Raw genomic sequence first — 114,549 nt, 5'->3', positions numbered from 1 at the left:
CACCCAGGTGACCAGTCGTCCCAACACTTGCCCCTGCACCGAGATGCCATCAAATCCCTGGAGCTCAATGGTTCCCTGGATTGGCACTCCCAGCATGGGGCAGGGAAGCAGTGAGACAGCCGCATTGGTGTCCACCAGCATCACAAAATCTAATTCAGATGTCTCAGGGTGCTCATGTGGCCCCCCATCCGAAGGTGCATCCACAACCTTCCTCCCAAATCCACCTGGAGAGGTCCCACCCAGGTCCATCCCTGGGTGCTTTCCTCTCCCAGTGGACTCAGGGAGTCGGGGCCCTCCTAATATGAAGTTGCTTTCTTGGCCCCAATATCGCCTCCTGGCTCCAGGAGTTCAACCCCAGCTGAATACAGTGGAGTGCTAGGGACTCCGTCGGTTTCCAGTCCCATTGGCCCATTGGTTCCCTATAGTCCTTTAAGGCCATCCACAACTATGTGTGGAGCTGACTGGTGTCCAATCGGGGGCACCTGTGTCGAGGCGCTGGGGCTGAAGCTGCAGCGGCGGGAGCAGCAGCCCCAGTTCCAGGCTGACCAACCACTCTGGTGGCCTGGCATGCCACTTCCTTAAGGTGTGATATATCTATGGGTTCTCTCTGCATCCACACTCTCACAGCCATCTGAACATCTTTGGGCAACATTGCTGCAATAAGACTCAATCTTGGACAGGGTCCTGGGAATCACTCCCCCCTGGGCACGGGCCGGATACCAGCCAGTTAACAATCCCACTAATACCATTCTCTCCACAAAGACATCAGTGGCCTCCTCTGGAGCAAGGGAGCCTGCTGTGTACTGGCAGCTCACCTCCTGCAGTGCCTCTCCTTGAGCCAAATTGTGAACTTGCGTAAACAGGGACTGCCACCGTCTGGCAGCCTGCATCCGCAGTGTGATTCCCATATCGCACCCTGGTACAGTGGATGCTGTCCTCAACAGCTTCCTAACCTCCTCTGGGTTTAACCCCATATCCTCTCTCGCCATCAGAAACTGATATGCCCATTCCAAGAATGTGCTCGCCTTGGCTGCCCCTAACCCTGAGCCAGAGAAGTTCTCTCTTCAGGGGTCAAGGCTCCCTCCCTGGGCCGGGGGGCCGTGCTGGAAAGTTAACCATTGCACAACTGCCATCGGGGCTGGCCAAGCTCCTGGCCATACCATGTGTTCTCATTCCAGTCTCTGGGGTCATTTCAGAGCAGCGCCTTTGTCCTTGATCCTTGGGGTCCTGCTGCTGTCCTGCCCGGATGGGTCCCCTGCTCTAACATCAATCCCCGCAAACAATCCACCTGGACCTCCAATTCCTTAGAACGTTCCCTCTCTTCTTCAGTCTGTTCAATTCTCTCCGTCGCCTTGAATGCAGAGCTGCTGACAACTTGTCCCTGCCACTTCACTTGTGCCTTCCACATATCCCTTTCTGCCCTTATGCGCTCCAACTCCTGCTTCATTTGCATAGTTTCAGAATTATAATCAGCTTTAGTGCTTTGCCAAGCACAACAAGTTTGCCACAACAACCATGCTGCCGCCCGATCCTTAGTCTTTGAATCCAGATGATAAAACTCACAATATTTCTGGTACGTATTTTCTACATTCACCATGGTGTCTCCTGATGAAACTGCCCCTGGGACCCATGGGTCAACACCCTTGGAGTGTGCCCAGAGGAGGAGGAGGGGAAATTTTGCCACTTTCCCCTCCATTTTGGATGCGGGGAGGGGGGTGTTGTTTTGGGCTTAAATTGGAGCAAAGGTGGTTTAGGTTGCACATTAGGAAAAAATTCCTAAATGTCAGGGTAGATAAGCACTAGAATAAAATTGCCTAGGGAGATTGTGGAATCTCTGTCATTTGAGAAAGAGCAGGTTAGACAAACACCTGTCAGGGATGGTCTAGATAATACTTAGCCCTGCCTTGAGTGTATGGAACTGAACTAGAAGATCTCCCAAGCTCCCTTTTAGTTAAACAATTCTATAATTAATTGGACAAGGAAAGTGAGATATTACCCTCAATGTGATGTGATGTGATGGAGTCTGTCAGTCTGTCACACAATAACTTTGGTACACCACATCTGATCAATTCAAATATGTTAGGGAAATTTTAAAGCAGCAATAGACAGAACCCTGTTGATTATGGTGAAAATTAAAAAAAAGAAGAGGGTACATCTGGGAATACATGAAGCTGCCTCCGCCCTCTCTGTAACTTTCTATAGATCAAAGAACCAGCTGACGGCAGCCATTTACACCTTCCAGCACAGCACCGCCTCCCATCTCACCTCTACCCATCCTCCCAATTCAATTTTAAAATGCTGACATCCTGAGTGGCTTCTCCAGAGGCAAAAAGAAAATAAATAAGAATGGGAGGAGTAGTAAGAAGGAATGGGAGTGGACACAGGACCCATCATATAGGGGGAGAATGGAGAACTATGGCATGGGGGAAGTGGGCACACAGAACCTGTAGCATGAGAGAGAAGGGAGTTAGTGGGAGGTTCACAGAGAATCCCTGATGGGGAGAGAATGGAAGACCCTTGTATGGGGGGAAGTAGGCATGGAGGGGGTATACAGAACCTCTGGTGGAAGGAGAATGGGGGACCATGGTATAGGGACAAGAGGAAATAAGGGGGAAAATGAGGGAGCACCCAAAGTCCTTGGTATGGGGGAGAATGGTGGACAATGGTATGAAGGACACACAGAGCCCTTCCATGGTTGGAAAAGGGATACACAGAGCCCCTGACATGGGGGACGGGGTTGAGAGAGTCCTTGAAATAGATGGCACACAGAGCTTGGGGAGGGGAAAGGAATGGAGAAATGCAAGACCACTCTGGTATGTCCAATGTGCTCACCCTACAGAAACAACAGTGTATGTCCTCTGATATATATATTGAGGTCTGTAGTATCTCTTAGGACGAAGATGAGAAAAGACTCAGCACAGGTCTACATTACAAATTTATGTCGACCTAAGTGATGTCAGCATACAGCCACTGCAGTAATTAAATCTGTTTTGCATGTCCACACTATGCTTTTTGTGTCAGCAGTGCATGTCTTCCCTAGGAACGCTTGTACTGATTACACTGTCAGTGTGGGGTATTGTGGCACGGCTTCTGAAAGCCAGTAACAGTTGAGATAACACAGTATCTACCTTGACACTGCGTTGACCTAACTACATCAATCTTGACTCTATGTCACTCAAGAAGTTGTTCAGTCAGCATAGCGGGGCAGTTACATCAGCGGGAGCAAAATTTTAGTGTAGACACTTAAATAGTTAGATTGACACAAGGCAGTTTACATAGACCTAACTCTGTAGTCTAATGCAACTGAAGTCTAGTCGACAAACAGAGAGGGGATTCTTTACTTAGGATGGTTTACAGTGAGCCTGGAGCTCCCCAGCAGATGCAAGAACACAGCTTGTATTGAACAGAGTTAACATGCAAGGTCTATGTAATCTCTGGTCTCATTTAAGAAATTTTGAAAGGGATTGCTGACTACACTACAAGGTCTTCAGTTATTTGGAGGGCACTTGTGTTATGCTCCAATGAGGCTCTGCCTGTTAAACTTAATTTACATCAAGGATCAGTGATGTGTTGACAAAATTTTCAACCAGGGGCTTCCCCCAAAATTTTCTGCCTCACTCAGTGGTATACACGTTGTTCCTTTGGTAAAACACTTCTCTCCCCCATCTCAAATTTAACAATCCTTCCATCACTCCATCAACTGGCACAGTATCTCTTGACCATCATGCTTCCTCCTTGCCAGTATGTCCACAAGGCAAGTCTAGGTGGCTCCCACAGCAGCAGAAGTGACCAATGTGTTGCCTTGAGCTCTCTGTGTCAAGGGTGGGGAAGGAGAAGGTTCCCTCAGATGCCAGGCGGAGTCTGCTTCTATAAGAAATCTTCTCTTCCTCTTGTAGGAGCTGGTCTTCCTTGACTGATATTGTGTGTGTGATGATGGAGAGGGCAAGGTTTATTTCTGGGCTGGTGGTGAGAGAAATAAGGGTTGTTCAGCACTTTAGATTCTTGTTGAGACTGAGCAAACAGTGATAAGAGGGCAGGCTTCAACAGCGGTAGGACTTCCCCTCATTGCACGAGCAGCTTGGTGACATCTGCTCGCCTCCTTGGTATGCGGGAAAATGTTAGAGCAGCTGGCAAAAACAGGGGCTGCAGGAACTATGTGCTACTAGCCAGTGCACACCTAGAGACAGTGGTGTGGAATATTAACTTAGTGGATGTACTTGGAGAGGGCTGAAAATATCAGCCAGCACAGCTGGCATTATTTTTATCCACAATTTTTACCCCAATAACACTCACGTGCAGCCTAAGAGTTTAAGGGAAGGTAATGGAGATGACTTTTGGGGATATCCTCTGAGTAACGGATATGGATTCATTTTTATTTATAAAGAGGGGTGAGGAGGAAAGCTAGAAGGACCTTTAGCGACCCTTGCCTCTGCAACCTGCTGTGAAAGACCAGCTTCATGTTCTTTTCAGTCTAAACTATTGGTTTACATAGGTTTATGTTATCTTTTCAAGGAAAAAGTCTAGATATTTATTTTAAAATAAAAGCCTAAATTTCTTCTTAGGCTTAAAGACTAACTGTTAAACAAGTCGTACAATCATTCTGAAAGCTGCCACCCAGCTTACCAGTGTCAATGTTTATCCTCTACAATAGTAAATTGCAATGCTTGTATCAGTACCTAGGACTCAGAGGGTATATCTACACCCCCAAGTTGGGAGCGTTCCTCCCAACTTGGGAAGACAGCCTTACACTAGCTTCGCTTGAGCTAGTGCACTAAAAACAGCAGTGTGGATGTTGCAATATGGGTGGTGGCACTAGCTAGCCACTTGAGCTCAGACCTGGGGCAACTGGGCAAGGCTGCACTCAGGTGGCTAGCCAACTCTGCCACCACCACCACCACACAGGCCAACCAGAGCTAGCATGAGTCTTTCTACCCAGTCTGGGAGGCTTCCTTCGAGCTGCAGTGTAGACATACCCAGGAAGGCAATAGGGGTAGGACCCAAAAAGTTCTGACTTCAGTGGGCTTTGGATCAGGCTGCTACATTTAGCTAGATGCTGTTTACAGGCAAAAATAAATACTGTCCAAAGTTGTCAAATGTAAACTCAAAGCTAGACACCTAAAACAGGTGGCCTGATTTAGCAAAGGTATTGAATACCTTCACTTCTCCAATTATTTTAACTGAAATTTTAGATGCTCAGTACTTCTGAAAAAAATCAAGACGCTTAGCTAGGTGTCTTCAAAGAAACAACCACTTCTATCTGGCACACTCCCTTCCCCAAAGACCTGCCCATTCACTCCATCCCCACCTATCTCCGTTGTTCGCTTTTCTCCACCCTCACTCACTCTCATTGGCAAGGGGTTGGGGTTTGGGACGGGGTGTGGAATCTGGGCTGGGGCCGAGGGGTTCACAGTGTGGGAGTGGACTCCGGGATGAGCCTGGGGCAGGGATTTGGGGTGCAGGAGAGGGTGGGGATCAGCGAGGGAGTATGGGTGCAGGAGGGGTCTCTGGGCTGGGGGAAGAGTGTTGGGGTGCAGAAGGGGGTATAGGATGCTGGCTCTGGGAGGGGGGCAGGGCTGGGGCAGGGATTTGGGGTGGAGGAGAGGGTTTGGGGTGCTGGCTATGGGAGGGGGCTCAGGGCTGGGGTAGGGACTACCATCGGGGGGCACTTACCTTGGGCAGCTCCCAGTCAGCAGCACAGTGGGGCTAAGACAGGCTCCCTGCCTAACCCAGCCTCACTCAGGCACATCGGCATCTCCTCCCCATCATAAGCCAGGCCACCCCCACACCCTGCCAGTCAGTAGTGCAACACATGACCATGCCACTCCCGAAAGGGGCCAACGTGCCTCTGCAGTCCCTGGGGGAAGGAACATGGCTCCGGGTGCTGCCCCTCTCTGCAGGCACTGCCCCTGCAGCTCCCATTGGCCGCAGCTCCCTTTGGCTGGGAATGGGGAGCTGCGGGGACAGTGCCTGCAGAGAGGGGCAGCGAGCAGAGACACACACACACACCGTGGGGCCGCAGAGACATGCTGGCCTCTTCCAGGAGTGGCATGAGGCACCGCAGCAGGCAGCCCCACTGTGTCTCTGCAGCCGGAGATTGCAATTGACTGGGAGAGTCTTCAGGATCAACCGGTTGATCGCGATCAACGGGTTAGTGATCACTGTTTTAGAGGACTTGAAGTGGGCAATATATATATTTTTTAATTTAATGAATGTAGTACTCATGAGAAGTAGCACCCCGACATCTCTAGAAAAATCATGTTGTCTCTGTGCAATAAGGTAACACAGCTGATGAGACTGGTGAAGTTCCACCAAGAATCCACAGGGAAAATAAGTTTAAGCACTGAGATGAGAAAAACAGAATGAGAATGAAAGACAAGAATAAGAAAACATATGAGAGAGACCAACAGAAATAAGGATATATTTTAAAAAGAAATAATCCAGGCTTCCAGCTCAGCACCAGTAACTCAACACCAAACACAAAGTTCTCTGTTAGTCCAACTAATAATGTTAAGTATGTGTCACACTCCTGTGACAGTTCTTCTAACTGTAATGTTTGCTTAGCCATACCATCTACAATATACCACTTTATACACTGCAAAAAGATTTGTATGTCCTTTTTCAATGCACACTGGAAGATTCTGGTCAAAGGATAACAGCCACATTTAGATGAGAAAATGTCCTCTTCATTCTCATTCATAAAATCCATCTTGCGTATATAATAATTTCCATACAGTCTTTAATGTGACTGAGACAGCTGAGCAAGCATCTGATTAAACTGTACTGCTAACATTAGTGATGAAAAAAGCATTAGTGGATGTAATAGAGAAGTTCAGGTCATTATTCAAGAGAAATGGCTTGCTTTGGAAAAAAGACAACTGATTAAATGGCTTACAATGATAAGCCAGTTGCAGCAATATGTACTAACAGAACTAATGACACCTTTTGAATTAAGTAAGAGAAATATAGGAGGACGTGTTTCAGAACTGCCCCATCCCCCTTTTAATTTCATTTGTTTTATCACCACATCCATTTCTCTAATTTGCTATTCTATCAAAATAAGGGAAGAAAAAAAATTTTTGTCAACTCAATCCCCTGAACCCTGCTTACACCAACAAACAGGAGTTGCCATACTAGATGATTTGGTTTATCTGGCCTCGTTCTATACTCCATTGTCATTGAATACACTAATTCTCCAGAGGAAAGTGAAATCCCCTCTGCCTTATTAATGAATTTAGCCATCGCATGACCCCAAAAGGCCACCAGTTTGAAGACTGACATTTGTTTGCTATTGTTATAGGGTGGGTTATTGTTATGGATTAAACTTCATTGAAAACAGTGGGTGCAATCCCCACCATTCATTGAATACAGTTCTGCAAAACCATTGTACAATGAGCTGAAACAATAGCAGCCTCACCCAAAACAACGGCACATGCAAGACACATCAGTGGAAGGGTTTGCTGGGTACTGTTTAGCAGAGGTCTGTAGGAGGTAGAGAAGCAGTGAGAACACACCATAGAAACCAATTCAGAAAATGAGCAGAAAGCCAGGGACACAACCTGAACAAGCACTGAGAACATGGCCCACAGAAAGCCTAGAGATGAACTTTTGGGACTGACTGAGCACTGGCTGAAAGGAGCTTGGAAGTATGTGCAGAAAAATTGTGTCCAGTTCGATTCCTCCTAGGTGCAGGGAAATAGGACTTTGTATATTCTTTGTAAACAAACAGGACTGCCAACATAGCACTGTCCACACCTGCTCTTAGGTCTGTGTAACTTAAGTCACTCAGGGGCGTGGCTTATTCATACCTCTAAGCAACATAAGTTATACCAAGATAAGTGGTAGTGCAGTCACTACTTAGTCCTTTAAGCAAAAGCCCTGAGCAGACCCTGAGGTTCTGGGCTAGTACTGAGGTGCTCTGCTGCAGTTCTGTCCCAGCTTCACCCAACACATCACTCAGAGAAAGCAGGCAAGTCTTCTTTACTGTCTTGCTGACTCTCAGTTGGTCAGTATTTCCTCCTGGCCTTTCCTAGGCCTCTAGAGGACTAAGTGTTATTGTTGCCCTGGTCTGAGCAGGTTTTCCGTAAGCAGGAGGGCATCAGGGTCCCACCACCTCCAGCAGGGAAAGGGAACATCTAATAGAGCCCATCACACTTACCTTGCTTTTCAAAAAAGAAACTGATGATTTAGAAATACACGCTTATACTGCTTGCCTCGTAGGAACCCCTTGAAAATCTACCCCCACAGATACCCATTCAGGCAATAATGCAAAAAACAAGAACCACACACATGGATGATGCAAGGATTAATTTTCCAATAATTTTTTTAGTTAAGGAGTCTCTTACATATTCCATACCTGATCCTTGAACTCTGTATCTCATGGGTCATTACACAATGTAAAAACTATTTCCCCATGCTAATTTTTCCCCTACTGTTACTCACACCTTCTTGTCAACTGTTGGAAATGGCCATCCTGATTACCACTAAAAAAGTTTTTTTTTCTGATAATAGCCAACCTTAATTGATTACTCTCGTTATAGTTAGTATGGCAACACTCATTTTTTCATGTTCGCTGGGTGTGTGTGTGTGTATATATATATATATATATATATATATATATATATATATATATATATATATATATCTTCCTACTGTATTTTCCACTGCATGCATCCAATGAAGTGGGTTTTAGCCCACAAAAGCTTAAACTCAAATAAATTTGTTAGTCTCTAGGGTGTCACAAGTACTCCTCTTTCTTTTTTCAAAGACTAAATGTCAGAGAACATATATTGCAGCAGATTAAAGATATGAACTAAAAGGCACACAAGTTAGAGCTGAAAAATCTTAGATCCTGTGTCTCTCGTATCCCTGTCAAAAAGTCCAGTATTGCCTCTTTAGTATCAAAATATAATACCAGTACCTGTCCAAGTTTCCCAATAGGAATACAAATCTGAAATTATTAATGTAAGTGAATGAGATTGTATGGGCATTAGTGGGGCATACAGTGTGAAAAGTCTCATAATAAGTGTAGATATATTTCCATTTCAAAACACTACTGATTAAAAATTTAACTCTTCTTGCCGAGATTCCAAACAACACAGAAGGCAAGTTTAAAAATAATTCTTAATTGCTGACAACATCTTTTATCTCTTTATCGTGGGGAGGGACAGTTAAGTTGAAAATGAGTTTCCAGCTCCACTGACTGCCCATGTTTGGAAAGATAGAAGAAACGTTTACTTCAACTATTTTTATCAAGACACATACATAGCTTTTGCTGATAGGAGAATGTTGATGTATGTGTTCTGCCAGAGACAATAGATAATATTTTGCTGTATTTTAATAATCTCTTGAGTCATTTCAGAGCTTTCATTGCTTATCTGTTTGTTTGCTTGCTGTTTGCAAGCCATGTCTCTGATCTTAAAAAGTACAAAGCAGTTGAGGGTATCGGCATCTCATAAGCTCTTCACCTTCTATAATGATTCAGGTCTCAGCTTGGTCTCCTTTTTAGCAAGGACAATTTTGCATACACAGTAATTCTGTTTGTATTTGTTGGTAGACACACATTGAGCTACTTGTTTGCCCCATTAATCAGGTAACTAGATGTCTTGCTACTAATATCTGCACCTACAACTGACTACAGATGAAAAACTGCACCCACAAACAGCAGCCACTTCTGAGAATACTTGTTTGTACATATTGGTAAAAAAACAGGTTTAATGCACTAAAGTGCAACATTTGCTTATGGCTAGTAAAATCTGCCTTTAAGGCATGTTAAGCACTAGGTCAGGACAGGGCTGCCCAGAGGATTCTGGGGATCTGGAGCAAAGCAATTTCAGGGGCCCCTTCTCTAAAAAAAAGTTGAAATGACTATAGAATACTATATTCTTGTGGGGGCCCCTGCAGGAGCCGGGGCCTGGGGCAAATTGCCCCATTTGCCCGCCCCCTCTCCCCCCCAGGAAGCCCTGGGTTAGGAGACTAGCTGTAGTTAATGAAATTTAAAAAGTAAACACTGTAAATATGCAAATTCAGCTCAGCTAAAAGTTTGATCTTTAGTCTCTGGTGGAGCACACTGTACAACGTGTGTGTGGCTGGATCACTTCAGGACATGCAGGAAGCACTCTGACGCAGGGCTTGTCTCAAAGACCCAGCAGCTTCTCTCCTCTCCCCTGTCCTTCCCTTTAGTGAGATTTATTTTTCAACCTTCTCTGCTGTGTGCTAAAATGAAGATGGACACTTGAACTAAGAGGAAAAATTATGATGATTTACTACTTTCATATCAATGAAGTAGAGTAAAAGTAAAAATGTGTTTCTAGCACATCAGGAAGTATGAAATCTGATCATATAAGGTTCTGAGTACATCACCTGAGGTGCGAGACAAGCTTTCTCCTTCTCCAATATATTGCACAGCTTAGTTAACGAAAAGCAAATATATTTTTCCTGCTGTATACCCATGTTTATCCGCCTCTGCCTCCCAAACCTGCAGCATCACTACAACCACAGAGCTTTTACACCATTTTATTTCACACCTGCCTCCTCTACTGATGCCCCCAAGCACCTCTTGAGAAAACTAGATAGAATGAAGGAAAGCTAAATGATCATGAATACAAATAATTCAGACAAATTTAGCAGTTCTGAGAACAATGACAGAGGGTCTCTGAGTGATACTTTCAGGGAAAGAGCAGCCTAAATGCAGTCCCTCCCTGCCAGTGAAGAGTCCTTGCTCTTAGCTCAATCTAATAAGAGTTTCAAAGGTTAAGCTGAACCTACCCAAATGATCTCCATTGCCTTAGCAGGACAATAGGTTACTTGCAGGACCAGCTTTCATCCTATGTGGTGCACTTGGTTTTCCATACACTGCACCTTTATTTATTTATTTATTTATTTTAAGACTTTCACTTGCAGCATTTTATAATGCAGAGTTGATGCAGCATGTTACAGAGGAGATGCACATTGCAGTCTCTCACAGACACTTACTTTTGCTCTCTTGTTATGCTGTCTCCTTTCATTTAACATGGAAGTCTTCAAAATGAAAGCAGTCAGTTGTTGTTTGTGTACATTAGTAAGCTGACCTTGAAATATACATACCTTTTACATAGGCTGTTTGTGGACAATAGGCACCACTGATTTCCATGTACCTATAGTAAAGAGCAGGAGAGGAACCTGAGTTCAGAGAACACTATTCAGCATGACTATTAGTATTTAAATTCTGATTCTTTACACCAGTCCATAACTGGCAGGCAGAAGGATTCCCCTGTTCTCCAGACATTACCTGTCCCCACTTGGTTAGGATGGAGTGAAGTGAGGTGGCTATTATTACTTAACAAGGTGCTGACTGTGTTTAAGGGATCAGTTTTCAGGGACTGCAGTATCTGAAAGCAAGACTTATCTACTGTGACAGAGCCTCTCTCTTCTGTCTAATAGTCTGTAGCTTTGAACAGAGAAAAGGAGGGGCGTTTCAGTTCATCTCAGACAGTAAGAGAAATGGGAAAAGAGCAGTTAATAAAATATAGGTTTAAATTAAGAAGTTATGCCTCCACCCCATTCCCAAATAGTCATACCTCCCCCTTCTTCACATACCCCTTCCACTATCCTGCTTATTCACCTCTCATCTTTAAACACTTGACCTCATCTGTTGTGCCCCTCTCTCACATTAGTTCTGATTTAACCACCAGTTCATCCCTCATTCTCATCCACCAAAGAACTCTCCTTCTTTCATCTATATTCAGCCCTTCTCGCTCTCAATCTATCACTACTATGGCCATGATAATGTACATACAATGATGTAATGTTAGTACCGGAATGGTTATTTGAATACCACTGTTAAGTCTGAATATACCCAATGGAAACTAGATGTTTCCAGAATCCAGAGCGGATTTAAAGAGAGTTAAGTGCTTGTCCCCAGTTAATAAGAGCCTGCTTTTCATATCCCATTGCTTTCAACTGAATTTGTGGCTCCTCAGCATCATTGGGGGAAAGAAAAAGAGAAAGAAAATCAGGCCCCAGAAGTGTCATGCCTTCGCTCCTGTCAGCTATGACTCATTTAATGGGGAAGTGGAGATCGTAATGTTTGCTATTTCCTTATCCTCTTCTCCTCCACCCACCTCTCCAAGTTCCTCCCCCACCTCACCTCTAACACAGCCCACTCTTTGGTAAGAGTTCACATTAATTCAATCCTGCAATGTCTGCTGGCTTTAAGCTTAAGGAGCCACGAACTTCAGTCTGATTAATAAGCAGCATTTAATATATTGAATGTTTCTTCCTTCCTCTGAAAGATAGACTTAATACTATTAAACGAATATTATAAACACAAGAGACTGAGCCAACTCTGCTATATGAACTCCTAGACACAATATACAGAACGAAGATTTGCAGTGCTTACAGATTAGATTATGGCTTGAAGTCACTGACATGGTATGCAACATGCGGAGGAACAGCCCAAGTAGTATTGTATATCATGCTGGCACAACGTGGTATCTCGAGGAGCACTGGAAGCACACACAGTGGAGGCACCTGCTGTCCCCTTTACTAGGGTGCAGGGTTTGTGAGGAGTGAATAATGTGTTTTCTAGCCCTGCTGCCAGTGCTAGAGTGCTCTCTTCTACCACCTCACTCCTCTCCTGCCATAGCAGGTTAGACTAACACGGCTACCACTCTGAGTCCTACTCCATGTCATTTTTGTTCTGGGTGGTGGCTGAAAGGAGCCACTCAGTTAGGGCTCTGTGAATCTATTGTTTTGGCTTCAGTCATACATTAAAAATGTAATAAAAAAAGATTATTATGTAAGCAGTAATTATGCAGGTCAAATGCTGCAAACCCAGCATTTATGAATATTTGATCACACTCTAACTGCTGTTCATTTCAACTAAATACATACTCCACCCCCTCCACCTTTTTATTCACTGTTTGGGAATATTCAGGCTATCTGATTGGAGGTGGTATAAATGTTCGGAGTATGGCTGTTCTTATGAGAGCCTACGAGGAGTATTTTTTATAATAAAAATATTATTCACTATTCTCCAATTTTAAATAGGACCCCCTTTTCCCAGATGCCAACAGGTAAAACACTGACCTAGATCACAGGGCTGTCATGGGGTTTCACTGAAGTTTGTAAAGCACTTTTGAAATCCTTGGATGAAAAGCCATTACAGAAGTGGAAGTGGTTTTAACTCTATGTTGCAATATAAAGTCAGTATTTCTGTTTTGGCATATGTTTTTAGGATGTTGATAATTCGGCAATTAAAATTGGATGTGGACTTAAGCTCCCCTTATGTCTCAAAACAAATACAAATATTTTTGTTTTCTTACAAGCTCTCCACCCAGAGAAATAATGGGTTGGCTGTAACAGAACTTAAAAAGATACAGCTTTCATTCTGACTGAATTTTCATCAGTGCCATTGTACTGAAGACAGTACAAGTATATACTCCTCTGGGTGCAGTTTACTCACCACTATAAATGGTAAGAGATTGTGATATAATTTCAAGATTTGAGTGTGTTTGCTATTTTTTGGGAGCGTATGAGTCATGTAATGATAATAAGTCCTGGAGGAATTTGCGTGTCTCTCAATCTTTTATTTAGATCACGAAAACTCATTTTGAAGCAGGGCCGCCCAGAGAGGTGGGGCAATTTGCCCCAGGCCCTGGGCCCTGCAGGAGTGCCCACAAGAATACAGTATTCTATAGTATTGCAACTTTTTTTTATGGAAGAGGCCCCCAAAATTGCTTTTCCCTAGGCCCCCTGAATCCTCTGGGCAGCCCGTTTTGAAGAGTACTACAGTCCAGTAATGCTCCATCATATTTTGTGCCTTGTTATGGTCTATGAGCCAGTGAATCACTTATGCTATGGAAGTACATATATCACATGCATGGGTAGAGGGAAAGCTAAAAATGTCTCTGGGTTGCTAGAGGGAGCAGGATGAGTAGCAGCTCTTTCTGTATCACAAAGCTGTGACCAGTGCTCCTTCCATTGCAGCCCTGCCAAATGTGCAGGGGCACAACCATGCCTTACACCACCCTGACATGTCCTCTCTAGAGCAGTGAGTGTTGGCCACAAATGTTTGCCACTTCCCCTCTCTTGTGCTTTCAGCCAACTTATGGCTGCCTCCTGCACTGGTGTGTCACAGGGGGAAGAGTCTCCTTGTGCCCCTACTCCCTCTAACACTCAAAGTACCTGCCAGTTTGGTCCCACAGCTTACAGTTGCATCAATACATTGTAGTGTTGCCATCTCTTGGAGCCATCACAAATCTTACAATATTTAGTGTTTTCCTTAAAGCAGGGGTGGGCAAACTATGGCCTGGGGCCTGCATCTGACCCTCCAGATGTTTTAATCCGGCCCTCGAGAGCCCGCCGGAGCAGAAGCAAGGGATGGGGCAGCGCGCACTGCCTGGCAATGCCTCTGCATAGGAGCCGGAGCGGGGACATGCTGCTGGTTCTGGGATCTGCTTGAGGTAAGCGCTGCCCAGAGCCTGCACCCTGGACCCCCTCCTGTGCCCCAACCCCCGCCCAAGCCCTGATCCCTCTCCTACCCTCCAAATCCCTCAGTCTGAGCCCCATCCCAGAGCCCGCACCCCCAGCCAGAGCCCTCACCCTCTCCCATACCCTAACCCCCAATTTTGTGAACATTCATGGCCCACCATACAATTTCCATACCCAGATGTGGCCCTCGGGCCAAAAAGTTTGCCCACCCCCACCTTAAAGGCTCAGCTCCAGGAGTGATATGATTACATGACAACCTCTGCTTTCATTTGGAAACAAAATTTCACTCACATATGCAGAAGGAAAGCTTGAAAATGTGAACCCTAAATGCTCAAAACACTGGAAATCAAAAACAAAGATCCTAAAAAATTAATTTAAGAGTCATGATTTGTAACCAGTCCTTTTTAAGGGTCTGACTCATTTTTGAATGCCTGGGATTGGCCATACTGACTTTGTTTGAGGCCATCTCTTCTTTGTTATGAGAAGACCCCTATATTCTAACTGGCTTTAACAACAAGCTAGTACTCAAAGAAAATGTTTTTTAAAACCAACCATAAATTTAACATTTTGGGTGCCCAATCTGGGACACCTTAAAGAGGCCTAGTTTTCAGAAAGAACTGAGTATCCACCTCCTCAAAAACAATCCCCCCCTTCCTCCAGTACACTTAATACACATTTTCCCTAGCACTACAAGATCTCTTTTCTGCAACTTTAAAAACAGGCTAATGCATCACAGGAGAAGACAAAGAAGCTGAAGCCACAGCCATGCACAAATAGTCTTGAGCTTTTCCTTCTTCTCAGAGGTGGGATTTTGTTTTTTCCGCTCAAAGCTGTTTAGATATTGCAAGAGAGGTCAAAGAATCAGGTACTAAATATCCGAGTTTTCTGGAGCAGCTGGAAGCGAAGTAAATGATCACATATCTCAGCAGTTAGGAAGCAGTAAATACTAATCATGATTAATCACACAATTAATCGCACTGTTAAACAATAATAGAATACCATTTATTTCAATATTTGTGGATTTTTTCTACATTTTCAAATATATTGATTTCAGTTACAGCACAGAATACAAAGTGTACAGTGCTCACTTTTTATTTTTGATTACAAGTATTTGCACTGTAAACATACAAAAGAAATCATATTTTTCAATTCACCTAGTACAAGTACTGTGGTGCAATCTCTTTATCATTAAAGTTGAACGTACAAATGCAGAATTACGTACAAAAAAACTACATTCAAAACAAAGTAAAACTTTAGAGTTTACAAGTCCACTCAGTCCTCATTATTCAGCTAATCGCGCAGACAAGTTTGTTTATATTTGCAGGAGATATTGCTGCCCTCTTCTTGTTTACAATGTCACCTGCACATGAGAACAGGCACTCGCATGGCACCATCGTAGCTGGCATAGAAAGATATTTATATGTCATATGCACTAAAGATTCACATGTCCCTTCATGCTTCAACCACCATTCCAGAGGACATGCATCCATGCTGATGACAGGTTCTGTTCAATAATGATCCAAAGCAGTGCAGACTGACGCATGTTCATTTTCATCATCTGAGTCAGATGTCACCTGCAGAAAGTTGATTTTCTTTTTTGGTGGTTTGGGTTCTGTAGTTTCTGCATCAGAATGTTGCTCTTTTAAGACTTTTGAAAGCATGTTTCACATCTCGTCCCTCTCAGATTTTGGACGGCACTTCAAATTCTTAAACCTAGGCTCAAGTGCTGTAGCTATCTTTAGACATCTCCCATTGGTATCTTCTTTGCATTCTGTCAAATCTGCATTGAAAGTGTTCTTAAAGCGAACGTGTGCTGGATCATCATCCGAGACGGCTAGAACATGAAATATATGACAGAGTGTGGGGAAAACAGAGCAGGAGACATTGAACTCCTTGGGGGAGAATTGTGTCACTAAATAATGAACACTTTTTTTTAATGAGCATCATCAGTATGGAAGCATGTCCTCTGGAATGGCTGAAGCATGAGGGGACATACGAAAGTTTAGCATACTGGCATGTAAATACCTTGCAATGCTGGCTACAAAGAGCCATGTGAATGCCTGTTCTCACTTTCAGGTGAAATTGTAAATAAGAAAAGGGCAGCATTATCTCCTGTAAATGTAAACAAACTTGTTTCTCTTAGTGATTGGCTGAACAAGAAGTAGGACTGAGTGGACTTGTAGGCTCTAAAGTTTTACATTGTTTTGTTTTTGAGTTCAGTTATGGAACAAAAAAAATAATTGACATTTGTAAATTGTACTTTCACGATAAAGAGATTACACCACAGTACTTGTGTGAGGGGAACTGAAAAATACTATTTCTTTTATCATTTTTACAGTGCAAATATTTGTAATAAAAAAATGTATAAAGTGAGCATTGTACACTTTGTATTCTGTGTTGTAATTGAATATATTTTAAAATGTAGAAAAACATCCAAAAATATTTAATAAATTTCAATTGGCATTTTCCTGTTTAACAGTACGATTAAAACTGCGATTAATTTTTTTAATCATGATCAATTTTTTAGTTAATCACATGAGTTAACTGCAATAAATCAACAGCCCAAGTAAATACCGTTAGTTTTTAGATTGCTCTGGGTTTCATAAGCTGCAAGAGAACATGTATTGAGAGTCTGGTATTTAAAATACAGGCCTGAGCCTGCTCCCATTTGAGCAAGTGGCAAACTGCCACTGACTTGATGGAGAAGGACAGGGTTCTAAAGGCTTCAGCATCTCTTCCATTCCATAATTTAAAGTGTCCATATAACCCCACCACCACCAAAAAAGTGAGTTTCAAAACATTAACATGAGACAATAGCAAATCTAACAGATCAGAGAAAGTGTGAATCAAAACTAGCACCATCTCAATAATATTATTTTACAGCTATATACCACCTTCCATTCTAAAGCAGTTCACACATTAGTATAGCACCACAAAATGCAGCCACATGGTGTGGAAAAAGTCAAACTGTCCACAGTGTGTTTCATAATCGTTGATAGGGAGTTCCCATTTGGCAAGGGATACTGAGCAAACCCCTACTCCTTTAAAAAAGTATCACAGAATCTTTAGTATCCACGGAGAAGAAACAGGGCCTTTTTTTTTTTTTTGTCTCACTATACCCATACAGTAAATTGTACTGAACTCATTTTACCTTGGAAGGTTAAAGGGCTTGGACCCTGCATGGACCTGAACCCGTGACTCCAAGGCATGCTTAAAAAAAAGTCCTAGAGACCTATACATTGTGTTCAGGATTCCCCAGTAAGTTTTCAACATATTCTATATCCTTTTCCTGTAGTTTCAGAGCAACAAGAGACTGAGAGAATCAAGGACCTTCCCTCATGTCTAAAGCATTGTTTCTCAACCGGGGATCTGCAGACCAAAGTCTTCCAGGGGGAACATCAACTCATCTAGATTTTTGCCTAGTTTTATAACAGGCTCCATAAAAATAGTTTCTCTAGCAAACTAAGTACAAACTAAAATTTCATACAGACAGTGACTTGTTTATACTGCTGTATACACTATCTACACTGAAATGTAAGTACAATAATTATATTCCAATTGATTTATTTTATAATTATATGGTAAATATGAGAAACTCAGCAATGTTTCAGTAATAGTGTGCTGTGACACTTGTATTTTTTTGTCTGATTTTGTAAGCAAGTAGTTTTTAAGTGAGGTGAAATTTGGGGTACACAAGACAAATCAGACTCCTGAAATGGTAGTCTGGAAAGGTTGAAAGCCACTAGTCTAAAGCACTTGATCATTCAAACAGATCCTTCTTAATGCAACACTACCTCTGGATTGTTTTCTCACTGTATTTAGACAATACCAATATCATTTCAGGCTCCCACCCTCTCCACCAACACCACTAACCAAAACTTGTTTATGTATCAAAGGGAAAAAAAACAACAACTACATAATGTGCACTGGACCAGACACTGCTAGAGTGCCCGAAGCCAAAACACAAAAGGTTGTGCATGTAATTTTTTTTGTAGTATCATCATTCTGTCATGTATAATGGATGCACAGGCATAGTGCTAGCTTTTGAAAGCCTCGAGCAAAGCTTTACTTTATTCCACTAAATCTCATGGGCTTCAAACAAAAGCGTTGTCTATGTCAGCACCACAATGCTAAGCAATGAAATTCCACAGTCAGAATGGGTCCTTAGAGCTGAATATATCTTATAATTAGATTATATTATTTTATTTTGGCAGACTTTTAAATCAGAATTCCCAGGTACTTTGAAGTCCCAAGGAGGAGTGTGGGGGCAGGGTGGGGCAGTCATGAATAATAACTTAAAACACACTAAAAAAGTTATAAAGCTTTTGGGGGTTTTAAAGAGAAAAGGAAGTAAAGCACGTACCTGGGCATACAAAGAATTTGTTGTGCAGATTCTACAGTCCTAAGGGAACCAGCAGGGTAATTCTTACCATTGCTCATTGGGTTGAGCATTGTAGCACAATAGTTGATTGGCAGCTGCGGTCTTTGATATTTACTTTGTTGTTCAAATTTGGACTCTGAGGTAGTTATGGAATTTAAAACAGAAAAATATGAGAAGAGATAATAGAAAGACATTCAATATCCAGCCTGAGGAGTGGAATCAGCTGCAATGGCTACAGTGGATATATATAAAAAAAAGAAGTAAACATGTTGTTTGCTCCATCTGGTGTAAGTATGTAGTACTTATCTGGTTCCCAGCACTATAGTATCCCAACACCACAACACATTAAAGTTATCTTCACAACAACCTTGCAAAGTAGGGAAGTACTAGCATCCCTCTTTACAGAGAGGGAAACTGAGGCAGAGAGATTGTGTTACTTCCCCAAATTCACACAGGAAGTCCATGGCAGAGATGGGAAATGAACCTAGGACTCCTCAGTCCTTATCCAGTTCTATAATCACAAGACCATCTTTCCTGTTTTTTTTAGCAAAGTAACTGGACAATGAAAATAGTATTGTCATAGAGATGGGCCTGAGACTCAAAGTGCAGATTTAGTTCTGGATTTCAAACTTACAGAGTTTTGAGGAGTTCTGGCCATGGTTTTAGTTCACAAAGGCTCCCTGTTCTAAAATGGCCAATGTCCAGAGCTGCAGCACTGGTTCTGGCTGGACCCTCTAGAGCATGGCCTTTGCTGCCTTCTTAGGGCTTAATTATTTGAAGTCCAGAGGTGTTTAAATATGTTTTGTGCTATTTACTTAAAAAGATGGCATATGGCTCAGAAGACCATGAGTCTATTGAGAATGGCACAGTCACCAATTAAATGCACATATACAACATTAAGATTAGAACTCATGAGTTCTGACTCTCCCAAAAAGGTACATAGTCAGCTCCACTAGCTCAGCCACTACAAGCTTATCCAGTAGAAGGCAGTGAATGGCACACATACATAAATCAGTACACTATAAGGGGCTAGCCAGTTAAGGCATATGAAACCTCATCCTCAAACTCAATACAAGCCATCTGGGATGCATTGGAATACAGTCCAACAGTTATGCACTGTGCATATATTACATTATACATGTGTGAATGAGCTGCAACATAATTTATTCAGCAAGTTTCACTTCTCTCTACTTGCACCATGTTTGCAGATACACAGATAATTTCCTGAATTAATCACTGGAAGTTGTTCAGAATTTTTTGTAAGTTTCATTTACTCTGTGGCCTGCTATTTGAAATTCAAAATTTAAATTATTCGTTAATTATTATTGTTCATAATGGTTTCTTGTTCCCTGCTTGTAATTCTTATGAAAAGGTTTCTGATATAACTTTACATTTGCTTTCTGAAACTAGTTAACCATCCAAGAGCATTAAAGAGCATAACCTAATAAATTACCTCTCTACAAGCAAAGAGTTTTAGCAGCATAAACCGTACTAATGTTTATTTGGTTTTACAACAACACAAATAACCAGCACCTATCCCAGCCTCTAGGTGCCCTTGACAATTAAATTAAAAATACAAGCAACCATAAAAACAAAGCCAATAGCAACCTCCACCACATAAAGCAGTAACTTGTTAGACCTAGATTATGTAAAGCAGACAAAGCATTGGAAAACACCACTGAACCAAATTATAAAAAATCCTGGAAATATTTTTGAAATATTTCCCCCAAATCTTATATTTATATGTACACACAGAGAGTGGTATTCTGCAATGTTATATTCATGTGGTATTGGGACAGAAAATATGACTTTCCCCTAAAAAACCTACAGCCTTCAGTTTGAAAGACAGAAGGAATGGTTCTATTTAACACAGCTTAACTTCATAATATTATTAACCTTATTAAATTTTTTTGCATGCCTGTCATACAAAACTGAAAAAAAATTACAGTAAAATGCTGAAGGGAGTGCCATGATACAGAGAACCACCTTCATATCTTCAGGGAACAGCCTTATCCCAGTAGACTTTCAAATGAGGAGATAAGTAACACTGAGGTTAGGGGAATGGCAACCACACTTTCCCATATGCCTGTTACCATGGTATTAGAAAAATGTCCAGATGTATTTCAGCTGAAGTTCAGGATCATGATGAGTACAATAAATATGTATATTTTGTTACTTTGGTTATAAAAATAAATAACCTCTATTGCTATGATATTAACAAGGATTTAAAACAAAAATGGAACAACTCACTGCCTGTTCTGGAATAATAGAACTATTTCAGAGAAGTGGGAGATACTGGTTAAAAATAAGTCACAGCTGTAATTTTAACATCAATATGTTAACATACCAACAACATAAACTGCTTGGACTCTGCTTTATTTCCTTTTCTCTTTTGGCCTAAGAAAATAACTTGACAATTCTGTTTATCTTTAATAAGTGAATTAATAACTAAGACAATCACTAATAATGAGAAATTTACATTGCAGTTAATAAACATCAATTCAGACCTGTTCTCCGCCCTGAAGAGTTTAAACCTAAGGGCCAGGCTGTGTTCAGCTGCTCCCGAGGTGCAAGATGACTGCATGACCTTCTCTCTCTGTACAGTGGTTTGGCCATGGCTTCGCACTGCTGCCACCCACCATGCATTGGCTAACGTTGCCTGCTGTGCATGTAAGGGGAAGGGTGCTGCAGTGCAGGAACACTTCTGCAGGCCAGGGAACTCACTCCCTGTGAGACACAATTCCTCCCAAAACTCTCAGAGGCCATGCAACTTGATACCAAACCATAAGCCAGTGCCTATAAGACACATATAACTTAATGCTCAGCTATGTAAGGCTAAGGCAATGGCCAGGACAACAATATTTTAACCTAGTGGTGTACCACCACAGAAGTCGGCACAAGAGTAGGGACTAGCAGGGTACCCTAGGATATAAATGAAGGAACAGAATACCGAGGAAGAGGCAGGAATAGGAGAGAGGTAATTTCCATTACAAGTGTGCCTAGTCTTGTATTCTCTGCTAAAAGTGGCATAGTTTTACCTCTGAGTATCTAAAGCATGTGAGCTATACTGTGGATTTAAAAACAACAACAAAAAAAAGACACAGCCAGGACAAGACACTGTGGTTTTACCATGAAGTAAACTAAGCAAGGTCAGACCAGACCTCCTCCTGGGGCTGACCTCCTCTTTAGCTTTGTTTTCCTTTAAATAGGCCTAGGTCAGTAGTTTCAAGCAAGAAGGACGTTTTAATGAAAAGGCAGAAGGAGATTTTGCTTGTTAAAACAGATTAAGTCACACTGAAACTTTTCTCACAGGACTTAAAGTGAAACTCCAAAGTTTTTGCCCAGCTCCAGAAATGACTCATTGCGGAAAGTAACTTGCATCACAAAACTTGGCAAAAATAGCGTTTGTTCAGCAGCATCCCAAGACTCAAACCACTGTATTGTAATGATTTACAGTAAAATAGACATATAACTTAAGGCTCAGCTATGTAAGTCACACAGGAAGTTGCTATATACCATACTAATGTGATTCTTGAAACAAAACTTTCCTTACCGTGAATGTGGTAGAAGGCTGAAGTATTCGCCAGCTAGCAAAGACTGAAAATTTCAAATCACCTGATTCTGTATTTATATGTAACTTCCCACATCTGTTTGAATAAGTAATACCTTACAATTAATTGGGGAGGGGGACATAGGTGGCTGATATATTAAGGATACATACCACTTTCACTTTGCTCTTGTGAAGCAAAGTGCTGTTTAAGTGTGGCTATATGCTGTACATACTAAATGTTACCAACTGGTCAGTAGGTGTTAAGTGTCCAACTCTGTGCCCAATCCAGAAGAGCTTCTCTCTTTCACCAACAGAAGTTGGTCCAATACAAGATCATTACCTCACGCACCTTGTCTCTCTAAATTATCAGGTAGACAGGTGAGTTAATCAGCAGAATTTATCAAAGCTAGTTATGAGATTTAGCTACAGTACAGTGTTGCAAATCAGACTTCAGGAAAGGGTAAATTTACCTCTGAGCCACTCCCCCTCAGTCAGCCTAATAATGTTATACAAAGAAATACTGTTTAGGCAAGATATTTTAATGAGGTTACTTCTGAAAAACTGAATCAGGAACTAGTGAAAATAGGTATGTTTAAGCACACATCATTGAACATGTACACATACAATTATATGTACACACACAGGGAAGAAAGCAAGAGACAAATCAGTTTTGCCCAAGTGAGATGTATAAATGTTTGTTATGTTGATTGAGATGCTAGATTTCTTTTTAATTTGGTCCATAAATATAGTTCTGTATCTTCAGTATTTTATTAGATCTTATATATTAATATGAAACTGATTTTCTCATTTAGTTTATTTATATTTCAGTTCTCAACTTTATCTATGTGAACCACAATTAATTTTTATTACAAAAATTGATCAACTAAACAACAAAAAAACCCAAACATTTATGCATCCAGGATACTATGTAAAGCCAAGTCTCTCACTCCACTCACTCTGTGTGTGTATGTGTAAAAATGTAATTTTGTACATAGGTGTAATTACATATAATTAAACATATCCACTTACGCTATAAAATATATTGTAATTCTATCTTTCACCTTCTGTTTGGAAAGAAAAGGGGATGAGAAAGGAAAACTGGAGAAGTTTCCTGTGAGGTAAAAAGGATCGATTAAGGGCACACCCTACAAATAATTAGTTAGGAGAGTAATCCTTTATCCTGCAAGTAGTTCCATTGACGTCAATTGAACACTTTAGGTGAGGAAAGATTACTCATGTGACTAAGGCTTTGCAGGATTAGGTCCAAACATATTCCAGAAAGTTCTCATATGTCTCCAAGTCTATCCTAATTATTATCCAATCTATAAATGACTCATTCTTCAGAAATTGCAAGTCATCCCTCCTCTCTGGATTCTCACTGTTTTACAGCTCTCCCCCCATCTTACCCGCCCCCCTAGTCATAGTGATGCATACAGTGATTTGAGGTAATACATTCTCTATTGTACAGTAATCCTATTGCTGGGATGATATTAAATAATTCCAATATAAAACCAAATGTTTTTTAAAATAGTTCTCTCTCTCTCTCTCTCTCTCTCTCTCACACACACACACACACACACACACACACACACACACACACGATTTTGTATAACCATAATGAAATCCCAGAGCCTATAGTTAGACCTTCCTGCTGTATTAGAACAAAGGCAGCACATCCCTATTTCCCTTAAAGCATTTGATATAATAATTTGATACCATGATCTTCAATCATTAATGCATAAATCTAGCTTGTAGAAGACAGCTAAAGGATATAAAGCTTTTAAGATATGAGGGATTAACATAGGAAGAAAATCTCCTTTCCCCATAGCACTTCAATCATATTGCTCTAACAGTACAAAAGTGACAGGACATAGTAACTGTACATTACTTAAATGAGTCATGCAAATGTCATAATATGCTTTCCTCTGTTGATTTTTAGACTTGAGCCAATCTTGTGCTTATTCCTATTAACTGTATAGCAGTGTATACTGGTATATATATATTTTAACACGACTAGTAGAACAACGTTAGCTCAATAGTATTATCACATTTCTCTTACCACATACAGTACAGGATGTATAATATTCCTTAGGCACCCATCAAAATAGCATTTTAGCAGTTTACAGATTTTTGAAAACATATACATGTTTCACGTTGCTTATAACATCGCCACATAAAACTACAAACCATATTAAAATGTTGGGGCTTCATGTTCACCTATACCAACACTGAGAATTGGAAACTCTATGAATTTGTAACCTAAGAGGTTCCTTCTAATGTGAACCATTTATATGGAACTCCTCTGATTTTGCACTTCCTTCTCACTACCTTCTCTAGCTCTTGGGCAGCTCTAGGGTACCTTTGCTGCTGCTTCCCAAACCTCTGCTTGGAGAGGAAACCCATTATTTTTAATAGTTTGTTTGCAGGGTTTTGGTTTGTTTAGTAAGTATTTGGATCTAATATTGAGCCAGGTCCTTTTGACTAGATTTTGAAGTTCTTACCTTTCTTGTTATTTGTACACAACTCCCAGAGAATTCAGTGGGAGTTTTGTCAAAGTAAGTGCCACTGCTGAATAAGAACTTCAGAATATGCCTCAGTTCCCTGACTTCATTTTCCGATCATCCTGAAAATGTAACCATGCTCAAATTTCCTGAAAATACTATTCATTGTTTCCCCATCACTACAGTCTGTGTCTGGCAACACAAAGTGAACGCTTGCCAGAGAGCAAATAAGTCATGTTATGTGGGAAACCTCAATCAAAGCAAGTTTGCTTACAGATAAGTGTCCTTCTGCTTGTGATAAAACATAGTATACAAACTCTCATATTGTTAAATAGAGGAAGAGGAAAAGAGAAAGAGCCACCAGAAGGGAACATCCTTATGCAACTCAGTGATCTACTCTGTCTACATTCCAGTCTGATAATGACCAGCACCAGAAAGCTTTAAGACCCCCCACAACTCTTAATGCACTTAAACTGTGCAATACCATAAAACTGAGTGAGGACATTTTTCCTGACTGGAGCCAGTGATTAGCTTATGCTCTGCAGCATGAGGATTGAGAAGCCTTTTAAAATTTTATACTAGCTACTATAAATTAAATGTTTAAAATCAAATATCTATTCTTTTTAGAACCTTATTGAACTATTTGCCTCAGTAACTGAATTCACAAAATGGCCCTAAATGTACTAAGGAAAGAAGTGCACTGTATTCATTTTCATTTGTAACTTTACCTCAGAGAGGCAAGATGAAGTAGTGGTTTGAGCACAGGAGTGGGAGCCAGGAATTCCTGGTGATGACATGGACTCCTAATATTAATTTTCATGTACAGTAATTGCTGTAATCGCCACAGGGATGTTATTTGATCACAAACAGGAAGGAAGATTGTCCTAGTGACAATGAATGGGAGAAATTTGAAAGAGTGGTCCATATTATGAAAAGGCTTGAAAACCTCTGCTTTAATGGATCTCCCCCAATCCATTCTAAATAAGGCAATTGACAAATACTGTGTCCTACAGAAAGCATAATTCGCCAGGCTTTTTTGGCTATTTTCTTTAAACCTGACAGAAAGAGAAAGATTGTAAGAAATACCAGAGGATGAGTCACTTGTCAGATTTCTACTGTACAGATATGAAGAACAGAACATTGTGTTGATTAAATTCAGATGAAATGCCGTACAACTTTTGTTGCTTCTACATTTCACAGTGACTGCAGTTCCTAGTATTTTTCAAAACTTGTGCTAGAGATGGGCTCAGACCAAATCCACAGATCTAGATTTGGATCTAAATATGCAGTTTGGAAATGGTCTCTATTATGATCCCAACCCTAACATTATTTCTCAACACACACACCACCCCCACACCTGGGAAAAGTTCAGGTACAGATTTATTTATGAATCTCCAATTTGAGGAAGATTCATATGCAGAATTTTAGTTCTACCTATTATAAAGGTATCAAGCTTGGATCCAGGGTTTTAGATTTGGCCCATTTCTCACTTGTACAATCAACCAAGAATAAGCAGGGAAAAGTAGCAGACCCTTAAAATAGTAGAATACTAGCATTACCATTTGTTTTCCCCAGCTGGAATTTAGCATCAACATCATTCAGTGCTCTTTGGCTGAACGTTTCCCCAAAAGAGTTAGTTGACCACAGTAGCAAGAGAAAGTGCCACTAACATTGTGGACTCTCAGAAGGCCCAATCCTTCAAGGTACTAGGAACTCTTCACTCTCATGGAATTCTGGAACCTACTTTAGAGACAGGTTATGCCTGACTTTTTGGCAGGTGCATGCAGTGGGAAAAGGTACAAGAAATCTTTCCTGGAACCCTTTCCCCTCTAGCCAAGAGCCAACTACAACTGCATTTGATGGACTGCTTCCTTTTAGAGACCCTACAACTGCAACTTATCCCCAAGATAAGGAAGAAAAGGTGCCAATCACACAAGGAAAGCATATTATTATCCTTATGGAAAATGGAGGCCAATGTACAGATCATGGGGTCAGACCTCTCACTTATTCCTCATTTCAAGGGAGATCATTCATTTTAGTCCTATTGTTTATCTATGTCCCACACAAGTTTTGGATCCCTTCACTTTTATTGTTGAAGATTGATTGTTTTTTCTGATTATAAATCAGGAAATGATCATCATAGAAAGTTATTTAAACTAAAGGAACTAATCCAACAGCCTTTTAAATGTCCTGCATGAATCATTTCTGTCCCTCATTTTGGGTCTATGTCATACATGGAATCCTATTTGCTAGGCTGAGAGACAGGCACACAATCTGGCTCTATACTTGGAAGGGATGGGATATAGCATGGCATTAAAAATAGCTTTTGAATAAGGCCTAGTTGGCAGCAATTCCGATTGTACAGAATCCTTGATACTGCTGAAGTGAGCTTCCAAGTTATAAAAAGCTTAGTTACTACAGTTCTGAGGCTCAGTCCCAGCACTGTTTAGAGATAAACACTTTGTAGGATTAAGAATCTTTCCTGCATTAACTGAAAGATTTTCTTCCTGTATTTTCAGGATCACGCACTGCTCTTGAGTCACATGGACCTAGGGTAGTATAACCTTCAGTAGTAACATTTAAAAGATAATTACTGTGTAAAACAACAAACATTGTAAATATTGGTTCTACTTAACAGTGGAAAAAATGCAACCTGGCCTTGCACCTTTAGTTAAACTCACTGACTTCTCTGTAAAAGAAGGCAGCTGGGTGTTTATCGCAAGTGAGTGTACTGGATAACCCCATTTGCGCAATTCAGACACTGACAGTGCACCTTCCTAAAGCTCTCCTACCTCCCAATCCTTTAGATACAGAGGTTTTGACAGCTGAATAAACTAAACTAAAGATGGGATCAAGTCGTAAAACATGAATCCATAACTAGATACCAAACACCATAAATTTCAGGGTTGTTTGGATCAGAGGCTTTGGTTTGGATCATCATCAAGGTAAGAGAATCATTTGCTAAATACAGATCAGCATCTGGATTTCAAAACTCCTCTGCCTTAGGCACCAAAGTTTGGGGTATGGTCAGAGGCAGGATTTGACATTAAATCTGAAATGAACATTCCTGTAAGGAGACAGCACCCTCTAGAAGTACTGTGCAAAAAAGGGTACTAACAACTTAGCTGACAGAACAGATTTTTGTTGGTTTGGAGAAAATATCCACCACATTTACATAGCAAGTGTCAGCAAGAAAACTGGTTAACTGACACTTAACTGTGAAGTAATCATTAATTAGGCCCACAATAGTTAGACCAGGTTCACTGTAACTGATTCAAGGAGCCTGGAACTCTAGGATAAGAATGCATTCATCCAGAGAGAGAGTAAGAGAGAGTAAGCATGGGTGTCAACCATACTCACTTGGAGTTTTCCATAGGGTGAGAAGAGAAGCAGATTTAAAAGGTAGGAGCTACAGCCCCTCTGGGGAAGGTTATTAAAAGAACGTATACTGTTTCAGTGCACCCCCCCGCCATGCCTACTCCCTAGCCAACACTACTCTACACACCCTCTACTACTCACTACACCCTGCAAGCTCCCTGGTGTAGTGGAGAAAGGATGGTCACTTTCATCCACTACAGTCTTCTTAAGTGGCAGACTTCACCACCAGGATCCTTTGGCACGGTCTACACTGGCAAAAACTAGGATGTACCCTGGAATTAACATGGTCTGTGAAGTGACTGCGGCAGAGTCAGGCACAGAATCCAAGAGTCCTATCTGCCAGTACATTCGATATTGGACCTTTACTGTTTTCTACAAAAATGAATGGCAGCTTTGGCAAGGATAACGTCATTTTTCTCAAGTGTTAAAAACTATCATTCTGCCAAGATGGCAACTAATGCTATCTAGGGACAAAAGTATGCAAATCTGCAATTCATTTATTCACTAGCATACATGGCAAAGTACCATCCTTGGTCAAATGATGATTAATGAAACACATACAACAGCTATGATAAAAGGAATCAAACACATTCCATGACATAAAATGATATCTTGGGGGCATCAGGAAGGAATTAAGAGTCTCAACAAACATCTTCAGGAATCCATATATACACACTGCTGTGGTACTACATCATGCAATTGTCTAAACGTATCATGGGCGGATTGTTCATATTTTTGTACAGGTCTGAGGCATGATTACTGATCATTGCCAGAGGATGAAAACCAATATACCAATGACCTGATATATCAAAGCTTGTTGTCCTTATTTCTTTTAATGTATTTTTAAAAGCCACCTCCAAGCAACCTGGCTAATTATTAAACCACAATGCAGAATAAAACCAGTACCAAAGCAGTAAGGTTCTATTCATCATAAAAACAGTCAGCAAATAAGAAGGGTCATACTGGGTCAGACCAATGGTCCATCTAGCCCAGTATCCTGTCTTCCAACAGTGGCCGGCACCAGATGCTTCAGTGGGAATGAACAGAACAGGGCAATTTTGAGTGCTCCAGCCACTGTTGTCCAGTCCCAACTTCTGGCAGTTGGAGGTTTAGGGACACCCAGAGCATAGAATTGCATCCCCTTGGTTTCCAGTTCCTCAATGCTTAATTACATCTAAAATATACCTCCAAAAGCATGAAACCGGATCTCTTACCACCCTGAGTTCTCCTTGCTCACAGTGGAATCCTAGCACACAGCATTCTCAAACTGTACCAAGATGCGATGTGGCATCATGCTGCTCCTGTCTCTTTTTCTAGCCACAAACTGCTCAGTGACCACCTTCTGGTCAAACACCTTGTGCAGTTTATTTAAGGCATTCTTCCAATCACCCTTACAAATTGTGCAGTTCAGTATTTACAATAACATAGGGTATGTCGACACTACAAAATTAGGTCAATTTTATAGAAGTCAATCTTTAGAAAGTGATTTTATACAGTCCATCGTGTATGCCCCCATTAAGCACGGTAGGTCGGCGGAGTCCATCCTCAATACCATGGCATCGACTCACAGAGAGGTGCACTGTGGGTAGCTATCCCACAGCCCATGCTGCCCATTGGAATTCTGGGTTAAGTTCCCAACGCCTGATGGGGCAAAAACACTGTTGCAGGTGGTTTGGGGTACATGTCATCAATCTCCCCTCGCTCCCTCCCTCCCACCTTGAAAGCAATGGCAAACAATCGTTCTGCGCCTTTTTTCCTGGGTTACCCGTGCAGACGCCATAGCACGGCAAGCATGGAGCCTGCTCTGCTCGGTGCTGCTGTTGTGAACACTGTAAGCACCTCGCTCATTATCTTGCAGTATGTGCGGAATCTGGCTAGAAGCCTCCAGCACAAGGACGATTGTGAGGAAGACATGGACACAGACGTTCCTGAAAGCACAGGATGTGGCAGTTGGGACATCATGGTGACAGTGGGGCTGGTTGATATAGTGGAAAGCAAATTCTGGGCCTGGCAAACAAGCACAGATTGATGAGACCACATAATGTTGCAGGTATGGGATGATTCCCAGTGGCTGCAAAACCTTTTGCGTGTGTAAGGCCACTTTCATGGAACTTTGTGAGTTGCTTTCCCCTACCCTGAAGTGCAGGAATACCAAGATGAGAGCTGCCCTGACAGTTGAGAAGTGAGTGGCAATAGCCCTGTGGAAGCTTGTGACGCCCGACTGCTACCAGTCAATAAGGAATCAATTCAGAGTGGGCAAATATACTGTGGGGGCTACTATGATCCAAGTAGCCAAGACAATCAGTGACCTTTTGCTAAGAAGGTTGGTGACTCTATGAAATGTGCAGGTCATAGTGGATGGCTTTGCTGCAATGGGGCTCCCTAACTGTGGCGGAGCAATAGACGGAACGCATATCCCTATCTTGGCACTGGACCACCTTGCCAACCAGTACATAAACCACAAGAGGTACTTCTCAATAGTGCTGCAAGCACTGGTGGATCACAAGGGACTTTTCACAGACATCAATGTGGGATGGTTGGGAAAGGTGCATGACACTTGCATCTTTAGGAACTCCCGGCTGTTCGAAAAGCTGCAAGAAGGGATTTACTTCCCAGACTAGAAAATTACCATCGGGGATGTTGAAATGCAAATACTTATCCCTAGGGACCCAGACTACCCCTTGCTCTTAGGGCTCATAAAGCCATACACAGGTAGCCTGGATAGTAGTAAGGAGTAGTTCAACTATAGGCTGAGCAAGTACAGAATGGTGGTAGAATGTGCCTTTGGACATTTAAAAGTCCACTGGTGCTGTTTGCTGACTAGGTTATACCTCAGCGCAACCAATATTCCTATTGTTATTGCTGCTTGCTGTGTGCTCCATAATATCTGTGAGAGTAAAGGGGAGACGTTTATGGAGGGATGAGAGGTTGAGGCAAATCACCTGGTGGCTGATTTTGAACATCCAGACACCAGGGCGATTAGAAGAGCACAGCTAGGCGTGCTGTGCATCAGAGAAAAACAGTTTCATGACTGGCCAGGCTACAGTGTGACACTTGTGTGCGTTTCTCCTTGATGCAAAACCATCACCTTTGTTGAATTTACTTCCCTGTAAGCCAATCCCCGTCCCCACTTTGACCACAGTTGGCAAAGGAAATAAAGTCCCTATTGTTTTGGATCCATGCGTTCTTTATTTAAAAAAAAAAGTGAGATCACTGACAAGGTAACCCGGGTGGGGTGGGGGAGGCAGGAAGGACAAGGCCACATTGCTTATTGTAGCCACACTACAAATCAAAGCTGTTTGTCCTTCCAACCCTGATATTCTATGATTCTATGAATGACAGCCTTCTATTGCTTGGGCCATCCTCTGGAGTGGAGTGGCTGGGTGTCCGGAGCTGTCTCCCCTCCCCGCATTCTTGGGTGTCTGGGTGAGGAGGATATGAAACTTGGCGAGGAGGGCAGGCAGTTATGCAATGGATGCAGCGGCAGTCTGTGCTCTTGTGTTTCCTGCAGCTCCACTAGATGCCTGATCCTGTCCGTTTGCTCCCTCATTAGCCTCAGCATCTTCTCCTGTGTGTTCTGATCATGCTCACCAAGTGCTTTCCTGGCCTCTGCCACCAAATGCCTCCATGCATTCTGTTGTGCCCTATCAGTGCGGGAGGACTGCATGAGCTCTGGAAACATGTCATCACGAGTGTGTTTTTTCCTCCTTCTAACCTGCAATAACTTCAGGGATGTAGATGATAGGGGGAGCATAGAAACATTTGCACCTGTAGGGAGGATAAAAAGGGAGAGTAAAATTTAAGATGATACATTTCTGAGAGCAAAAGGGAGAGACTTTCACACTGAATCAAGTAATTCACAGCAGACAGCATGTGTGTTTTAGGTACAAAGTCGCATTTTGCCTTTTATATGGAGCACCTGCCAATATGGTGACACATCACACACGGCTGGGCAACAGAATTAGGTTTCCTGGCAGCCTTGGTAAGCCAAAAGGTACATGGGGTTGGCTTCTTCTGCTTTCATGACATATGGGAATAGTTTCAAACTGCAGAACCCTCCTTTCCCATAGCAGGCAATGCTGGTTGGATTTTCCATTTAAAAGGAGGGGCTCCGGTTTTGGGTTGGATGTGCAGCACAGCGCTCCCCACACCGCGTGGCTATTCTCAGGGATGATCTCTTTTAGCCAAGCACAAACAGCCCAGCATGAACCAGTCCTTTTACAGTTTCCTTACAAAAATTCCCCTACTTCAACCAGGTAACCATGAATGATATCACTCTCCTGAGACTGACACAGAAAGATAAAGACCAAATGTTGCATGAATGCAACCAAAAACCAGGACCATTCGCTACCATGCTTTGTGCTGCAATGATTCCAGACTACTTGCTACTGGCTTGGCGTGGTAAAGTATCCTACTGTGGAGGATGAAATAAGGCAGCCCTCCCAAGAAGCCTTCTGCAAAGGCTTTCAGAGTACCTCCAGGAGAGCTTCATGGAGATGTCCCTGGAGGATTCCCACTCTATCCCCAGACACGTTAACAGACTTTTCCAGTAGCTGTACTGGTCATGAATGCATCCCAGAGTCATCAGGACAAATCAAACATTAAAACACAATTGCTTTTAACCCCGGTACCGTAGTTACAAATGTGCACTCACCAGAAGTGCCTTCTCCGCCTTCAGGGTCCCAGAACCCACCTTGGAAGGGTATTGTCTCCAGGGTGATGAAAAGGTCCTGGCTGCCAGGGGGAATGGAGTCTCCATTGCCAGCTAGGCATTCTCCTCCTCATCATCATCATCCACAAAATCCTCCTCCATGTTGCATGAGATTTCCCCCTTGTAGGTGTCCACGGACAGTGTTGGGGTACTGGTAGGGTCCCCCCCCTAGAATGCCATGTAACTGATCATTGAAGTGGCATGTGTGGGGCTGTGACCCAGAGTGACCATTTGCCTCCTTTGTCTTGTAGTAGGCTTGCCTGAGTTCCTTAACTTTCATGCAGTACTACTGTGTCCCCCAGGTGTAGCCTCTCTCCACCATGCCCTGTGTGATTTTGGCATATATATTAGCATTTCTTCTTTTGCTCAGAGGTTTGCCTGCACAGAGTCTTCTCCCCATACAGCAATCAGATCCAGTGTCTCCAGTTCGCTCCATCTTGGAACTCGTTTGCGATTCTGGGACTGCATGGTCACCTGTGCTGCTGAGCTCACCAGATCAAACAGGAAATGAAATTCAAAAGTTCCTGGCGCTTTTCCCATGTACCTGGCTAGTACATCAGAGTTGAAAGTGCTGTCTAGAGCAATCACATTGGAGCACTCTGGGATAGCTCCTGGAGGCCAGTACCATCAAATTGCACAACGCTGCATCTGCACAACCCCAAATTTGACCCAAGAGGGTCAACTTTAGTGCTAGTCCCCTCGTTGGGGAGGAGTACAGCAGTCAATTTTAAGAACCCTTTAGGTTGATGGAACGGGGTTGGTTGTGTAGCCGCATTGCTTATAAAAATTGACCTAATGCAGCTAAATTTGACCTAACCTCGTAGTGTAGACCAAGGCATAGTCTTTAGTTCACTCAGCCAAAAATGGGGGAGAGAGAAGATATCTTCCCCTTGAGCTCTCTCTTAAAAGCCTACCAATCTCCTCCACACTTTCTTCCTTCTTTCCTTCATCTTTTCTACTTTCTTGGGTAAATTAGCCTTATAACCCTCTCCAGCCTATTCCCCAATCTATCAGTTGGTCACAGCTTTGACACTCAGGTTTACTCCAGAACAATCTAATTGGTGATTCAGTTATCAGAGTGCAGGTACAACTGCTGCAGCCCAGGACTTTAACACAGGGTGTTACCACTCTTAGCAGTTTCCAGAACAAAACCTCCTTCTAGCTGTGCCTCCATTTCTCCATTCCCAGACCAGTAAAGGGTTCGGTCAACCCCAAAGGTGTGAAACCATATCTTACCACTCTGAATCTTTCCTGCTCCCAGAAATCTGTCCTGCTCTCAGCAGAGTACTGGCCCACAGCTATTTGGCTAGCTCTACTAATCACTAACAGCATCCAGCACATTCTAACTCTACCTCAGTTTCCCTGCTCTCAGTGGAATTCTGGCCCACCGCTTTCCTAGCTGTGCTAGAGTTTCACCATTCAGCAGTCTTTCCTGCTCTCAGCAGAGTACTGGCTGATAGCTATTTCCTAGCTGTGCCAGTGTCCCACCACCCTCCAGCAGATTTTAGGCCACAACACCTTTTAACTGTGTCACAGACATACTCACCACTGACTCGGTTCCCCCGGTGAGGATTTATCCCCTGAACCACTGAGTCTGGTTATGGCAGGTTTGTACCTGAACCCTTGGGCTCAACTCTGTTACGTCATTACACAAAACAGTTCAAGAAAAATAATTCCCACATTCTGAATCCCAGAACAACCTTTAGTGTTCATAATGACTCAGGCTACAGGCAGAGCAATGAGGTCCCTCAGGTCCCTAAAAAAAAACCTCAGCTTTCCCTAAACCTCCAGTCACATAGGTGGGCTTTGTGTCTTGGCCTGAAAGTCAACCAATTTGGGCTATTTCAGAGCATGGGGAGAACAAGTTCCAAGTCCAAGTCTCTCTCAGAAAATATCCCTACCATCAGACCAGTGTCTTTTAAAGCAAGGGGGCTTCGACCTGAACACCTCCACTAACAGCAAATGCAGCAGTATTATACAGGGAAAGAGGTGGTCTCTCAGGAAGGCAGAGCCCAGTTCATGCAGAGCTTTATATAGTTTATTTGAATACTGACTAACTTTCTACCAATTAATTTCACACACACACACACACACTTTCTCCTGCCACCCCCAAAGTAATGCCGTTTAAAAACAGGTTTAACTTTTTTTAAAGGTGGTTCAAAAGACTATTTGTAGCATGTTTTCCTGTACTTGTGGCTCAGATGCAGTGTTATGAATTCCTTCAAAGCACTGTGTGGTTTATCAGCAAACAGTTAAGCCCAGGAGAGAATTAGCTACTCTATTCCAAAAGGAAAGCAACAACATCTAAAAATATTTTTCTCTGGGAACAACACATGCTCATTTGAATCAATACAACAAAGGAAACATTTACTTTGAGAAAAGCCTTCACTGCATTATGAACATAACTTAGTGCTTGATGTTTGAAATCCTGGTTTTATTTAGGTCACTTATATAAATCTACAAAAACATTTAACATCATGTGAACTCAGACTATTTGTTCCTTCGCCAAGGACACTAAAGCAACAAAAGCTTCTTGCTACGCACAGCTGTTCCTTTGTATTTTCCCCCATTGTAAGCAGGGATGGATCCAAGCTACTAAGTACAAATCCAGACCCATACACTCCCAAATTTCAGTGGCGTCAGTTGCAGGTTTTGGTTTAGGCCTTTTTCTGATTACCAAGAAATGCAGATAAGCTTCCAAACCCTGTTGTCATTGAGGTTAATGGGAGTTTTGACAATTTTAATGGGAGCACAAGAAGGTCCCCAGAATTTATCTAAGTCTCTTTAGTCTAGATATCATTAAAAAAAGGCTCTCTGTGAGATTTCCAGCAGTTCCTGGTCCTAGTTGGACCATAAGAATAGCCTTGCAGGAGATGTTTTGATATTGATAGTTCTTGTCCTAGTTAGAATCAGAATAAATAAAAGCTTATAGAGCTTGCTTTACCAAGACAAGTGCTTTCAATTCCTATGGAAGCCAGTGAGAGTTGTGGATACTCTTTACCTCATGAAAAAAAAAACAAAAAAAAAAAAACAATCAGCACTTTCTACTTTTAGGTTCATCTGTTGCTTTACAGCTACAATGAGCTTTAGCCAATTATTCCTCATAAAACTCTGGTGAGATATATTTCATATGTGCTCAGATCCTCAAAAGGTGTTTAGAAACTTAACTCTCATAGCACCTTAATGCCTTGGAGGATCTGAGCTATTATCTCTATTTTGCAAGACCCATATGTTCACCAGTGACCACTGATTTGGGTGCTCAGCCTGAGACAGTTTTAGGTAGAGAACAAGTAGCTCAGTTCAAATCTGATTTTTGTATGCAGTTCATCAGCATCATGCTTTTCATATCAGTTAGAAATAAATACAGGGATTGGGCTTTTGTTTGTTTTACTTTGTTTGAAATATTAGATATCAGGAATTTACTGTCCATTTAAAATATATATATATTTTTTACTCTTTTACCAGAGTGTATTTGAAGGAGGGTAAACAGTGTGGAGCACCTTTCAAAACTGGTGCCAATGTAACAACAGACCCTGGTCGTCAACAGGCAGGATTGAACCAGGGACCTCTGGAGCTTAGTGTGTGAGCCAAAAGCCAACTAGCTGTTAGCTAAGCCTGTACAGCAGACTCATTTTATCTTTCTCTTTAAATGGTCTTGGTGCCACTAGATGGGCCAGAACACCACACCTAGGAGGTGTGTGTGTGGGTTGCATACATCCCCTACTTGAGGAAATGCATCCTGAGCTTGAGAGTCTTCCCAGCTGACATCCCAGACTAGCCCCTACTTGTAACACTGACAGACCCTGATCATTGACAGGCAGGATTGAACTGAGGACCTCAGTCCCGAGCTTCAGAGTCTTCCACGTTGAAATCCTGAATGAGCCCCTACTTGTAATGCTGATAGACCCTGGTTGTCAACAGGCAGGATCAAATCGGGGACCTCTGGATCTTAGTGCCTGAGCCTCTACTACATAAGCCAGTGGTCCCCAACTTTTTCGGCTGGCGGGAGCCAGCTGAAGGACCACTGCGGCAGTGGAGCACCCACCGAAATGCCGCCGAATTTCGGCGGCATTTCAGCCGCAACGCCTCTCAATGACATCGCTTGCCATCAACAAGCAACGTCATCGAGAGACGTCCCCGCCGAAATTCAGGAGCAACGCCTCTCGATGATGTCACTTGTTGGCGACAAGCGTCATTATCGAGAGGCGTCCCTGCCGAAATGCCACAGCATGGGGCCAAGATGCGGGCGCACTAAGATGCCCCTGCAGGCGCCATGGCACCCCCAGGCACCGTTTTGGGGACCCATGGCATAAGCTAAAAGCCAACTAGCTTTTAGCTAAGCCTGTAGAGCAGACTCATTTTATCTCTCTCTTTAAGTGGTCTCGGTGCCACTAGGTGGGACAGAACACCACACCCAGGAGGTGTGTGGGTTACACTAATATTTAACCAGTGTCTTTAGTTAATTGCAGCAGCTTGCAAGAGAAGCTTACACCAAGCTATTCAACTCCACAATCAAATTAAAAAGGTCTTTACAATAATCTGCAGTTTATGGTTTTAGATTTGTTTTTATTACTCAAGATAATGGTATCTTTAGCTGCCTAATTTCTTTTGTATTTTTGTTAGTTCCCTTCAGCTCATAGGGTTTATTTTTTTCTTTAGTCTAAGTACTGATAAGTTTCCCCAAGCCTTGTGTAATTGATCTTTATGTCTTATCTGGCTTGCACATGTGGCCCATATAATGTATTATGCAATATAACAAAAGCACACTTATCAACTGCTTTTTGGTGACCTCCTTTCCAGTGTTCAAAGTACAATCACAGCTTGGTTTAGATAGTGGTAGGTCACTTCAGCACAAGATCAATGAATCATGGAAGTATCTGATGCAATACTGGACAATGTGGGATGCAGCACTGCTGCCAACACCTGATCAGATTCTAAAGCATCTTTACTGTGAAAGTGTAGGTAGACAGGGTGGGTGGAGGTAATATCTTTATTAGACCAATTTCTGTTGGAGAGAGAGATGAGCTTTTGAGCCACACAGAGCTACTGTTGAGGTATAGGAAAGGTACTCCCAGTGCCTCAGCAACAAGCACGCTGGAACAAATCTGACCTCTTGATTCTCTCCAGTTGCTTATACATATGCCCCCAGAGTCCAACCTACTTGTGGGCACTCTAGCTTCTAGTTTAACTCCTTCAGGGACAAGGTGGCTGGAAAGCAAGGCACAGGCTTAGCAAAGGAACTTTTAAAACAGTCACTTTCAGGGCAGGTGCAAGGATGTTTCACACCCTAGGTGAAACCTCCACCTTGGGCCCCCCACCCCTAGCCCTGTGGCAGCTTTCCACCCCCCCATACCCTAAGGCACCCCCCCGCAGCAGTTCCTCACCTCCTACCTCTGCCCTGAGGTGTCCTCCCCCAATGGCAGCTCCCCCCGGACCGGGGAGCTGTGCAGCAGCTCCCCACCAAAGCTCACCTCTGTTCCGCCTCCTCCCCGAGCATGCTGTCGCTGCTCCACTTCTCCCGCCTCCCAGGCTTGCGTGCCAAACAGCTGATTGGAAGCCTGGGAGAGAGAGAAGCAGAGCGAGGCAGCATGCTCAGGGGAGGAGGCGGAATAGAGGTGAGCTGGGGAGGGGAGCGGTTCCCCTGCATGCCGCACCCCACCCCCTTATTTGCTGCAGGCAGCCCTCCCACACACCCCTGCCCCAGGTCCCTCCACCTAAATGCCGACAATGACTGGGCCGCCGCCCACCGAAGGACCCGAAATGCCTAACCCCCAGATGTTAGCACCCTAGGCGACTGCCTAGGTCGCCTAATGGGTTGCACCGGCCCTGGTCACTTTACTCTTAAAAAGCACTAGAGAATTACAGATCTTTGGAAAAAATCAATCCACCCTTTAGCTTGATCTCACCTCTTCTGCAAGTCCAAAGTCATGTCAGTGTTTCAAGCTAGGTAGAGTCCCTCCTGCCTTTTCTCTCTCCCCAGCCACAACTTCTTGCATGTGGTGGTGGATGCCTTCCTCCCGCACTCCACCTCAGAAAAACATCCTCCCCTTAAATATCTTTCTCCCTTTTAGCCATATGCCCAAGCAGAGAAGCTGCTGATCCACCAGCCAGGCTGGCACACTCCTCTGTGTAGAAAATCCATTATTCCATGAGTTGAGCCAGCAACTGAGAGAATCAGAGCTAATTGCTCTGGGATAGTCATTTAAGTAGGTTTCAAGCACCTTTCCTGGTGAGGGTAGCTGTCTGGACTACACCGAACTGCCTACCCAAAAAGTCATGAGGTTATTTTATTGTTTTCTTTGTAAGTGTTTCTGGGTCAAAGATTATACTGTGGTTTTGGTCTGTCTTGATTTTTAAACTCCCCTGCCCTCCCACCAGCATGTGACAATTAGTGGTGTTACACTTCCAAGTTTATCAAATTGATTTTGGCCCCTGCTACAGGAGCTCATCCCCACATCTGTCCAGCTCCATCCCCCAGCGAGTAATTCTGCCCTCAGATGGCCCAGCCCCCCACCACCTCCCAGGCTCAGGGGATGGAGGGGCATGTAACAAGGTCTCCTCCTCCCACTTCCAGGCTGTAGGGGTAGCTCCAAGAGTTCTTCATCTCTTTCTCAGCTCCTTCCCAGGCCAGGTATTGCTGGGATGGAGAGGGGAGGAGGAAAGCAGCCATCTGGTTAGTCACAGTAGGAAAGGGGGAAGGAGAGTGGAGCCATCAAGCTGTTACTGCTACCTTCCCTGCTACAGGAATTGTGTTGGCTCCTGAGAGGAAAGGAAGAGAGCTCTGCCTGCTTCCTGCAGCAACTCTGATTGACTGCTCTACTCCAAGAGATCTGGCAGTGGGGAAAACACCGATCAAAAAGAGGTTTTCCCCAGAAAGAGCAAGTAGTCATGAGAGGGTGGGAGCTTCTCAGAGTCTGGCTCTGGCTCTGACTCCAGCTCCAGCAGGAAGGTTGGGGGGAGGGGAAATCACAAGAGCTGGCAACACTGGATACAGTACAAGTCTTGCCCAAGACAGGCATACAGAGATGACTCACAAGCTGGGCTGTAACGTGGTATACAAGCTAATCCGACAACTGGGTGCTCTATGGCATTTGGAACTTGCTCTCCTTGGCAGCCTCTGAGACTGACTTTAAGAACACAAAAACATTAATTCTATCACTTATTTTTTGGAGTGGAAGGGATTGACAATAACACACCCATGATAAGAACTAATTAAAGCATCTACATGTCATTGTGAGATGTGCTATAGAAATTATAAAAGAAAAAGGGGGGGGACAGAGGTACATATACATATGCAGAAAAAAAACACAGAATTGTGTGTTAATGTTACTTTGGGGAGTGTATTTCAGAACATCCTTGAAAATTTCCACAGCAGTTACAGACATAGCAAAGAATCCTACAGTAACGCCTCAGTTTGTAGCATTTTGCTCTTATGTGCAAAATAAGCAGTGATAGGTTTTGCTCAGTTAGATGAAGATTCTGTCCAACCTAAGAATGGTGTGTTTTTGCCATGCTTTGCAGAACAACAACATTGTATATTGGTAACATGGAATTGCTTGACAGGATTGCTTGTGATGGTAACAGGCAGGGCTCAGCAGCCCTGGAACTCAGTTCCAGTTATGTCCTATGTTCCTAAAGGCTCATGCTTCAGGGTTTCAGCCGGTCACTTGTAGGGGTCAAGAAGAACTTCCCTTCCTCCACCCTAAATGGAGTCTGGGTTTATCTCCTTCCTCTGAAGCATCAGGGATGGTCATGGCTGAAGATGGTACATTGGGTGGGGTGAGCCAGGGCTCTGAGGTGACATTGAACATCCTCGCACTCTCGGGTACTTGGCTAGCTGCGTCTTGGTCCAATGCTTGGGGTCTAACAGATCACCATATGTGGGGTTGGGAAGGAATTTTTCCCCAGGTCAAATTGGCAGTGATGTTTGGGTGTTTTCACCTTCCTGTGTAGCATGCAGGTACAGGTCACTTGCCAGGATTATTTGCATATCTCTCACTTAATTTCCCAGTTCCCAGTCCTTGGGCACTGTTGCACCTCAATCCCTCCTATATTGTGCCTGTGGCACATAATAGTCTAGTTTCCTGGGTGCTGTAATAATTTGGGCTAATTCTAGCTGTTGAGTTTAGCGTGTGGGTGCTGGGTGGTGTTGGTGGCATGCAGTGCTTCTGGCCTTACACTATGACTCAAGTGAGATGCAAACAAGTCTTGTGCTTCCATTTCTTTAGTTGGTTTATTGCTGGCTGTTTAGCATGCTTTGCAAACATCTGATGGATGACCAAAAAAAAAAAACAAAAAACAAAAACCACACCCCAAGAGATATCAAGTTGGATCTAGTTCAAAACTAGTTGAACAGCTTACCTACCACCACTTGTTTTGTATACAATGGAGAAATAGTACAAACAGTTTCCAGGAGTAGTTATGGGAAAAATCTAGTTCTGTTACAGCTGATGAAATTCTCAAGACTGTATACAGCGGTCAGTGAACTTACAACACGGTGTACTAACATTGTGTTGGTGTTTTTGTTACCTTAAATATATTTGTTTTAATGACCCACATCCTGAAATCAATCATATGCAGCTGCACAAAGTACTGAGAAATGTGGATATAGTGAGTTCAAAGGCAGGAGCATCTATGTTTCATTCCACCTAAGGCCACCTTGACAGACTTCCAAAGGGTGAGGGTTGCATCTGCACCCCCCACTTTCATTAATGAAGTATGAAAACAGGTCCTGCAGGTGGCCTGGCTGCTTGTGGCAAGCTGGAGCAATGCAGGTAGAGACGGTAGTCTCCATGGGTCACCCTTCCATATTAGAAGATGAAGGTGGTTACAGGCTCCATTGTAGAACTGCGTGTTACATTTGGCCAGGCACATTTTGTTTTCAGTTGGAGTACACAGCATTTCTGAAAGATGCCGGATCAGTTTCCAGAGCTGTTAAAGCCTTATATTGATCCACAGTACAGGCAGAGCTTGGGCAATAGCAAAATTTCTGCTGCTGTGCCTCATTAATGTGCCTCAGACCTGAGTGCGCCATTCTGTTTCCATTTTCACACAGTTTCTGACCACTCAGTTGATATTGTCACCCAATCTCAAAACAATTCCAAGTGGACTAAGACCACCAGATCATTTACATAGATCAGCAGAGTGGGCCTCTCCACTACCCTGTACAAAAACTAAAAGATATTGCTCTTTGCAGAGGTACATGCTGTTTAATTCAGCAGAACCACTGCTAGTAAAGAGTTTGGTCTGTGGACTGTTGAGCAAGTTACATCACTATGACAATTTCCCAGTTTAGAAATGACTCCTTAAACAAGTCTATGGCACTGTCACAGTCCTCGGGTAAGCTGTGCTTCTGAGGTCCTCTTCCTGTCCTCAGTGTGCACCTTATTGGAATGGCAGCCCATGCCTCCACTTCTTTGAGAAGGGACCCTGCATCCAACTACTCTCTGAATTATGTCTCCTTGGTTGCCAGGATACCTAACAGGGCCAATGGACTTGGCATCTGCAAGAGAGTTTCCCTTTGAGGATCGTGGACAGTAGTGTTCTGCAGTGACACAGAAGCGGCTTCTTCAATTCAAAGTATGATTTGTCTTCCAAAAGATGCACAACATTCAGATAAATTAAAAGACAGAGACCTAAATGCCTACTGTTATACTTGGCATTCCCCTCAAGATGTGACAACCTAGGTGACCTCTGTTCTTAAGGGCCAGGATACAGCCTGCCTGCTGTTGATCCTGAGCAGCTGAAAATTTTCCCCTTTTCTGCATCTCAGAAAGCTTTAGCTATCAGTGTTTTTTATTTTTGATCTCTAGTTTCTCAGCCTTGGCAAGGCAGCTATGACACCTGGTTGGGGCCATGGAGTTGCCTCTTCAGAGTTATTAATCTAGCTATTGTGTATGTTTGTGGAGATGCTCCTTATCTAGGCCACTGTATTGCCTTTTCAGCTTGGTTCCCCTAACATGGTGGTTTTCAGATTATGGGTCGTGACCCGGAAGGCATTATGTCACGACAGCACTGGTCAACACCACCAACCGGGCAATTAAAAATCCTGTCGGTGGTGCTGCCCAGCTAAGGCAGGCTAGTTCCTACGTTGTTTCAACAGTGCACTGCATCCTGGAAGCAGCCAGCAGCAGGGCCATCTCCTAGGCAGGGGGGCCACGGGGCTCTGTGTGCTGTCCTAGACCTGAGCATTGGTTCCCAGCCAATGGGAGCTGGGGTGGGGTGGGGCCTGCGGGTGAGAGCCACATGGAGCTGCTTGCACACCTCAGCCTAGCAGCCAGACCTGCTGTTGGCCACTTCCAGAGTACAGTGCGGTCCATGGTGCCAGGACAGGTGAGAAGTCTGCATCTGCACCCAAACTGCACTGCTGACTGGGAGCTGCCGGTGGTAAGCCCAGGCCTCAATGCCATGCTACAATCCCCTTCCCCAGCCCGGAGCTCCACCTAAAACCCAGAGACCCTTCGTGCACTCCAACCCTCTCATTCCCAGCCCCACCCCAGAGTCTGCACCCCCAGCCCAGACCCCCTCCCATACTGTGCACCCCCAGCCATGAGCCCCCAACCCATAATCCCTTCCTGCACCCCAACCCCCTGCCCCAACCCAGAGCCTCCTCCCACACCCTGAGCCACTCATTCCAGGCTCCGCCCTGCTGCCCTCACCCCCACATCCCAGCCCTGATCCCCTCCCACAGCCCCATTGGATCATGGGCATCAACAATTTTCTTCAACTGGGTCAGCAGAAAAATAAAGTTTGAAAAGCATTGCCCTAACTGACCATTTGATCTAACTCCATAGAAATAACAAACACACAGAAGCATACACAGTATTCAAATATTAGTACAAAATATTTCCCAGTTCTTTACAGACATCTTACCAAGTGCAACTTTGTATGGTCAATAATAAAAGTCAGCACATTAAACGCTCCATTATTCTGCCTTATGAACCATGAGCCACAGAAAAAATGCCACCTGTTTTCAGACACATCACAAAGTAAATGCTTTAAAATCAGTTGTAGATCCCATTCTATTAGGGCTTAAACCCCAACATATCAGACCACCACCTATAGTCATTCCTGGTGAGATTAAATATACATCACATCACATTAAGGCAGGGGTTGGCAACCTACCAAAGGCAGCACGCAAGCTGATTTTTACTGGAACACTGCGGCCAGCCAGGGTCCCAGCCGCCAGCCCTACTCAGCCAGCTACCTGCCTGGGTGGACGGAATCCTAGACCGGCAGCGAGCTGAGCAGGGCCGATGGCCAGGACCCCAGCTGGCAGGAGACGGCGACCGGAACTCCAGACCATCAGCTGTCTGAGCTGCTCAGCCCATCACCGGTCTGGGGTTCTGTCCGCTGACCTCGCTCAGCCAGCTGCCAGTCTGGGGTTCCGAATGCTGGCCCCTCGCCAGCCGGGGTCCCGGCCACTGGCCCTGCTTAGCTCAAACCAGCAGCCCTGCTCAGCCTGCTGCCGGTCTGGGGTTCCAACTGCTGGCCCCTTGCCAGCCAGGGTCTCGGCCCCATTCAGCCCACTGCTGGCCTGGATGGACGGAACCCCGAGCTGGTAGCGGGTTGAGTGGGGACCGGTGAGTAGGACCATGGCTGGCAGGGGCCAGACAGAACTGGGGTTCTGTCCACCGTCCCCTGCCAACCGAGGTCCCAGCCACCAGCTCCACTCAGTCCGCGGCCAGTCTGGGGTTCTGTCGGGGGCCCCTGTAAAATGTAAATTTATTACTGGTACGCAAAACCTTAAATTACTGAAGACTTGGCAGGCCACATCTCAAAGGTTGCCGACCCTTGCATTAAGGAGTATTTATGAAAGGGGCCAGACTGACCATACAGACCAGGGGTAGGCAACCTATGGCACATATGCCAAAGGCAGCACGCGAACTGATTTTCTATGGCATTCACTGCCCTGGTCCTGACCACCGGTCGGGGCTTCTGCATTTTAAATTTTTAATGAATCTTCTTAAACATTTTTTAAAACTTTATTTACTTTACATACAACAATAGTTTAGTTATATATTATAGACATAGAAAAAGACCTTCTAAAACATTAAAATGTATTACTGGCACGCAAAACCTTAAATTATAATGAATAAATGAAGACTCGGCACACCAGTTCTGAAAGGTTGCCGACCCCTGATATAGACTGAATTCTTCTAATTATCTAGAGATGAAGAATGGCATGTTTAGAACCACTACAAGATTTCCCACACTGCCCTGCTAACATGCCTCAAACCTTACCCAGTTTTAAGGGTAAGTGAGCAATTCAGTCTCCTTGCTCATTCAGTTCTTCAATGCTGATAATTTGAGAATACTAAATAGAGTGTTAATTATAAAGAGGCTTTTTTGGAACATTGAGAGCAGTTTATCAGGAATTGGACTGAGAGCTCTAGCTTATTTCACATAGGTCTCCAAACAATACTTAGGCAATAATTATTACTGTTAAATGACATAGCTAGATATAAGGAGGAGAGAGATTCTTTACTGTATTATCAATCCTTTCACCCAGCCAATCCCCAAAATGTATCTTCATCTGAACTCCATCCAGTTTGTGAAATTTAAGATCTAGAGAAAAATGCAAGGCTCTCAGGATGACAGCCCGCAAGTCATTGTGGCCTAAATCAGTCTCTAAGGAAGCTGGTCAAAGTTTTCCCACTGAAGAGTGAGAGTTTGCAAAAAACCATCCCCAGGAAAATGCCATGACCAAAACAATGAAAATTTCAAGATGAAAATCAAAGACAGTAACTTGAATCAAATGAGAACTTGTTTCAACATCTAAAAGATGTTTACATTTATTTGCCACCCCCATCTTCTTTTTTGCTACCAAGTACAATAAGATCTTCTAGGTCAGGTGTTCTCAACCTTTTTCCTTCTGAGCCCCCTCAACATGCTATAAAAATTCCACAGTCCACTTGTGCCACAAAAACTATTTCTCTACATATAAAAGCCAGAGCTATCATTGGGGGGTAGGAAGCAGAGCAACTGCCCGGACCCCATGAAGCTAAGTTGCTCAGGCTCCAGTGAGGAGTGGCAAGTCATCCGGCCCTGCACTTCAGCCCCGTGCAATGGGGCTTTGGCTTTCTGTTCTTGGCCCCAGGAAGTCTAATGCCTGCCCTGCTTGCTGGCCCCGCAGGGGGCTCCAGACCCTAGTTGAGAACACTGATCTAGGTCAGTGGCTCTTAACCATTCCATACTACTGTGCCCCTTTCAGGAGTCTGGTTGGTCTTGTGTATCCCCAAGTTTCACCTCACTTAAAAAACTTGCTTACAAAATCAGATAAAAACAGAAGTGTCACAACACACTATTACTAAAAAATTGCTTATGTTCTCATTTTTACCATAAAATCAATTGGAATATAAATATTTCAGTGCATGGTATATACAGGAGTATAAACAAGTCATAGTATAAGCTAAAATTTCATACAGACAAACTTCACTGCTCATAGGTGGCGGGTAACATAAGCTGGGGAATGCTGTGCCTCCCAAAACAGCCTGGCGTAGCCCAGCCCACACTTTACCTCCAGACTCTCTCCTGCCTCCTTCCAGTCCCCTTCCCAGTGCTCTTCCATGGCTGAGACGCTGGGGCAGGCAGGATTGAGCTGTCCTACCCACCTGGTGCTCAGGTCGCTCTGACCGCCCGGTGCTCCGGAGCTGTGTACTCTGGGCTCCAGTGAAGGAGAGAGGGTAGAAGGGGGCTAGCCTCTCTGGGGGCAAGGCCTTGGGCAGAGGGAGAGAGGCAAGGGCTAGCCTATCCCAACAGCTTGTTCACCCACTGCCCATGTCACTAGTGCTTTTTATATTTCTTGTGCTTGGATGCCTCTTGTTAAATGTGCCGTATGTGGCTGTATAAAAAACGTTCCTTGTTTTTCAAATCGGTTATCTTGTTAAAGACTATACAGCAAACATAGAATCATAGAAGTGTAGGACTGGAAGGGACCTCAGTCAGTCATCTAGCCCAGTCCCCTGCACTCAAGGCAGGACTACATAATAATTGGACTATTCCTGACAAGTGTTCGTTTAACCTCTTCTTAGAGATTCCACAATCTCCCTAGGCAATTTGCTTCCATGCTTAACTACCCTGACAGGAAGTTTTTCCTAATGTCCAACCTAAACCTTCCTTGCTGCAATTTAAATCCACAGATTATTTAAACAAAGATTATTTTAAAAAGATCCAGTACACAGATCAAAAATTGAGTTTTCCCAACAAAAAAAAAACAACAAACCAATCAGTGGCATTTGCTCAGAGAGAGGAGGATAAAAAGTTGTAATTTGATTAGTTTTATCATAATTCTCTCTCCCAATCCCCTTTACATCTTTAGTTGCCAGATTCTGCCTTTGTTGATTTTTATGGAGTTATTTTGGATTACAAGATTTACAAAGAAGTAATTGAGATGAGATTCTGGTCCAGACTAGGGCAGAAGGAAAGGGTATTTATTGAGGGAAAATCCAAAATCTTACAGTCTAGGATGGTCAAACCAAATTAACTTGCCTTAAAAAAAACAGAACAGTAGATTCTGGTCCAGGGAATTTTAGGGAAAAAAAAACGAAAAAAACCCCACAACCTCTTTGGGTACCACTGTTGCTGGTGGTGATAGCAAAGCATAGACAAGCCCATTGTAGCTTCTGGCATTTTCACCACTTTGATAGTTAAACATACAGAATTGGTGGCAGACCTGGTGGGAATTTTCTGAAGTTACCATCCATGTGTAAAAGGTATTAAATATCTGATCTGAAACTGAGTGAAAGAAACAAGAGACCGAAAACATGAAAGCTACTATTTCCAGATGGGGGTAAAACAAAAATGTTAATAGGTCACTCTAGGAGAAAAGCTGCCTCCTGTAAGATGGCTGTTCAAACACAAGTTAATAGTGACAATTTACCATGTACAGGTTGGGTGGTGGCCTGTGTAAAGTGCAGCAGAGTAAAAGTACCAGCAAAGTCAGGGCAGTGATGAAACACACAGTTCAGTGCTGCAAGCCTCCCTGCTCTACAAAAGTATAATTAGCCCCAAACATTCCCTCCTTTATAGTTCCCAGACACCTCCTCCCTCTAACACATACCTCTCATTCTCTGGTCCCAATGGCTCACTGACCCTTCCTCCCTGAGCACAATCCCTCTGCCAAAGAGCTTCCTGAAGTGGTATCTCATTCACCACCCCACCCCAAGGCCTCCACTGTGGCCTGTTTTCCTTCAGACTTCCCAAGGTCCCCATCTTGCAGCCTATGAGGTCTGCCCCAACCCTGGATCCCTTTACCAGTTCCAGCTCCCACCCCATACCTGAGCCTCCTTCACTGGAGCAGGGGGAGGGCATGGTGAAGGGGAACCTGAGCCACTCCTGGGTAGGAGTCAGGGAACATTGTGTCCTCTGGTACACAGGGCCGGCTTTAGGAAGTGCGGGGCCCAATTCGAACATTTTCGGTGGGGCCCTGGCAGGGATGACTTTAAAAAAAAAAGAAGTGGAAAAAAAAGCCTCTCATTTCTTTCATGTATTATTTACTTTCCATAACTATATAAATAATAAAAGTATACATTATGTACATTGCATCATATATGCTGTTGATTGGTTATTAATGATTGCTGTGTTTCACATGTGTGGGTCCCAGCTGCTCCCTGCCCACCTCATTGAAGCAGGTGTGCAGGGTTACTGTCCTGGAACTGCAGGGCAGCAGTGGACATGGGGCTGGCTGGAGGCAGGGCAAGGGGTGCGGGGTTGGAGATAGGGGGTATGTGGGGCAGGCTGGCTTCAGGCAGGGCCACGGGGGGATGCAGCAGTGGTTGGCAGGGCTGGAGACAGAGGCAGAGAATGGCTGGCTTCAGGCAGGGGGGTGCAGCAGGGGTTGGCTGGAGACAGGGCAGGGTGTGCAGGGCTGGTGCGGGCAGAAGTGTGTGTGGGGCTGGCTGGCTTTGGACAGGGCCACGGGTGTGTGGCAGGGGTTGACTGGAGACACGGCAGGGGGTTTGCCAGGGACTGGCTGTGGGCGCGGGGTGCAGAGCTGGCTGCAGGCAGGGGGAGCGGTACTGGTGTGGGCAAGGCAGAGGGTGCAGCAGAGGCAGCTGGAGCCCCAGCCCTTTAAATAGCCCCCAAGCTCCCTTCTATCCCAGGGCTTTGGGGGCTATTTAAAGGGCCCAGGGCCCCCCGCTTCTACCCTGCCCTGGACCTTTTAAAAAGCCGCGGGAGCCCTGGGGAATGCATAGGGGTGACGGGGCTCTGGCGGCTATTTAAAGGACCAGGGTGGCAGAGGCAGGCAGCCGGAGCCCTAACCCTTTAAATAGTCCCCAGAGCCCCTCACTACCCCAGGGCTCTGGAGGCTATTTAAAGGCCCGGCGCTCCAGCCAGGAGACCAGGGCCTCGGGGCTTGCCGCGCTCCGGCCAGGGCTCCAGCCGGGAGAGCGGGGCTTGCCGTGCTCCCGCCTGCGCTTCACTCAAGGGAGTGGGACCACGGAAGACCCCTGAGCAGATTGCAGCCAGGGATCCGGGGTAAGCTTTAAAAAAAAAGGTCTAAGGTGTGGGGCCCGATTCCTGGGAATCAGGCGAATCGGCCTAAAGCCGGCCCTGCTGGTACAGATTTAGCCCCTGACTGATTAGGCTTCCCCTGTGGCAGAACAGGCAGCTGTGGCTCTAGACAGCAGCCTCCTGATGCTCAGCAGGGGGTACAGAGCAGTCCTTAGTGACAGGAGGCACCAGCTGCTGCCTCCCTCCTTCCAGCTAATCAGTAAAAATGCAACATGCAAGGGGAAGGGGTTGAGTTGCACTAAGCAGCAACCTCAGACTGCTCCCTCCCTTCTAAGGGGGAGCTGAGAAACACCTATGTTGCCCCAGATTAGAAATTGGGAGTGGTATCTCCCTCCTCCCCCACCAGTGCCACCCTTACCTTCCCTTAAATGTGCACTCATGCTGAAGTGAACTGATGCTTTCAATCCAGTCCTTAGTAGATATATTGTCTTTATAAGAGAAAGTGACCACTACATTTGGCATCATTAATGGCAATCTCAGCTGAGAGAACCAATGTTGGTCTTGGGGATTTTGTTTGTTATTTGGGTTTGCATTTCTTTATGACATTGAGGTGCATTAGCAGGATATTGTGGGGAAGCTTGACTTGTTACTGTTCATCTTTTACTTATTCTACAAACAGGGTGGGTGGAATTCTATTCTCCATAAGTATTAATCCCATGTCTTTCAGCCTCAAGTTCTCTTATTAAATTTCCAGAGAAACAGTATGGAAGTATTTGAGAAGAAAATGAACTAAATTAAGCTTAAAGGTACACAGCAGATTGTAGTACAAGGAAAATTTAATAAATACATGTGATGGGTTCAGTCAGAGACCCCCTTGGGACTGCCACCTGATGTGCTGAAACTACCTCTGAGCCCATTTTCCCTGCCAGCTTGGGATTTCAGAACCCTGCCTTGTTGAGCCAGACATGCCAGTCTGCTGCAAACAAACACAGACCCAGGTCTGAACCACATCTCCCACAGACCTAACAGAAAACAGCTAAAGAAGTGCTCTTGTGTCCAGCACCCAGATACCCAGCTTCCATTGGGACCCAAACAAATTCGTTTTACTCTGTAGAAAGCTTATACAGGGTCAACTTATAAATTGTCTGCCCTGTATAACACTGATAGAGAGATCTGCACAGCTGTTTGCTCCGCCAGGAATTACTTACTCTGGGTTAATTTATAAGTGAAAGTGATTTTATTAAATCCTACTTTTTATATTTAAGTGGTTCCAAGTAATAACAGACAGAACAAAGTAAGTTACCAAGCAAAATAAAACAAAAACACGCAAGTCTAAGCCTAATACATTAAGAAACTGATTATAGATAAAATCTCACCTCTCAGAGATGTTCCAATAAACTTCTTTCTCAGACTAGACTCCTCCTTAATCTGGGCCCAATCCTTTCCTTTGGTACAGTCTTTGATCCAGCTCAGGTGGTAGCTAGGGGATTTCTCATAACTGCAGCCCCTTTGTTCTGTTCCACCCCCTTACATAGCTTTGGCACAAGGTGGGAATCTTGTGTCTCTCTGGTTCCCTACCCTTCCTTCTAACTGGAAAAGCACCAGGTTTAAGATGCATTCCAGTACCAGGTGACATGGTCACATGTCCCGGGAGACCCCAAGCCTTCATTCTTTCTGGCCTGACTCACAGGAAGGCTTGCAAGTAAACAGATCTATTTACAACCAGTTGTCCTAGTTGATGGGAGCCATCAAGATTCCAAACCACCATTAATGGCCCATACTTTGAGGTCCTATTGTAATTATGCAAAGTTATATTTCATATTTCTAGTTTCAGATACAAGAATGATACATTTATACAAATAGGATGACCACACTCAGTAGATTATAAGCTTTGTAATGATACCTTACGAGACCTTTTGCATGAAGCATATTCCAGTTACATTATATTCACACATTAGCATATTTTCATAGAATCATATGGAGTGCAACATCACAATACATTGTTATGTATTTTGGAGATTAGCAGTGTACAAAAAGAGTTGGCTAGATTCTGTGTGTACCAGTATGTGTCACAGAACAATGGGCCACACAATATTGATTAGTGCCTTTTTGCACTGCTATATACCTGTAACTTTTCTGACACTTTTAGGAGTTGAAGACTGTACTATAGTTTAATGAAAACAAATCTATTTCTCTAGCTTTGCAATGAGGTCTACTCTAATTTAGTCCTACAATACATTAACAATACAGGTAACAAGCAAGCAAACAAGTATGTATTTTTTTTTAGTAGGCCTTCCAATACGTTAAAAGGATAAATTCAATTGATAGAACTAATGCATTAGGAGCTTTAGTTTGCTTACAATGAGTATTTCTTAGGTGGCATGGATCAGCGTTCACATTGCATTCCTTGTTCGTACCCAGCCTGGGCCAGGGAAGCTAATGATCAAACCAGCAGATCAAATTTGGTGATGAATCCTGGTCACGTGCCACCTTAGGCACATTGAAAATATGCTAAGTAGTAGTAGTTTTTCACATGGGTAGCTCTAATGGTATTTAAAATATTCAGCATCTCTCTTTACTTTGCCAGAGCAGTTTTCCCATACATTTTCTGAAACCTACATTTTAATGTAGAAAATTGCTACCTCCATATCTATGTTGCCCTGGAAACATGGGCAAAAAGATTAGCTTTTCCAGTCAGGCAATAATACATTTCCTTTCCCTTATATATTTATGCTGTGTTGAAAACACATTTACAAGAGTTATGTTCCTATCAGGTTCAGAGCTTGCCTCAAAAACATTTTATATCAAATGTGTGCTATTGACATGATTCTTCCATGTTATTCATGTCTGAAATATTTACTCCCAGAAAGACTATGCATTTTGAATAGAAAAAGATCAATTTACACATAAAAATTTCAAGAATTCAAGTCTGGCAATTTAGAGAGGTTATTGATGCCATATTTTTGCAAGAGAAGCTGTGTGGTATCTTGCAAGTGTCAGCTTTGTTTGAACAAACAGTTGTACCATTACCACCTAAAAGAGAAGCAGCTGAAGAGTGATCAGCTCATTAAGTATTACAGGCACTAACTTGAAACTAAGTTTATAACCTAGGCCAAAAGACACTTTTCCATGAGGCCTAGTTGCAGAATCACTGGCCCATTTAGTGACTTAATTAGCCTCTGAAGTATACTTACACCTAGATGTCAAACAAAAGATGGTAGACTCTAGAGGTAGACAAATATAGATTCTGATCCCATTCATACAGATGCAAATTTAAAGGAATTCCATTAAAGTCAATGGAGTTTCTTTGAATTTACACTAGTGTAAATGAGATCCGAATATGTATTTATCTACTCTAGAGTCTCTAACTGCATTTGAGACAATGGAGTTAGTTCAAAACTTGCACTGCGGTAACAACTGTCCCAAAGACTTCATCACAGGTTTGTTACAATATAACCAGTGCTTAATTTGTAATGAAAGAGGTGCCGGGGCACAAGCATTTTTTTACTTTCATCGTTGATGCAGCAAACCCAGAGCTGCCAGGGCTATGAACTTCTAAAACCTAGAGATGTTGGGGCTCAGCCCTGGCAAGCCCTGACACAAAATTAAGCACTGAATATAACTCTGTAGGAACTATGATATATGGATTGTTGCAATTCATCATTACACATAGACATTAAGACTAAGTTCTTGCAAAATATAGGCTTTAAACAAAGCAATGTTTTAGTTCAGGAGGCTCAAGGTATATAAAACTATTTCACCATTTTCAGGGCTGTGCCTAGGGTGGGGTGTGTGGCCCAGGAAAACTACCCCCCTCTGGCCCAGGCCCTGCCCCCATTCCACCCCTTACCCCAAACCCCCGCTCCTTTCCAGCTTCCGCCCCCTCCCCCAAGCAATGCCAGGAGCTAGCGGAACAGGGTGGGCTGGGGCCAGGTCACTCACTGCTGCCAGCACCAGGCCCCCCCTCTAGCTCCCCAGGTCTCCCTGGACCCTGCATTCCAAAGCGCGGGCCCCCACAAAGCACAGGACAGTTGCCTCAGTCTGTTTTATGGATGGGACAGCTCTGACCATTCTGAATTTAAGCATTTTCTTAGTAAAGTTGACTATTTGTAGTATAATATCCCTGTTTTGTGGGGAGTAAACCTGTAAATGGATGGCTGAGTTTTTGCTACTTGCACGTTACCTTCAACCTAACACTTGGGGAAAATTAAAGCAGAGACTCTCTACTCTTCAGATCATAGGTGCTGGAACTAGGGGTGCTGCCACACCCCACAGGTTGAAGTGGTTTCCATCATCTACAGGGTTTACAGTTTGGTTCAATGTCTCTCAGCACCACCACTCTCTTAAAAATTGTTCCAGTACCTTTGCTTGAGGTTAAGCAGAAGTTGTTTAACCTCCCACCCATCCATCTTGTGACATCTGGAGATCCATACTAGACTTTGATTATTTAACTAGGCTGTTTAAATGTAATGGGGATTTTCCAATAGTTATGTCACACAAATATTTGGCTGAAACTTAATCTTCAAATATGAACTGAATTGGCCAAATAAGGTTTGTAAGAGACAGCAACTGACATTTAGTGGGACTATCCTACTATAATACCAACAGACTACTATTGATTTTAGATGAATTAGTGGACAGACTCAACTGTTTACTACTAAAAATGGATGTAACATGTCTGATGTAAGAATATGGACCAAATCAGAAGTGAAACAAACAAAAGCACAAGGTTCACTGGACATGATCTTTATTGGCCTCAAATCGCAGCCAGCTCCACAAAGTCAGATGTGTGTATGAACACCCCTGTATGCTTATGAACCCTTTTGGGTCACCAAGTCTCATTGACTTGAGTGAGATTCCACATTGGCGCAGGGAAGAAAGTGTTCTCATGGATCTGAGTGCAGGATCAGGGTTATTTAAGCGCTTATAATCTACACAACACTGAGCAGACTTCAGAAACAGACCTCAGTACTTACAACACCCAGAAATAATACAAACAAAATACACCAAGTGATCAGACGACAGTCCAGTCATAGAGCTGAGCAATTTTTGAAATATTATTAAAAAGTGGCCCTATACTGTGGATAAGAGATGTTTTCTCAGTAGAAGACTCATGAAAAGCTTCAAAGAAAGAGTGTGTTTAAAGAATAGGAACCTGTTCGAAAAGAAGGTGACCAAACAGCAAACTAAGGTGGGGGGAGTGTTGGGGAGATGGGACACGACTGTTCTATGCATACATAAAGAGGGTTTGGAAGGAAACATCAAAATAGAAGGGGAAACAAAAAGCTCAAATAAACCATAATGGCTGATAACAGAAGGGGCTATATATGTTGGACTATTAGAAAGAACAAATCAAACTGTGGTGGTGACCTTGATACCAAGAACATCAGATCACATGATCTGTGATGGAATGTTCAATAATTAACAAGCACATGTCAAGCATGATAAGTTGTTATTAAGATATTAATGCAGCCTACCACCACTAAAAAGGCAAGAGCAAAGAGCTGAGGAAAATTACTAGAGAGAGAGCTGAGATTTGAATTGCTATTCAAAATAAATGCTAAACACCTAGGCCAACAATTAAAGTTAAGAGTCAGTGAGTGCTCCAAGGAGTAAGCGCTATAATAAAAACCATCAGCTATAGCAAAGCAATCAACTCTAAGCCAGTGTGTTGATGAAGCTAGATAGGATGATTGAAATACATACTGAATGAAAAGCACATTCAATGAGCTGCAACATAGCTGCACATTATCCATCCACTGGTAACGAAATTAGCAAGAACACAATAATTGCCATACAATTAGTTTGATCAGCCATGCAAGTAAATTACAGCCTGAAGTCCTATTTAAATCACCTAAAGCTACCACAGAGCAGACATTCACAAAACAGTCTAGATCATGAGAGAGAAGCACAGTGGCTGGGTGGTTATTTGTTTGGGTGGAAAATCCATCCAATTTTTGATTTGTGCAGAAGTTAATTTGTGATGGGCTTGTGGAGCCCGAGTACATTATTAGCCTTCACCTCTGTGTCCATTTGTTAGAGAGGCAAAACTTTCAGAGGGGAGCAATGTTTTACCCCTTTCAGATCTAGACAGAGGATTATGGATTCTCCTTTTCTAGATGTTATTTTGGGAAGATCCCACGCATTTACCTCAGCTGTGTGGATCTGCTGGGTGTGTACTCTACTTGTATTGTATTTGTAGCTCTGCTACAGTTAAGGTTTAGCAGCACTTTGTTTCAAGGTCAGCTCTTAAGTGCCCTAAAATCTATATGATTAGTTTTATCTTGAACTTTAATTATTTAGTTAATAACAAGTTTACCTGCTGTGTGAAGTATTCTTTCCCATCCCACTTAAGTAGGTACAGTTCCACTGCCTTCAAAAAAGGCTCCACTCTGCTTACCGCCCAGCAAACCTTCCAGTGCTGAAGGAGGGAAGAGGAAAAACTCTCCTCTCGTTGCAGAGGAATCAATTCACATGTCTTTTTTCCGCTTCTGGCAATGGGATCCAGCCAGCTACATCATATTGTGGTGCAGGCAGAAGCATGTGGTTATCCCAGTTCTTTGTTAGGGCTAGTCTACATTGGCAACATTAAATCGGCAGGGCTTTAACGTGGCTTGTGTAGTCATGGCAGAGCACTGGGGGAGAGCTCTCCCAGCACTCTTAAAAAAAATAAATAAATCCATTCCCACAAGGGGCATAGCTATCAGTGCTGGGAGCACAGCTCCCAGTGCTGGTGCACTGTCTACAATGGCACACCCCCAAGCGAGAAAGTTGCAGCGCTGTAAAGTGCCAGTGTAGACAAGCCCTGAATAATAGTTTGGAAGTAAGAGTCTGCTCACTACAGCCAGAAGTTGTGACCTACAACATCAACTCTGAATGCTTTCCGGCACAAGAGCTTTAGAAATATGCTCTTAGAACTCAGTCATTTATCAGAGCACTTAACTCAAGTCATCGACAACTAAACAACAAGAAATATTCTGTGCCAAATTCACCTGGAGTGAATGAGTGCAACTCTGTAGCACCCTCTGGGCCAAGTTACGTGGTCATATAGATTGCATGTGTAGCTGTTACAGTGGTGGCACTTGCCCTGGTTTGCCAAGAGGGATGATATTCTGGAAAGCATGCTCATTTTATTTACCCACTAATGCCAAATCAGCCACAGAACGTGCACTATGCCACTTGCACCTGAAGTGTAACTTATCCAATCAACAAGAGATCCAACACTACCAGACACATCCTTAGTGTACTTATATAGTCTGAAGCAGACAGCTGGAAGGGGCAAGAACTACACTACTGCAGCAATATAGTAAAATTCAATGCAGAAAAAGTAACAGGGTGCCCTAAACTTAAAACCAGGGGCTGTGTGTAGTGCTGATAAAGGAGACTAAAAAAGCTGGGCCAACAATGAGGCTTATACAAGAGAAGTATTGTAACCAAGAGCAAATGAAGTACCCCAAAAACAACTTACATACACAGGCATATTCAGAGTCCTGGTTCTGCAGTTGTTCCCAGAAAACATGTTTTTGCATCTGATGAAGTGGGTTTTAGCCCACAAAAGCTTATGCCCAAATAAATGTGTTAGTCTCTAAGGTGACACAAGGACTCCTTGTTGTTTTTACAATTTGTAGCGTTGTTTTCATTATTGCTTTGACTTTTTTCTTGAAGTTTGACAAAAAGTCCAGCCCCCTGATTAATATACAACCAATCACAACTTCCCATTTTTATCCCTACACAGATCGCTTATGCCATCAAAGACAAGGCAAACACCTATATCTGCTGCAAGAGCTAATTTGGCCACTGGACGGCAGCTTGCCGGTATATATTGGGAAGAAACTATGACAGATGCAGACCGTATTATAAGTGTGCTCTATAGTCTTCACTTCAAAGTATACGAAGCACATACTAGAGTCTAAGGCAGTGCTTCTCCAAGCCGGTCCGCTGCTTGTTCAGGGAAAGCCCCTGGCGGTCCAGGCCAGTTTGTTCACCTGCCATGTCTGCAGGTTTGGCCAGTAGCAGCTCCCATTGGCCGCGGTTCGCCGCTCCAGGCCAATACATCCATCGGCCCATGCTGCTTCCCCCAGCCCCTATTGACCTGGAGTGGCAAACCAAGGCCAGTGGGAGCCATGATTGGCTGAACCTGTGGACGCAGCAGGTAAACAAACCAGCCTGGACTGCCAGGGGCTTTCCCTGAACAAGCGGCAGCCCAACTTTGAGAAGCACTGGTCTAAGGCACATTTATGTTCATTTTAACCATGTGTTAGTCTGAAACAACTTTGAGATATGTTATCTGTTCTCCAGAATTTTAAATTAATCTGCATCCCAAACTCACTCACACAGGTTTCAGGCTGCTTACACCAGCAATAATAGTGATCAAATCAGATGAGTTTCATAGCTCTGGACACTTGCCATGTGCTAGCTGAACCTTGTTGTTTAAGGTGTAATATATCATTCAAAATGCAGCTAGAAAACAGGATGAGTGAGTGTAAGTCTCCTGTTTGTTTAACTGGCAAGTGGTAGTAGTGATCCGTAAAAGTAGGTTTTAAAGCTCTGGTATAAATTTGTGCAACTGTCCATTTGCTAATTGGCAAACAAGAGGCCATATTATTAGGCCTATAAATTAAGAAATGGCACACCATTAATAAAGCAATTGATTTGTTCGTTTCTATATGCTTTACTCTCACCACCATCCCTTTAATATAGGAAGGGCTCCATTTCTCTCCATCAACATCGGGTATTTTAAATCTGTGGGAATTAGCACTTCTTTGAAGATACTTTTATTTCTACAGCATCTGTCAGAGAGTTTTACCTTAAAAAACAGGGAAAGTGATATTGTACTCCTTGATACGCAGGCTGCTTAACAAATGTAAAGTAAATCATTAATCTCTTGGTGACGTCAGCACTTTCAAGAAAAGTTGCAAGTCCAGGAGTATGAACGTCAATTGTATATATACAAAAGACACATGGTGCCCCCAATTCTGATATTATGCATGTTAGTTTTCACACCTCTTCAATGTCATTGAATTCAATTTAGTTAGCCATGATTTACATGCATTATTCCAGAATCAGGGACCTATAGTACAAATAGTTTAGAACTTTTATGGAAATATATTTAAGAATATTAAATGTATCACATAAGGTAGTAGTTTGCATCATCAGAGTGCTTTACAAGCATTAAATAACCCTCACAGTAGCCCTATGATATGGTTAGCATTATTGCACCTATATTACAGATGGGGATTGTAGTGGGGTGGTCACCCACTCCTGTCATAAAGGGCTAAAACAGCCCAGGAGAGGGTGTGACTGGAAGCAAGCAGCCCAGGCTGATTGGGGAAGCAGACTCAGCTGTGGCCATGCCCTACTCAGGGCCCAGCTGGCCCTTATAAGAGGGCAGTGAGCTAGGTGCAGACAGACACTCTCTCTCTCTCACCTTTGAGAGGGAGGGGCCTGGATGCTGGGGAGTGTACCTGAGTACTTGAGGTGCAGCCCAGAGGAGCTGGGGAGTTCTAGCCTGGAAACTCTCCAGGCTGCAGCCTAGTATAAGGCCGAATAGGTACTGGGGTTGCAGGGGGAAGTCCAAGGGTAGCCAGAGGCAGGAGATCCAAACCCCCCTTGTCTGTGATGAGTGGCTTATATACTGCAGTCTGCCCCAGTGAATGGGGGCTAGATAGGGACTGGGCAGTAGCCATATACTGAGGTGAGGTGGTAATGGGGAGGTGGGGGTTCACCTGGAAGGGGGAGACCCAGAGATTGTGGGGTTACTGCCACGGGGCAGCACCCCAGTGTCCAGGAGGGACATGGAGGCTCAGCGGTAGTGAGACATCAGCTGACTGAGGGCGCTCTAGAGGCTGGATGCTAATTCCCTGAGAAACCAGCACGAGGTGCTGCAGGGGTGAGTCTCATCCCGTTACAGGGATATTTAAGGCAACTGGAGTCCAGGCCCACCTATATTATAGTAGCTACTGTATAGAGGGAACTTTGATCTGGCTCAATATTGAAGTATAGAGAGAAGCTGTTTTAAATGATGCTGCCAATAAGTGCAGTCACACAGCAATTCAATATCAGAGCTCGGATCAGACCTTAGTTTCTAGCTTCCAGTCTTTTACTCAAATTACCAGACCACATGGCCAATGGGAAATAAAACTGCTTTCTTCTCTTTCTCACCATCTTTGTTTTATTGTACATAAGCAATCATGGTAACAGAATCCCTTGTGCCCAGTTTTGCAGGGGGTCAGAGGGAAAAACAAGATACCACAACAGAAAAGTGCGGGACAGCCGGGCAAGAAAGATTCAGTACTAATCACAGTGAAATGCTAATCACCAGCCTAAGCAGGAAGCCCCTGTGCAGACTCCCCCCACCCTGCTCTGCTGATGGACCTTAACTTCCAGCTCTTCTCGTGGGACAATCTTACATGTAGCATTCTGTGGAACAACAGCTGTTATTCAGTTCAGCATATATTTCAGGCTGGCATAAAAGCCCACTGCAAGTGTCAATATAGGGGCAACATCTTTCTGTTTTAATCCTATTTCTATTCTGAGGTCCCTGGGAATTTTAGGGGCTCTGTGCTTACATGGTCTGTAGGTAATTACAACTAGACATGCTCATAGGACCACGAAGGTGTTATAATTTGACTCATGCCCAGAAAAGTAAGGCTCTAAAGTAAAACAACATGTTAAATGCTGTTCTGGAGTTAGGACCCAAAACCAAAACCACCACAAGTATGGATTTTTGTGATTATACTCTCTGCTTTCAAGGATAAGTAGAATCACAATAAGGAAAGGTCCTATTGAGTTCAGGATGTGCACAAATCTTTGGATGATCTAATTTGGAGGTTTAGTAAATGGGTCCAATATTGCAAATACTCTATTTCTGAGTGCACACTGATTTCTACAGCATTTCTTACTTCTGCCTTTTAGATTATATCTGCCATAGACCCCTGCACCCACCGATTTCAGTGGGACAATTTGCATGTTTAAAACTAACTATGTGCATAAGTCTTTGCAGGACTGTGCAGACCTGATAGAAAATTAAAATGTTCTATCAGTTTAAGCCATCCTATAGAGAATTATATTCATGTTACAGAAGTATAAGAAGTGATTCAAAACCACAGGAGAAAGTATAGCATCTTCTATGCATTTAGATTAATTTCTATGGATTTCTATTGTTTCATCCCTATTGAATTCTAGGGGACTTTTCCACAAGTCTGTCTTAATTAAGACTGACAAGCTATACATGATATTTTCAAAGATTTTTCTAGCTCTGGATTGTTTATGTTTTTAGGAACTCTGAACTCCAGACAGTGAAATTAATTTGAATTAGCTTGTCCTAATTTCCTGCCAGCATCTCAAGAAGTCTTGTCATTGGGTTTAAACAGAAAATACCCAGCTGCTAAATAACAAAGGGCATCCTGGCTTTACAGTACCATGCATATATCACATATGAACAGAAAGAAAACTACAAGGAATAAAGGGATAGCGCTATTTGAAATAAATGAAGGAGCAGTGATGTAAAGGAGGAAGTAGACAAAACTGCAGAAAAACTAATGAACCACTGGCGGAGCTAAGAAAAAACCCAGGTTGCCCAACTATAACTTTACTGCCCTTCCCAATGGATCACACTATGGCTTCAAGTCTCCAAAGCTTTATGCATATTCTTAATTTTGCAGCACCTTTCAGGATCAGGCATCATGGGATTACTCACAATAAGCAGATGTACTTCCATGAACTCAATGTGTAAACTAAGCACAACACATGCATAAATTTTGCAAGACTAGGTTTATGTTTGTCCAAGGAGGGGGAGGAAACCTATGACGTTGGAATCAATCCCGCATTGGCAGATGAATAGAAAAGACAAGTTATATTAGGTGATTTAAGTTCCATGATCACATCCACATGACCTCATTTTCATTAACTTTTTAAGAAGTATCCTATTAAAAAGCATGCACATTTGCAGATTAGATATAATATTGTTAGGATGACCCCAAATAACAAGAACAAACTTAAGGCTGTAGTTCTGGGCCAGATTTGTAGAGGTATTTATGCACCTAAATACACTGATTTGGATCAATGGGACTATTCATGCATGTGCTGAGCTTACCATATGTATGCAGGATCAGGGTTTAAATTAAAAAAAAAACAACTAGTACAGACTGGTCTTTAGCTTTAGAATAAACTCTTAAGAGTACTTAACAGATACAGGATAATGGACAGCTTCAAATCTAGTAATGTGCAATAATGTTAAAGTCCATTCAAGCATTTCCACACAATAGTCAGCAACATTTTATTTATATCTACGGTAACTCCTCGGTTAACATTGTAGTTATGTTCCTGAAAAATGCTACTTCAAGTGAAACAATGTTAAGCAAATCCAATTTCTCCATAAGAATTCATGTAAATTGTGGGGGAGGTGCACTTAGGTTCCAGGCAAATTTTTTTTGCCAGACAAAAGCCTATATTGTCATTGGATTTAACAGAAAATACGCAGCTGCTAAATAACAAAGGACATCCTGGCTTTACAGTACCATGTATATATCACATATGAACAGAAGGAAAACTATACACAGACACACATAGAGTACAAATTTTAAACAAACAATTTAATACTGTACACAGCAATGATGATTGTGAAGCTTGGTTGAGGTGGTGAAGTCAGAGGGTGGAAGAGGGTGGGATATTTCCCAGGGAATGCCTTACTGCTAAATGATGAACTAGCACTCGGCTGAGCCCTCAAGGGTTAACACACTGCTGTTAATGTAGCCTCACACTCTACAAGGCAACATGAATGGAGGGAGTAGAGGCAGCATGGCAGGGAGAGACAGACACACACTGTGTGTGGGTGTGAGAGAGAGAGAGCGAGCGTGCTGCGCATTGCCCCTTTAAGTACACTGATCCCACTCTAAGTCCACTGCCCTTTTTAAGTAGATCAGCAAGTTGAGACAGCAGCTGCTGCCAGCAAGTTCCCTCCGTCCTGAGCCCTGTTGTGTACTCACCCTGCTGTGCGGAGATGGGGTGAATGAGTGGGGGGCAGGAGCAGGGGGGACACTCTGACATTAGCACCCTCTTCCACCCCTCCCCCTTGCACAGAAAGCAGGAGGCTCCTGGGAGCAGCTCCAAGGCAGAGGGCAGGAACAGTACATGGCAGCGGGGGGGAGGGGGGGAGGGACAGTTGAACTGCCCGGCAATTGATAGCCTGCTGGGCTGCTGCCGAACAGGGAACTAACGGGAGCGTGGAGCTGATACGGGGGCTGCCGGTCCATCCTGGTTCCAAGCCACCACCAACTAGCTCCAATGGGCTGCTCTTTCTGCAAGCAGTCGACAAAGCAGGCAGCTGCCAAACAAAGTTATAAGGGAGCATTGTGCAACTTTAAATTGATCAACAGTTTAACAATGTTAACCAGGACAACTTTAACTGAGAAGTTACTGTACTCTCCCACATTTTGCTGAGGTGCTTGAAGCATGACAATTTATGAATGATCATTGTTAAATATTATTGTGGATCTCTCTGTAGGCTATTATTTACCATGTGATAACCATTATTGTGCTTTCTCGTCATTCAGTTTTCCAGTATTTTTTTCTTCTTTCTGGACTCACTGTAGGTGTAAATGTGATGATTCATCCTTATTACTCATTCTGCACACTCAGACCATAAGTTTTCTGCCAGGATGATTTATTAGGCATAGCATGTCCTCAGACTGACACATCACTGTATTCCTGTTCAAACCAATGTGGAAGAAATTGCAGGTTTCAACCTACCTTAGTTTCAACATCTTTCTTTCAAGAAAAAAGTGTTTTGAACATTAAGACAGTGGTGAAAATATAGACTACATTTGGGGAGAAAATATTTTTTGTGACTCTGATCATTTAGGAAGCCTTTATCAGACAATTTTAATTTAGTGTTGAATATTCTACAGCTTTTCTATAATACAAGTACTCACTCACTGCCTTGCTATCTCTGAGGAAGAAGAAGAGAATGTATTACCCATTGTAAAACATACTGCCTGCCAGCCTACCTCTACACCTTTCCAGTGATAGGAGAGCTGGATGTCCCCATTTCCAAACTGTCAGAAAGCTCAGATCTGCATGCAAACATCATGATTTACCCTTATTTCCATAAAGGACTTGCCCAAATCTCTGGCTGATAACTAGTCCACTTGAACTTTGAGAAAGTTTGTAACTGGGGCCAAACTTTGCAGCTCAGGTCTATTTATTCATAGAAGACAATACTCAGAAGCCAATTGTGCAGGTATAAAGCTGTGTCTACACCAGCATTTTTCAGGAAGTCTCTGACCCATTACACTACCATTGGTTCAGGTCTGTAAGGCAGGAGTTTTTACCACTGTGCCACCTAACCCTGCTCTGAGCAGGTTCAATGCTACTAATAGGCAAGACCTAAAGGACAGAGAACTCTCCCACTATAATTTATAATATGATTTGGCCCTGAGAGACTTTCCAAATAATTTTTTGCACATTCAGAGAAAAGGGGATGTGAAAGTTTCATCATGTAGTGACAGGATATAGCAATAGGGCAACATCTAACAAGGTACTTGTATAGACCATCATAGCAAATTGCTTTACAAATTATATACATCTATTTGCTACATTTGTAAAGTCCTTATTTTGCTACATTTGAGAATCACTAAGGTGAAAGTTTGAGTATATAAGAGAATGTTCACAGTCATAATCACAAAGCTAGTATTACTGTGTAACAGAACAGCAACCTTGTGAATGCATAGCTTCCCCCCTCATACCCTTGGTGACCCCTCATAGCCTTGGGGCTACCCTGCAAGTGGCCCCTCACCTCATTTTCCCTCTTGGGAAACCAGTAACTCCATGCCACCTTATCCTCTTGTCTATTTAAATAGTGAAAGTAGTCCATAACAAAAATCCCAGAATATAGTGCATATCACCTCCATGCAAGTAGTCCTTAAAAGTTACACATGATTTTGGGCACTGACATAACACATTCCAGCATCTTCTACCATACCCAGACACTCTTTGTCCACTTTTGTTGCTCAGTCAGAGCAGCCAGCCCAGCCTTCCCTTCTGGGGTACAAACCTGCTCTTCCCAGTGGGAATTCCGATAGCCTCTCTCTTGGGAGCATCTGTCATTCCTCCTGGCCCTCTTACTGTTCTTCATGGTCCAGCTCTCCAACAAAGAGACATCAGCAGGTAGTCCCCTCCAGTGCTCCTCCTTATTTCATCTCTCTCTAGCCCTTTGCTCTAGTTTAGAGCCAACAGGAATACCCCTTCACTACTCCTTCTGTCTCCAGCCCTCTGGTTTGGAGATGCCAGCCAGCAACTCCCTCTTGCTGCTTTCTCCCTTCCCCAGAAACCACTGTCTCTAACAGCTCTCATCTCCTGGCTTCTCCCAACTCAGTTTACTCTGACTTCTGACTCCCACAGGTGCTACCCTGCTCCCTTAATTGGCCCAACTGTGAGCACCTGGAGTGGAACAGGACTGCTGAGCCCAGTTTTATTGAATGAACCAGCTACCCTGTTAGAAACATAAACAATATCACAAAACATAATAAAATATCAGTCATAAAAAAGTGAGAGGTTCTAGTTTTAAAAAGGGAAAGAGAGACTGGAACAGAAGGGAATAAATATGTATATATAGTGCCAGTAGTTAGAACCTTCTTCCTTGATGGACTATATGAACAGTCACCACCAATACTTTTGAAGAGACAGAGTAAGAAAATTATAATGGTTGCTAAGTTCAGAGGTTAAAGCACGAATCTTGTAAACCAGGGGCTGTGTGTTCAATTCTCACAGGGGCCTACTGAGACTTCTCTTTGCATTTGCAGGACAATCAAGTGGATGGTCAAATAGTCCTAACTCAGTCAGCTATGTCCCCTTGAGACTAATGAGTACTGCCAGACATCCTATCCTGGCTCTACCATGTGCATAGGGAGCATAAATGGCAGAATTCTGCCTGCCTCTGGCCCTGGTGGGTCGAGGTAGGAAAAGACTAATTGCAACCTCTCTCATCATTTCCAGTCCACCTGCACAAAACCAAACATATAATTATGGTCCCATATTTTTAATTGCTTTTAAATAATTTTCTAACATGCTCTGATATTGCCCACTGCCAGCACTAGAGTATATCTCAGGGTCATCTGCACTGGGACATTTTGCAGTAGTGTAGTTACACTGGCTTAGGTACACTGATGCAATCTCCTAATATAGTCATGAGGCACCAGTGTCAGCTGTGACTTGCACCAGCACAGCAAACCACATCAGTGTAGCTATCCCAGTGGCAAAACACTCCAGGATGGACACAGCCTTATTCTCAAATATACACATCAAGTTGGGAATGATCCAATAACAGTGGTCTACTCTTCTCCACAGACAGACATTCCACTTCCAGGAGAGTAGTTTATGAGGCTAGTCAATCATCTTGCATTTGTAAGCCACCAACCCATGGGTTGTGATCCTGAATTTAAATCGCTTGTATTTTGCTTTTTGTGATCACACATGCTCAGCACAGCTCTGCATCTATCAAAGAGTAAAAGTGTTCATGGAGATGAACAGTGATTCTCCCAGACAAATTAATTTGGAAATGGAGAAAATTTAGAGCAGAACAAATCTGAAACTGCCACCAGTCTGAAACTGCCACCAATCCTAAAGTAATAGAATTCTATCATTTGAAAATGACACTAACCTGTTAAACCATATAATCCATCTCCCTGCCAGTGCAGAATTGTTCTCTTCTATAGGGCATATTCTTTTTAATTATTTGGTTATGTCTACAATGTGTTAGAATTATAAGAAATGCACAGTGCAGGAATATAGACACTCACCAACTCCAGGCCAGATATATAATGTTTTACCATAGCAATTAGTTAAACAATTGTGAGATAAATATTCCATTTCTATTATATTGCACCTTAGAGGGGCTGGAGATTTAGGAAACTGCGCAGATACCCAAATTACTGTAAATAGGTTTATATTTCCCTGTATTACTCAGACAGTATTTCCTTTTAGTCATATACTGCTCTTTCCACCAGATGGTTTGCTAGTTTTTTATTCTGGCTAAAAACAATTTAACTGGATTAGGGATTAATCCCTAGAATTGTCATCAACTAAGTGTTAACAGTCTGACACTGATCAAATCCTGTGGGATTTTTCCTGTTCCTCCCCTTCTTTCCCCATCCCTTCCCCGCACCCCATGTTTTTTTGTTTAGTTTTACATTTATAATCTTTTTCTTGGTAGAAAGTAGAGAACTGACTGGACCCAATTGTGACGTGTCATTCCATATTCTTTATTAAAATATGTTTATGACATGAATATGACAAAACTGAGATATACTGTACTTTAAGCAAGCTGGCTCATGTGAGATATCGAAAAGGTTATGATTTACTGAATGTGATTATTCTATTTGTATGCATGTATCATTTCTGTATTGGAAATTAGGAATATTGACTATGTATCTGTATCTCAACTATGCTACTTTGGGTGATGCCCACTGCTAACACTTCAAGTACAACAATGGAAAAGCCAGACAGGGCAGATGGCCCATCAACAATGACAATGCACTGTGAAAACCTTGGCCTTCCTCTGGATGCTCCAGACTGCCCCTGACTCATGGACGCTGTAATCCTACAGAGTCAAGTGGTCTTGTCACCTGATACTAAAACATTAACTGGGACTTCTTGTAACTTTCCACTGTAAGGGAAAGGGCATCAAATTGGGGAAACAAAGGACTTCCTCCCGGCTTATGCAAATCCTATTTAAGGGTGGGAAGTGAGGTTATCTTGGTCATCAGTTCTCCCGGCTACCCCATCCAAGATGACTGCTGGAAGCAACTAAGACTGAACTGAGGGAAAGAACTGAACCCAGGCTGGAAGGATGTCTGGCCTGTGAAGAAGATTATTAGAACCACATTTAGGGTGAGAACTCTCCTGTAACCAGTTTCTTTAGTGTATTCAGCTTAGTTTGCATGCTCTGTTTTATTTCCATAGTAATCTGCCTTGTTTTGTCTACCTCCTTAACTACTTAAAATACACCTGTTATAGTTAATACATTTATTTCTGGTTTACAATATAACCCAGTTTATGTGATTTCTAACTGGAGGGGAGGGGCGGGGGCGAGAAGCTGTGCACATTCTCCTCCACATTGAGGGAAGAGGTAAATTTCATGTAATTTTGGGTTTGTACTACAAGAGAGGGTGGACATCTAGGTGCCATGGCGAGTCCCTTAAGCTGAGCCTTCCCAAAGTGGATCTCTGTCTCTGTGCTGGTGGATGTGGCCCTGCCTGTGTGCTTGGCTGGGGAGCCTAACCCAGGAAGGCCAGGTAAAGGGGACCCAGGCTGGCAGAACAGTCTGACTCAGTGGCATCTCAGCACACCAGGTGACACCCCAGGGGGTTCAGCCCATCACACCAATTAAACAACAGTCTTCTAGCTGAATGACACAGCTAAGTATTTTTAAAGGATAAATATAAATGACTGGGAAAGCTCTTTCCATACCATAGGATGAACCCGAAATTAAAATGACTGTACGCAGTGGAATCTGATGCATGTAAATATTTTGCTGTTCTGTGTTCAGCTTCCTATGCTTGGATCTTTCTGACTCTGTGTTGCTTTCTCTTTTATGCTCATCCTGTTCTTCCACCCCTCTCTTTTCAATATATAATTTCTTTGAAGCTTTGTATTAAATTTCGAGACTCTCTTAAAAAACCCAAACCTCTCTCTCCCTTCTTGAGCCTATATATATTTATCACTGCGTGCTGAAGAAAAACAAAATCTAATATTCCTATAAAATCTCTGCATATACTAAAATTAACCCTTAGAATTAGGGATGTTAGAATACCTCTAATCCCTGGCAATCTAACTGTGAACTCAATTTATATGCTCATTTTACATAGGATTTTCATACATTTTATTTGCAATTCATTTAACATTCTAATGCTTTTTTACCCGATTTGCTTCATTACCACAAATGTAAGAATCTTTCACTTCCCATCATCCCTTTAACAGGAACACAGCTCAAAAGGGAAGCAGAATACTTCCAATATGATAGTCCCACTCCAATTTTATACTAGTAAGTATGAGTGCAATCACACAGTGGGCATTTATCAATCTGCCTTTCTACCATTGGAAGAGTATGAAACTCAGCCCCTCACCTTGACCACAAGCAAATATTACAGCTCTGAAATATCATACAGCAGGAGTCTGGTTGTCATTGCCTGTTCCCCTCTGTGACTAGCCTTGTCTGCAGAAATGCTTTGGTCCATTCTGCAAAGTGCACCGTTTCCATTATAAAGAGAACAATCTGGGAGTTTCTACATGGAGTCAGGATGGTGCTGCAGCAGTAGGCTCTGCATGAAGCCAGGATGATTCTGTGGCTCTTCCTCTCTCCATGTGAAAAGAGGAAGATCAACACACCTTAAGAGTCCCTTCAACATAGAAATCAAAGGAATGATCTGGACCATTGTTTAGTCTGAGATTGTTTTCTGCAGGATTTGGCTAACCAGCTTCAGTGCTGTTTATATTGTGACAGCTATATCTTTGTAACAGAAAGAGAAGCACATTTTTTTCCCTCTCCTGATCACAATGTTAAAGCAATTTTGTTTGGCATATTATACTGAATATTTTGATGAGAAACGTGTAATCTCCCTTATGTAAACTGCCCACAGCAACTAAACAGCAGTAGCCCTGGGCCTGTCAGAGAAAATATGAAGGGATGTAGTCATGGGGAAAGCGGGGAAGAAGCAGGAGGGGTATGAAAGGTTGATAAAGAATTTACAAGAGGTTTAATGAAAACTGTTCAGCAATTGTGCTGTAGGTTGGCCAACCCATAGTATAAAAGTTCTATAGTTTCTATAATCCTTTAGAATTCTAAAGGTCTCACTGCTCACTCTTTCCCACATGATCTCACAGAGTACATCTACATTGCAATTAAAAACCGATGGCTAACCTGTGCCAGCTGACTCAGGCTGCAAGACTGTTTAATTGCAGTGTAGACTTTTGGGTTTGGGCTGCAGCCCCAGTTCTGGGACCCACCTACCTTGCAGGGTCCTAGAGCCTAGGCTCCAGCCCAAGCCCAGAAGTCTACCCTGTAGTTAAACAGCCCTGCAGCCCAAGCCCCATGACTCTGAGCCAGCTGACATGGGCCAGCCACAGGTTTTTAACTGCAATGTAGACATACCCTATAGCTCAGCCATTTTTTTTTCCTGTGCGCTGAAGTGTCAGTGAAGATTTGAACTTGAAAAGTGAATTATATCCTTGTGGAGAGAGAAACTGACACAATATTCTAGCCCAGTCTTATTTATTTGTATGTAGATATTCTTGAACATGCTCTAGAACAACTTTTATAGCACCAAAAAGTTGGTTATGTGCTCTGTGTTCACTCTCTGTTTTTTCCCTGCACTTCTGTCAAACACTAGTCCCAATGCTCTAAAGTTCCCATCCTAAAGCTACTCCCGAGGGAATTCTGCACCACTGTGCATGTGCAGAATTCATGACCCTCACAGATTTTTTTTCTCTGCAGAAAATGCATTCTGCAAGAGAGGCACTGCAGTCATGTCTTTTGCCTACCAGGGGCTGCTGTGCTGTCAGAACAGAGGGCAGGCAGCTCAGCCAGCCATAGCTAATAGGGAAGAGGAGAGGCTGCATTCCTCATACAGCCCTACTCACAGGGACAGGTGAGAAGGCATAGGATATGTAAGGGGACAGACAGAGTGAGGGGGACATGGGACTGCTGGGGGGTTACATAGACTGAAGTTAAGAAGGGCTAGGGGTGGGGAAAGGGCCACATGGGGACAGGGTGGAGAGGGATGCAGGGCTACATGGGGACATGAATGGGGGATGCCTGATTTAACAGGAGAAGCTAAGAGTCAGCCAGGGAGAGGCTCCCCAACTCCCTAACAATCCTCCCCCAAAAGCAAAAAAACAAACACCTGTTCCATACTTCTCCCACTCACACACAGACAAGCTTCCAGGTTCAGTCTCAGGATTATTTTACTCTCTCTCAACTCCTCCGCTATCCATGACTACCACAAGCCTTTGCACTGCTTCTGAGGGGTGCAGGAAATAAGTTCCTATAGTGTAGTTTAAATGAATTATTACCCAAAGTTATGTATTTAATATGCCTAGTAAGGAATCTATTTGTCAAAAACATTTCCTGAATCTTTTTTATCTGTATTGCTACAGACATACTTGCTAACATGTATGTTGAAATAAATTACCAAAATAATTGAAACTGGTGTGATTATATTGTGTTGTTTTGACAAATAAAATATTCAGAATTTTAAAATAGCATGTGCAGAATTTTTAAATTTTTTTGCGCTGAATACCCTCTGGAGTAACTAGCCAACTGAAGTCAATGGGAGTCATTTCATTAACTTCAATAGGCTTTGGATCAGATCATAACTGCAAAATCTCCAAGTTCTGCAGCCACTCTATCACATGCCCTTTGAGGCTTTCCAACACAAAATAAAGATTACATAAATTCAGGAATCAACTATTCTCTCTTTTAACATCTCGGTTCAAGAGCCGGGTGTTAATAAGAACAAGCATGTAATGTACTTACCTAGGCCCTGCTTCAGTTTAGCATGACTAATTTTAAATATCCAAATAGTTCCAATTATGTCAATGTGATTATTCACATGCTTAGAGTTAAGCATGTTGTCACAGGTTGAAACATCCTGTTAAGGACAAACCTGGGCTGGGCCCAGCTTCAGGAGTAGTACTGCAACCCCAATAGTTAAAATCATGAGTCAGAACTCCTTAAAAGGGTTATAGTTTGTTTTCTGGTCTGCCTTCTGATTTTTTTTTAACTCCCTATGCATATCCTAGTGTGTGTGACAATTACAGTGTTATCAATGTTCACAAATCTATAGTAAATGTGATTTTAGCCTGTACTGCAGTAGCTCTTGTTACAAGATCCAGGCCAATCAATTTACTCAAATTTGCATAACATGCTGCTGATAGTGCAGGGAACACTCAACTTCTCCCAACGTTCAAACAGTCTCATTCATTAATGCGTTGCTGCCCTGACCCATATCTGCCCACCTCCCAACCTGTCAGTTAATTAGGCACTCCGCAGCTCCACATCAGTTGGGTGTCCCTTCATCAATAAGTTGTTTCCCTCCCTCACAATAGCCCCAGCCCCACATCAATTTTACTACCAGACACCCATCAGTGCTGTCCCCCATCCTCACTTATCTGTCTCTTGCCCCCCAGCACACTGCAACTCCTCCTGCAGCTGTAAAGGTTCCTTCCCAAAACACACACACACACACACACACACACACACACTTGGGGGGGGCAGGTCTAGGGGTTTTTCACCCCTTCACACACTGAAGGACAACTGCGGTAGGTCTCTTCTTCTTCTCCTTCCCAGGTAGGGAAATGCAGAAAAGCCAGAGGGAGCAACATGGAGGTGCCTCCCATTTTTCATGAGGGAGAAAGGGGGATTGGCAATAGTGGTGCTAGGCAGGAACAGGCTAAACAATTGGTTAGGCCCCCAGCAGCCCAAGGGGGCTCCCAATTTAGTGTTACTGCCAAAATACCATTCATCTTATTTCATATGGACTTTTTGAACAAGTGTCTCAGTATGTATTGTGTTGGCGTATTTTTTGGTTTGTGGAAATAATGCAATTACTATTTTTGTTGTGAGGGCAGGGTGGGGTAACGTTCCCCATAGACATTAATTCTACTAGTTATGGCAAAAGTTTCATATCGCTAGCACTGTCTATTTTAAACCTTCTCTCCATCTTAAAAAACCCACACACTGTATTTTTAGTTCAAACTTTAAACAGACACATATTCCCACTGGGAGAAGAGTAGGGGATACAACTGAATGCTAGATTATGTTTGATTATTTTCTGTTCCAATATTTTGGTTTCCCCCTACTTACCATTATTTTCATGACAACAGCCCATCCATGTCTTAGCCTACAGCACAGATTCCAGTCTCTATTAGGCAAAAAGAAGAATTCTGAGGTCCTTATTTTGTATGTATTTGCTTACTATTTGAATACATAATGCAAGATGCATCATTCCCAGACACTAAGGGGAAAGCCCTGTGGAAACATTTGCAGGACTCTATTTTTGAGAGATTTTATGCAATTCATACTGGCATTCAGAAGAGAATAGGTATACAGCAAGCTTCATCTGTTAGTTTGGTTTTCATTAATACTATGTTTTCCATTACACTTTTTGGTGTGTGTTATGTGCTAATGAAAGGTACCCCAGACCTGAAGAAGATCTCAGTGTAGTTTGTCTCTTTTACCAATAGAAGTTGGTGCAATAAAAACTATTGCCTCACCCACCTTCTGCAATCGATGAAAAGTTTCATCTTTGCCTCAGAGACTGTACAGCCACAGAACTGTACAGCACACAGATCAGGTACAGCATAGGGACTGACAGAGCAAGTTTTCCCCACACTGCAAACCAAACACTAGCCAAGGTGTTGTGAATAAACCTGAGAATTCACTGCTCTGGAACATATTTGATATGATACTTGCAGGACACACCACAGGTCTGTGCTGATAGACCAGCAATTTTAGTTCTTAGTGGTATCAAGTGTATTTAATACAAGTCAGACATTGGACCAGAACAACTGGAGATGGTGATAGGATTGGATTTTTCACTAAAGGCAATAAAAGTCATCTTAGTTTCTCTCTCCTTTATTACTAGATTTCTATTTTTTTTAAAAGAACTGTTAGTATGGTATATTAACCTGTAGACACCTTTAAAGTCATGAGCATGGTTCTTATCCCTTGAAGATAACCCATAAAAACCTGCATATTAACACTATAATATTCCACAAGCTATCACAATCACTTGTACTATGACTCAAGACAACATCTTTTATCAACCTGTCTCCCACAGTTAACAGTATTTCGAGGAAGCTGGGCTGGTCCACCTGGATAAGAGTCTAATTTTCTTTTATTCAATTTTTAATTGAATCTAGCTACTAAAGTATACATTTGGTAGTAGTATGGTTACGATTTCTAATTCAAGTTAGATCCAGATGTATTCTATATTAAGCAAAGCGACAGGCAATCCAAAGAAACAGATCAAATAGCACTGCATATGTTTGAGATTCATAATCCTGGCAGTAAGCTATTTTTATCACTGCACTTCACAGTATGTCGCCTTGAACTGTTATATCTGTTTAGTTTTTCTATTGCATTCACAGGCAGTGGTTAAAGTAGTTCAAATAGGAGGGGCAGCTCATTCTACTACTGTTTATATGTAGTCATGAGTGTTGATGAGCTGAAGTTGCATCACTGGGTGATCAGACATGGCATAGTGAAGAGAACAGGGACAAGGGAATAAATTTATCTGAAAGGAGTCCATGTCCCCAGAGGCAGCCAAACTTCTCTGTGATTACTTATGCCTGCAAGATGAACGGAACATTCCTTGTTCTGCCAGCCACCACTCTGTTCAGGCACTGTGCTAGGAGGAGTGAGGGAGAGGGACCTTGCAAGGACTATTCTCTTTTCCCCTGGATTCTGGCTAGGAAAGAAAAAGTGAAGTGCAGGGTCTCCTTGTGTAGTGATTGGGAGGGAGAGCTGAAGACAGCAGCCTTACCACACTGCCCTCCCTTTGGGAGGAAGGGAAACCAGCATAGGGACAGAACTTCCTGCAGAGAAAAGAAGGTAGATACGTATTTCAGTGGTGGTGAGGATTGTCCCTTTCTCCTCCTGACTGGGTGCTAGTGAATCCCTTTAAGCTGAGCCTTCCCAGATAGAGGATCGAACTAGGAAAGACTTTTGAAGAGGGTTTTCAGTTTCTTTGACTAAGGCTTCACTGACTTGCAGAGTACTAAAACCAGGGCCTGGCCACAAAGGCAAATGTGTTGTTGGATATATTTCCATTCACCCTACAGTAGTTCCCTAAGCACTTCCTCAACTTCCATGTTAGTTTAATGATGAAAACTTGCTTCTCTTCTTCCGTTCCAATGAACAAACTAGTTTGGAACAGATCCTAAATATCAACCTTCTTCTCAAGCTGAATTCAAATGTTGAAGTTTTCAGTCAGTTCAAACAATAACTTTATTAGGGGGTCAGGAGAGGATTTGTTGATCAAATAAAGGAAGAAGTTCTCACTTTTGATCCTAAGCCTCTCTCTCAAATGTATGACCCTTCCCTACAGAGCCTACCATGTCTCCTTTTAAGAACATGTTCCTCACAAGTTCAGCAGATCTGTCAACCTCTTTCCTAGTTTGGTTATTCTATTTCAGTCTCAAAAGCTTCAGAGATCTCCCTGTGGTTGGATATGCACAGCATACACAGGAATAACTATGACCAGGCTTGCCCCAAAATGTGAAGATCTCAACAAAGCAGCTAGCTGGGCTTAGAGATTGCAGCCCCGAGAGTTCCTAATAGGAATAGTCTCAAAGTTAAAGAAGCCAGTTGTAGATTGGAGAACAGTTCTCATAGAATATGGAAACCAGGGCATTGTTGGGCTAGTCATGGAGTGGAAAAGGAGTTTGTGTATTACAGGTATCCACAGTCTTTCTAGCAGGGCTGCTTAGTCATTAACTTTGGTACATGTAAAGTCATACAATAATGTATTAGCAAGCAGAAATCATAGACACTTTTTAGGGTATGAATACTTACCCTTCATATCTGAGTAAGCACAGCATTTGGGGTAATTAGGAAAAGTGAATAATGTGTTTGCCTAACATATTGAATTACTCTCTTTTTTTAATGTGTATCTAAATATTCCCAGCTCTGCCATTTCTTTGCTGTTGGGTAAATTGATAAGCTCCTCAAGGTAAAATTGAGATAACTTTCTAGCCCACTATAGTGTAGAACTTGGAGATCCTCTGACAAGAAGGTCTATGTAAACCCAAAAGCATAACTGTTCTGACTCTAGTTACCCAAAAGAGGCTAAAATAGAAAATTGCACAAACAGCCTAGCAACATACTGTGTAATCCAGGGATTCTCAAACTAGGGGTCAGGACCCCTCAGGAGGTCACTAGGTTATTACATGGGGGGTCACGAGCTGTCAGCCTCCACTCCAAAAAAACAGTTACCCACCTTTTAGTAACTGTTTTTCTTCGAGATGTGTTGTTCATGTCCATTCAAAGTAGGTGTGTGTACACCTAGTGCACACCAGCCAGAAGATTTTCCCCTAGCAGCGCCCATAAGGCCACTACAGCGCCCTATAAAGGGGCCCGACGACCCTCCACCCCCCTCAGTTCCTTCTTGCCGGCACTCCGACAGAGGGGCAGGAGGGCAGGTATTGGAATGGACATGAACAACACATCTCGAAGAATAACAGTTACTAAAAGGTGGGTAAACGTTTTTTCTTCTTCGAGTGGTTGTTCATGTCCATTCAAAGTAGGTGACTCACAAGCCTAACCGTAGGAAGTGGGGTCGGAGGTCACTGCCAACTGAAGCACTGCGCGACCCAAGGTGGCGGCATCCCTAGCCTGGTGCATGATGGCATAGTGGGACGTGAACGTGTGGATGGAAGACCATGTGGCAGCTCTACAAATCTCCTGAATCAGGATCTGAGCCAGGAACGCCGCGGAGGAGGCTTGCGTTCTGGTAGAGTGGGCCATAATCAGAGGGATAGGGGCTCTAATACAATAGCATTCTCGTATGCAGGCCGCGATCCACGAAGAGATCCTCTGAGAGGAGACCAGGAGCCCCTTCATTCTATCTGCCACCGCGATGAAGAGCTGGGTCGACCATCTAAACAGCTTTGTCCATTCAACATAAAAGGCTAAGGCCCTGCGGACATCCAGGGAATGCAGCCTCCACTCCTTACCAGAAGTGTGTGGCTTTGGATAAAACACCGGTAGGAAGATATCTTGTCCCATGTGGAATTGGGAGACGACCTTGGGGAGGAAAGCCGGGTGAGGTCTAAGTTGGACCTTGTCCTTATAAAAGACAGTGTATGGGGGTTTGGATGTCAGTGCCATGAGCTCTGATACCCTCCTTGCCGAGATGATTGCTACAAGAAAAGTGACCTTGTATGACAGGTACAGCAGAGAGCATGAAGCCAGGGGCCCAAAGGGAGGTCCCATGAGGGGGAGAGGACCAGGTTGAGGTCCCAGGTAGGAGCTGGTTGACGGACATGCGGAAACAGCCTGTCCATGTCCTTAAGGAAACGACCAACCAGTGGGTTTGTGAACACCGAGGTGCCCCCTTCTCCCGGGTAGAAAGCCAAGATGACTGCTAAGTGAACTCAAACCGGGGAGAGGGAAAGGTCCAACTGTCTCAGGTCAAGCAGATAGTCTAAGTTAACGGGAATCAGGGCCTGCAACGGTTCCTGCCCTTGCTGACCGGACCAGATGGAGAAGCGTTTCCATTTGGCCATGTAGGTGGCCCCGGTCGAAGGTTTTCTGCTACCGAGCAGCACTTGCCTGACCTTTTGGGAGCACTGCATCTCCACCAGGTTTAACCATGGAGCAACCAGGCTGTGAGGTGGAATGATTGCAAGTTCAGGTGGCGGAGGCAACCCTGGTCCTGTGTGATCAGGTCCAGCAGCAGGGGCAGCGTCAGGGGCGCTTGGGTGGACATGTGCAAGAGCGACATGTACCAATGTTGGCATGGCCACGCCAGTGCTATCAGGATTACATGGGCGTGATCCCTGCAGATCTTGAGAATTACCCTGTGTCTCAAAGGAATTGGAGGAAAGGCGTAGAGCAGCCTTTCCTTCCATGACAGGAGGAAGCCGTCTGACAGAGACCCTGGGCTGTGGCTCCGGAGGGAGCAAAACCGCCAACACTTCCTGTTTTCCTTTGAAGCAAACAAGTCTAACTGGGGATGACCCCAGAGCCGGAAGATGGAGTGCACTACGTCCCAATGAAGGGACCACTCGTAGCCCCGGAAAGAGCAGCTGAGAGCGTCCGCCAGGCCGTTCTGTTCCCCCGGGAGGTAGAACGCCGTCAGGTGGGTAGCATTCTGAATGCAAAAGTCCCACAGTGTGAGGGCTTCCCTGCACAGAGGAGAGGAGTGTACACCCCTGTCATAAACAGATAGCTAAGGGTTAATGTCTCTTTCACCTGAAACACCTGACCAGAGAACCAATCAGGAAACCGGATTTTTTCAACTTTGGGTGGAGGGAAGTGTGTCTCTGAGTCTTTTGTCTGTCTGCCTGCTGTCTCTGAGCTTTGGAGAAGTAGTTCTATTTTCTAGTCTTCTGTTTCTAAGTGTAAGGACAAAGAGATCAGATAGTAAGTTCTATGGTTTCTTTTCTTTGGTATTTGCATGAATATAAGTGCTGGAGTGCTTTGATTTGTATTCTTTTTGAATAAGGCTGTTTATTCAATATTCTTTTAAGCAATTGACCCTGTGTTGTATCATCTAAATACAGAGAGCACATTTGTATGTATTTTTCTTTCTTTTTATATAAAGCTTTCTTTTAAGACCTGTTGGAGTTTTTCTTTACTTCAGGAAAATTGAGTCTGTACTCACCAGGGAATTGGTGGGAGGAAGAAATCAAGGGGAGAGCTGTGTGTTGGATTGCTAGCCTGATTTTGCATTTCCTCTGGGTGAAGAGGAAAGGGCTTTTGTTCCAGGATTGGGAACGGAGAGGGGGAATCACTCTGTGTAGTTTCACAGAGCTTGTGTCTGTGTATCTCTCCAGGAGCACCTGGAGGGGGGAAGGGAAACAGGATTATTTCCCTTTGTTGTGAGACTCAAGGGATTTGGGTCTTGGGGTCCCCAGGGAAGGTTTTTCAGTGGGACCAGAGTGCCCCAAAACACTCTAATTTTTTGGGTGGTGGCAGCAAGTACCAGGTCCAAGCTGGTAACTAAGCTTGGAGGTTTTCATGCTAACCCCCATATTTTGGACGCTAAGGTCCAGATCTGGGAATAAGGTTATAACATGGTGGCAGTAGGTGGGATCTAGACAGAATCCAGAAGCCAGTAGGAATATTATATTTTTCTTTTCTCTGCTAAGGGCTTTTTAGCAGAGAGAAACAGTTTGGTTTTAAAAGGGAAACAGAGAGAATTTTTTTTTCTGCTCTCTCTAGCAGTTGTGGTTTGCATGTTAAGCGAGAAGACTGTTGAGGGTCTTTTGTCATGCAATAGGCCTCCCATTAGGGGGCAAGTACCAGCACTTATATGCATGCAAATAAAGTGGTTTTTCTGGTTTCCCTTCATTGAACATTAGCTACGGAGAGAAAGGGAAAAAAGCACTGTTGCTAGGCAGACTTCAGGAGGCAACAGAGAGCCTGCAGTTCAGAAGATAAACACCGGAGGGCACCCCAACACAAGAAAACAGGAACCATGACTTCTAAGGCAAAGATTGACGCTGAAGAACAAATCAAAGAAGCTGAACACAGGCGACAGATGGAGATGAAAGAAAAGGAAGAAAGCATCAAACAGGCAGCCCAAGAGGCAGCACACAAAAGAAAACTAGAAGAAGAAGAGGTAGCCTACCGAAGGAAACAAGCAGAAGATGAGTTGGCCCACAGAAGGAAGCAAGAAGAAGAAGAGTTGGCCCACCGCCGAGAAATGGAAAAAACAACAAAAAGAGAATGAAGAAAAGGAAAAACAGAGAAAACATGAACTGGACTTGGCAAAAGCTGGGCTGCATGTGCCAGCCAACCCTAACAACCCGGCGCCAATTATTGCTCCACAGCACAGGAAATTTCCCACCTACAAGGCAGGTGATGACACCGAGGCCTTCCTGGAAAATTTTGAAAGAGCTTGTCTTGGGTACAACATCCCCGAAGACCAGTACATGGTAGAATTAAGGCCACAACTCAGTGGACCTTTAGCAGAGGTGGCAGCTGAAATGCCTAAGCTGCAAATGAACGACTATAAACTTTTTCAAACCAAGGCCAGATACAGGATGGGGATAACCCCAGATCATGCCCGTCGGCGCTTCAGAACCCAAAAATGGAAACCAGAGGTGTCATTTCCCAAACACGCCTACTACATTGCAAAAAACTATGAGGCCTGGTTAACAGGAAACAACATTCAAACCTTGGAAGAAGTGAACCTCCTCATACAAATGGAGCAGTTCTTGGATGGTGTTCCTGAAGACATCACACGGTACATACAAGATAGAAATCCCAAAACTATCGCTGAGGCGGGGGAGATTGGAGCCAAATGGATGGAACTGGCAGAAAGCAAAAAAGCTACTGTCAAGGGGAACGATTACCCCAGGGGGCACACAGACCATAAACCCTACAACCGAGGACAGCCAAAGACCCTACATACCACCCAAGTAAAGCCACAGATACCCTACTCTTCAACCTCACCAGTCTCCAGTAACTCACCTCGGCCCAGTGACCCATCAGATGGAAGATGCTTTAAGTGTAATGAACTGGGACATATCAAGGCCAACTGTCCCAAGAACACCATGCGAGTGCAATTCATTACACCACCATCACCCCAAAGATCCCCAGGCCCAGATGCCTCTCAAATACCCTTGGAGCGAAGGGAAAATTTGAGAGTGGGCGGAAAGAAGGTTACTGCATGGAGAGACACGGGGGCACAAGTGTCAGCTATCCACCAATCCTTCGTTGACCCCAAATTCATCAACCCAAAGGCCAAAGTTACAATTTACCCCTTCATGTCACAAGCTGTAGACTTGCCTACAGCTCAACTGCCTGTCCAGTACAAAGGCTGGTCAGGAATGTGGACTTTTGCAGTCTATGACAATTATCCTATCCCCATGCTACTGGGGGAAGACTTGGCCAACCAGGTGAGGCGGGCCAAGAGAGTGGGAATGGTTACCCGTAGCCAAACCAGGCAAGCTTCCAGACCCATTCCTGTTCCTGAGCCGTCCACAGAGGCCCCGTCTGTGTTACCAGAGACCCAGACAGAGGTAGTGGACCCGGATTCCATGCCTACCACTGAAACAGCCACAGCATCTCCAGTCCCAGGCCCGGAACTGGAACAGCAACCAGCACCAGCAAGTGCAACCACATCTTCAAACTCAACGCCAGAGGGCGCCAGCGAGCCAGAACTGGCAGAAGCACACGACAGCCATACCCAAAAGGCTCAGCCAGAGCCTGAAATACCCTCAGGTGCACCAGCGGAGAGTGGTTCACCAGCAACGGAAACAACCCCATCACCTACATCGCTTCCAGAGGGACCAAGCCCAAGTCCACAGTCTGAGAAAGAACTGGTGACCCCAGCCTCAAGGGAACAGTTCCAGACTGAGCAGGAAGCAGATGACAGCCTTCAGAAAGCTTGGGCGGCGGCACGGAGCACCCCACCGCCTCTCAGCTCTTCTAATCGATCCCGGTTTGTTATAGACCAAGGACTTTTATACAAGGAAATTCTTTCTGGTGGACACCGGGAAGAATGGCAGCCGCAAAAACAGTTGGTGGTTCCCACTAAGTACCGGGGGAAGCTCTTAAGCTTAGCCCATGATCATCCCAGTGGCCATGCTGGGGTGAACAGAACCAAGGACCGGTTGGGGAAGTCCTTCCACTGGGAGGGGATGGGCAAGGATGTTGCCAAGTATGTCCAGTCTTGTGAGGTATGCCAAAGAGTGGGTAAGCCTCAAGACCAGGTCAGGGCCCCTCTCCAGCCACTCCCCATAATTGAGGTCCCATTTCAGCGAGTAGCTGTGGATATTCTGGGCCCTTTCCCAAAAAAGACGCCCAGAGGAAAGCAGTACGTACTGACTTTAGTGGACTTTGCTACCCGATGGCCAGAAGCAGTAGCTCTAGGCAACACCAGGGCTAACACTGTGTGCCTGGCCCTAACAGACATCTTTGCCAGGGTAGGTTGGCCCTCCGACATCCTTACAGATTCAGGGTCTAATTTCCTGGCAGGGACCATGGAAAAACTGTGGGAAACTCATGGAGTGAATCACTTGGTTGCCACCCCGTACCACCATCAAACCAATGGCCTGGTGGAAAGGTTCAATGGAACTTTGGGGGCCATGATACGAAAATTCATCAATGAATTCTCCAATAATTGGGACCTAGTGTTGCAGCAGTTGCTGTTTGCCTACAGGGCTGTACCACATCCCAGTTTAGGGTTTTCACCATTTGAACTTGTGTATGGTCACGAGGTTAAGGGGCCATTACAGTTGGTGAAGCAGCAATGGGAGGGGTTTACGCCTTCTCCAGAAACTAACATTCTGGACTTTGTAAGCAACCTACAAAGCACCCTCCGACACTCTTTAGCCCTTGCTAGAGAGAACCTAAAGGATGCTCAAGAAGAGCAAAAGGCCTGGTATGACAGACATGCCAGAGAACGTTCCTTCAAGGTAGGAGACCAGGTTATGGTCTTGAAGGCGCAACAGGCCCATAAGATGGAAGCATCATGGGAAGGGCCATTCACGGTCCAAGAGCGCCTGGGAGCGTGAACTACCTCATAGCATTTCCCAATTCCTCACTAAAGCCTAAAGTGTACCATGTTAATTCTCTCAAGCCTTTCTATTCCAGAGACTTACAGGTTTGTCAGTTTACAGTCCAGGGAGATGATGCTGAGTGGCCTGACGGTGTCTACTACGACGGGAAAAAAGACGGTGGCGTGGAAGAGGTGAACCTCTCAACCACCCTGGAACGTCTGCAGCGGCAACAAATCAAGGAGCTGTGCACTAGCTTCGCCCCATTGTTCTCAGCCACCCCAGGACGGACTGAACGGGCATACCACTCCATTGATACAGGTAATGCTCACCCAATCAGAACCCCACCCTACCGAGTGTCTCCTCATGCCCAAGCTGCTATAGAACGGGAGATCCAGAACATGCTACAGATGGGTATAATCCACTCATCTACCAGTGCATGGGCATCTCCAGTGGTTCTAGTACCCAAACCAGATGGGGAAATACGCTTTTGCGTGGACTACCGTAAGCTAAATGCGGTAACTCGTCCGGACAACTATCCAATGCCACGCACTGATGAGCTATTGGAGAAGTTGGGACGTGCCCAGTTCATCTCTACAATAGACTTAACCAAGGGGTACTGGCAAGTACCGCTAGATGAACCTGCCAAGGAGAGGTCAGCATTCGTCACCCATGCGGGGGTGTATGAATTCAATGTCCTTCCTTTCGGCCTTCGAAATGCACCCGCCACCTTCCAGAGGCTGGTAGACGGTCTACTAGCTGGACTGGGAGAATTTGCAGTTGCCTACCTCGATGATGTGGCCATTTTTTCAGACTCCTGGCCCGAACACCTACTCCACCTGGAAAAGGTCTTTGAGCGCATCAGGCAGGCAGGACTAACTGTTAAGGCCAAAAGTGTCAAATAGGCCAAAACAGAGTGACTTACCTGGGGCACCAGGTGGGTCGAGGAACCATAAACCCCCTACAGGCCAAGGTGGATGCTATCCAAAAGTGGCCTGTCCCAAGGTCAAAGAAACAGGTCCAATCCTTCTTAGGCTTGGCCGGATACTACAGGCGATTTGTACCACACTACAGCCAAATCGCTGCCCCATTGACCGACCTAACCAAAAAGACCCAGCCAAATGCCGTTAAGTGGACTAATGAGTGTCAAAAAGCCTTTACCCAGCTTAAGGCGATGCTCATGTCTGACCCTGTGCTCAGGGCCCCGGACTTTGACAAGCCATTCCTAGTAACCACAGATGCATCTGAGCGTGGTATAGGAGCAGTGCTCATGCAGGAAGCAACAGATCACAACTTCCATCCTGTCGTGTTTCTCAGCAAGAAACTGTCTGAGAGGGAAAGTCACTGGTCAGTCAGTGAAAAGGAATGCTATGCCATTGTGTACGCCCTGGAAAAGCTACGCCCATATGTTTGGGGACGGCGGTTCAAACTACAAACTGACCATGCTGCACTCAAGTGGCTTCATACTGCCAAGGGGAACAACAAGAAACTTCTTCGTTGGAGTTTAGCTCTCCAAGATTTTGATTTTGACATTCAACACATCACAGGAGCTTCTAACAAAGTTGCTGATGCACTCTCCCGTGAGAGTTTCCCAGAATCCAGTAGTTAAAAAGTGTTCTTAACATGTAAAAGTCTGTTAGTTATATACTTAGTAGTATATGTAAAGGTGCATGTGTTGTATTAATCTGTTTATTTTCAAGTTCTAGAAGGAAATTGCCGCCAGTGAGCTTCCCCACTGTCTGCAATTTGGGGGGCGTGTCATAAACAGATAGCTAAGGGTTAATGTCTCTTTCACCTGAAACACCTGACCAGAGAACCAATCAGGAAACCGGATTTTTTCAACTTTGGGTGGAGGGAAGTGTGTCTCTGAGTCTTTTGTCTGTCTGCCTGCTGTCTCTGAGCTTTGGAGAAGTAGTTCTATTTTCTAGTCTTCTGTTTCTAAGTGTAAGGACAAAGAGATCAGATAGTAAGTTCTATGGTTTCTTTTCTTTGGTATTTGCATGAATATAAGTGCTGGAGTGCTTTGATTTGTATTCTTTTTGAATAAGGCTGTTTATTCAATATTCTTTTAAGCAATTGACCCTGTGTTGTATCATCTAAATACAGAGAGCACATTTGTATGTATTTTTCTTTCTTTTTATATAAAGCTTTCTTTTAAGACCTGTTGGAGTTTTTCTTTACTTCAGGAAAATTGAGTCTGTACTCACCAGGGAATTGGTGGGAGGAAGAAATCAAGGGGAGAGCTGTGTGTTGGATTGCTAGCCTGATTTTGCATTTCCTCTGGGTGAAGAGGAAAGGGCTTTTGTTCCAGGATTGGGAACGGAGAGGGGGAATCACTCTGTGTAGTTTCACAGAGCTTGTGTCTGTGTATCTCTCCAGGAGCACCTGGAGGGGGGAAGGGAAACAGGATTATTTCCCTTTGTTGTGAGACTCAAGGGATTTGGGTCTTGGGGTCCCCAGGGAAGGTTTTTCAGTGGGACCAGAGTGCCCCAAAACACTCTAATTTTTTGGGTGGTGGCAGCAAGTACCAGGTCCAAGCTGGTAACTAAGCTTGGAGGTTTTCATGCTAACCCCCATATTTTGGACGCTAAGGTCCAGATCTGGGAATAAGGTTATAACAACCCCTCGTTTGTTGACATAGAAGACCGCTGACGTGTTGTCCGTGAGGACTGAGACACATCTGCCGGCCAGGTGGGATTGGAAGACAAGCCAGGCGAACAGCTCTCAGCTCCCTGACGTTGATATGTAACTTGAGGTCCTCCTGTGACCACAAGCCCTGTGTCCTGAGCTCCCCCAAGTGCGCTCCCCATCCCCAATTCGAGACATCCGTCACCAGGGAGAGAGAGGGTTGAGGGGCAGCGAAGGAAACACCCAAGCACACCTTCAATGGGCCAAGCCACCATTGGAGAGAGTTCAGCACCACCTGGGGAAGAGTCACCACTGAGTCCAGGGGATCCCTGGCCGGGCAGTATACCGTCACCAGCCAGGATTGTAGTGGGCAAAGCCAGAGTCTGGCATGGCTCACCACATAGGTGCAGGCCACCATGTGGCCCAACAGCTTGAGGCAGTTTCTTGTCATGGTGGTTAGGGAGCGTTGCAGACCGAGAATGATTTCGGACATGGACCAGAACCTGGACTCCAGAAGATATGCTCTGGCATGTGTTGAGTCCAGAACCGCCCCTATAAATTCTATCCTTTGGGTAGGAGACAGGGTGGACTTGGCCTCATTGAAGAGGAGGCCGAGCTCGATGAAAAGCACCTGAGCTTCCACCTGCTCCTTGGAGTGGCCCTTTATAAGCCAATCGTCCAAGTAGGGGAATACCTAAATATCCCACTTGCACAGAAAGGCCGCCACGACTGCCATGCACTTCATGAAGAGCCTTGGTGCCGCCGATAGGCCAAACGGGAGCACTGTGAACTGCAGATGGGCATTGGCCACAACAAACCTGAGCTACCGATGGTGTCAAGGGATTATGGCAATATGGAAATATGCGTTCTTTAAGTGCGGGGCAGCATACCAATCTCGTAGATCCAAGGAGTGAATGATCGAAGACAGGGAGACCATGCGGAACCTGAGCTTTTTCACAAACTTGTTCAACCACTGCAAGTCCAGGATGGATCTGAGGCCCCCTTTTGCCTTTGGTATTAGAAAATACCAGAAGTAGAAGCCTCTGCTCCTGAGCTCCTGAGGAACTTCCTCCACCGCCCCTTCTGTGAGTAGGGACTGCACTTCCTGAATTAGAAGTTGCTCGTGAGAGGGGTCCCTGAAGAGGGATGGAGAAGGGGGCTGGTGGAGTGGGAGTGAGGAGAAGTGGATAGAATAGCCCCTCTCTACCGTGTGAAGCACCCAACTGTCCGATGTGATTCGGGACCAGGCATGGTAGAATGGGGACAGACCTGACCCAAAGGTAGGGAAAGAAGGATCCGGAGTCCTGATCAGTAGGCCATCCTCGACCGTACCATCAAATAGGGGGCCTAGGACCGACAACGGTCTTGGTTGGCCGGATGCCTGGCCAGAGGTGTGGCGTTGGTGGCGCCTCCAGCCGTTCCCGCCCCATCTGCGCCCAACCTCTGGACGATTCTGAGGCTGGTAAGGGTGCGGGGCCGCTTGCGGCCTAAACTGCCTACGTTGGGTTGCGGGATATGCAGGCCTAGCGAGCGAAGCGTAGCCCTCGAGTCCTTTAGACTATGCAGACGCTTATCCGTTTTGTCTGAAAACAGCATCTGCCCTTCGAAGGGGAGGTCCTGCATAGTCTGCTGGACCTCATGGGGAGGCCGGAGACCTGGAGCTAGGCTCCTCATCTCATGACCAGGCCTGTTGCCATGGAGCGTGAGGCTGAATCCTCTGCATCTAGGGCAGCCTGAAGGGAGGCTGGGGAGATGAGCTTTCTCTCTTCCATCAAGGCCAAAAACTCTGCCCTCGAATATTGAGAAAGGAGCTCGGTAAACTTCGACATGGCCGAACATGTGTTATGACTATATTGGCTTACGACAGCCTATTGGTTGGCTATTCGTAGTTGAAGACCTGCTGTGGAGTACATCTTTCTACCAAAGAGGTCGAGCCTTTTGGCGTCCCTGTTCTTTGGCGTCGACCCTTGAAACCCCTGACGCTCCCTTTGGTTGGCCGCGTCTGCCACCAAGGAGTCCGGGGAAAGGTGGGTGTACAAATGCTCATGCCCCTTAGAGGGCACAAAATAATGCCTCTCTGTTTTCTTGGCAGTAGGGGCCAATGAGGCTGGCATTTGCCATAAGGCGCGGGACATGTCCTCTATGGACTTGATCAACGGTAGGGCGACCCTGGATGGTCCCGATGGAGCCAGGATGTCCACTACCGGATCTATGTCCACCTCAATTTCCTCAGCCTGGATTGTGAGGCTCTGAGTCGCTCACCTGAGCAGTTGCTGAAGGATCCTAGTGTCTTCCAGGGCCAGTGCCGTGGCTGTGCCCACGATCGCCTCATCTGGGGAAGAAGAGGAGGAAATCACTTGGATCAGCCTGTCCTCTGGCGCTTCCAGCCCTTCTGGGTCCGGTAGCACACGATACCAAGGTTGCAGGGCCGGTGCCAGTTCCAAATGCGGCACCGCGGCCGGTACCGGGGTCACCAATGAACGGCTTGGCATGTCTGGCGGCACCTGCTGAACCCGAACCGTGGTCGCCGCCGGTGCCGATGCCTGGCTAGGGGGTGCTGAACTTAGATGTGGCACACCCCTGCCCGGCGACCGTGCCGGTGGAGAAGGCAATTGCGCCGGGGCCATCGATGCCGAGGAGACCGAGGCCAACCTGGAGCGAGGACCAAATGCCAGGCCCACCAACTGGTGGTAGGCTCAGAGGGGCCAAAACAGCCACTAGGAGGGCGGTAGCTATTGCTGCTGCCATTGTGGTGGGTACGCTGGTGGCTCACGCCCGAAGTCGACCTCCTGCTCCGCGACCGGCTGGAGCGATAGAAGTCCACCTCTCAGTCTGAGGTCTCTGAATAAGAGGACCTGAGGGGAGTGGCACCTGTTGTCGCTGGGGAGCAGCGCGGAGGGGGGGAGCTGTCTCTCTGGTCCAGTGCTGCCCGGGTGGCGCGGGACGGAGAGGGAGGCGACAGCATGGCCAGCTTGCTACTACACTGTACTGGGGGATGAGCTATGATTGGCAACTCCCTGCCACGATGCAGGGAGGCCGGTACCGAGAGTCTCAGCAGGTCTGAGGCCGCCTCGAATGCCTCCGCGTCGAGGGGGGACGCACGTCTCCACTAAGGCCCGGGGATGATAGTCGCTCCGGACTCGACCGCCCTCTCTCCAGCGCGGGAGTCGACGGAGCAGCCGGGGGCTGTAGCCCAGCTTGTCCACTTGTACCAGCGGACGGCATCGGCCTGTGGAGGTCCTGGCGAGCCAATCGCTCCCTCACCGACCTCTTCTTCTTAGCGGCCACCAGGGAGGGTGAGCGGTGCTGCACTGAGGCTGACTTCTTATGACCTACTTCCTCCGGTGCCGGGTTTTAGAGGATTTCGGCTGGGCCCTAAGTCCTGATGCCAGTGCCAGGGCGCTCCGCACTGACGATGATGTGCTGGGCACTGTGTCAGCTGACTCCAGATCCGAAGGTGGCCGCAAGGCAGCCTCCATCAGAAGAACTCTAAGTCTTTGTGCTCTGTCTTTGAGAGTTCTGGGACGGAAGCCCCTGCAAATAGTGCACCGGTCCCTTTGGTGGATCTCCCTGAGGCATCGCAGACAAGCAGAGTGCGGGTCACTCTTTGGCATGAACTTTCCGCAGTCCTTGCAGAGTTTAAACCCGGGAGACCCGGGCATGCCCCGGCGGGGTGATGAGTAGGTGGGGGGTGGAACCCCCAACAGCAAAGAACTATGTACAATTAATCTAGATAGACTAACTATATACACGAGGTTTATGGACATTGCTAAACTTGCTATCAGCAAGCGAAGTTCCAGCTAGCCGTCACCGGCGGTAAGAAGGAACTGAAGGGGTAGAGGGTCGGCAGGCCCCTTTATAGGGCACTGTAGTGGCGCCACTCCAGGGGGGCGCCAGGGCCGACCTTATGGGTGCTGCCAGGGGAAAATCTTCCGGCTAGCATGCACGCAGCACGCGCACACCTATTTTGAATGGACATGAACAACCACTCGAAGAACCCCACTTTGCATCCAGCATTTATAATGGTGTTAAATATATAAAAAAAGGTGTTTTTAATTTATAAGGGGGGGTCCCACTCAGAGGCTTGCTATGTGAAAGGGGTCACCAGTAAAAAAGTTTGAGAATCACTGGTGTAGTCTAACCATGCTAGACTTCAGAAAGTATCTCCTACATTACTATAGCACAAAAGAACATCGTTTACTTTTCCAAGAAAAACAAGGAGACCCTGGTTTCAAAAGAAATGTGATTTTTTAATTTCACTTCCTGCTTCCGAGTCTTCTTTTTCCTGAAAAGTCTTGGGTTGCACACACATTGAACTTCAAAGAGGTCATAGATCAAAACGCTTTTCCTGGGCATTCTTTGAGTCTTCTTGGTTGTACAGTAAACAGTTGACAAAGCAGAATGTTATGTCTCCTTAATGGATGAATGGGCTGAAATGGCCTACATTTCATGGCCTGCTCTTCTCCCAGAATGCTGTTACAGTATTGTCACTCTATATGACTAGTCACCATACCACAAATCAATAAGCCTTTTCCCCTCACTAGGAAAACAATAGCACTAAGATGATCTCTCCACACTGTATCTAATGATTTTTATTAGAAATATAGCAACTACTCCACTTAGTTAAAAACAATCTGGTTATGAAAACAAGATAAAATTAGAAATACATAAAAAATTTTCATGTGTTCCAACTTAAATATCAGTTTCTTAAATTGATATTACTATCTAGAGACTGATTTAATCATGTTAATTCATTTCAGCTCAGTCAGTGAATCGGACAATTGAAATTAATGTCTATAGTACTATAGCAACCCTAATATTAATTATATTTAAATTTATAGAATTTCTATTTTAAAATGCTTAGGCCAAATCAATCACTAGCCTCACAAGCAGTAACAATTCTGGGTCACTACAACATGGCGTGGATTTAAACCAGTGATCTATTGCTGAACGACTCTGTATTCTTGTAGAAGAGTGACTCCCCCGTTGACATAGCTCATATTTGGACATAGCATTGGAAGACCTTCACCCCAGTCATCTCCTTCTGGCAGCTATTCAGGTGCGGTTATGATCTAGCTCTTCTAGTGACTCAGACCTCCAGCCAGGTCACCGTAGTCTCACCCCTTCCCTTCTGAGATATTAAAGTGTCAAACACAATACTGATCACTACCACATCTTCCATGCCTCCTGGGCACCTCTTCAATCTCACTCTTACTTCAGAGGAGCAGGTTCCCAGGTCCCTCCATGGTTTCCCCCTGCAGAACCTCCCTCCCCTCCCAAAAAAACCCAAACGAAAAACAACTTAAGTCACTTCTGTCTATTCCAGGCTTGAATTTATAGTTCCTCTGGGTTCCCCTCAGTTCCTCTTCCAGAACATTCACTCACAAGGCTACCTGCTTGGGGCCTAGACCCTACCTTAGTGCCCACACAGGGATAGTGCTACTCCTCTGGTGTCCCTATTATTATCCTGTCAGACAGCAGGAACTCTAGACACCTTATCTGCTAGGCCTCTTCTTCCTTTATGAAGCCACAACTCCTCTCTAGCTGAGTCTGATAAGGAATTGAGTGTGACAGCTCTCAAGGTGCACAAAGTTAATTATGCACATTGAACTAATTGAGATTTAGGGCTCCTGTTAACTCCTTGTCGTGTGGGATTTACATATCCTATTATCAGTCATCTGAATCATGCAGTCCCGTCGGTGTCCTTATGTTTTTGCCTCATACTTTACCTCTTTCAGATTTACATTCGTCTAGTAATACAACATCATAGGTCCTAAAATTATTTTGTTGAGTAATTCTATTTTCCCCCCGAGGAGGTTAAATTAAGAAGTATGGGATGAATCTTGGGAATGTGGGAATCTTGCTTTTAAAACTATCAGAAAAGTATCTCTTATCTCAGGTTATATTGCTAAATAGTATATATTGGCCAAGATACTCTTGGCTGGCTGAGCTATGCTCAGCATAGGACTGGAGCATGAGCGAAGGTAGCTTTTGTTAAAGCAATCAAAGCAGACCCAAGAACTGAGATCCATTGTGTCTCTAACCTTAACAATGTTTATGGCTATTCTTTCTTTCTGCATTTGCAATTTATTTTTTCTTCTGTTTCCTCAACATCACTCTAAAGCCTGAAATCATTACATCTCCCCTTTGTAGACAGCTGTACTGACTCGTACCATATACTGAAATCAACAGAGTTGCAAAGGAAGTAAAACAACACAGAATTTGGCCCACGGATGGCTGTGCTAAATTGGATCTTGAAGTTAATGAATGTCAGGGCTGATGCAGCCACACTTGAACTTCCCTTTAGCATTTGTGTACTAAGTATGTAAAATGACTCTTACTTCATATAATATTTTGCTGTTCAACTCCTACTTTTTACTTCTGCTGCTGGTGTATTTTGCTACTTACTTTAGTACAGTGAGTACCACCTATAAAATTAACTGTTAAAAGAATGCCCAAATTACAGAACAGTAATCTTTCCCTGGAACGGAACATAGCCTGTATTTTCCAGTGGTAGTTTTCCGACTCTAAAATATTACAGACATTCATTTTAGTAATTTAACTTTCAAACCACTATGATCTCTAGTTGTTTTAAGAAGGGCACCTTAAAACATGTCACAGATGCTGAACTAGAACCAACCAGGGAAGTGCAAGATGTTCCCTTCCCTGAAAACATGTCAGTGGAATAAAAATGAACAACAGGCCTTGCAATGTGGTCTGCATTCTTCATTACCACTTGCAAATTCACTCTCTGCATATAAGAAAGGGGAGTAGGGGAGGGAGTCTGTTTTTAAATCTCTTTTTGGAGCCACAGAGTGTTCTTGTTAGATCATATATCTACATTAATCTAATCACTTCATTATTCAGACAGATTTTCTTACTGTTTTATTCTTTTTTACTTTGTTTATTTTCGATGGCATGTTTGCATATGCTTTTGCCAAGCCACAGTAGTGGGTGTTATGATTTATAATGATACATATAATTTGTGTCTTTTCAAGTTCCTAAAATCCTGCCTACAATATATTTTCCACATCTTAATTCTTCTTTAACCCTTTTCCACTTTCTCTTGTTTTTATTTTTTAAAAGGTTTGTGTTTCTTAATGGTATCAGATTAATAGCCCTGTAAACTGAAATATTCTCTTTTTATACACAAAAGAGAGAGAGCACAGGCAGCAACCAAGCAAGCTTCACTACATGAACCTGTCGGTTTGCCTCAACATTGATGAGAATGGGCCTCTTTTAAGGGGGAAGAATTGTGTCTTCAAACCCATTCAGTCCTTGGCCTCATTGCTGAGACTGTTAACAAGGGTGCCAGTTACACTATTGCTATGGCCATCAGCCCATCAGGAGCTGGACTTAGACCACCTATTCACTTAATGCAGGCCACCAAACAGCCTTCAGATTGTAACAGTTTCTAGCAATTGCAAACCTAAGTCAGATATGAACTGGTGACTTAAATAATGGACCTGTGGAGAAAATAATGGACAAAAAGAATCAATCCATTGAACCAAACAGTCACCGCTATTTGATTTTATTGTTGAATCAATCCATAGTATTGCCTTTTGCAAATGCATGCCCACAGATATTTCAGGTTAAAAATACTTAACCTGGTATCTGACTTCAAGGCAGAAATCCCATCCTTGATAATTAAGCACTGCTTCGCCGGTCAAAGTAATGGAAGTCTTCCATAAACTCTGCTTTTACATTTCCTTAGGGCTTTTGTCTGCATCAACACTGTTCAAACTGATTTGCTGTATTTTATGTGATGGACTCTAAGTCTGCTGTTTTTTTTTCTTTCCTCTTTCTTTAGAAATAGCATGGCCCTTCATCCATAAAGCCAATCTGCTTAATCTATCTTGTTTTTTAATGCTCCCTTCTGTGTCCTGTGATGATGTAAATTCCAGACCATAGTAGTATCCTAGTTTAACCAAGTTTGGGTTATCCCAATTACATCTTGTTTCCCTATAAACCCAAACAGTCATGCAAAATTGTTTTGTGATACTGGTTGCAACTGCACAGACAAAACTCTGGAAAACCCTTTTCCGATTTAGTTTATTTTATATTTCTGGTAATAACATTTTCTATTTAGTTTTGATCATGGCTATATAAAATAGAATAATTGTTGGCTAATCAGATTTCTGAATTGTCAACTGTGATAACTCAGACTTTGTTAAACCAGGATAACATGCGGTGGCATTTTTAATATCAGAATACAGAAATACCTCCAAAAAGTGGCCCTGGTGAGATGACAAGAATTATAGGTTCATGGATGAGAGGGGACACAGAACACTTAACTGGAATTAATCATGTAAAATATAGTAACACAGACTGAACAAATATATACCTACAGAAATGCAAATAGAGTATATTTATCAGGGGGAATAAGTCTTCCCAATACACCAAAATCCACCAGATAGAAAGATTACATCTACAGTCATTTAGTATAAATGGAATTAAGCCATCTTCATAAAACACTGTCACAGGATCAATACCTGAAAATAAATCGCTAGGCTTTACTTCAGGACTTATGTATCCTGTGACTATATACCAATTTACCAATATTTCTCTCTTTTAAACTTTTTCTGGATCCTTTTGCTCTGCTGTATCATCTACATCATTTCTTAAACATTTGAGAAAGTTCTGTTTCTAGATAATGACACACTGCTCCTTTCCAAGTTAAAATGTTTCTCTTCAGGTATACTACCATACATAGTAAGCCCATATCTGCCAAAAATTTGACTCATTGTCAGTTAGTATGTGTGATCTTATAACAAAAAGCCCCAGGAATGAAAATTCCAAAATGCAAGGATATAGAACACAGTGTTATCTGGCCTCCTTGTTTAAAATCTGAACCTTTACGTTGCATAAATGAATTTTTTTTTTTGCATCAAATATATACTGCACATCTTGCCTTGTTATTTTTTCATTTAAAAATATAGCACAGGATCTTTGGCTTTGTTCAAGAAGTACTCTGTGCAGCTCAGTGCAGAGATGGAAGCAGGAGGCAAAGGTTGATTTAAGCTATCTTTATTTCCCTGCTGTCCTGGGACCATCCAGACGCTAGTCCAATCCTTGCTGAAAAGGTAGAGCAGCATCAGGTTTGCTCCACAATGCCAGCTGCCTCACATGGCCATTTTGGGCAGCTGGGGAGTAGAGACTCTATGGTCATGTCCCCTAAATTGGAGGGATGAGGTAGGTCAATCAGGCTGTAGCAAGGCAGGGAGGATATTTTGCTACCTGCATCCACCAGGTGCACACTGGTCTACCAGTGTAAAGTAGCTTCAGCATGGCTAAAATATTGGGCCTTAACCTCTGTAATCTCCACTCTAGGTTATAATCCAATATCCATTCTGGCATCTGGCCCTTTCAGGTCTTCCTCCAATTGTTTTTTGTGTGAAGTGTGCTAAATATTTTATAACCCTTTATTATTCTGTATTAATGAACCAGAAATGTCACGTGCTACATGTCAACCTATTTACTGTGAAGATCCAAATGCTGCTCTCTCTCTATGTTGGTTATTTCACTTTATATCCCAGCAAAACTCTGTCACAATAAAATATATCTATAGATGAAAAGCAGGTCTGGCCTAAAACGAATACAGACCACCCTGTGAGACCTCATTCCATAATTCAGATTGGAGAACTGCCCTCTAGTAAAAGGGTGAGATCCTCAGCTACATCACTTCATTGAAGTCAATAGAGCTATCATGATTTATTTCAGATGGGGATTTGGGTCAGTTACAATCTCTTTAAAAAATCCTTTTGAGCTAGGCATCTTCTTTCAGAAAATATTTCTGTGTATTCACTCTTCTAATTTTTCATACCTATGCACTAGTTAAATTTGCAGTTTGTAATTAATAGGTTGGTCCCAGGAGGCTAGTGGTACTTTTAAATGTTTACATACTGTTAGTTCCTTGGAAACAAACATTTTTAAACTAAGCCCTGGTCTACACTAGGGGGTTAGGTCAAATTTAGCCAGGTTAGGTTAATTTTGTAATGAATGCGTCTACACAACCAACCCAATTCCGTCGATCTAAAGGGGTCTTAAAATCTATTTCTGTACTCCTCCCCGGCAAGGGGAGTAGTGCTAAAATCGACCTTGCTGGGTCGAATTTGGGGTAGTGCAGACACAATTTGACGTTATTGGCTTCCGGAAGCTATCCCAGAGGCTCCAATGTGACTGTTCTGAACAGCAATTTCAACTTTGATGCACTAGCCAGGTACACAGGAAAAACCCCAGGAAATTTTGAATTTCATTTCCTGTTTGGTTAGCATGGTGAGCTTAGAAGCACAGGTGACCATGCAATACACCCAGAATCGCAAACAAGCTCCAGCATGGAGGAAACAGGAGACACTGGATCTGACTGCTGTATTGGGAGAAGAATCTGTGCAGGCAGAACTCCGAACAAAAAGAAGAAATGCTAATATATATGCCAAAATCGCACAGGACATGATGGACAGAGGCTACAACAGGGACACACAGCAGTGCCATGTGAAAGTTAAAGAGCTCAGGCAAGCCTACCAAAAGACAAAGGAGGCAAACGGTCACTCTGGGTCAGAGCCCCATATATGCCGCTTGTATGATTAGCTGCATGGCATTCTAGATGGGGGACCCTAACAGTACCCCACCACTGTCCGTGGACACCTAAAGGGGGGACGTCTCACATAACAGGGAGGAGGATTTTGTGGAGGGAGAAGAGGAGGAGGAGGAGAATGCACAGCAGGCAAGCAGTGAATCCGTTCTCCCCAGCAGCCAGGACCTTTTCATCACCCTGGAGCCAATACCCTCCCAAGGTGGGTTCCCAGACCGTGAAGGTACCGCAGAGAAGGTACCTCTGGTGAGTGCTCATTTGTACCTACAGTACATGGTTTAAAAGCAATAGTGTTTAATGTTTGATTTGCCCTGAAGACTTGGGATGCATTCGTGGCCAGTACAACTACTGGAAAAATCTGTTAATGTGTCTGGGGATGGAGCAGGAATCCACCAGGGACATCTCCATGAAGCTCTTCTGGAGGTACTCTGAAAGCCTTTGCAAAAGGTTTGTGGGGAGGGTTGCCTTATTTGGTCCTCCACGGTAGGACACTTTCCCATGCCAAGCCAGTAGCAAGTAGTCTGGAATCATTGCAGCACATAGTATGGCAGCGAATGGTCCTGGATTTTGGTCGCATTCAAGCAACATTCGGTCTATATCTTTCTGTGTTAGCCTCAGGAGAGTGATATCATTCATGGTCACTTGGTTGAAATAGGGGAATTTTTGTAAAGGAACTGTAAAAGGACCCCGGTCATGCTGTGCTGTTTGCACTTGGCTAAAAGGGATCATCCCAGAGAATAGCCATGTGATGCGGTGGGGGGAGGGGTGTGCTGCACATCCACTCGAAAACCACAGCTCCTTCTTTTAAATGGCAAACTCAACTGGCATTGCTTACTATGGGAAAGAAGGGCGCTGCAGTTTGAAACCATTCCCACATGTTATGAAGGCGTTAGAAGCCAACCCTGTGTATCCTTTGGCTTACCATGGCTGCCTGGAAACCAAATTCTGTTGCCCAGCCGTGTGTGATGTGTTACCATACAGGCAGGAGCTCAATATAAAAGGCAAAATGTGACCTTGTACCTAAAACACATGTGCTGTCTGCTATGAATTGCTTGATTCACTGTGAAAGAGTCGCCAGGTGATTTGCCTCAACCTCCCATCCCGGCATAAACATCTCCCCCTGACTCTCACAGATATTATGGCGCACACAGCAAGCAGCAATAACAATGGGAATATTGGTTGCGCTGAGGTCTAACCTAGTCAGCAAACAGGGCCAGCGAGCTTTTATATGTCCAAAGGCACATTCTACCACCATTCTGCACTTGCTCAGCCTATTGTTGAACTACTCCTTACTACTGTCCAGGCTGCCTATGTACAGCTTCATGAGCAAGGGGTAGGCTGGGTCTCCAAGGATAACTGTTGGCATTTCAACATTCCTCACAGTAATTTTCTGGTATAGGAAGTAAGTCCCTTCTTGCAGCTGTTCAAACACCCCCAAGTTCCTAAAGATGCGAGTGTCATGCACCTTTCCCGGCCATCCCATGCTGATGTCAGTGAAATGTCCCTTGTGATCCACCAGTGCTTGCAGCACCATTGAGAAGTACCCCTTGCGGTTTACATACTCATTGGCAAGGTGGTCCAGTGCCAAGATAGACAGAACGCATATGCCTATTGCCGCACCACAGTTAGGGAAACCCATTGCAGCAAGGCCATCCACTATGACCTGCACATTTCTCAGGGTCACTACCCTTGATAGCAGAACGTCAGTGACTGCATTGGCTACTTGAATCACAGCAGTCCCCACAGTAGATTTGCCCACTCCAAATTGATTCCCGACTGACTGGTAGCAGTCAGGCATTGCAAGCTTCCACAGGGCTATCGCCACTCACTTCTCAACTGTCAGGGCAGCTCTCATCTTGGTATTCCTGCATTTCAGGGTGGAGGAAAGCAACTCACAGAGTTCCAGGAAAATGGCCTTACGCATGCGAAAGTTTTGCAGCAATTTGGAATCATCCCTACCTGCAACACTATGCGGTCCCACCAGGCTCTGCTTGTTTGCAATCAGAATCAGTGTTTCACTGTATCAGCCAGCACCACTGCCACCATTATGACCCAATTGCCAAATCCCGTGCTTTCAGGAACGTCTGTGTCCATGTCCTCCTCACAATCATCCTTGTGCTGCCGTCTCTTAGCCAGGTTCTGCACATACTGCAGTATAACGTGCAAGGTGTTTACAATGCTCACAACAACAGCAGTGACCTGAGCAGGCTTCATGCTTGCTGTGCTATGGCGTCTGCATGGGTAACCCAGGAAAAAAGGCGCAAAATGATTGTCTGCAGTTGCTTTCAAGGACGGAAGAGGGAGGGAGGGGAGACTGACAACACATACCCAAAACCACCCGCGACAATGTTTTTGCCCCATCAGGCATTGGAAGTGTAACCCAGAATTCCAATGGGCAGCAGAGACTGCGGGAACTATGGGATAGCTGCCCACAGTGCACCACTCCAAGAGTTGATGCTAGCCATGGTACTGAGGATGCACTCTACTGACTTAATGCGCTTAGTGGGGACATACACAATTGATTGTATAAAATCGATTTCTAAAGATCGACTTCTATAAAATCAACCTAATTTCGTAGTGTAGACATACCCTTAGCATCCTGAATAATTGTCATCACCCCCTTATAGTAATGCAGAATCTACCAAGTTCTCCTTTAAAACTTGGATAAACCTTAACTTCCTTGGTTTTGAGCTTCTCCAATTAATTATTTTTGCTTCACTGATTCTGAAGTCACCCAGGATACCAAGTAGATATGCGTGTTAGAACTTGAATTATCTAATGCAAGTGCATTTAGAAAATATTCACTTGCAATTTACAGATAACACTTCCTATTGATCTTAAAGAGCTGTTTGTAAAGTCTTGAGTTATTATAGTCCAGCCAACATTTGTAACTTGCTTTTAACTATCCTCCATGTGGTGCATTCAACTTTTTTAAATGTTCCAGAAATAACTCAGAAACAGGCTGCTTCAGTGTGAAATCCATTTCCAACTTAAAATATATGAAAATATGAAAAGCGTAGTGACCCTGGCCCTAACACTAGCACCTGCTGCAGCTGTGGGGCACCAGGATAGAATGCTGTCTTGAGGAGAAAGACAACCAACAAAAGGGCAGCTCGAGCTCGGGAGGGGGTTCGCAATGTGCCTATAGGGGGCAACTGAAAAGTGGATAGAGAAGGAGGAGATGAAAAGAGACTGCCTGGGGTAAAAAGGAAATTTGTTGAGGAAGCTGGACTGTGAAGGGCAGTGTGCAAGTAGCCCAGCCACAAAGCATAAGACCAATGGGAGTGACTGTTGGGATACTGACAGAGGGAATACAGTTTCAGTGCCTGGAAAGAGGTAAGGAGCTGTTATTCGCAGGTGGACCTACTGGAAAGGGTTGCCATCATCACAGCATCAAAGCAAAGGAGCATTGCAAGTTGGAGAAAGGTGAAAGTGGGACAGGAAGGGTAAAGCTGGCCTTTTCAGCCTGAGCAAAGAAGAGTTGATTCCCTCTTAGTGTGACACAATGTGTTTTTGAAAAGATGTCTTTTATTGTGATGGTAATTTTCAGTTTATTATTTTTCTAAGCCAGTATTTGATGTTTCTTTATATTATTCTATTGTTTTTTTATTCCTGCAAAATTTCTGGGTTTTTTCCTTTATAAAAAGTTTAAAAATTAAGGTTATCTCCATGTTACTGGTTTGCCTTTGCCTCTCCTCCCAATAACCATAATCTAACTGAGGCCTGGTCACTGCAGTGTTTTAGTTTTCAAAGAAAAAAATTAAAAGTTTAATGTTGGCTGCAGCTTTTAAACAACCTCAAAGCATAAAGCACTCTGGGACTTTTGCAAGGAACATATTTTGATTTGCAGTTTAGTTTTGTTTATACAGTAAAGGCCTAATCCTATTCCTATTGAAATAAGCGAGATCTATTTCACTGACCTCACTTGGTACTGGATCATACCATAAAAGAGTAGGACTCTGTTTATTGAATGGAAGAGAGTTCTCAACCTTTTATTTTCACTCCGCCTAACATACTATAAAAACTCCATGACCCACCTATGCCACAACTGTTTTTCTGCATAAAAAAGCCAGGGCTAGCATTAGGGGGTAACAAGCAGGGCAACTGTCTAGAGCCCCACACCTCCGTGAAGTTAAGTTACTCAGGCTTCGGCTTTAGTCCTGGATGGCAGGGTTCGGGGCTGTAGGCTTCAGCTTTCTGACCCAGGCTCCAGCAAGTCTAACACGAGCTCTGGTTGGCAGATGCCCTGAAACCTGCTCGAACACACCCCCACAGGGGGCCCCAAACCCCTGGCTGAGGACTGGGGGAACAGAGGACATGGAATTTCTTTAGATAAAATTTGAACCCCTGTTTAGAAGACAATCAGGTATAAATCAGAAGTAACTCTACTGAAGTCAGGGGAGTTGCATAAATTTTACAACAACATAAGTGTTCTCAGAATCAGGCCTGAGATTTTTATTTAAGTGATATATATCCATGATGGACATTACCTAATTCAGGTAATATGTTAGCTCTTTTGCTTTGTGTGCTTGTCTTGGATAACAGGGATTTTATTGCATTTGTAAACAACTTCCTGAGTTTAGTTTAATATTTCTCATGTTCTTCCTTCTTATTTGCATTTTTTAAATCTTTTATTTCAGTTGTGCCGTTCCTTTAACTTTGTTTTCTTAGCACCTTCCTTACCTGTGAACCTGATACATTCTTTGCATAAGGATGTTCCTGGTGGAACTCTTTAAGCTACTATGCATATGAGTGAGAGTATATTTGTCCAATGCACAATCATCAACCATTAACATATGAAGATGGCCTGTTTAATGGAAGTGCTATAGCCTTGAAGGTCTATAAACACTATGGCACCTAGAAATATAGAGTTCCCTGAGAAACCCTAGCAACTTCCACAGAGATCCATAAGCACTTTTTTTGTGGCCTGGATACAGTGCACTGGAGAAGAGAGTGGTGCCTGCTTCCCACTCCCACTGGTTCTCTGAAGCCTCCATGGAGGAGTACAGTGCATCAGCTGAGAATCTTGGACCATTCTGTCTGTTATTATGTGACTGGATACTTCAGGCTATCAGTAATGAGCTATGAAATCATCCAGGCTGCCAGTCTACATACAGTGCAGGCCAGAGTGAAGTTGTTACATTTGGTGCACACGAAATGAGTATGATCTCACTCCAATTCCCCATCCCAAAAACCACCAACAAAACTGGCATACTTGTCTCAAATTTCTATGTCAATTCCTTGTCAAGGGTATTAACCCAGTAATGGAGACACAGTTAGGTGATGGTCCCTATTGCAAATGGGACAACTACACTGTAACCATGTTCACTTACTCAATTATGACTTTACTGTAGGCTATGGCTTAAAATGTGACTAATAATCATGATCAGTGAACTCCTGAAGTGGAGTCTGTTAAAGCTTAAAGTACCCTCATATGCACACATAAGAGAGCAGTCGATTTATTCAGAAATCTGGAGTTTTGGGGAAATCACGTTTAAAAATAGGAACATCTGAGTGTTAGCTACCAGGAAAGAACATGAAGTTGCCAAATCAACAGTTAGGTTATAAGGCTTACTGTAAGTTTTATTGTTGACTAAATTTGACCAGCCTCTGCAAGTGGAAAAAGTGTATTGGCCACCCACTGCACTGCCGAGCAATTCCTCAGGACTATTAAGTAAAAGAGAAAGAAAAGAAAGAAACATTACCTTGCGATTTGAGCTACACTGAGTAAACATATTTGTTCTAACTTTTTCTTTAAATCCCAATACGAAATATCATGACACACTTGATACCTGGGCCAAAACAGATGCAATTTGCCCAACATATCTAGCATATTGAGCAGCAGTGAAGCAGATAATAATTTTCACAGAATTCTCAATCTCAGTAAAACTAAGTATTTAAGGCCTGATTTATATAGCCCAATGAAGTCAAAGTCATTCTGCTGACATCACAGGCTTTGGTTTGAGCCCTTACAGTATAACGTGTTCCTAATTTTCAAAGTACTATACAGTTATGCTCCATGGCAACCCTAGTAAAAATATCATTACCCCATTTTGTACATGAGACAGTTGAGAAATAGTGCTAAGGCCCTAATGATCTGCTACATCTTAGTATATGTTGCATATGGTGGAGAGTGGCAGCAGCAAGGAGCTAGTTATGGCTCCCTGATCCTTGGAAGCCTGGTCCCAGCAAATGCTAGAGCAGCATGGAGTCTGCTGTAATTTGTGGGGGGGGTGGGGGCAGTGTTTTGCTCCACCTATGCTACACTTCTTCCCTTTATGCTGGGATCAGGTGCATCTGGCACAAAGCCCTGGTGTGCCTCTCTGCAACAGGAACTCTCCACCAGCTAGCTCTAGCCACTTAATGCTGTCAGTAGACTAGGGGATGAGGCCCTAAATAACTTGCAAAAGACCACAAAGGGAGACAATGTCAGAGTTTGGAAATCTCATATTCTAATCCTATCTTCCACTCCAAGGGCTCAGGCCCTCCCATTTCATAAACTTTGTTGACTGAAAATTCTGTGACAGGAAGGTGATCACTGCAGTTTATAAAAAAGTGATTGTATCTACTGTTTCTAAATCTATTCCTATGAAAGTCTTTCAGACAAAAAACTGGTAACTGTCTAAACAACAACAACAGAGTTGATCAAATCCCATTGTCGGCAATTTAATTGCCTGTTGTTTTAAATAATCAAATAAGTGAGGTATTCGTTTCCACAGGACATTACTCATAAGAATTAAAATGTTATGTTCCGACTTTGCATCATTCTGTCTGTGCCACCTATTTTCACAAAAATAAAAATTTAGTTCTCAGATATTACTGAACTAAATCCCTCTTCCCCACCCACACACCTAGAGAAAAGATGTTAATGTCAAACAAAATTAACTCACCAGAGAAGAAACAATTAAATTGCTACCCTCACTGATGGACTGTAAAGAAATGAAAAACATTTGTATGGAAATGAAAGGAATGCGAGCAAGGGAGTATGTTATCCTCTTGAGGAATGTACAACCAGAGCCCATTATAATAGAGGAATAACAACATTTTTACAGTGCCTTTCATCAAGCATTTCACAAACTCTAAGCTGTGTTGTGACTGTTCTCACATTATGTATGAGAGAAGGCTCAGAGTCCCCTCACTCCCATTGCATACTTATGCATTTGGAGGCAGAATTTAACAAGGGGGCTTCGTTCCAGCACCTCACTCCGAAATGTAAAGTTAGGGTGACCGGATGTCCCGATTTTATATGGCCAGTCCCAATTTTTGGGTCTTTTTCTTATATCGGCTCCTATTACCCTCCACCCTGTCCCAATTTTTCACACTTGCTGTCTGGTCACCCTATGTAAAGTTAATTTTGTCCACATATTTGGTATAAAATTAAACAAATTCCACTTTCTGTAGCTCCACAATGGAAGTCTAGTAAATGGCCAAAAAAACAAAAACAACCCAACCTTGACACATTTAAATATGTAATTGACTCTGCATATACAGTATCTTGCCGATACAATTGAGACACTGACAACACAGCATGGTTCTTTCCAATTGTTCAACCGTTTTGGACATCAAGAAACATAGGCTTACAAATTGCCTGGGGACTGGTCCTGTTTGAGCAGGGGGTTGGACTAGATGATCTCCTGAGGTCCCTTCTAACCCTGAGATTCTGTGAAATGGACAATGTTTTGAACATTTACTCTTCTGGCATATGCTGTACCTAAGATCAGGGTTCATTTTGCAATTCAAAGAAACTAATTGTACATTCTTGGTGTTTAATGAATTTTTTATTTTATTGTTTATTTTTGTTATTTTTTATTTTGCAGATACATAATAAACATAAAATGATGTTATGTTGGAGGTGTGGTCTAGTGATTAGAGCAGGGGATTGGGTGTAAAAATTCACTAGGTTCTCTCTTCCCAGCTCTGGAAATGGCTGACTTGCCAAGTCACTTAACATGTGTGCCTCCACTTCAACATCCATAAAATGAGACTGATAATATTTATTTAGCTCTCAGAAGGGATGCAGGGCTCATAAGCTCTTTTTGCGGTATGTCAGGTAAAAGGCACTATAGGCTCAATCCTACAATGTACTGAGCATTCTGACCCAATCTAGCAAAGCACCTCATAGGCCCATTGATTTCACTGGAATTACTTGCATAGTAGTGTAATCATTCAGTTTAAAGGTTATCAGAATCTAGACCAGGAGCAGTACCCTTGACTTCACTGGGATAGTTATGTAAAATAGGCAGGATTTGGCCCAGAACTTAAATAACAAAGCCTGTACTACTGTCTAGGACACTGGTATCCAACTTAATTACATAGGAGAGGCACATAAATCTAAGTGTAACCCACATACCGCCAGGGTGTGGTTTTCTGTCCCATTGGAGAGAGAGATAAACGAGTCTGCTCTACAGACTTAGCTAAAAGCCAGTTGACTTTAGTTGCATGAGCCTCTACATGCAATAGAGGCTCATGCACTAAACTCCAGAGGTCCCCAGTTTGATCCTGCCCGTCAATTACCAAGGTCTGTCAGTGTTACATAAGCACAACCTTGTGTGGGCCAAACAGATTTATATTTTAAGTTCAGTTTGTTTCGTATGTATTTAGATAGATTGTTTCTATGTACAGTATTGTCTATTTACATACTTGTGTAAACTAAAATGATGTAAACATGATGACAAAACACTAATGAATCGGCCATTAGTATATTGTGTTGAAGCAGGCCGTAGGCCTTATGAAATGCTCTGGTGGGCCGTGTATGGCCCATGGGACAAAGGTTGGGCACCCCGGTCTAGGATAAGCTGGTGCTAGAAGGAATAACAGCACAAAAGCCTATGTGATTTTTAGCCTTTTTCCTGAATAATGTACTCTTATGAAGGAGATTGTCTCCCTTCAATTTTTTCCTACCACACTGAGTTTGGCTGTCCCAGCCATCTGTTCTCAGTTCCTGTCAGTAATCCACTCTGCAGATAGCAGTCCTGCCAATCTGATTTACAAAAAAAGCTTTATACGATTTTCTTGTTTCTCATCATCTGTGTATTATCAGAAAGTAGTGACAGAAGATCTTACATCTCTCTATGTTTGGAACAAAAGAGGCATGCCTGATTGCTTTCAGATTGTAATTGGCTCATAGACTTTTAATATCTTAATTATATTCAACCTACAGAGCTGTCTTTAAGCACAAACAATACACTGAGCTATCCACTGCAACAGAGTTATGACACACAGGAATACTGAAAAAGACTGACTTATTGCTTGGTCCCAGTAACATGACATGGATCAGTTACAGTAGTTCAGTACAGGTTTCACTGTGACAAACTCCTTTAATTCTCCAAAGATTTTCTCTTGCCAGTCATGCCCAGAGGCAGTATTATCTTGTCCTGGAAAGTCCTCAAGGGCATGAAGGGAGGGGTGTTTACAAAGAGACCCCATCCATCCCCCTGCCTTCACAGAGCCCTGCTGTAGACACTGCTGCTTAGGCTCAGCCTCACTGACAAAAGTGCCCAGTAAACACAGATTTCTAAACGTCTCTTTCTGTGGGATTTTGAAGGGGACATGATCTGATGCTTGGTATTTCAGCTAATAATCATTAGCAGTATTCAACCTTATAAAATATTTTTGAATATGTTCCGTATTTATTGCTTCATTCTTCTGTTAGATACAGTTGTACTGAAGAGGTCCATGAATTTCATTAATGTTCTCCCTGGCCCCTTACAAATCCATGGTAGCTGTCAATCTCTAATCAGACTCCACCAAATACGTAATCTTAATAATGACTTGATTCCTTTTAAAAATAATCGGCACTAATGCTGCAAAGTAACATTACTAAAGCTGAATACATCATTTTGTGACTAAGACTACATAACAGAAAGATAGATTTCTTACACACAATCTAAAATCTTTTCCAGAAAAAAAGTCACTAAACATTATAACATTTTCTTGTGTTAAAAAAATACATTTATCATGGCTCTAACCAATGTAAATACATAAAATACCACTTTTCCTCTCCAGTTCAAATAATATTATTTCCCTACCACAAGCTCTTCTAGGATTAGTGATCATGGCAACATCAACTTATACAAAGGCAACCTCGAGTGTCAAAATGTTAAGTGTGTGAGGTTTAAAATCCCATACCAAAAGAATATTAAACATACTAAGTGTCACTTTAATCTTAACACAAATTAAAAGATCACTTTAACTTTACACTTTTTACCATCTTTTGTTTTAATGGAACATTGGCTACATATTTTAAAGTAATTGTTAATATGTTTTAGCCATTTTAGATGCTCAAGCATAAAACCTTTCCCTGACATCTTTTGTTCGTTCATTTAACAAATAGCATCCTCTATTTTTTCCTGTTACCAATGTCGCAAGAACCAATGCAGCTACCTTTTGCTTAGTATCTTATGATCCCAAGCCTGCAGTTTTTAAATTTATATTTTTATTTACATTTTTCCCAGAAATAAAGGGAGAAAAAAATAACAAAAAACTAAAGGAATAGAAAGGGAAGGAAAGAAAGGAAGGAAGGGGGGCAGATAGGGAAAAGGAGAGTGACATCTTTGTCTCCATCCACTAGAAATTAATCAAAGATTTATAAAAAATCTTTTCAAATTTGTCTGAGGTCCCTTCCCACCAAAAACATTAATCACTCTAACTGCCAGGTAAGCCAAGTCCCTGTGCCAAGTTTCTTTCTCTGGAGGAACTCTGCTCTCCCATGATATAACCAATGAGCACTGCTTGCCCCAAAGTGCAGCATCAATGTGTGAGAAAAGGAATTTCATTTTTTAGCCAAATTAGCCTATATTTGTCTGATAGCTAATATTGTAGAAGCAGCAGCTCTGTGTAAGCTCAAAAGCTTGTCTCTTTCACCAACAGAAGTTGGTCCAATATAAGATATTACCTCACCCACCCCATCCTACACAATATTAGAGAGACATTTTACAAACAAAATGGTAAGAGGCTGGTGTGGCATTCCTGCCAATGGGAGGGGATGGACCAACTCCCATTCCATCTGCAGCCCAGGAGGAGTCTGCTTTGCTATGTCCTGGAGTCACCAGGTTGCCTGGCTAAAGACAAAGTCTATACGATAATGCTGCTAGGTCGGGTCAATCTTGCATTCTGATGTATGTGAACAAACCCTCCAAAGGTTCTCCACAGGGCGGCAGGTGCAGGGGTCGCCTGCGTGTATTGGATCATGTGCTGCTGAAACTTCACTACTCCCAGGAAATAAGCTAGCTAAATTTAAACTGAGCTCAGACTGGTTCAACACAGGTTAGCCCTGTGCGTAATTTCCCAGGGTTCAGGGTGGACTTGTACAACCCCCCTGCTGAAGAACCCGCTACTGTGGCTTTACTGCTCCAGGAACATCTAGTCGAGCCACAAACACTCCTTGTAATTGTAGTCTAGGACTTACCATTAGGGAAAATGCAGGGACTTAGCCAAAGTTTCTGTAAGAGGGGGTTATCCATGTGCAGTTTGACCCACTCTGTTCAAGTAATCAGAATTTGTGTACATTTTGTAAATAACACTAAGAAATTACATGATGTGGCATCACTTATTTCTCTTGCAATTGGAACTGACCTGCAAGGCCCTGGAAGCTTTCTCCATTTGAGAAAAGGGGCAACAAACAGTATGATTATTATTCCCATGTTAGAGAAGAGAAAACTGAGGCATATAGACTTTAAAGGGCCTGATTTTCAAAAGTATTTGGGCATCTAAAGATGCAGATAAATGCCTAGTGGGCTTTTTACAAGTGCCTACATTCCATGGGATTTAGGCACCTAACCTGCTTAGCCACTTCTGAAAAATCCCACTAGGTACTTACCACATCATTAGGTGCCAAAATACCTTTGGAAATTTGGCTCTAAAGGACTTGCCCATAGACAAATCAATAATAGAACCCAGGAGTACTGAGTCTCAGGCCCCTGCTGAAATCACTAGATACACCGCCTCCCTTTGTCAAGCTTATGCAGCCAGTCTGGAAAGATGAATGAAATTTGATTGCATGAAAATATCTAGCAGAACATGATTAAAATTCTTTAAAAGTTAGAATGTCACATTACCTACCCTATCCTATTTTTTCCCCTTGAAACGCAGTGTGGAATGCAAGGATATGTGCTGTAACCATTTTTCCTGGAATAAAATGAAAATATTTTCACTTTAAAGCAGTATACATCATCTTAAAAATTTCAGGATGTCTTTTTCCATGGTGGTTTAAATCTTCCTGTGAGTCAATGTTTACTTCCTTTATTTAAAGAGAGAGAGATTCCCATTTTAAATGCTGTGTCCTGTATTCCTGCATCCTCTCCTCCCCCAAACCCTGGATGGAAATTTTTACCATATTGAAAAAAGAAGGGTGTATACTGTTGGGGTAGGAGACCTCACTTAATTTAACTCAGACCTCCTAACAGACCAAAATATTTGTTTACAACTTGCAAGGCTTCCAGTTGTGCAGGCAAAAAACAAAAACAAAACAAAAACACGTTGCTAAGCAGCACTGCTTTTAAAAGGCAGGCATGGGGTCTGATCCTGTAAAGACTTACACATGTGATTATTTGCAGGATTGGACCCATGGGCCAAACAAACTATAAAAAAAAAAAAGAGAGAGGTGTGGCTATCTATATAGAGATATAGAAAGAGAGAGATTCTGTATGTGTGAACTCCTATCCATATGTGTGCGCATAGGTAGACTCGTCCCATAAGTTTGGCTGAAAGCCCAGAGTCTGTCATGCTAACTGAAATGAATAATTACACAATTTGATGACTGTATGAATCAGATTCACTGATCCTTCCTTTAGAACAAACCATCATAAAAAAATTGTATCAGTTTCTTCTAGCATTCTCACTAGCTTTCTGTCAGACTTCAAATGTAGAAGAGAAAAGCTTTGAATTAAATTTTATAAGGAGATTTTTCATGTATGCAAGTGCCTCAGCCTTTGTGTCTTCATGTGTCTGTCACAACTCTTTATTAAATATTGTTCGCTCATTGAAGTTTATGTAAGTGTGTGAAATGCATGAATCTGTAATAGGATTTGGAGGTTTGAGTCATTAAAAGATTCAAAATTAGTTGCATGCTGTTTTGCACTTGAATTTGAATATGACAGCCAAAAGTATCCATAGTGTTTCCACAAATCATAAAGCAGAATGAAAGCCTTTCGGACAATGAGTACAAATGTGTGTACTAATTTTAGTTATCCAGGTCCTGTGATTATGCAAATTGAACCAATGGAAACACCTTTCCCATACAATACCTAGCACTTATAAAGTTTTTAATCTTCAAAGTGCTTTATAAACCTTTACTAATTAATCCTCACAATGCCCTTTTGAGGTAGATTAGTACATGTATGACCAATCTGCATGTGGGAAGCCATGCAAGTAGGGCCGGTGCAAGGATGTTTCGCGCCCTAGGCGAAACTTCCACCTTGCGCCCCCCCCGCAGCAGCTCCCCCCCTCTGCCCTGAGGTGCCTCCCCCCATTCGGCAGCTCTCCACCCCCCCCTCCACCCTGAGGCACTCCCCCGTGCCCCAGCTCACCCCTGCTCCGCCTCCATCCCGAGCACACTGTCACCGCTTCACTTCTCCCACCTCCCAGGCTTGCAGCGCCAATCAGCTTAGGCGCCGCAAGCCTGAGAGGCAGGAGAAGTGAAGCAGCAATGGCATGCTCAGGGAGGAGGCGGGGCAGGGGTGAGCTGGGGCGGGGAGTTCCTCTGCGTGTCGCCCCCGCCCCCTTACTTGCTGCAGGCGGCCCTCCCCACACTCCCCTACCCCAGCTCCCTCCGCCTAAATGCCGGCGGCGACTGGGGCAGCCATAGATCCCGCCGCCACGGTCGTTGCTGAAGAAAATGCCTCCCCCCAAATCCTAGAGCCCTAGGCAACTGCCGAAGTCGCTTAATAGGTTGCACTGGCCCTGCATGCAAGGCAGTATAGTGACTTTCCTGCAGCCACAGAGTTAGCTCTATGAGAAGATATCAGAAGTTCTTGGCTCTCAAAAGGAAGAATAGCCTTGGAGTTGAGGCTCTGAACTGTAACTAAGGAAATGGATTAATTTCCCAGCTCTGCCACAGACTTCTTGTGTGACCATAGGCAAGTCACAATTATTCGGAGTCTCAGCCTCCTCATATATCAGATGTACCACTTTAATCCATGAATCCATAAATACTTGGAGACACTCAGACAATATGGTGATGGTGCACCATAAAAGTACATAGCTAGCCACAGGAATTTATGTAGAACATAATTTAGTCAATATTATTAGCTATCAGGGATTCTGACATGTTTAAGTGTAGTTTCTGAACATTTAACTACACAAATACAAAAGGACACCATAACATTTAATATCATACCTCTGTCTGAATGTCTTTTACTGTTATTGTTATAACTAACAACACAGATTATAATTGAAAGATTAAAGGGGGCGGAGGAATCGCTACAGAATTTAGGTAGCCAGCTAAATCTGCTTTGTGGCTAATTTGCACTGGTGCATAGGTGCCACAATGTGGGCCAGAATCTGAGCCCAGTAGTTTCAGACCAGAGTAGAGCAAAGATAATACTGATGCTATTCCTTCACTAACTGCACCCTTCCATCACTTTCTCTAACAGGCTCCTTAGTTCAAACTCTGTTTTCAGTTTCACAGCAGCTGTGAATTCCATTGAAGTTAACTTGCAGTTCATCTTAGGAGGCCTTTGTGCATTCCTACTGGTGGGATAAGGTGCCCCTGGTATCAAGTTGTGGAACTGCCTTGAAAAAAATCACAGTTTGGTGAGCTGTGTATGAGATTTCACACAGGGTGATATCATTGCTCTGTTCTTTATAAGAAAGCACACCCCTAACTGCCTCAGGTCCTTCATCACCATTGCAAAGATTGAACAGAAGTTACCTCTTCCACCCTCAAGCTAGACTTTTTCCTTCCACTAGCTTAGTATTTTCCTGCAAATAATTTAGAGTGGTAAACCTTATTTTCATCCAGGATCCTTTGGTTCTTCACCAGGACCATGTCGGTAACTGTCATTCTTCAAGAGTCACTCCTGTGTATTCACATTACCTGCCCACCTTCCCCCTTGTTTCAGTGCGTTGAGCCTAGACTTCTTTTCCTGAGAGTTCCACACCGTCGCTACCATTAGTTCCACTTGTGTTAGTAATAGTAAGAACATGAAGTAAACTAGCCACCAGTATTTTAACAACTTTGTTGCCTAACTCCGCTCAGCACATTTGTTACAATAACATCACCTGCCAGTCAGAATTAATCATTCCACCATTGTTAGCACCCATAGGAGGTGCACCAGAGGAATATTGTAATGGAAAAAACAAGTCTAGACAAGGCAAGTGGGTCAAATGCAGCCCTGGTGTAACTCTACTGAAGTCAATGATGTTACACCACCATTAATTTAACCTAGCAGTCTTTAACTTACCTCCAGAATGACAGAATTTTTAATTAGTGCTACCAAGAACAAAACTACAGCTCACCATGAAGACTTGACAATGATTCACTTTTAATGCCTCCATTTGGCCTAATATTTTTTCTTTGTTCAGCAATTAAAGAGTAGGTTTTGGAATTTAAAACAATTTGACACATCCTTCTTGGGTCTGGAAAACTCAGCTGAGCCAATTGCAGTTTCCTGGGCAAACTTTCTATTTCTGTTTTTCTCTCATTAGTGTTTAACAGGAAAAATACTTTAACTTTCCACTGGCTCTTTTAAAATATATATTTTAAAGAGAGAGAACTTGTGTGCTTGACTCATGAGGCTGGAAAAAGCTGTAATCTTTGTGATGACAATGGGCTATATTTATTCCTGATAAAACTCCATCAAAGTCAATGCAGTTACTTCAGGGATGGATTTGGACCAAGATGTTAATTCTTCAGGAAAGCAATGCAAACTATACCATCTAAGTTTTAAAAATATAATAATTCAGCCTGTCTCCAAATAACTTGCTTTGTCATTTCAAAAGAGAACAATAAAGTGAGATGCGGATGGGGTGGAGCTGGTCGCTTAGTAATGGGATATGGTGCATTCCATGTCTAGTTAGGTTCTAACTTAGTCCTAACAGTCACTTCTTCATGATTGCTATTAGCGAACTATGTGAAATGAGTAGGTCCCCTCCGTAGAGCAGTTTCCATATCACAAACCTACACCATCGCAAATTGTTGGTATCTTCATTTGATAGGTAAAGGACTAAATGGCATTAGAGAGAGAGTGCCCCCTCGCACTCCTAATAGTGGTTCCTCAGTCAGAATTCAGGCCCGTTGATGAGGCAGTATGACAAAACTTGCACTGCAGTTACCTATCTTGTGGACTTCAGTCTCCAAAGTTCTTGGTATAATGCCTCTCAGGAGCACCAGTAATTTCTGCTCTTTTAAAGAGCTAGAAAAACCAATTAATGATAGTCTTTCCAGGAAAAAACGACCAGTTTATATCTATGGTGCTTCAGATTGTGAAACAGGTGCTTTTCTGAAATTGCAGGGGGAATTGAGTGGCCAGAATGTAAATATCTGAACTAGAATTTAGGCAGGTGACTCTTGGAAAAGATCAGAGGGGTAGCCGTGTTAGTCTAGATCTGTAAAAGCAGCAAAGAATCCTGTGGCACCTTATAGACTAATAGACGTTTAGGAGCATGAGCTTTCGTGGGTGAATACCCACTTTGTCAGATGCATGTAGTGGAAATTTCCAGGGGCAGGTATATATATGCAAGCAAGCTAGAGATAATGAAGTTAGTTCAATCAGGGAGGATGAGGCCCTGTTCTAGCAGTTGAGGTGTGAAAACCAAGGGAGGAGAAACTGATTTTGTAGTTGGCAAGCCATTCACAGTCTTTGTTCAATCCTGAGCTGATGGTGTCAAATTTGCAGATGAACTGAAGCTCAGCAGTTTCTCTTTGAAGTCTGGTCCTGAAGTTTTTCTGCTGCAGGATGGCCACCTTAAGGTCTGCTATAGTGTGGCCAGGGAGGCTGAAGTGTTCTCCTACAGGTTTTTGTATATTGCCATTCCTAATATCCCACACTTTCACAGGCCGTGGGTGGCAGGCCAGTCCTCGCCCACAGACAACCTGCCAACCTGAAACATATTCCCACCAGTAACTGCACACCGCACCATAGTAACTCTAGCTCAGGAACCAATCCATGCAACAAACCTCCCCCATTAGAAATCACATAAACTGGGTTGTATTATAAACCAGAAAAATTTATTAACTATAACAACAGATATATTTTAAACAGTTAAGGAGGTAGCTGACAGAACAAGACAGATTACTAAGAAAATAAAACAGAACACTCAAATTAAGTTTAATACACTAAAGAAATTGGTTACATGTGAGCTCTCACCCTAAATGTAGTTCTAATAAGCTTTTTCACAGGCCAGATGCCCTTCTAGCCTGGGCCAGTTCTTTGCCCCTGTTCAGTCTTAGTTGTTTCCAGCAGTCATCTTGGGTGGGGTTAGGGTGACCAGATGTCCCGATTTTATAGGGACAGCCCCAATTTTTGGGTCTTTTTCTTACATAGGCTCCTATTACCCCCCACCCCCGTCCCAATTTTTCACACTTGCTGTCTGGTCACCCTAGGTGGGGTAGTCATAGTTTGCCCTACCCCTAGCCCACATTTCCCCCCCTAAATGTATACAGTTAGCCATATTAAAATGCATATTGTTTGCTTGAGCCCAGTTTATCAAGAAATCCAGATCACTCTAAAACAGTGATCTGTCATTTTCATTTTTTACCGCTGCAAACTTTATCATTGATGATTTTATGTTGTCCACCAGGTCATTAATAGAAGTGTTAAACAGTGTAGGGACAAGAACCTGTCCCTGCAGGACCCCACTTGAAACATACCTGCTCGATGATGATTTCCCATAAGTGATAGCAAGTAGAAGTATTGGAAACAAACTGTTACATATAAAATAAAATTATAACACACATTCTAAAGCTAGACTTAATAACTAGATACTCTCATGTCTTGTAGAGCAATGCTCACCCAAAATCCGTGCAGCACTTTACAGCCAAATTTGGCTGTTCTCCTTCTTTCATGAGACAGGCACCTATCAGGTTACATCCTAGGTGAAGTATTCAGTGTGTTTCCTTACACTCCAACATATACCAGTCCCATTTTTTGTTTTTATTCATCAATACACAACCCCTGCTGTTTGTTTCATCTTGTAGACTTCCTCTCTTGTAGATTTCACAGTCTCTTATTTAGCCTGTGGCTCAGTATGCAAATAGACATACAATATACAACTGACCAGACAGGAAGATATGTCTGTTACCACCTGCCTGAAAGGAACACTACAGAGGTATATCATCTCCTGGTGACCTGCATTAACTCCAAGACCGTAAGAACATATTTTTCTGTATAGGATACGTGTAACACAGTGGCTTACTCTTGGACTGGAAAGCTGGGGCTAAGACAGCCCTGTTTCCAGGATGAGCCATACCTGGCTTAACTCAGGAGTTCCCAGGATAAATGGCAGTAGAAAGCTGCAGGGAAGAGGCTTTTGCAGTGAGGAAACTGCAGAGAGAGGGTCCCACAGACTGCTTCCCCAGAGAAAGGGATGGTTCCTCAGGAGAGAGGGCCTGGGCCTAACTTAATTCTGGAGGGAAGACTATTTTGAGAACTAAGAAGGGTTGTGACTGAAAGAAACTGTGTGGCATTTATCAGGAGAGCCTTGAAAAAGGGGAAAACAGGAGCAGGGCACTGCAGATGCTACCCTGGCCAGAAGGCTTTCAGCAGAGACCTCACATGGCACCCTTTGGTGAACTATTGATCAGATATCCAACCCAGTGGATCCCTGTAAAAGCCTGTGCACCCAGATGGCTCCAAGGGGTCCCTGGATCACACCAGGTGCAGGGTTTGTACCAGTTACACTAGTGCAAATTTCCCTAGTGTATACCAGCCCCAAGAGTAAATATTGGTGATACTTCCACTGAATATTTGTATATTGTCTATAGGATTAAACAGTCATCTTTTTATAATTATTACCATACTGCTTTTCTAATTTTTAAGCACTTTGTCCTAGATTCTCAAAGGTACAGTATTAAGGTACTTAATTCCCAATAATGTGAATGGAAATTAGGTGCTTAAATACCTCAAATGCTCAGCTCCTCAGTCTTCTGTCTTTCCCATCTCTCCTGCTGATCTTGGAGTGATCATAGTTTTGTAAATGATTTCAGCTTTCATTTCTCTATTTCTATGTAGATTTTCTTTAAAAGATACAAATTGGAAGTTAAAGTTAGAACCATTGTGGGTGTAACATGTAATCACAGTTGAATTGACATAAGGAATAATGCCTGTCTTCTCCAAATGAGATATTAATCCAACTCTGAGCTGGAGCAGAGGTGATACATTTCTTTTAGCTGTACTAACAGAAACACAAGCCATACAATCACTTTGCAGTTTCAGCCCTTAATTGATCTCTTGGCTCTTTGCATGCATGCCCTACCTGTTAGGGTAGCACTGTGCCTGCTACCAAAATTGCATGCTAGTGCCATTGGAGATTGAATTAGAGATGTAAAAGCCAGCATAATGCTGCAAGTAACAGCTTTTAGACAAGAAGCCGTCTTTCCTGTACCAGTCCTGATTTTTTTTTTTTTTTTTTTTTTTTTTTTTTTGGTGAACAGATATCCTGTGGGATTTCTAGTTTCCCCCACCATTGTCTTTATTGACCCTGCACTCAGGTAGCACTCCT

General features: G+C 43.5%; 2 long non-coding RNA genes across 2 annotated transcripts; one reads left to right on the top strand and one right to left on the bottom strand.

Annotated features, from left to right (window-relative positions):
* The first annotated feature begins 376 nt into the window (after positions 1-376).
* Positions 377-19,937, top strand: LOC115656081. Its single transcript, XR_004001575.1, has 3 exons — positions 377-1,163; positions 8,000-8,006; positions 19,927-19,937. It is a non-coding gene; the product is annotated as an uncharacterized LOC115656081 (long non-coding RNA).
* Positions 8,729-114,058, bottom strand: LOC115656082. The gene is made up of 3 exons (XR_004001576.1): positions 113,950-114,058; positions 11,083-11,132; positions 8,729-8,947 (listed from the first exon to the last, which is right to left on the bottom strand). It is a non-coding gene; the product is annotated as an uncharacterized LOC115656082 (long non-coding RNA).
* Between the last annotated feature and the right edge of the window lie 491 nt (positions 114,059-114,549).

This window comes from Gopherus evgoodei, chromosome 8 (assembly GCF_007399415.2).
Source record: "Gopherus evgoodei ecotype Sinaloan lineage chromosome 8, rGopEvg1_v1.p, whole genome shotgun sequence".
NCBI lineage: Eukaryota > Metazoa > Chordata > Testudines > Testudinidae > Gopherus > Gopherus evgoodei.
The sequence above is the reverse complement of the archived record's forward strand: the minus strand, read 5'-3'. Positions and strand labels throughout refer to the sequence as shown.